Source organism: Zeus faber, assembly GCF_960531495.2.
Source record: "Zeus faber genome assembly, chromosome: 12".
Classification (NCBI taxonomy): domain Eukaryota; kingdom Metazoa; phylum Chordata; class Actinopteri; order Zeiformes; family Zeidae; genus Zeus; species Zeus faber.
Window position 1 is genome coordinate 10,762,951 of NC_137196.1, and position 143,030 is coordinate 10,905,980.

The 143,030-nt window shown below is 44.0% G+C and overlaps 10 protein-coding genes across 14 annotated transcripts in view; 5 read left to right on the plus strand and 5 right to left on the minus strand.

Annotated features, from left to right (window-relative positions):
- Positions 1-13,091: 13,091 nt before the first annotated feature.
- LOC307237945 (potassium/sodium hyperpolarization-activated cyclic nucleotide-gated channel 2-like) lies at positions 13,092-33,895 on the minus strand (the record flags this gene model as incomplete). Its single annotated transcript, XM_080010755.1, has 8 exons — positions 13,092-14,041; positions 15,163-15,327; positions 15,481-15,721; positions 15,976-16,122; positions 22,600-22,818; positions 28,111-28,272; positions 30,397-30,820; positions 32,724-33,895. 8 exons carry the CDS (start codon positions 33,893-33,895, stop codon positions 13,092-13,094), a joined length of 3,480 nt encoding a protein of 1,159 aa, XP_079866881.1.
- A 3,954-nt stretch (positions 33,896-37,849) lies between these two features.
- Positions 37,850-49,244, minus strand: rnf126 (ring finger protein 126). The gene is made up of 9 exons (XM_080010292.1): positions 49,115-49,244; positions 44,365-44,426; positions 44,176-44,236; positions 43,853-44,091; positions 42,308-42,376; positions 42,065-42,134; positions 41,823-41,916; positions 39,676-39,791; positions 37,850-39,539 (listed from the first exon to the last, which is right to left on the minus strand). Exons 1-9 carry the CDS (start codon positions 49,187-49,189, stop codon positions 39,387-39,389), a joined length of 939 nt encoding a protein of 312 aa, XP_079866418.1. The 5' UTR covers positions 49,190-49,244; the 3' UTR covers positions 37,850-39,386.
- An 866-nt stretch (positions 49,245-50,110) lies between these two features.
- Positions 50,111-58,702, plus strand: sugp1 (SURP and G patch domain containing 1). Its single transcript, XM_080010778.1, has 14 exons — positions 50,111-50,248; positions 50,885-51,053; positions 51,257-51,357; positions 51,542-51,790; positions 51,910-52,033; positions 52,122-52,222; positions 52,529-52,652; positions 52,738-53,102; positions 53,464-53,570; positions 55,576-55,753; positions 56,675-56,781; positions 57,483-57,628; positions 57,918-58,047; positions 58,149-58,702. Exons 1-14 carry the CDS (start codon positions 50,230-50,232, stop codon positions 58,173-58,175), a joined length of 1,947 nt encoding a protein of 648 aa, XP_079866904.1. The 5' UTR covers positions 50,111-50,229; the 3' UTR covers positions 58,176-58,702.
- A 926-nt stretch (positions 58,703-59,628) lies between these two features.
- On the plus strand, positions 59,629-74,781 carry stk11 (serine/threonine kinase 11). The gene is made up of 11 exons (XM_080011125.1): positions 59,629-59,983; positions 61,095-62,134; positions 64,950-65,033; positions 65,452-65,541; positions 66,315-66,447; positions 67,335-67,471; positions 67,981-68,108; positions 69,562-69,619; positions 70,476-70,669; positions 72,951-73,162; positions 73,936-74,781. The coding sequence occupies exons 2-10, from the start codon at positions 61,851-61,853 to the stop codon at positions 73,151-73,153; spliced, it is 1,311 nt and encodes a 436-aa protein (XP_079867251.1). The 5' UTR covers positions 59,629-59,983; positions 61,095-61,850; the 3' UTR covers positions 73,154-73,162; positions 73,936-74,781.
- Positions 74,782-78,305: 3,524 nt separating this feature from the next.
- cbarpa (CACN subunit beta associated regulatory protein a) lies at positions 78,306-85,567 on the minus strand (the record flags this gene model as incomplete). The annotated part of the gene is made up of 9 exons (XM_080011272.1): positions 78,306-80,280; positions 80,368-80,572; positions 81,431-81,626; positions 82,087-82,233; positions 82,323-82,503; positions 82,607-82,769; positions 82,877-82,938; positions 83,196-83,341; positions 85,520-85,567. The coding sequence occupies 9 exons, from the start codon at positions 85,565-85,567 to the stop codon at positions 78,306-78,308; spliced, it is 3,123 nt and encodes a 1,040-aa protein (XP_079867398.1).
- Positions 85,568-100,614: 15,047 nt separating this feature from the next.
- LOC307238223 (cold-inducible RNA-binding protein A-like) lies at positions 100,615-105,308 on the plus strand. 3 transcript variants are annotated; one of them, XR_013844431.1, is made up of 8 exons: positions 100,615-100,745; positions 101,391-101,495; positions 101,612-101,718; positions 102,112-102,238; positions 102,390-102,573; positions 102,660-102,721; positions 104,960-105,048; positions 105,136-105,308. XR_013844431.1 is itself a non-coding variant. In XM_080011129.1 (7 exons), the coding sequence occupies exons 2-7, from the start codon at positions 101,396-101,398 to the stop codon at positions 103,165-103,167; spliced, it is 594 nt and encodes a 197-aa protein (XP_079867255.1). In that variant the 5' UTR covers positions 100,615-100,745; positions 101,391-101,395; the 3' UTR covers positions 103,168-104,086. The 3 variants fall into 3 exon arrangements, 2 of the variants coding, with proteins under 2 accessions (XP_079867255.1, XP_079867256.1); XM_080011129.1 differs by lacking the exons at positions 104,960-105,048; positions 105,136-105,308 and adding an exon at positions 103,154-104,086; XM_080011130.1 differs by lacking the exons at positions 104,960-105,048; positions 105,136-105,308 and adding an exon at positions 103,154-104,086 and having other exon boundaries at positions 102,112-102,220.
- A 524-nt stretch (positions 105,309-105,832) lies between these two features.
- ndufa13 (NADH:ubiquinone oxidoreductase subunit A13) lies at positions 105,833-107,566 on the minus strand. The gene is made up of 5 exons (XM_080011131.1): positions 107,267-107,566; positions 106,649-106,727; positions 106,491-106,562; positions 106,333-106,402; positions 105,833-106,060 (listed from the first exon to the last, which is right to left on the minus strand). The coding sequence occupies exons 1-5, from the start codon at positions 107,358-107,360 to the stop codon at positions 105,941-105,943; spliced, it is 435 nt and encodes a 144-aa protein (XP_079867257.1). The 5' UTR covers positions 107,361-107,566; the 3' UTR covers positions 105,833-105,940.
- A 921-nt stretch (positions 107,567-108,487) lies between these two features.
- On the minus strand, positions 108,488-127,287 carry LOC307238218 (transcriptional repressor p66 alpha-like). Of its 2 annotated transcripts, none has more exons than XM_080011122.1 (11): positions 127,204-127,287; positions 118,735-119,301; positions 117,635-117,773; positions 116,800-116,928; positions 116,604-116,681; positions 116,390-116,509; positions 115,838-116,074; positions 111,844-112,096; positions 111,269-111,717; positions 110,502-110,763; positions 108,488-109,523 (listed from the first exon to the last, which is right to left on the minus strand). In XM_080011122.1, the coding sequence occupies exons 2-11, from the start codon at positions 119,295-119,297 to the stop codon at positions 109,387-109,389; spliced, it is 2,367 nt and encodes a 788-aa protein (XP_079867248.1). In that variant the 5' UTR covers positions 119,298-119,301; positions 127,204-127,287; the 3' UTR covers positions 108,488-109,386. The 2 variants fall into 2 exon arrangements, with proteins under 2 accessions (XP_079867248.1, XP_079867249.1); XM_080011123.1 differs by lacking the exon at positions 127,204-127,287 and adding an exon at positions 126,699-126,818.
- Positions 127,288-131,944: 4,657 nt separating this feature from the next.
- On the plus strand, positions 131,945-135,368 carry armc6 (armadillo repeat containing 6). The gene is made up of 7 exons (XM_080011124.1): positions 131,945-132,361; positions 132,822-132,910; positions 133,022-133,586; positions 133,720-133,865; positions 133,955-134,086; positions 134,195-134,332; positions 134,435-135,368. Exons 1-7 carry the CDS (start codon positions 132,241-132,243, stop codon positions 134,645-134,647), a joined length of 1,404 nt encoding a protein of 467 aa, XP_079867250.1. The 5' UTR covers positions 131,945-132,240; the 3' UTR covers positions 134,648-135,368.
- A 675-nt stretch (positions 135,369-136,043) lies between these two features.
- Positions 136,044-143,030, plus strand: part of slc25a42 (solute carrier family 25 member 42) — a 7,502-nt gene continuing 515 nt past the window's right edge. The window contains exons 1-7 of one of the 2 annotated variants that reach the window (XM_080011127.1): positions 136,044-136,171; positions 138,238-138,384; positions 139,126-139,237; positions 139,392-139,417; positions 141,795-141,961; positions 142,270-142,386; positions 142,525-142,676. In XM_080011127.1, the coding sequence (XP_079867253.1) occupies positions 138,319-138,384; positions 139,126-139,237; positions 139,392-139,417; positions 141,795-141,961; positions 142,270-142,386; positions 142,525-142,676 (640 nt within the window). In that variant the 5' untranslated portion in view covers positions 136,044-136,171; positions 138,238-138,318. Of the gene's footprint in view, positions 136,332-138,237; positions 138,385-139,125; positions 139,238-139,391; positions 139,418-141,794; positions 141,962-142,269; positions 142,387-142,524; positions 142,677-143,030 lie in introns of both variants that reach the window. The other variant, XM_080011126.1, reaches the window with a different exon arrangement.

Here is a 143,030-nt window from a genome sequence, read left to right on the forward strand (position 1 = left end):
GTGCCACCAGATACGGGAGGTGGGCATTCGAGTGCCCGGTCGGGTCCGTTGTGGGGTCCGCGTGGTTGCTCCCCGGCCTGCTGCACCCCTGCGGCGATCTGGTCGTGCTTCGCCTATCTCTCCTAGTGCTCATACAAAACTCATACTCAGTACATACACCACACAATAGGCCTAGGGCTTATTGCAAGCTATGTGGGTGGGAATGCGGCAGGTGGCTGCCATCTTGCCTGTCACGCTTCTCGTCCATCCCAAAATTTTAATCCCAATCATACTAGCTTAGAACACAAACACTCGCACACCAATCCTACTCCGAACAACACTCAACCAGACCAGGGTCTGCGGGACAGGAGGGGTGCGAGTGATTCAGGTTCGACTTGCCTGAAGGACTCGCACCTTCACATCCCGCAATTTTAACTGCAATTGCCAACAGCACACATTGAGCACTGGGGTTTTCCGGGGTGGCCGGTCGCTGGCGGGTTCCTGTGGGGGCGTGGTTGGCCGGGGGGCGGCCCTTTTCGCTTTTGGGGCCCTTTCCGCTGCTTGGAGGCGCCACGACATAATACCAACATTATACACCAGAACCAATTGGGATAAGTCCTGTACACTCGCCGGTGGACACCTCACACACACACACACACACACACACACACACACACACACACACACACACACACACACACACACACACACACACACACACACACACAATCACACACACACACACACAAACATACACACACACACACACACACCACCACACCTGCTTCGAGTGCACCCCAGCACCCTCCTGGTTACATTCCTCTCCTTTCTTCCCTCATTTACTGTCAAAACTATGACAGGAACATCCTAGGCCACGTGCCCAATTGTTGTTCCAGTTTACCTGGACCTGGTAAACTGTTGTCATCCAATGTTTATGTTTTCGTGTAAATGTTGTTTGGTTCTATGTTTAATTGTCTCACCTGTGGTGAATCTCCCTCTCTTGGAGTAGTGATCAGTTGTTAATAGACCCACATGGTAAGATCGTTCTCCAAAGAGGGCGGTTGCAGGAGGATTTGTTCTGTATAACCAAAAACTGTGCTCTTGTCATGCTACAGGACAGAGTTATTGCAGCAGTCCTTAATGATTTAAGGATGAATAAAGAGTTGCATTGCAGGTTGAGAAGTTGAACTCCACTTGCAGACTAACTCTGTCCTATCTGCAATAGTATGCAAGTACTCTGTGTTGTATGCAGTTTACAAGTTTACAGTGCATGTGTAAGCAGTTTCCATACTGAGTCACAGCCACAGTGACCCACGCTGGAAGGAGATGACGAGAGGATTTCACAGAAAAACTCAACATAAAAGGCTAAAGGTCAATGCTCGGGGAAGTAACTCTGTCTAGAAGTGTGTGAGAGAGAGAGAGAGAGAGAGAGAGGAACAGATCGAGAAATTGGGCCTCGTTTGCCCTTTTTCGCCCCTTTTTCGATGACTCAGCAAATTTTCCAAACACACTTTGTAAATAATCCCCACTTGTCGTTTTGGCTGCCGTCGGAGGCCTCATCCTCCCCCCTGCCCTGTCTAACCTTTTCTTCGCCTTGCCCCACCTTCTCCTCCTTTTCCATTCACTCCTCTCCCCTCCTCCTCTCCCAATAATCAGCGTTTAGCTCTCATTACCTAATTGCTTTTCGCGCGTAAAAATAACATCCCATCGTTTTAATGACTCAACGTAAGAGAGGATGGACAGTATATTCTGAAACGTGCTATCAGGGCGGTTCTGTTATTATCGCTCGTTTTTTGTAGAGATGGGAGTCGAAGTGGTAGCGTAATCTCATAGGCGAGGACGGAGCGTGACATTATTTATAGTCCGTTGGTTTGGGCTGGGATCTCCGTTTCAATATCCATCACTGACAGCCATCATCTCCTTAGTGCGGAGGGAGGCATCGGGAGCACTGCGCTGAAAGCTGGGAAAGAGAGAGAGAGAGAGAGATGCGCGGACAGAAATAGACCGTGCTGGGATATCAGAGGGGAGGAGAGACCCCTCCGTCTGCTGCCATCCCAGATAACACACGCTCCTCAATGGTGGCGCGGTGCGACGGAGGGAACCGGGGATGGGCGAGTGAGCTAGCGCTCGGTCTTGTTTTTCCTCGTCATGCGACGGTCCTATCGGCGCGGGGCCCGATGGAAAACAAAGAGCGAAAGAAAGATAAAGGAGGGAGGGAAGGAGGAAAGCAAGAAAAGGACATCAGACGCAACAGATTACGATCGCGGACAAAGGTTTGTGGGGTTTGAGGAGAATGGCCGTGACAGTCCATTAGAAATCAACTCAGCTCTTCTATAATTAGCACGACGGGCTCCATGCAGCGCCAAAGTTGTGGCTTGCACCGACCCGTCGGACTGGATCAGGCCTGTTCAGCTGGGACAAATGGCCCGTGGGACAAAATTCGAAGGTTACCGATGGACTGTGGTTGCATTTATACCTGTATCGCTTAAGCACCATCACCCAAATTACCCTGCACAAACACTGCATTTAAGCATAGTATGTAGAAATTCATTGTAATCCCTTTTTTGGTTGAACATCTAAATCAAAATATCTCAGAAATCCGACCCCAAAATAATCTAAAGATTTAGATCGTTACGGAAGCCATTATGTTTTGCCCCATTGACAATATAATCTCAATGAATTCCATGTGCACAAGGTCCCGCTTGGGCTGTATTTATTGACAGATGAATAAAAAAATCAACAAAAAAAACCCAATTGATCTACATGCATTACCATTTAAAATGGGCCTCTTAAAACTGTCATGTGCGGCAAGTGTTTCAACAGGTTTCAGCACGCCGCTTTAAGGTAAGATAGGTAAATAGGTAAGATAACACTTTCAGATAACAATTTGAAATGCAGCCCAACGACAGCAGCCGAGCCATCTGGGACGAAAGGTCGGAATTGAGCAAATATACCGATATTGTTAGGGTAAGCAAATAGCTGCCGTGAGGCTGACAGTGTTGGTGTTTTGTTTTCACTACAAACCAAACTTTTAACTTACCTCAACAACACTGCTTTTTGTGTCCTTATATATATATGTGTATATATATATAAATATATACACACACACACACACACGTGTATACATACGTGTGTGTGTGTGTATATATATATATATATATAAAACTGCTTCAGATGAACACACACAGGGTTTAATTATTTACCTGAAAGTGAACACTGTGCCGGATTTTCTCACCAGGGACATACTTACATTCATCCCATCCTGATTGTCCTCCTCGCCCGCCTCTGTGTCATGGCTTCCTCACGCGCTTTCGAGCTTTCTACCTGATAAAAAGGGAATCACGAGCTGTGATGAAATGCCTCCGTCAGACGCCATTCACCTCACGATCTGATGTCGCACGCCCATTCAGATATCAGAGAACGGATTCACAGTCAGCGTCATTGTTACGCACGTCGTGCGCAGGAACGCAATGCTGGGGATCACTGGATCCACATGGGAATGCTGGGAAACACGATTGCACTGAATTATTAAGTTCTAAACTCCCGAAGGGGAGGAAGGTAGGAGCTGTACGGAAATAACATCAGTCATAGTGTTATTAGATCCTTCAAGTGAGTCCTGTGTCATCAGATAAGCTATATAGATATACCTCTGCAAGTCAACACAGCCCATCTGGTCCTTTAGGACTTAGTGTTTGTTCTCGGGCAAGAGTGTCGTTAGCACCCCGGGCCCTCTTTCTTTCCCTGGCCGCCGTGACGGACACTGTGGGAATCGTCTATTTTCCCGACGATTAGCCCGCCCACGGGGGCTGCTTGGGATGCCTCGGACACACGGTCATCCATCTTCTCCGGGACCACTGAATATTACCCCCCCCCCCCGAGAGGAATACGGAGAGGCCAGCGCAGCGTGTCGGTTTGGACGATGACGGAGCAAAACCAATCTCACGTGCACAACACCCTCGATTAAAGCTATAGTGACAGCCACATCAACAGTTTACTCCGGTACTTATTTAGCTTCCCCTCCCCTTCCCCCACACACAACCCTTCCTTGCAATTAAAACCTAGCATCTTTTTTCTCCCACTAATAGACATTTTACTGCAGTATTGTCGCAAAGCACAGTTTCTCCAGGGACGACATTATTATTAGCTCTGTCACAGCCAGGCACTCGCACATACACGCCCACTGGCAAATACGCGAAACAAAGAAGGCATTTTTTTCAAGTAAGCATTTAAATAGATAGAGAGAATAATCTTTCACCGTTTTCAATGCATGTGCGTGCGAGTGCGGCCCCCGGCCGGCTCTGACGAATATCCCCAGTGTGACTGAGTGCAGACCTTGACAGAACAGAACAGATGAGATGATTCAGAAGCCGGCATATTGTCCCGGCTCTCATTACTTCGGGCGGCGGCCCAGAGCAAATATTATCCATGGTGAGCTGGGTGGCACAGGGATGATGGAGTGAATTTATTGAGTGGGAAGTCCTTGGTCTTGGGTTGCCATCAAAAGACATTCGTGCCCCACCGAAGACCGAAGGGGAGATTAAATATTTTGTTAACAAAACAGGGCGTTCTGCACAACATATCCTTCATTTAGTGTCATCTCTTGCACCCTCTAACCCCCCTACACCCTTCTTCTCCCCTCCCTCTACCACCCCAACACACACACACACACACACACACACACACACACACACACACACACACACACACACACACACACACACACACACACACACACACACCCTCATCTCCTTTTTCGGACACGAGTTCATGGACGTTTCTGGGTTGCCCGTAATGGGAAGTGTTTAGTGGAGCAGATGCATGGAGTGCTGCTCAGGCCAGCTGCTCACAAAGTACTGACATCCCAGCAGCCCCAACAATGAGCCAAATCCCCCCCCCCCCCCCCCCCCCCCGCCCAATCCAACCCACTCACACCCCTTTTCCTCTGCTGTTTTGCGCCTCTCTTTTTTTTTAAATCGAAAGACCTTTCGGTTTTGAATGCTTCGGCCTGGGCTGCGGAAAACATTTTGAGGAAATAAGAAAAAAAATGGGCTAAAAATCCCATTTCATCCATGTCAGTGTGGCATGAAGCAACCATAAACTTACATTGGAGAATTATCATTTACTGTAAGAATGGCCATCATTGGTGCCTTTTGTACATTTTGAGGCATTATATCTTTGTCGCGAAATGCATAAAGTACAGAAAAGATGCCCAGGTTATAGGGCTTTTGAAATCTATTCCTGTAAGATGCCATTGAATCACACTCTAATTGTTTTCATCAAAAATATATAAACCCTATTGTATGTGTTGTATAAATAAGCCATTGAAAATGTCTTATTCCACAAGACGAAGAAAAAGATGTACCACGCCAAAAAAATCCATATGCACCTACAATTATCACTGTTGTGTTGTTTATCATGGTTGGAGGTTAAATAAACAGCATTGTGTTAAAAGTAGGCTATGAATAAATCCTTGGTCGTCCCTTGTCAGTTGTTTAAACGACTCGGCGTTCAGAGACTTTCCCATCGATGTTGGATTTGAAGGAAGTTTGGGCAGGGTCACTGGACGGGAGAGTCTTTGACTGAGGAGTCCATTGATCAAGTCGGAGGAAAATTCATAATCACGATAAAGCCTATTCCCCTAGAGGTTTTATTGGGCACCACGGCCCCAAATCAAGTCCTCAATGAACAACAACCTATTCATCAGATACGTCACTGGTGAGACCCTTCCTTCCTTCCTTCCTTCCTTCCTTCTTTCTTTCCTTTCTTACTGTTGGGTTTGATCCGATAATCGTTTCATGATTGACTTGATGTCACCACCTGAGCCCAAGATGGAGATGTCTGGCCGAGGAGGAAAGCCTGGTTTGAAGTTCAGGGGGAGGAAGGTCTCGGTGATTGAAAAACACACACACACACACACACACACACACACACACACACACACACACACACACACACACACACACACACACACACACACACACACACACACACACACACACACACACACACACACACACACACATACAAGGGTTCCTGTCTTAAATAACTAAATAGTCTTCAAGAACAAATATCCTGTGGGTTTAGATGAAGAGCCGTGCCTCTAACAGCGCGAACAGTGGTGAGGGTACCGAGAGGAGATTGATGGGAAGGGATGAAGATACAAGTTAGAGACTAAATAAGCAAATTCCTCTCTGGAGGTAAACAGCCGCGGGGTAGAAAGGAGAGGCCGAGATGATTAATGGAAGTAGGACACCGGGGGACACGGCAGGGGAAATGTATTGCAGGGGAAATAAGGTAAAGGACGTCCATATGAACAGTGCCAATATGCCATGACTTGAGAATTGTCTTGCTGTAGCTTCTCTTTTCTGCTCCCTTAAGGGTTGGGGTTAGTTTAGGGTTAGGGTGAGTCTCCTTTCACCCACCATTAACACACAACTCCTTCAGTGTTTTACAAAGGAATGTATAGAAACGGAGCTCATCCACCAAGAAGAGAAGACTCTGCTCAATTTAGTGATGTGAAGGTAAAAGGTTCTACTGAGGAAACAATGCGCGGAGGCTCTGCGTCAAACACTCGGCTCGGAATGTAATTTTAAACTGTCTCACTTCCACGCAGAATTCGCTGAGGGTCCTGGGAAGGGAGCGTAGGGGTGGGAGTGAAGGAAATACAGAGAGAGAGGGAGAGACAGGGAGAGAGAGAGAGTGTGAGAGAGAGAAAGGGACGGGTGGGTTCTGCTCCTGGGCTGCGAGAGGAGTGTGTCCTTGGACTGCCCTCATCGCTGACGCAAGCATCCACCCACCCACCCACACATATACGCACACACACACACACACACGCACGCAAATACGCATGCACGCAAATACGCACGCAAACTCCCTGTCACTAGTTCATTTCATCCCTCTTCCTGTCACACAAATACAAAATTAGGGCGAGTAACGTGTGCACATTAGCAGGTACTAAAATATATACACTGGCAAGTGTACCCACACACACACACACACACACACACACACACACAGGCACACACAATCACACAAGCAAAGTGAAGGCTCAGACAAGACTGAGCTCAGACAGCTCATCAGGGATGCAGCAGAGCCCCTGTCTGCAGAGAGAGAGATGGAGGGAGAGAGAGAGAGATCTCATCAGGAATGGAAAGAGAAGTGGAATGGTGTCTGTCTGATTTACTAGGTGTGGGAATGGGCGTACGTGTGTGCATGTACATGTTATCAAAAGTACTCATGTACTGTATCTTTGGGGGTAAGTTCAACCGATAAATCCTATATAGTTATCTATATATACATGTAGATAGCCAGGCATAAAGCACACAAATCACAGGCATACACACTGCATGTACTGACTTCAGCACGTCAAAAATAAAAAAACAGCGAGACACCAATCAATAAAAAGTCAAACACCCAGGCAAGTATGCCAATGCGCTCATCTTTTATTGCACAACAATGAATCATTTTGTTAGGAACGCTTAAACAACATTGCCACTGACTGACAGACCAGCTTATTGAGAGGGACCGGGGCGTGGCACTGTGTTCTAGACTGGCAAAGGTGTCAGAAAGGACCAGGTCCAAATCACTCGCCGTGGGCCGTGCGTCTCAGCCTGAAAGAACCAGATCGATATTGACGGGCCCCGCCCTGGGCGTGTGGGGGCCTCTGGGGTTGATTTTTTGGGGTCTGGATTATAGACGTCAACTTGTTTAGACGCAAAATGTTTAGACCTTCTAAAGTGAACAGAGCCGTCTCAGGGCAAAAACCAAGCAGAGCCTGAAGGAGTGGTTGCGGACAGTCCTCCGGACAGAGAGAGCGAGAGAAAGAGGCAGAGTGCGAGAGAGAGCGATAACACATGGTTTTGTTAAATATCTGTGCTGCTGTCTACATGGTGCTGGTAGAGTGTGTCCAGACAGGGACACGTGTACGGTCTTGTGCAGGCTGTGGAATGCTACTAATTCTATGTATGTGCTAGAGTCGTCGCAGGGCTTCCACTACAGTCCCGACTGTGGAGGAGCTTCTCAGCCTGTGTCCGCCTGTGTGTCTCTCTCTCTCTATCTGCATCACAGCGGTCGCAAAGCACTGGCTGGCTCTCTATTCTCAAGTGGGACCACCATCGTAGAAGGAAAGGCACAGAAACACACGCACACACAAACTCAAACACATGATACACAGAGTCCTGAAGCAAAGGAGGCTTAGGTAAGCGGCTACAGTAAGCTACGACACTAAGGTATATAACCGTAACACTAAGTTAAAATCATCTTACAGTAGTTGGTACACAGCAATGTCTACATCTGAAGGTCCCACTAAGAATAAGGTACAGCACTCTGCTCAGAGAGGAAAAAACACAAACATGCAGTATGCTTGATCCTGACAAGGTAAGGAAGGACCCCGGCGGCTCAAATTCACAGTCTTGGAGAGATCGTTTTAATTGACGCATTAGTGTGAAACCAGCATGGACGGGAGTTCAACGAACTGTCAAATATACACTTTGAGAAATATTTCTCCCACATGTGCACGGCATAGTTTTGTTTTCTTTTAAATGTTTTGCAGCCATGTGTTTTTTTTGTTTGTTCGTTTTTTTGACTGGCTTCTGTGCAGCAAACGGGTCTTCTGAGCTTATGTCTAAACCGCTGATGTCCACCAGAAGCCTACCAGAGCTCACCCTCTCACAGTAGAAAATGTTCCACTTATACCAGAATGTGGTCGAAACACAACAATGTGCCCCCATTGCTCTGTGTATAGCACATGTACAGGAGATGAGCACAGAGTACAGCGCGCATGGTTGTTGGAAGGCTCGAACCAACAGAAATGTGCAATTTTGTGTTTCCCCAAATCAGGGAAAAATTAACATACTGATATTGTCATTTTTAAATTTTGGCAATACTCATCTATAGCTAATGTTTGTACATATATTGCAGGTTGGAAATAAAAACATATATCTGCTTTTTTACAGGCACGTACATACCACAAAAATAGACTATGTGGAAACTAGGTGTACTAGGCACAAGGTATATACAGTCCATGTGCATGGGGCACATTGTAAAAACAAGAACCAAAGAAAAGACACCGATAAAGAAAAGACACTTTTCAGAACGAAAACCAAAAAACACAGAATACCCTGATTGAAGACATCAACACCAAGGCATTCGGCTCCTTCAACATCTGGTACAGAACGGATAAAGTGGTCGACAGACTCGGGTTCCCTCAATAACGGTCAGTCAGCGTCAAGCACGGGAGGAGGGATTTCAGTCCTGCTCCACAGCAAGATCCAGGAGCAGGACCAATAAACAACCCCCCCCCGTCCCCCAACCCCATCAGGCCAACACAATGCCGCGTGCCGACGACGGCACCTGCCGCCCGGAAGGTCATCCAACGAGCGCGAGCAGAGTCACGCGCCGACGTACTTTCCTGGGCGATGCTTCTTCCGACAGAACGGAGACAGTGTTGGGAATTTGCCTGAAGCACCAGCTCTTTCGCACTCCCTCCGTCTTGCTCTCGACTGACTGCTGACTCATTCAAATAATATCAGCTCAGTTCTGATAGCAGCTTAATAGGGCGAACTCTGGTATAAGCACAAAGGAATAGGGAAGAGGACCAATTGATTGCACTGGAACAGTATTGAAGCAACACAACAGCTATTCACTCATTAGGACTCGATTCATTCATAATCGTATTGGCATTTTGGCATGTACCTTTCCCATAGGAAAAAAAAAATTATATAATAGAAAAATTATTGTTTGCTGATGATTTGGGCCACTGAAAAGCGCCCAGTGTTAAACAAAGAACAATGTCTAGTGCATGTTGGTAATTAAGGATAATCCAAAAAATGAATAAAACATGGTAACAATGACTAGACTGACAATGACCCAGGGTTACACGCAACATACTGTAATGAAGCCCTTTGAAAACACAATCACCTTAATTTGTTTCAAGATTAAACCGGCCTTCAAAAAGCGATTTAAATGAAATGGCAGCATTACGTGAGCTCCACCGTTGACAATCGCAGGGGTTACAGACTCGACCGCAATCCTGCGTCCGTGTCTCTCCGAGCCAATCAAAATTCAAGGGGAAACTTCGACGTGATTAAATCAACAGGTTGATTATGGGGGTAGGGATAGAAAAGTCTACAGGAATCGATGGAAAGCTAGCGCGACAATCGATGCATCTTTCTGGAAAGGTAGCGAACCTGAGCGACCATCACATTGATTTTACAGTTTGGGCTCCGGATCAATGGGCGTCCAAAACAGGAGAAAAGAAAAGAAAAAGTTGGACGCAGTGTTTTTTTTTTTTAATGCATCGGGTCGGATGCCACTTTTTCAATTGTAATTTATTCCCTCTTCCGTCAATCCTCGCAATTTAACCAGATAATGGATACAGAACAAGTATTGCGCCCATTCTCTGAGAACGGAGCATTGATTTTCATTACGAGGTTGTGGTGTGACACAAGGTGCTTAAAGTCCCTGTAAAGTGAATTCAGTGATTTGTTTCTAAACACATTACACATGTTAGAAAGTAATTGCTGAAAACATGTGAAAAGACGGTGTAACGATGTAGTACTGAATTGTGGAGTCAGACCCTTAAACAAAGCTGTTTTGGGAATTAACGCCTGGAGCAAAAAGGCGCCTTCTGGGAGGTCGTGAACTTATGCCTCGGATGCCCGGAACAAAAAAGACCCATCCCATTTTGGTTTGACCACACAGTTACGTCAGCATTAGTCGCACGCAAGCAGGCCGCAAAGACCCGACCTGGCCTGCGGAGGGGCCAGCAGGGGGCACCGGAGAGCGGGGAGCCCCACAGCCAGAGAGCGCAGCTTTGGGGGGAGCAACCAGAGACACAGGACCGGGTTCGGCAGTTTCCAATTGGAATTTACTCCTATGTAGATGTTTAACACGATTAACACGATTGGGCGTGGTTTCAGCGGACACGCCCCCCAGCATCTCAGAGCAGAGGGAACTTCCTTTTTTTTTTTCCTCCGCGATTTTGAAACCTAATTTTGTATTCTTTGCGATTTTGTTTTTTTTTAATCGTTCCCATTTGGCCGGGTGGTTGATTACACATTTATCCGTGGTGTGACAAACTCAGAACACTTATTTATTTTTGCTTTACAGGGACTTTAAATGGAAGTCCTCAGTGCTTCTCTTTCAATCAAGACGTTTAAAAACAAACACCAGAGAAACAACAACGCACTCTCGCTTCTCGCCGACTTCAACAGTTAAAATTAAAAATGGAGGGGGGAGGGATTACACAGTAGCGTACAGGTCGACATACAGCTCACGTCCGAACCCAGAGAGGAGTCGTCAAACCCAGGAAAGGTCGCACAGACACTCGGCAACTCATGACCCACCCACCCCTTGCATCGTACCCCTCTTTAGTCTCTGTCCCTTTATTTACATGGCAGTTTATGTCTGATTAGCTGTCTTCCTTCTCACATGGTATACATTCAGCAAGAGAAGGCCTTGAAGTACACCGGGAATATAGCAAATTATATAATTCTAATGAAATCAACCTCAACCCGAAAAAAATCGGAGCGATGCCATCGTTGGGGAACAGGTTCGAAATTTCAAGACATTCATCATATATTTAGCGTGATTTTTCGAGCGGACCCTTCCGCCCGATATGGGGCGAGTACATTATTATTATTTTTTTCCTTGCTCCATATTCCTCAATCTTAATCCCCCGCCTCTCTCCATTCAGGCTAGCTCACAATTTAATCATTTTCAATGGATTTTTGATTTGATTTGCTTTAGTTCAATAGTCTGGATTCGTAAGATTTTCTCCGTCTCTCATTTGATTGAGAAAGTGTTATCTCCTCCCCCCGTACCCTTCTAATATTTTTGGTTAAGGTAACAACATTGTCGCTGGATTACAATTACTAAAGTGAAGCCACAATAGCTGCTGGATTCTTGAAGTTTTCACGATAAAAAAAAGGAAAATAAACAAATCAAAGAAAGTTCACTTTTCCTGTACAGTATATTAATATTCATATATATTTATATATAGGCGGGGTAGAGTATTGCAGAATTATATTGCATGTGTTAATCAATAATCCTGGACAAAAAACAAGCAAGTATACAGTATGGGTTGACCACAAATGGTTCCTTTTCATAAAGCTCGACCAACTTTGCCCTCAGGGTTACAATCAGTCTGCTGACATAACAATAAACCACTTCCCGGGTGTTTTAGCGGAGAGGGAAATGGCGCCTGTGGCATCGCCAGCACATCAAACCAATCTCCCCTGACAAAGCAGAATAGAGAGTGTGCTAGTCCATTCTCTTTTAAAGTATAATGGAACCAAAACAAACTCACCGACAGACTCAGACACACACACACACACACACACACACACACACAAACTTACATCCACATATATGCACATACGCACAAACCAAATTTATGGCTTCTAATGTTGAATCAAGGCAGTTAAATAAATGGCATTTTTCTTCTATATTTCTTTTTTAGTTGATACAGACACAACCAGACTTTGTGTTCGAGCTCAACTTTGGTTTGAATAGATACAATGAAGATAATATCCTTCCATCATTTTTTCATTAACTATTTACACATCGATGTAAGATCGACCAGCGGTCTAAAACACTATTTTCACTATTATTTGAAACAAAATGAAGAGCAATGTGTTCTTTTGCTACGACAGCTTATACAGAAAAATTACACCCAAAACACTTTTTGAAAGCGTAAAATGTCATTGTCATTTGACCTCAAGTCCCTGATTTTCATTTTAAGTCCAGCGCCTGCTAGATTGCATTGCATGGATTCTACACAGTATGCAACAGTTACATTAATTATACTTTTCTCCATATCTTTACAGTAAAGACAGCGATATAAGTGTTTGGAAGCAGAGTGTAAGGGGTGATACTAAGACTAAAGGTGCTGGCACAGTAGCCTAGACCAGTTCAACCTTAGTTATTCTAGTTTAATTGACTCCTTCTCGCCATAGTGTCACAAGTCCTTAAGTTGCGCATTTCTTTCCTTTGACACCAGCACACAGTGCATCCACGGAGAATGACTGGTGGCTGTAGGCTCAAAAATCAGGCTGACTGATCAGCCGGACTGACCTAAAACATTTTGATTCTCTCCTGAACCCCCACCAGGGTCACAAGTTGGAAGACAGCCGGGATCTGGCAGAGTCTAGCTCTGGAAGGCTGACAACGGAATCTTTCTTGGGAACTCCGGGGTCTTGAGGTCCTGATCCAGCAGCCGCTGCCACCGCCCCAATTCCAGAGGGCCCGCTGGGAGGAGGAGTGGAGGCAAAGGCCACCCTTTGTGGAGCTGCTGCTGACCTTCCCAGTCCCGAGGGCCCCGGAAGACTGGGGTGGGAGGGTTGGGGAGGGCCAATGGAGGTGTTGGATGTGCGTATGGACTGGGGCGGGCTGGGGGCTGCGGAGGCGGCCTGCGCTGTTCCCTCCTGAGGGAGCGAAGCCTGGGAGGCAGAGAGGGCACGGGCATCCTGGCTCAACGTGCCTGTATGGAGGGAATGGGTGCTCTTGTGTGAGGCGGGCCTCTGCATGGTCTGTGTGGGGCTGGGTACATGGTGCTGCACAAGGGACAGCTGGGACCCAGATGGCCCCGCACCCCCCATGTACTGGAAGGTTCGTCCTGGAGCTGCAAGCGGGCTCTGGACAGGCGGACTGGAGATGGTAGAGCCAAAGGCCCCTCCGATGGCCTGCGGAGGCTGGGACTGAAGAGGAGACATGGAGACGGGACTGGAAAGGTTCTGCATCACCTGGAACCTTCTCACCATGCGAGGAGACTGCAGAGTACCCGGACCTACCAAGGGGTTTGCCATCTGGGGGCAAAAGCTCATGGCCACAGCCTGCTGGAGGGTGGCGATGGCCGAGCCGGATTGAGGCTGACCCGGAGGGGCGAAGATACCACCGATGGAGGGCGTCATAGACATTGCACGGGGCCGCTGAAAATCCACCAGCTTAACCATTTCGCGGTCGTACTTGACGATCTCCTGAATCATCTCATTCTCCCGGTTGTTGAAGACGCCAGAGTTGAGGTCATGCTGGACTTTGTGCATCAGAATGGAGTTCTTTTTACCTGCGTTAGAAAAAAGAACGGAGGTGGATTCCGAATAAGAGAATAGAACACAAATCTTTGTGGAAATTGGAAAATTGAAAGGGAATATGGCGGTGAAAAAATAGATGGTAGAAGTAGAACGGGATGTCCTCTGTCAGATGCATCCTCGAGCCAGGAACGAGGCCCAATGAAAATTTCGGTGTCACTCTGTTCTGGTATCTATTGTTACAGTTTCCTATGTCCTCCTAAGGGAACAGCACAGCTCATTTTACTGCCTATCAACATTTATACACTCAAAACCTTTACTGAACATAATATGTATTGGTCCTTGTAGGGTACTATTTTTATATAACCATTTCTGGAGCACAAGATGATTGATTACAGGAAGGATGGGAGGATGGATGGATGGATGGATGATTGATTGGTTAATTGGTTGATTTATTGGTTAATTGGTTGATTGGCGGATGGAATTATTGATTGATTGATTGATTGATTGATTGATTGGTTGACTGATTGACTGGTGTATTTACGAGTGCTTACGAGACACCATTCAAATTGTTGTATTGGAGCACGTTTGTAACGGGTACAACGTATGTTGCCTTTTTCCGCAGGCTTAGCAAATACAATTTGCAAGATTAGGATTAAGTGTTTGCTTAAACAAGATTCTTTTTTTTTCGTAATCCACTGATCTACTAATGCAAGATTGTGGTCATTTTACACCAAAACATAAAATGAAATTTACTTTTGATTTCTCCCAAACCACACAACAAACATAATCTCTCTACCTTTGGGGTTTTAACCCCCCGTTTCTGTTGCTAAAGGTAATGTTCCTAACGTAACCGTAACCGTGCACAGAGAGACCTTTGGCTCGTAGATAAATTACGAATAGACTTTTCATTAAATCATTTTTGTTTATACATGAGGAATAGTTTTTGTCTCTTCATCCGCATGTCATCCTACATGTTAATATGCAATCCATTGTGAAAGGTAAATTATGGATCAGTCATAAAGAACCTAGCTTTTACTTCCTAAAACCTAAATTACTTTCAGTGATGATACATCCAGTGTTTAAATTAAGTGACTTTTCTTTACGAAAGAGTGACTTTTGTTTATGAAAGAGTGACTCCTTTTCTTTGTTATACCTATGCGGTCCAGCCGGTCGATGGCGACGGTCTCGAAGGCTCGTCTCATCATGGGGTATTCCTCCAGCACCTCGTTGAAGTTGTCCACAGACAGGGAGTAAAGGCGACAGTACGTCTCCGCCCGCACACTGGCTGTACGCCGGCCCCGCGTCAACAAACAGATTTCTGAAAATAAAATATCAAAGAAATGAATTGGGAAGAGACACTGCCGGTTTTATAGAAATAGTCAATCCAAACAAAGAATCCATCAAATCCCTGAAGAAATTCTAAAACAATTTAAACACCACAGAAATACCCGGAACACCCCCAAAACGGTACCTCCAAAGTACGAGCCGTCGGAGAGTTTCATTCCCAGGGTGCCTTTGGTGATGACGTTGCAGACTCCGTGCTGGATGAAATACATCTTCTTCCCTATGGTTCCCTCCCTTATGATGTAATCGTGCGGCTGGAAGACCTCGAAGCGCAGCTTGGTCAACATGGCGGTCACAAAGTTGGGCTCAGCGTTGGCAAACAGCGGCATGGACGCCACCAGCTTTCGGCAGTTGAAATTGACGATTTCCTAGGCAAAATAAAGTAACACGTCAGGATGTTTCACTGAACCTGAAAGCAATTGTTATCGAGTTCTATGCAGTAACAACACATTTAGTACATTTTGATCCTCTACCTGAATAGTATTTAAACATTTTCCATCAAAATACATGAACACATATTAGAAGAAAGATGTCTTGTCCTATACAGGTTCTGTTATGAGGATTAAAACCCGATTGTAATACTAATACACCAATGCATTTGGGTGTTTTGTGTGTGTGGTACCTCTCTGAGGGGCTCGTTGAGCTCCTCCAGGATGCTCTCCTCATCAAACATCTTGCCCTGGTATCTGTGCTCATAATAGTCATGGATTTTCTGTCGGAAGTCGGCCGGCAGCTTGTGGAATGACATGTACTGCTCCACTTGTTTGTACTGAGGGAGTGGGCGGGGAAGGATTTGAGAGAGTGATCATTTGTTAATAATGCAGGGATATATTCGTGCAAAGTACATTGGCGGATGTTTATTAACGGCAGCGTATATCAACCGCCGTCTGAAAGGGTAGTGACCCCACCCACGCAGCTTTGCTTTGAAATGCAAGCCAGGTTTCTCAGTAGGTGTTAGGCTACAGGTACATGTATACGCATATCAGGTGCAGTATAATGCCAGTATATCTGTATACATACATATTTAGACACATCATAATTTGCTTTGAACTGTAAAGGAGATTTTTGATACACAAATAGTACATAAACAAACAAAAAAAAGGAATTCGGCAAATGACGATCAAGATGTTTTATGTTGATGTATTCATATTTGAAATATAATCAAAAAGGATACATACAACTTAAAAGCTATCATTCTGTAAATGTAACAGCATTTGAACCATGCTGCCTCCAAAGTGTGGAACCAGGCACACACCGTTCAGCTGTGAACTGAAACAAACAGCCTCACTTATTGATCAACGACACCTAGAATGGAATCGATTGCTGTTCAGTATCGTGGACCATGTGTTACAACGCAGCCACTCAAACAGCAGCCTCGTTTGTACAGAAAGGTTTATCACCGAGAAGGCAAGAACAGATGCTTCCAACAGAACATAAGCAAAAAAATATATAGATTCATACTCTTGAGTTACGGTCAGAATGTGTGGAATTCGAGCTGTGTCGAATAGGTGACTTAACGAGCGCCTGTAACAACGTCCGAAAGCCAACTTGGAGAGCGTGTTGTGACAGCTAAGCGCGCTAGGGAGCCCGTCGGGTCCTCCAAAAAAATCGTCCGTTTGAGTCGGCTGTATTTCACATTTGCCCTCCTGTTGATTTTTTCCCATTTCCACCACTTAGGTACCAAGCAATACATCACCAAAACCTCAAAGAAATACAACACTGGATCTCATGCCCAGAAACTGTCATCCACTCACAAGACGGACCTATTTCTCTGAGGGGGCGGGGGAAGGTGGACCTTACATTACTACAGGTACTCCTCACTTAACAATACTTATATATAGTATGTACAGTGTATATATAGTGTATATAGTATATATAGTGTACATAGCATATATAGTTTACAGTGTATATAGTATATATTGTGTATATAGTGTATATAGTGTATATAGTGTATATAGTGTATATAGTATATATAGTGTACATAGTATATATAGAATATAAAGGGTGATGAGATGAGAAGCTTCACACTGAGACGCCGCGCACGCTACACAATACAATACAATACAGTACACAGTACAATACAGACTGGTCAGGCTGGTCGTAAGTCTGAACGGTCGTTGAACAGGTAGGTCGTTTAGTGGGGAGTACCCGTATTGAAATTAGCCCGGAAATACTCTAAAACCTTGCCTGTAGCCATGTGACACCAAGTCAATAACTGAATATCCTGCAAAGCTGGTTCGTTTAAAGCCCCATGACGCATGAGGCAAGAAGACACTAACACAGGAAAAACACTGAAAGATCAAATTATTGAACTGCTCATTTCAGCATGAACACCTGGGTGGACGGAGCTGCGGCGCTCTCATGAATGTATGCATGATGTCTTAGTGGCCCCATAGCCCCTCTTTGACACCTGCAGATGGAACCTAGCCCGTTGAGCGTGCCATCCAGTGTTGTTACAGTTATCTTTGCAGCTGTCCTTATGGCATCAGAACTTTTCACACAATAATAACTGCTAGTTCCGACGAACAACTCTTGTAGAAATTAGCTTCATTGTTCTGTTAAGGGCTCTACTTGGTCTCCACTTCTCATCACTCCCGTGCAAGGTTTGAGTAAACCTAGGCATATGTAGGGAGCTTTGGGATTCCAGAGTGATGAGCTTGAATCCCACATTAGACAGAAGGGTATGAGGAGGAGGGGGTTGGTGGAGGTGAGTTTGACAGCTTATGGAGTTTTTTTGGGAAATTATCGTTCCCAAAAAGCTGAGATCCTCGTTGTAATAAATCAAGCTACATTCGGAACTGTTTTTGACACATAAAGAATTATCCATCCGTGGTTATCAGCTGTGCACCACCTGTGAAACTCAACGCGCTGCAGGGTTGCCAGTTCAGTCCGCTGGGTTTTGTTGACGGTAATGACACGAGGCATTGCAGTTAGTACCTGAGAAACCCCCAACTCCCTTAAAGTGGCACTTCACAGCTAATAAGTGCCGATGGGTACATGCCTATGTGTCAAAGTTTTTATGTTTTTATTTTCACTTGTCGCAGTGACACAAGATGTATTGCTTAAATAACTCAGCTTTTGAGATGCTGGAATGGATAAGGGGTATCTGGGTAAGATAGACAAAAAGTGAATTTCCCCCCAAAACTGGAGTACCCCTTCAATTAGACTGGCCCTTTAGGGCGTGGAAGCAATATGGAGCCACCTGAGTCATCTAGCAGAACTAGCTTTGTGGCAGGCTACGCTTCATTCCTAAAGAAATAGGTTTGAGGAAGCTCTGCACCAGGGAGAGACAGCCACTTATCCCTAAGGTCAGAGGTCAAACTCCTTCAATATGGAACTAGAGTGTTGTGAGCTGTAATAAACAAAGCAACAAAAGGCTATCTGATCGGCAAAGCTGTCTGCATTCAAAATGACCTCCCTGTGGTTGAGCATGTCCGGCCTGACAGCTCTCCACTGTCATTGAGAAATGGAAGTGAGCGTTTTGGCCAGTGCGTCACCGCTCCCCGGGGGCCCCTGTCAAAGATCCAAATCAGAGTCAAAATGACGTTAACTTTCCCTGGCACTTTGTTGACAGTATATGCTGCAGCAAGATGCTCTGTTGACATCTTGTAATCTAAACTCCTGCACCGTGGACCATTGAACCACTGTGATTCTACAGTAACGGCTATATTTGTCAAAGTTATTTTTTATTTTTAGTTACTTATTTTTTTACATATGCCTCTGAAGGCCCAACCTGCAGTCCGGCCATTACTGCTCTCCCCTTGCGATGGAATATTTCCTCTGCTTCCCTTCCCTCTCCTCTCCTCTCTATTCCTTTCATTTCCTCTCCCATCCTTTCCTTTCTCCCCCCTCCCCCCTCCTCTTTCATCTCGTTCCATTTAATTGCCAGCTACAGTACCTACCTTTCTCTTTCTTGCCTACTCCACCATGTCCAGCCGACAACTACTTGTCTCTCTGCGGGATTTTCTAATTTGGCTTTACCCACGTGGATGTATAATTCATTCACTTCCTTCTCAGCTAAATCACTTCATTACATTATTAGACACATTCACCAAAGAGGAGAAGATCAGAAAGCACTGAGTCACGGCTTATCTAGTCTGACTTAAATTGATAACTGTGTACAAAGGGAGGATCCGCACACTGGAAGTCTGCAGCCAGAATGAAAGGATGCCCTTTTAAAGATGAAGAAACCTCTTAAAAGTCTGTTGCTGGCTATGATCATAGGGTTTGGAGAGAGAATTGTGTCTCCGTTACACCTCTGCTGTAAATATTGTCGTCCCCCCCCCTATACTTTAGCAGAGGGGACCTCCGGGGCCAGCATCGGCGCCAAGTCAGCCTCTGTCTGGGTTATGGGAGTGATCGGTGACAGTACACCTGGCTGAGAGAAGACAGTGCATGACAGCAACAGGAAGGGGCCAAGGAGGAGGCAGCAAGCAATCTTGTATCCCGGCAGATTTGACTGTTGTCTGATTGTTGTCTAGCTGACTGAATGTGTTGTGCAGGACTCAGCTGCACGTGTCTACTGCTGACTCCACATAGAAACAAATAGAATAATAACTGTGGTAAATGGATATTGAAGAAGAAAATGATATTTTAAAGCTCAAGTTTAACATTTATTCTGTCCAGAATGCTATCTTTGTCTTTCTAAGCTGTCCTTTGAGATGGCATGGTCCGTGGGTCTTGTTGCCAGAAGATCAGCATATTAACATGCACAACATCACTTTGCAAATTCTGACTGGCTCTTTACCAAATTGAGGAAAATAAGTCGCTGTATTCTTAGTGCGCGTGGAATTTCAAGTAATTCAAATTCTAATCCCACTGTTAAACTGTATGGAAAACCTCCCAGACAGTTGCACTTCCGCCCATATGCATATATGTATGACCCTATGTATATGTGTGTCACAAATAACCTCTTGGATCTTGAATCTTGGAAGTGCAGAACACACACTCGCCCACAATGGAATGGTAATAGACACTTTCTGTCAACACCCTCCAAGTGATAAAAATGACACACAGTTAGTCTCCTCCTCATTCTGAGGCCTGGCTAATCCATCCCGCAGAGGTGTCATCAGCATCAGCTTCACTGGCCCGGCTGGCTGGCACTTTCTGCACTGGATGTTTTTAATAAACACGACTTCAGCTCAAACACTAATCCACATAGAGCAGTGAGGAAAAAAATAAAAGTCTGACAACCTATCCAGAAGAGGGCTCTGGAGACATGCACTGGCATCGCCTCAGCAAAAAAAAAAAAAAAAAAAGGATAATTTCGAGAAATAGGATAAAGAGGCCTCAGACAGCCCTAACCTTTATGTATTCAACCTCTATGTATTCACACTTTTAGAGATGAGTCTCTTAAACTGTGAATACATAGAGGTTGAGCTTAATTGACTGGGAATTAAATGCTTATCTACAGTTGGAGTGTGTTCATAGTCCACAGTGCATATCATAGAAGGATAAAGTAGACCGACAGCCCTAGTTTTACATTGCAAAATTAGTCTGCTTTAGTTGGTTTTTTCGTGAGGCGTTATTTTTCATCCGACTTTTATGACTGCAAAACACATACAATACCTGGATGCTAACATCAGCAGCGTCTACCGATTAGAACAGCGCAAGGGAAGAGACGAGGAATGTTATCTTACTGGCGCAGGGTGGTTCATATAGGTGAGTCCCTAGAATAAACCATTTCCCATGAATAATAATTGGTTTCACGGGAGGTTGCACAGGGCGCATGCTTAAGAAACGAGTGTCAACGGACAAAGAGGTAATTGTATATTTTGAATGAGGTGAAATGCAAGGCATAGTCACTAGTGTAAACCAATGTGTCGGACGTTAATTACACTTAAACCACTAGACATCAAGCCATCATTAAGAAAAAGGCAACAAAAATCCGGCAAGATCATTGTCATTGTTGTGAGCTACACCAGCGCTCTGGGTCCAATATCATTGTACTGCACCAAGACGTGGAGACAGCAGAAGCCCTTTGCGTCTACCATAGGTTTCCCCTCCCCCTTTGTTCCACTCCCTGTACCAGCCGGCACCTTTCAAGGACACAACCACCAGAGAGAGGGATGGAGGCAGAGACTGGGCAGGGAGCAGCAGGGAGATAAAGGCGGGAGCGAGATGGAGCGAGGCAGAGCAGAGAGGCCAATCGCAGAGATGCCGAAGAGATGGTTGGGTGCAGAGAGAGGGGGTAATGAGGAGATAATAAAAGAGGGAGAGGCAAGAAGACAGAGAGGGTGGGACGGAGCTGGTGAGGCCAATCATGCACGCGAAAAAATAGGAGAAAAGCCATTCTGTGAAAGAGAGAGAGAGAGATAGAGAGAGAGAGACAGAGAGGGAGACAGAGAGAGAGAGAAGGAGAGAGAGAGAGAGAGAGAGAGAGAGAGAGAGAGAGAGAGAAAGAGAGTGAGAGAGAGAGAGAGAGGGAGGGAGCCATGGTTGCCTACGTCACCTTGAGGTCGACATTGGCAGGACACACAGGTCTGCTGCCTCATCAATTCTGTTGCTGCCCAAGAGGACGTCATCTCTCTCTCTCTCTCTCCCTTGCTTTCTCTCTCTCTCTCTCTCTCGCTCTTTTAAACACACACACACACGCACACACACACACACACACACGGAAAAACACACTCAAGACTCTAAAGCTCTCTCCCTTTATCCCTCGCTCCCACATCTGTCTCCCCTCGCATACAACCCGCCCCCAGAAACGTGGCTCTACCTGGCCGAACACACCCGGAGCCTGTGATTGGCTGCTGGGAGGGAGCAACACTCCCACTGCTCCCCAGCCGGCAAGACTCTGCTTGGAAACAGAGAGGCTGCGCTGTGTGCACCACGGGCCACTGCAGCGCCGCTCAACAATGCCCTCCTCCCCAAACCTGCTTAGGCACACGTTCATTCAAACTGTTATCAATGGGATCACGATGACAAGGGCTAAAATAAAAGTATTGGCCACGTTAACGATACACAACGAAGACATGGGATGAAGGTCGTGTTACCAGGGGAAATTTTTGGGGGTTGGATGACACGCGTGTGTAGATATTTCAATGAACAATTCATTTAGATCCTCCTTATTTTAAGACATGTTATGCTGTTGATGGTACATTTAAATGGTGTTTTTAAACATGGATGAAATCGATAATTAGTGCTGCTGGCCAAACAGACCTGCCATCCCAGCAGACAGTGAATAACTGAGGGAACAGATGTAATCTATGTAAAAATGCATTGATGAGACAGCGATGCTTGTTCTCACCTTTTCCTGGTACTGTCTTCTTGAGGAGTCCAGAGACTGGATGAGAGCAGTGGCGTGGCCAATGAAAACAGCATAGCAGGTGGCTCCTACGATCATGCTCAGCATGGTGAGCCAAATATCTGATAGACTCTCCGGGGCCTGCCGGCCATAACCAATACACAACATATGGCTCATCGCCTTGAATACCGCAAAGGAGTAGAGCTCCGACCAGGTGTCATTCTGCGGAAAGACAGAAAGCGAAGAGATGGATGTTAGTAAAAAAAAAAAAAAAAAAAGAAAAAAAAGTCATCAGACATATTATGGGAAAAACTGCTCTTTAGGGGAAAAGAGTGTGGAACTAGTACAAAAGCTTTATCGAAATAGTGGCACTGGAGGAGAGCTAGTATAAAGGCCAACACGGGGGACAGTGCTGCATTAGAGAGTTAGAGAGAGGCCGGGGAAAGGAATGCCAGGGGAATCCTGCAAGGCCTAATCAGTAAGGTAGCGAAGGTTCGGAAATGATTTCCTCAGAGAGGAATGTTAATGAGAGGCCATTAAATATGTCCTCTCATAAGCACCGCAAATGGAGGAATAGGACTCCACGCTATATGGAGTGACACTGGCAGCGCTCACTCACGGGGCCGCTCTTGTGGAGTGGGGTGAAGATGATGCTAAGATGTCATCATATATGGCCTGTCACATCAGTCACATTCTAAGATCATTTTGACAGCATTTCTGAAGAACTGACCTGTTTAAATCACTACTTGGAACCCGCGTCTTTCTCCACGTGAGGGAGTTCTATAAGGGTTCTGTTTAAGCTGAATTCATGAAATACTTTGGGGAACCATCCTTTGTTAATTTCATCTGTTTCTTACTGAGTGCCCTCCTGGGGCCATGGCAGGCTCTGCATTAACAGAGCACCGGCACCAGTTGTGGAAACTGCATGTGAAGAATGATGCATTCTGAGTCTGATCTATGATGGTAAATTATGACATGAACCATAGCAGAACAACCTAAAAAGAAACTTTCAGGAACCATATAAGCGAGAATATGAGAACGACACTCCTTTCTTGAAAGCTACTTTCCGGAGGCCAGACAAAGGTTAAAATAGACTAAAATAATAAGTGCTAAACTTCAGTGCTTCGTTTGTGCATTATTTCCAGCACTACCACGAAGATAGAAAGTCATTCTAGGGTGTAGCTCCTTTCCCATGCTGGTACAACATAGTATAGCTTGTTGGTATCAAATATGACATGAAACATGAAAGGGAGGAATATATAGATGGATATCTCAGCCACCAGAAAAGGAAAATAGAAACTCCCAAAATAAACATTGCTAAACCAATTGGGTGGGGCCTTGGCTATATTGTGTATGCGAGCACAGAAAGAGAAACAGTAGAGTGAAAGAGATTGAATAATAGATGAACAATGAGCACTTTGATTCTGAAATAGCACTGGCAAGAGGGTGAGGCAGAGCAAGATTGGGCATGTGTGTGTGTGTGAGAGAGAAAGAGAGAGAGAGAGAGAGAGAGAGAGTGTGTGTGAGAGAGAAAGAGAGAAGAGATAGAGTGTGTGTAGAACAAAGGGTGAATGAGAGAAAGAGAAGGGGTTAGAAAAACTCCACTCAGTTCGGCAACTATCCACCTCTCAGGTTAACGGTGTCTGCCTGGATAGTTGATTCAAACCTAGTTGATCACACCGGGGCACTTGGCTTTTAAATTGGAAATATTCAAATCCCAGTGTCCTGAAGTGGCTCCATTCTATCATAATGTAACCTTGATGTGCACCACTCCTTACATATAAAGTCTGTGTTAGCCCTAGTGCAGATAAGTGGGCAGTGATGAGGGCATGAAACATTTAGTCCAGCACAGAGGCCGGAGGGTATTTTGAATTTTGTTTGGGAAGCTTTTTTTTAAATAGTAAATAGCTTGTATGCAGCCCACAGCCAAAGGTGAAGCTTGCTTCACACCGAATACAACAAAGGACAAGCTGGACAAACCGGAAGTCTGTTCAGTCCTATGGAGAGTCGGATTCCGCACGCGAAAAGCTGTGATGCACTGCGGTGCGGAATTTCCGCGTCCGATCGAGGCTCCGGGATGCGTCCAAATTTTTTCCGCTTAATGCGACAAGTTTCGGTCCGTCAGTACAACACGGAAGCGACGTCAGTAACCATTTATCGGAACCGGGCTTAAAGTAAATGATGTATCTCAACGAATTATGTTATAAACGATGGATGTCATTATATTCAATGCTGTAATTTTTTTTCTCTCGTTTTGCAAACACTATATAAAGGACATTTTAAACCCTCATTCATGGAAAATGCTAAATGTCCAGCTGATCAAATTGCTAAAACTGCTGTTGTACTGGAAAATGCGAGCTCCGACTGTCGGATGCAGATATGCATTCGGTGAAAATTAGGCTTAAGAATAGGGACAATAATAAAAAAAAAAGATCTATCCATGCTACTGGTAGCTGCCAACAATTCAGCCTCACTGATCAACTACTGGTTTTGTTAATAACAGTTAATCTGGTATTAGTGTCCAAACAGCTCTTTCTTTTTGTCCGTATCCATTTCTTTGTCATCTCTACCCCAGGTGCTTAAGGTAAACAGGGTATGTCTCATCTGAGGTTGGGAGGCATCTCCAACCCAGCCCCAAAAAGTGTCTCCATGTGAGTACAATCTGATGGCTGTCTGGGGTGGATTGGGTGTCTTTGGAGGGATTTGGGACTGAGAGAGAGAGAGAGAGAGAGAGAGAGAGAGAGAGAGAGAGAGAGAGAGAGATTCAAGTGCAACCGATCCCGAAAGCTTGTGTTCCTGCATAGCTACGGCTGCTTGGGGCAGCGGGTCCTGGCGTTGTGTACATTCAGGACTAATAAAAAACAAAACGACCACTCCGGTCTCACCGGAATTATGTTATTCAATCCTTTGCTCTCGTATTTTGGAAAACAAACACCCTCTTGGTTCTCGTCCATTCACAGAGCTCTGACAGCCACTTTCACTTTTCATGTCTTTATGCTATTAAAGGCCTACTGAGTATTTCAAATCGAATTTACTCTTTCCAGCAACAGAACTATAATAGTCTGGCTCTACTGTCCAGTAAATAAATCAAATGGTTAAGCCAATAGAGAGAGATTAACTATTATCTTAGTGAGCAGGACCTCTAACCCCTATGGCAGTGAGGGAGAATAGGAAAGAGACATGTGGGTGATGTGTACATGGTGGGAGGTTAGGTATACAAACAATTGTAATTGCAGTGCTGAAACCATACACCGTGTGTCTGTCAGTTAGCCGTGCTGCCGCTATCATTACCCATTTGTTCCCTTGCTCCTCCAACACAAAGCCAGTCCGCTGCCGAACAACGCCGCGCGACGATAATGTACACATAATAAATGAAAGGCATGTAAATCGTGGCACACAGTTAAAAAGCAATTTCGACTCCCGAGGTATAACAAGTTCTGTTGAACCCAATTACAAGTTTGTGGATGTCATTAAGAGTTACGGAGTGTTGTGGAAGTCCGTGATTCACTGCCTGTGGGCTCCACACCAGCAGCCCATGCCGCGGCCTCCGCAGGGGTGCAGGGCGTGATTGATGGCCGGGCTGCGACACGGGGGCTAATGTTACCAGTTGTCAGCGACTCAATAGGAGGGGGTGGTCTCAGGTGGCTGTAAGCTGCCTGTACCGTGCCAGAATACCCCTTTAGTTTCAGAGTGACAGCTCTCTAGAGACCGACTGTCCTTGATTATACAGAGGGAGAGAGGGTGGAGGAGTCCTTGGGCTGCCACAGACTGCCCCGCTGGCTGTCAGCCTCTAGCTCCACCGTCCCGGGACTTAATACTCTGCAGCCTACACAGTGCAGCAATATAATTGCACGCTTGTTAGGATAGGAGTCTATAGTCACAGGGCTTTCCGGGGCGTCTCCAGGATCCTCACTTGTGTAAGGAGTGCATTACGCCAGGAAAATTGACGTGCAACATGCAGGAAGTGATTAAACCGACCCTGTTGTGTGGCCTTCTCCGTAAAGAGATCACCGTGGGAGGCATGTCCACTATGTCCCCAAGGCTCTGACTCCAACTGCCCACCAAGCCTTTCAAAACACCATCATTCTGCTCATCACTTTTATCTAGAATACTAAAATCCAGCTTGGTCATTTTTTTCATCTTGTCAAATCTACCCTGCCTAATGAATGAAGGTATTGAAATGCATAAGCAACCAAGCAACTGAAAAGCCCAATAGCCCGCTTAATATAGAATGACAAAATAAGACAAAGGACACAATGAGCATCTCCTTGCTTTTTTATAGCATAAGACGGAGCATTTTTGTCAGCTCAATGTTTATTTGTTCCAATATGAATTTGTTCCCTATGTCATCAACAGAGTGTTTATAGTTGGCCTCTGGGAAAACCTTTCTCAAAATGGGAAATGTACAAGTTGTTGCTGCAACTCTGAAGAAGTCGGGCGTGGAACCCAATCCGTTTAAAACCCCATTTGGAGCGGTGCCTCGTGGCTTGGCGAGGTTAGTTTCCCCTCAACCAGTAAAAGGCTGGGCTGACAGCTAGACCAATAAACAAACAGCTTTTATCTCTCAGAGAGAGAGATGTGACAACAAAGAGCCCAGCTGCCCTGCCACATTCCCTCCCATCCGTCTGTTTTCCCCTTTTATCTTTTCTGTCATCACCGTATGATGGTGAAAGAGGGCCATAGAGGGATCTGGAGGTGTGCAAATATCTCTCTTTTCTCTCACTCTCTCTCTTTCCTCTTCACAAAATACTCATTTAGATCAAGGTGCTAATCCACACCTGAATGCCGCTTTCAAAGATAGAGATATGATGAAGCTTTCCTGTATTTTTAATATAAGCATTTTACCCCTATTTCTACCTAAAATGGCATGGATGTCAAATTTAAAATATATACCAAAACACTGATATGTATAAACAATATCTATCTATCTGTCTATCTTTCTGTCTATTTGTCTGTCTGTCTGTCTGTCTGTCTGTCTGTCTGTCTGTCTGTCTGTCTGTCTATCTGTCTGTCTATCTGTCTGTCTGTCTGTCTGTCTGTCTATCTAAAGTTATTTGCGAAATAGTGACTGGGATACTTGTGTAGTGTAGACACAATGATTACAATAATTCGACAAGTTTATGAGCAAATTTTCAAGTTTGTTTAGTTTGACTTCTACTACTACACAGAATAATGCACATCTTAATTCCATATCCCAGTGAAACATTTGCTCAGCATTTTTTGTTGGGAAAGCATTTACGAGGGCACAGATTTAATAATAAAATATATGCTTGCTAATCAGCTTACCCCAGTCAGAGACTACTGTGAAAGCATGATCAGGCTCCTTGATAGTAAATCAACCAATAGGAACATGGTGTTTATGAACATCTTTTGCTTTGGTTTTGGGGGGTTGCTTTATATAGTATATATTGTTTTATATACAGTATACTGTAAGTTATAATATATATATATATATATATATATATATATATATATATATATATATATATATATATGTTTATTTTATATACATACCACCATCTTGTTGAGGGACACCCAGCAGTCTGAGGGGAAATCCTGCAACATGGGAACCAGGAACTGTAGGCAGCCATCCCAGTGACACAGAAGCAGCATCATACCGATCAGGTTAAAAATTCGCATCACTGCACTCGCCAGGTCATAGGTCATATGGAAGATCTGGCGGATGAAAAAAAGGGAAAGAAAACACAGGAGAGAAGGAACTGTGCTATCAGAGCCACACAGGACAGAAAATATATGTACATTATAACACAACTAGAATGTTATTTTCGCAATAATGGCAACCCAACAACTCAGTATTGATTCCGATGCAGTGATGGAGAACAAATTTTGAGTTTGCTGTCCAGTACCACCCATTGAGGTGAGTTTGATTAATGAGCAGGGGGGCAGGTTCCCATCACTCCTCCATCAAAAGCAGCAGGAACAGGCAAGATGTTTGTTCCAAAGAGATACAGCGTGTCAATCACTGATCTAGCACGCACACTCACTTCACTCACACACATTAATTACTCACGCAAGCCTGCAGGCCTATGCACACACTTACAAGCTAACAAGATAGACACACGCACACACACACACACACACACACACACAGACACACATGGAATCAATGGATATTTATCTATCACGCAGCACTTACTTTGGCAAGGTATTCCTTGAGACTGCTTAAAAGCTAAGTTGTTTCTCAAATGTATGTAAAAATGTGACATATAGAAATCTCATTCATCTCTAAGTAAATTTGGCCATGCCTTTGTACTTGTGAAGAGCCTAATACTGTAGTCTATAATAAAAATAAATACCTTCAAAACGAGAAATGGATCATTTCTTAATCAAAGCAACTGAGGGGGATCATACTTGTTACAATGAAGATATAGCCTATTGATAAGGAGTCTGATTAGACGTGGCTTACAATGGCTTAGCTCTCCAAACTCTAATTAAGGCTGTGAGGGTTTTTTACTCGTAGTATGGCAAAATGAAATATGGCGGGGTTTTTTTCAAATCTATTCATTGAGTAGTCATGTGCTGAAACTCTGAAGGTGAAGTTACATGATAACTACAGCACAATGGCTTCAGGTCAGCTTTAGTTGTCCCAATCCATGGCTCCAAAGGAATTTAATCAGGAGTAAAGAATTCATTCTCCACTAACATTATGCTGATGAATGGTCACTTCAGAGAAGTAAGGAGAAATGGAAGGTGTGAGGGTCAGACATTTAGGGTGGACATTTTTGGATTGGGTATTGGGACATGTCTCTTTAACTCTCAACCACATCTCGCCACTCATCTTCCATGCATGCCAAGTATCCCTTCCCATCATGCATCACTGTGTGTGTGTGTGTGTGTGTGTGTGTGTGTGTGTGTGTGTGTGTGTGTGTGTGTGTGTGTGTCACATCATGTCTCCAGAAATCCAATTATCCAAAGGTCAAGTGAGCACCCAGGCCCCACTGCGCAGCCCACCACTGCAAAATGCCAACAACAGTCTCCCAATACTGGCATAAGCGAAAAGTCGAGTGGTCTCATCACACCAGTGGATCTCCTGCCTCTCCATGATGTAGGAGGGCAGCTGGGAGACATTGGAGTTGAACATTCATCAAAAGGACCATGGCGAATAAATCAAGCTGTGAGGGCAGGAAACAAATGGACTTGAGTTATTTATATCCAGAGACTATTTGAGGTGGGATCGGCGACTCTACCTAGCAATAGCACCCAAATCCATACTCAAAGATTCTCATCAGAGTCCCAAGGGAACCCCTGCTCACCTAACTTTTTCATTTGTTTTAAACGAACATTTAGCCAAATATATAATTACAGCCAACAGCCCCCTGCTGTTGCATATTATCACTGCCCTCCACCCCACCTGCTCCTCCTCTCGTGCCTTAATTGATTAACTTCGTTCGTCATGATAATAGGCTGCTTATCAGACTGTCCGAACGCCGCCTGCGGGGTTCCCATGTCACACAAAGAGACGTGCCAGATGACAATAATAGTAATTAGGTTGCAAATAATACACAAACTTAAACATCCTGCCATTATTCTGCAGGTCTACAGGGGAGGGGATGAGGAATAATTGGCAACCAGCAGCAGGGAGAGCAAGTCACAAGAGGAGCAGAACTGATTACCGGGAACATGGCAAATTCTTGAAGGGTTATAGCAATCTTGCATCACAATCAAATCAGGATATCCTGATATAGGCACCTGCGTTTGGAGCAGGTTGGAGGAATGAAAGACCTGGGCATGCTACTACAGACCAGTTGTGCATGGATGGCACAGCTGATGTACTCTTACCTCTTCCCACTGATGAATGTACCGTATGAGTCTGGAGAGCCTCAGTAGTCTCAGCAGACTCAGGATCTTAGTGAAGCGTACGATCCTCAGGGCTCGGGCCGTCTTGTAAACCTCAGAGTCAATCCCTTTCTCCACGATCAGGAAGATATAATCCACGGGGATGGAGGAGACAAAGTCTACAATGAACCAAGTCTTTAAGTATTTCTTTTTGATGGTCTTAGGGTCCAGAATGATGTCTGAGTTATCCTCAATGATGATCCCGGTGCGAAAGTTCAGCACCAGGTCCATGAGGAAGAAGGTGTCCGAGACCACGTTGAAGATGATCCACGGAGTTGTGGTCTCCTCCTTGAAGAAGGTGATCCCCACGGGGATGATGATCAGGTTTCCCACCATAAACAGCAGCATTGTGAAATCCCAGTAGAACCTATTAGGGGCGTGTGTGTGTGTGTGTGTGTGTGTGTGTGTGTGTGTGTGTGTGTGTGTGTGTGTGTGTGTGTGTGTGTGTGTGTGTGTGTGTGTGTGTGTTTGTTTGTAAGGGTACAGGAAAGGAAAAGGAAGGAGGAGATAAAGACAAAAATAGATTTGGAAAAGGGAGGTGCAGCGGAAAACTGAGGGACACGAGAGACTTTCTAATTGGAGGCATGGAAGTGTAAACAAACTGCGGGGCCGGCACTGTTTCCCTTCCCCTTCGAAGTAGAGTACAATGAGTTAAGGCCATTATGTTAGACTTATATTTGCTCGTTACACGATGAGGATAATTTTTTGAGATAATTGTATCTAAATAGAAATATATATTTATTCACAGATGTTCTAGTAATACTCTACATACATAATACACCGAATAGAATATACATTCCTGTGGAAAGAAGCAACATAAAAGACATTACATGACATTACATTTTTATTTTTCTAATATGCTTACCAAGTCTAAATTTAGTGCCCAAATGTATCATCAATCAATATCAGCTCAATGTATGTCGATCTTTGGCTGATCCAGCCCATAAGAAGTGATGGTAAAGAAGGATGTAGTATAAGGATGGTTGTCAGAGGAGTCTCTGCAGGACAGGTGCAGCGCTGAGTCATTACATTGCGACTTACGCAACAAGCTCTGACTTCACTTCGCGGCAGCAATAACCCTCAGGAGACAGTGTTTGAAGCAACTTTGCTCATTTTTTATAGTAAGTCAATATCAATAGCCTTTGGAGTTTGTTTAGTCCCCTAAATTACTCGTCTTTGGAAATTGGGTTCACTCAAGTGAGACCCAAAGCTTGCTAAAGTCGACTCGAACTCATGTGTAACAAGTCTGTGAGACATAAACTGGATTTGTTGGGAAAATAACTGAGTAGCTCACTCCGCACATGCAGACGCAAAACTGACTTGGGAGAGTTGGGACTACAGGGGAGCTGTCCATGCGGTGTGGTGCTGAAATCAGGGCGCTACAGAGAGTAGCGTCTATTAATCCCCAAATATATATATATATATATATATATATATATATATATATATATATATATATATATATATATATACACACATACACATACACACACACACACAGACACACACACACACACACACGGCCTAGAGTACACTAACGCACGATAAAAATGTGGAAATTCATGGGAATTAAATACCCATTGTCCGGAGCTATATTTAAAATAGCTCATCAACCTCAATAACATGTCTGATGCAGGTGGCTGAGCCTTGATAAACAAAGCCGATCTATCATTAAAATGCATGATCGGGGGAGTTTCCTGGGCGGCTGTGTCTCCGCTGAGCACGCTGCTTCTCGCACACTTAGTTCAAGGTGACATTCCGTGACTGGGTGCATCGCGCGTACACACACGCGCGCGCGCGCGCGCGCGCATCCATGGCGGTGCAGGGCTTGTCGCAGAGCTCGTTGTACGACAAACAATCACCGCATTTCAAACAGTCGAGTCTTAATTCGTGTTGGAAGGTTATTTGGCGGCCGGTGACCGCAGGATTACAGTCGAAGCCGAAGCGGCCGTTCATGAATTAGCAGGCCGGGCTTTGTTGAGTCTATGCTACAGGCTGGAATGAGCTTTGTTGACAACCAAAATCTTACGGACAAAAAGCCCGACAACAGGTTGTTCTGCGGAACATGACGACATGCTCTGTTTCTCAAAATATAGTTTACTTACTGGTTTAAGAACAAAGCATAGAATGAATAAATCATCTGCTACGGCTGTGACCCTACATGTGTGCTCCATGCCAATTGTCACTGGGCCCTTAGATTATAGGCTGTAATGAACAAGGTTTCCCTTCGTGATTTTCAACATGTAACCAATGGACGGCCCGACTCTTACCTAAAATCGCTGTAGGGGTGAATAATCCAATTTCCAGCTGATTTAACCCTTTCCTGCTCCCTCTCCACTGCCTTTTGACTACCGTACATGCGTAAGGAGAATTTGTTAACTCCAGGCTGCAGCATGCTGCTGAACTGCCGCTGCATGAAGCTGACTTGGCTGTCCAGAGCCTCCGCATCCTCGGCAGCCACAATCTGGGGTCCATCCTCCGGCTTTTGGAAAGTGACCGAGTTTCTGGCTTGCTGGGACTGAGTTGGGCCATGGAGGGAAGAGGAGGCTTTCCGACTCGGCGCGTTTGAGAATGAGACCTTGGAGTCCTTTTTCTCGGGGACGCCGGTGGAGACGGGGGTAACGCCTGCGTTGGAGCTCTCCCCTCCCTGCCCTCCGGTCAGGGACCCGCCTGGTGTGATTGAACCGTCCATGCTGGCGGTGGTCGAGTTACGGGCTCCCCGTTTGACGTTTCCTCCGTCCTCGGCCCTCCCCGACCCTCCCGTCTGCTTCTCATGCTTGGACATGATTGAGCGCAGGCTCCCGGTGCCCGAGTCCCTCCTGCATTCTCCGTTTTTGTTGCATTTCATGCTGGAAACGGGAGCTGCGCCGCTGCAACCATCACCCGCCGCGTTGAAAACCTCTACCGCGCCCGCCGATCCAGACGACCCCGTCCAGGATACTCTGTTGGCCGCGCCGCGCCCCGCATCTCCCGGACAGATGGCCTGGGTCTCCGTGGTTCTGGAGGAAGCCGCTCCGCTGGGCCGCGGGGTGTCGGGGGCGTCCTCTGCTTGCGCAAGGCCGGGCTCGCTGAGGTTGGAGCTTCTCCTGGAAGCCGTGGACGCGGCTCCCCCTCCTGGCGTAAAGTTCTTCATCCTAATGCTGCCTCCTCCTCCACCTCCTCCGCCGCCGCCGCTGCCACTCCCCCCGGCTCGGCGCAACCGCGGATGCTGAAACTTGGGCTCTTCCTCGCCGTCCTCCGCCTCGTCCATCACGGTGTTGCTGGCCACCCCGTCAGCTGAGACGGAGTCCAGGCATTTCTTGCTGTTTCGCCTTGTGCATTTGGACGCGGCACCCTTGGGTGCAGTGCTCATGTGGCCGCATCCACCTCCACCCGCCGGCTTCTTCTTCATAGTGGCCGCAGACGCCGATGAAACCTCATTCCTGTCCATGACATTGGGCATATCAAATGTAGCCTCCAATTATCTTTGGAGAAAACCAATCACAGATAAAGGGGAGACGGGGACGTGGGGAGAGGGGGGTGGGGGTGAGGGGGGGTGGAGGGAGAGAGCGAGAGAGAAAGGGGGAGACAGAGCGAGAGAAGGAAAGAAAGCGGGTGAGGGAGAGGAAGAGAGAGAGGATGAAGGGTTGGACGTGACTTTTTTTTTTTGCCAACTATTGCTTCGCTTTGACCAGAGTCGCTGTGTTACCGACGCTATAGGCTTAAGGACATTTTACGATTCCCCTAAAATTTCGACTTTAGCTATTTCGATTTTTCATCTTATATCCAAAACTGGCTTAGGTGTATATTTTTCAGTTTCCGTAGATCACTGTCTGTTCCATTTAGATAATCGAATGGGAAGGCTCCTTATCATGATACATAGTGAAATGATACTACAAGTTGAATAGCATGTGTTAAAACACCATGATGTCATATTTTAGAGGGTGCTCTCAATGACACCCTCTCTAGGATGTCACCCACAGGTGGTGTGTGGCGTGCTCTAGTGGTCAGCCACAGCAAGTCTGCTACTCAAGTCAATGTGCGCCTATCGAGTTCGAGTTATAGCTTTAATGGCTTTGTGATTACCAAAGCACTGATCAGTATATCAGTGCAATAACAACGTACATATAAATACCACTCGGTTGGCGTGTCAGGTGGAACTGCTACAATGGCGCATGAACAGGGACTCTCCGGCACGAGGATGGGGCACAGAAGGGCCATCCGAAGACCCACTGGAGCAACCAGCCGGTCGACACGAGGCCACAGCACCAGCCCTCTCCCGACTGGCAGCAGCCACACCATGGATGTCCTGCGGAAGACCGGCGGCGAAGCAGCCGCAGCAACCGCCGCGGGGGACCGCTTGGAGCTAGCTGCCCCACCCAGCAGCCACAGTGTTTTGTTATGTGAAGTTATGACAACGCTCTGTCAGAGTCTGTAGTTTTAGGTATGGGAAGCCTGTTTCAAAGTCCGGCATTATTTTTGTTTCCTTTTTTTATTCTCTCTGCTTGGTTGGGGTGGGGGAGTAGGCTTCAGCTAGGGATTCTCCCTGGCCTCAATTTGGTGTTGGGGGTACAGTGGGGCAAAAAAGTATTTAGTCAGCCACCAATTGTGCATGTTCTCCCACTTAAAAAGATGAGAGAGTCCTGTAATTTTCATCATAGGTATACCTCAACTATGAGAGACAGAATGGGGGGAAAGAATCCAGGAAATCACATTGTCTGATTTTTAATGAATTAATTGGTGAATTCCTCTGGCTTTCACAGACCTGTAACTTTTTCTTTTAGAGGCTCCTCTGTCCTCCACTCGTTACCTGTATTAATGGCACCTGTTTGAAGTCGTTATCAGTATAAAAGACACCTGTCCACAACCTCAAACAGTCACACTCCAAACTCCACTATGGCCAAGACCAAAGAGCTGTCAAAGGACACCCGAAACAAAATTGTAGACCTGCACCAGGCTGGGAAGACTGAATCTGCAATAGGTAAGCAGCTTGTTGTGAAGAAATCAATTGTTGGAGCAATTATTAGAAAATGGAAGACATACAAGACCACTGATAATCTCCCTCGATCTGGGGCTCCACGCAAGATCTCACCCCGTGGGGTCAAAATGATCACAAGAACGGTGAGCAAACATCCCAGAACCACACGGGGGGACCTAGCGAATGACCTGCAGAGAGCTGGGACCAAAGTAACAAAGGCTACCATCAGTAACACACTACGCCGCCAGGGACTCAAATCCTGCAGTGCCAGATGTGTCCCCCTGCTTAAGCCAGTACATGTCCAGGCGCGTCTGAAGTTTGCTAGAGAGCATTTGGGTGATCCAGAAGAGGATTGGGAGAATGTCATATGGTCAGATGAAACCAAAATAGAACTTTTTGGTAAAAACTCAACTTGTCGTGTTTGGAGGAGAAAGAAAGTTGAGTTGCATCCAAAGAACACCATACCTACTGTGAAGCATGGGGGTGGAAACATCACGCTTTGGGGCTGTTTTTCTGCAAAGGGCCCAGGACGACTGATCCGTGTAAAGGAAAGAATGAATGGGGCCATGTATCGTAGGATTTGAGTGAAAACCTCCTTCCATCAGCAAGGGCATTGAAGATGAAACGTGGCTGGGTCTTTCAGCATGACAATCATCCCAAACACACCGCCCAGGCAACGAAGGAGTGGCTTCGTAAGAAGCATTTCAAGGTCCTGGAGTGGCCTAGCCAGTCTCCAGATCTCAACCCCATAGAAAATCTTTGGAGGGAGTTGAAAGTCCGTGTTGCCCAGCGACAGCCCCAAAACATCACTCCTCTAGAGGAGATCTGCATGGAGGAATGGGCCAAAATACCAGCAACAGTGTGTGAAAACCTTGTGAAGACTTACAGAAAACATTTGACCTCTGTCATTGCAAACAAAGGGTATATAACAAAGTATTGAGATTAACTTTTGTTATTGACCAAATACTTTTTTTCCACCATAATTTGCAAATAAATTCTTTAAAAATCAGACAATGTGATTTTCTGGATTCTTTTTTCTCATTTTGTCTCTCATAGTCGAAGTGAACCTATGATGAAAATAACAGGCCTCTCTCATCTTTTTAAGTGGGAGAACTTGCACAATTGGTGGCTGACTAAATACTTTTTTGCCCCACTGTATGTGGTGCGGTTCAAGCTGCCACATCTGTCTTGGGTCTAGAAAATTGGGCCCGGGCTCAAGGTGGCTGTTCGCCTGTTGCTCATTAGAGTCATCAACGAGCAACAGGTAAAACCCCCACCCACCCCCCCACACTCAGGAGAGGAGCCCCTGTCATGACATGTTCCACCTTGGCAACTCTCTACAATAAAACGGGTGCGTTTTCAACCCTATTGCCCGTGTTGGAGGCCCCAGAACTGACCACTCAGGTGGTGTGTGGCAGGCAAAACTGTTGCAATCACATTACACATTCTGTATATTTGATATATTTGACTATCCTTATTTAGCATTTTTTTGACTATTATTGTAAATTTAGCAATTTTTGCTTTTAGTTATTTTTGGTTCTATTCTATTTATTCTGCTCTATTTTGTTTATATTTTTCTCAGACTATGAAGCTTTTTGTAATACTTAGTGTCTCGCAGCAATAATTACCACGACAAATTCCTCGTACATGTAAATTAACCTATTGAAATAAAGTCATTCAGAATATGGTGATGGATTGTGTAACAGTTCATAGGATGTGCTATTGTCCCAGAGATGGAACTGTAAATTGGTGTAACATTGTTGAATATGTTGATTGTCCTATAGGTTACTCGACAACAATTAACATGTCATGTATGCCTATCAATTCTAAGATCTTTCAGCCCATTTTTTTTTTGCTGTTGAATAATCCAAACGTACCAAGTGCACCTTTAATATTCAGAATGCTGATGCACAAACTAACTTATTTGATCACAAATGGGCATTCAGATGGTGTTTATATCAGCTCAATTAAGGACAGGGAAATGTAAAGGCATGGACGCAACACATATTAATCCAAGGGCTGGATATCTATGTAAGGAATTGAGCCCATTTATAGAACTACACAAACCCATCAAGAATACAGTAACTAATATGTAGTTTAGTTCTTGGTAACAATGCCACAAAAAAATACAATTTGCTTAAAATACAACCACAGTCAAGTCACGGTCAGACTTAAATTAACCTCCAGTGTAAATCCACTTTCACAAGTAGCCAATGAGTGCAGTCTTAACGTCCCAGTTCCCCATCTTCACACCTTCTGACTTTGATGCCAGGAACTGAGTGTGTCATGTCTTTCCCTTCTCACCTCCCCCCTCCCTCTCTCTCCTTTTCCCTGTTGTCCCCCCTCTCTCTCAAGCTTCAGATTCTGTCATACTGCTCCAGTGTGATGGCCTCGATTCTTTTTGGAAAACATTTAACCTTGGATGTGCAGGTGCAATACGAATGAGCCCTTCAATCGATGTCTCAGTTACACATCACTGGATTTTTAAAAAGCATGACGTGAATAGACTCTATTCCTTCAAGATAATGACATTTGCAATTCCACGTTTCTCCCCCATATGAGGAATTTCAATATTGTACCAACATTCAACTCAGTATTATAGTCCCCAACATGCATCTTTGCGGTATAAGTGGTATAAATGCACTGCAATGTTCATGTACATTAACTGTAAATGGGCCCTGAGACGGTGTTAGCCTTACAGAACAAATTACACGGACCCTATGTTAACGGACAGGAAAGTCAAGAGATAAAATTCAAATGTGAGGTCCTTTTCTCGTTGCCTGAGATTTCTCACTCACCACTTTGGGGTGAGGTCATATTTTCAAATGGTGCCTCTGGGTGACCTCAGGAGGCCAAGCTAATTTTATCAGAAAACAACTGTCATTGTATATACAGTATATAGAGAATAACCTTTGACATATTGATATATAAATATTTGCAGCACAACTATTTTGCTCCAACAGATGGAAAATCAAAAGAAAAAAAAAAGTATAACGTTTTTCTGCATTATTAGAAGACCTCCAAGACTCTTGCTTGCACTTTTTATTGTGGTTTTACAAAATAAGCAAGTTAAAATTGTTCATTTCCCCCCCTCAAATAAAAATAAAATACAAGGCTCTTAAACACACTTGGCCTGTTCCCCAGTTGGTAATTTGACTCCAAGATTGTTAAGTGCCTCCATTCTAAGAGAGCTTTCGGAAACTCTGAAAAACTGCCAATTGTGATGAATTGTAGGAACTTACCCTCGCAAGGTATACCAACAATTTCAGAATGGTATTTCAACAAATTGCGAATCTCATAGATATATATATATATAGAGAGAGAGAAAAAAAAAAAACAAGCCTTAAATGAGATTCAAAGACAATCTGTAAAATTACGTTTTCCTCAGTAGTTTAACGAATGCACTTTATTTGCCTTAAAATGTTGTGCAAAAAAAGTTCCAAATAAATTAAAAAAAATTATATCCATGGATTTGAACCCCGGCGATTCTAATTGGATCCACTGCTTGATCATTTGCCATCTAAAATGCATTATGTATCATGTACAAATTTACAAAACACACCTAATTACAAAAAAGAAAGAAAAAGAACATTTTAAATATAAAATATATGTCCTAGCCTTGTGGAAAAGAGAATCTTAAAAAAAAAAAAAATAAGCATTCAACTCTGGCTCAAACTTTACTCCGGTTTTGGTAACCAAGATCATTATCATCATCATCATCATCATCATCATTCACAGTGTTTTTTTTTTTTGTTGTTTTTTTTTTGTTGTTGTTTTTGCATTCCTCCTTATGCAGGATCATTGTTTAAAAGTTCTCCAAGGGAAAAAAAATTAAAATTAAAAAGAACAAAATAATAATAAAAAAAGCTGGACGTAATGGCAGAAAGTCCATAGTGGGTGTAAGAGTTCAGCTCCTCAAAGACACACAACAAACTGTCTGGTTCCTCGCATTTTCCTCAGATGCGAGGTTGAAGTTCTAGGAGGTGCCGGGAGCATTCTCGTTGCTAGGTGAGCTGGGCGAAGAGGACGATGAGGAGGAGGGGGAGAAGTTCATTCCTGATAAACCCGGCGGGTCTGTGGCTGTGTTCTGTCCGCTCAGACTCTTTCTGCACACGGGACACGTGTCGTGCTGCGGGCAGAGGAGAGAGAACGTGTAAACAAGTGGCCGATCACATCCAGTGGGGGACCAATACACCCTAACGAAGCCATTTCAAAACCCAAGACAGATAAATCTATTGACAAAAAGGAACAAGATCGTTTCCTACCTGTTCCAGCCATGGTACTATACAGTCATTGTGAAACAAGTGATTGCACGGGAGTTGTCTGACAGTCTCCCCCACACTGTAGTCTTCTTTGCACACCGGACATTCTAAACCAGCACCTGGAAAAAAAACAAAAAAACAAGGTATAAAAAAATATCCTGAAAAGGCAGTAGGTAGTCATTCCCACATTGACCTCCTTTATCTAAAAGTTCCGTATGGAGCCTGTTCCCACATAGATTACATAACGTAATGCTTGTTGGGTGTCTTAATATCACACGAGACGAGGCAACAGAATCGGTTTTGTTTTTAGACTAGCGCTTCGCTCACCGCCTCCCCGCCCCAACCGAGCGGTCCCGGTTCCCCCCTGCTGACAGAGCCCCCATCCCCGGACACATTAACCCTAGCCCTAAGTTATTAAATCCATGTGATCATTTTCAGTCTGTACTACACACTCTGCCTCCGGAGAAGGAACATTCTCCACCTGTTCTTCCTCTCCCTGTCCGCTCTCTCCCATCGGTATAGCTGGTGGGCAAGCAAAGCGCTCGTGTCCGATGTCCATGCATCACACCCCTAACTGTGAAAGACACGTCTAGAGTCTGAGTGTCATTTTTAAGATGAAAAAGTACAACATTTAAGTATATAAAGACCAGTCTCCGTAGAGACTGGACGTGTTTCAGTTTCTCATCTTTGCAGCCGAGCTCCATGGTTTCAGACTGCTCATTTTTACAAATGTTTTCTTTTTTTCCTACCTAAAAACAAATAATTGTTTAAATATTTGTATGAAATAAATAATTGTAAAAAAAAAAAAAGTATTTTGCTTTATTTCGATTTGGCTCCACTCCAACTTTAAGGCAATGTTACTGATTCCATTGCCAAACACTTCCACCCACAGCTGTATCGGCATTTTCCCGGAAATGATACTAGGTCAGGAGTGGGGAAATTCACGGAACGACTTTCACAGAACATCGACACCGGATCACTTTCCCACATGACGCCAATACGGAACATTGCCAGTAGATTTACAGCTTTCAGTGCAAGTGGGAAAGGGGCTTTAGATTAGCTCCAATCTTCCTTCTGGAAATCAGATTTTTTTTTTTTTTTTTTTTTTTAAACCCAAGACTAGGGCGAGTCTGAGACTATTTTAAACCATGACTGAGAAAGGCTGAGCCACTTAGTCTAGATTAAAAGTGCGATTTAGTTTTAAGATTAGGCCTAGTCTGTGACGGCGAAACTGCCCCACAATGTCTATATCACCAGCATCACAGATTGCATTGCATCTATGCGTGTTATGAATTCATACATATTTGACTAGGGAGATGGTAGAATACAACACAATCCAACCAAGGCTGGAAAATTACTTCAAATAAAAAACACATTTCATGTGACTTTGCATAAAAAATGGCTGCTGAGAAAAAGACACAATGTTAAAGCGGCTGAACATAGTCATTGTTTCTTGCTGAGTAGGTTCACTGCATTAGGGACAAATGACCTTTTGTACAAGTTGCATTAAGACGGTGCCATTTTATAATGGGCTTGGTCCAGAAAGTGGTTTGGTTTGGGGTCGTTTACCCTTGCGGCTGAGTCATTTAAGGACGCTTTCCTACCCTCTCGCGTGGTTTGTGGTTTTAACAACTCGGATCAGATTCCTTCTTAGCTTGAATATATATATATATATATATATATATATATAAAAAAAACACCACACTTCTGAGCCCATGAACCTTCTCAAGAATGTGCTGCTTGTCATCCGCTTGCCATCTTTATACGTTCTCAGTCAAATGCCACCGTTTCAACTCCCAAAGTGTGGCGTGTGGGTAAAAGTAGTCACGTTGGGACTGGAAATCAAGTTCAAAGTAAACGTACTCATTGACGAACACAACAGCCTCAAGGAGTAGCAATGCCAAGAAAATAAATAACTTAACACCCCACAGGCAAAATAATAGTACTTTAAGCAAGGAAGGGACATGGGAACACAAGTGGTCACTAGAGGCTGGATGTACCTGGGTACGAGATGCCAGGTCTGTCAGGGGTAAAAGGTCGCGTTTCACAGTTTAATCCATAAACAAGGAATTAAGATGGCAATTCCCAACGATTATACACATTACACAACTGACAGGAAACCAACTTTTGTGTGCGAAAAGAGGACTCACCCACGTGTTCTTCCGTAATGGTGATAGTGGGTAGGCTCTTTATCCTTTCTCTGTCTGCCGGAGGAGGGCCCGTGTTTTCAAACTGGTTCAATAGCTGTAATGAGAAAAGGCGAGAACAATTATTATCCATTACCACGGCGCTAAAATCGCTGAGCTTTTATATACAAAATAAATAATGTTCTTTTAGATTGGTTCCAAGGTCTCAAACACTGATGAAGTGTAAAGGACACATCTTTGTGTACCTGCGTAATAATAGCATCTAGTCCGTTAGCGCCCCAGGCGTAGTCCATTGGATTGGAATGCAGCATACCCCTACGAAAACAGTGGTCAGCAAAATTAAGTTCATTAGGGGAAGGAAGGGCAGGTCATTTGATTTATTTAACAGTCATCGAGAGGTCACGACAATAATACATGGAGTATTAACGACAGTTTGGAATCACAACATACGCTAAGTGCATATGCAAAGCTTAGAGGCTTATACGTACCATGGTCCCATCCCGATGTTTGGCATCGCTGTGGGCGCTATGATTCCATTAACTAATTGTTGAATAATTCTGCAGCAGAGAAACAGTCAGTCACCAGCAAAACCAGCAATTGTTTTGCAAATAAACAGAACCATATAAATATAATATACAATACATTTTAAGGAAACCTTAACTGTAGAAAAGAAAGAAGGAAAAAAAAATCATCATTTAAATTCATGCTATTGACACCACACACAATCTATGTTTATGTGGAATACACCCAATTCCATAACTTGACATGTGATTATGTTTAAGTTAGGGATGCAACGGTACAGTGGGCCCACTGGTATCACGGTTTTGGGGCCACGGTAATAGTACGGTTTCGGTATCTTTATATTTAAGAAAGTTAAAAAAAAAAAAAATTTAAGTTAAAAAGTAAAAAATGTTTTTTTTATAGTAGTCTGCCCTAAATAACTAGTGTAATGCTCTGTGTGTATGACTGTGGGGGGAGGGGTCAGACGGGGGTTCAAGTTCATTGGTTGTTATAATTTGCATAAATTAATCTGATTGGAGGGGAGGTGTCCAGGCATCTATCTATTTCTGTTATTTATTTATAGATATAATATTTGAAACAAATGAATAAAACCAGTACTATAGTTAGTTATTTTTGTGTACAACAGGTATAAACAGTATTTTTCACACATAACTAATAATAGTAAAATAAAACCTCACAGTCAGACCAGTGCGTGTGTGCCTTCACTTTGTAAAACCTGATGTGACAGTGTGTGCGCTCCTTTTCAGCCGGGGCACCTTCCGGCGAGGGACGAGCATAGGCTGTCTCTTACATAGAGGGGGAAACATTTGCCCGTGGCAGGAGACGGCAACTTAAACAAACAACACGACATAAAACTGTAAAACTTGACAAAAAAAAAAAAAGAACGGCTCAGAACCTTTCATTCATACAAAAGAGCCTTTGAAAAAAAAAAACGGCTCGTTCGTGAACGGAAGGAATAAAATAGACCTCTTGAACAAAAATAGAGAAATGCTGCAGGGCCCCGCACAGCCCCCGCACGGCTGATGTCGCCGGTGGAGCTGCAACAGTGGATTCAATAGGTAGCAGCACTTACGGCACACCGCGGCACGCCTGTACACTGCGCCAACCACCGTCCACCACCGTCATGTGGACGGTCCGGTCTGTGAAATTGTAATACCGCAGTTCACGTGTACATATTGAACCATAGGGGGCGTACCGAACGATTCGATAACATACCGTGTACCCTTGCATCCCTAGTTAAAATCAATCTCTTACAAATGTAGGTATGATTTGAAGAACAAAACCTGGGGAAATATCAAAGGTTTTCAATGATCTGGTTTTTTCTTCATGGACTTTTCAAGAACTTCAGCACAAAAGTGGCTATTTTAAAAGGTATTCCAGGACTTAACCTTTCCAAGAGGATGAAATTCAAGTGTTTCATCAAGTACCTGGTAAGAATCCTGCAAAAGACACTTTGTTCGATATCATAAAGGACTCAAACATCTTAAAAAATAAATTTTAAAAAGCCTCACCCCTCTAACGTGGGCACTCCTTCATGGCGCGTGCCCTGCCTCCGAGGCACGTGTCGCCCCCGCGGTTGTCGGGCGCCGTACCTCTGCCGCGAGGCCATCTCCCGCTCCCTCCTGTTCTCCGTTTCCCTGTTGTCCTCCGTGGAGAGGCCTCCACGGAGATCGAAGCCCTCATCAAAGATGCCCAGCGCAAACTGGCCGTACCCCGGAGGAAAAGTGAACAGGTGCTGGTGGTCCATGTTCTGATGGGATGGAAGGCGTTAATTGAGGCGTAAAAGCTGAATAGAAATGACAGGTCCTACTCAGCTGCTGACAGGTTAACTGACCTCAAAGGTCGGCCGGTTGTGATCACTGGCGGAGGCTGTGGATGTGGACCCATTTTCACTACTGTAGGGAGGCAAGGTGAGGCAAGTGGAAATCAGAGGTTCTGCATCGACAGATTGATGACAAATTAGACATGTATTGTTGAATTCAATAAACTGTTATATGTGCCACTGCTGTATTTGACATTGTACCTTCTCTCCTCTGGGGGGAGTTCTTCAATAAAGCCAGATTCACACTGGGGACAGGTGTAGTCCTGTCGGTGAAAATATAGAACACAATACATCGACACTCACTGAACACTTCATTAGGAACACTACACTAATACTGGGTCGGGCCTCACTTTGCTCTCAAAACAGCCTCAATTCTTCTTGGCCTCGATTCAACAAGATGTTGGAAACATTCCTTTGAGATTCAGGTCCATGTTGACATGATTGCATCATGCAACTCCTGAGCTGCACATTCATGCTGCGAATCTCCCGTTCTATGATAGAACCTTTGGGATGCAATAGAACTTCTATCAAATCCCAAAGGTGTTCTATTGGATTCAGATCCAGTGACTGGGAAGGCCACTGAAGAACATTGAGCTCATTGTCATGTTCATGAAACCAGTTTGGACGACTTTTGCTTTGTGACATGCTCCATTATCATGCTGGAAGTAGCCATTAAAAGATGGTAAATTGTGGCCATGAAGGGATGCACATGGTCAGCAACAATACCCAAATAGGCTGTGGAATTCAAGTGATGATTGATTGGTATTGGCGGGCCCAAAGTGTGCCAAGAAAAGATTCCCCACACCATTACACAACCGTCACCAGCCTGGGCTGTTGACACAAGGCAGGTTGGGTCCATGGATTCATGCTGTTGGCGCCAAATTCTGACCCTACCATCTGTGTCCCTCAGCAGAAATGGAGATTCATCAGAACAGGCTGAGCTTTTCCAGTCTTCAACTGTCCAGTTTTGGTGAGCCTGTGCCCACTGCAGCCTCAGCTTTCTGTTCTTGGCTGACAGAAGTGGAACCCAACGTGGTCTTCTGCTATTGTAGCCCATCCGCCTCAAGGTTCGACATGTTGTGCATTCTGAGATGTTTTTCTACTCACCACAACTGTACAGAGTGGTTGAGTTACCGTAGCCTTTCTGTCAGCTTGAACCGGTCTGGCCATTCTCCATTGATCTCTCTCATCAACAAGGTGTTTCCGTCCACAGAACTGCCGTTCACAGGATGTTTTCTGTTTTTGCATTATACTGAGTAAACTCCAGGGACTGCTGTGGATCTGCCGATCCCTGGATCAGCAGTTACAGAAATACTCAACCCAGCCCGTCTGGCAACGACAATCATGCCACGGTCGGAAACACTGAGATCACATTTTTCCCCCCATTCTGATGGTTTATGTGAACATTATCTGAAGCTGCTGACCTGTATCTGCATGAGTTTATGCACTGCACTGCTGTCAAACGGTTGGCTGATTAGATTATGTGTTCGATGATTGCATGAATAAGTAGGTTTACAGGTGTTCCTAATAAAGTGCTCAGTGAGTAAATCTACTAGTGATGCCATGGTGAGGAATTTCTTCACCAGTTAATAAACTCATTACAACACCGGCGTTACCGCTAAGACCGGACATTTTACAATGGGGGTTGGGGCGTGGAGGATACGCGTGAGGCGCTATGCACTGGTGCTAATTACGGATGGAGGGACTCCTCTCCTCTTGTGATGCTGCAGACTGTGCTGCGACTCTGCTGCGCGCACGGGCAAATACTTTCAGCCTTGTATCGTCCAACTAAGTATTGATAACATGCTTAGATTTCACAAATTCGATTTTTTTTTTATTTGATGAACGTTGTTGGCACTGATAAACAAAAATTGACTTAATGGGTTTTATTTATATTAAAAAACATAAAATTAAAAAACAAAAAAAACATGGTGGGGGCGATGGGCAGGAAATGTAATCGGTGTATGCCTGAATAACTATTAACACAGGTAACAACGATAACCGAGGCAACCCGAATATAAACCGATCAGCCAACTGTCCTGTGTCCAGTTGTAACACCCAGGTGCCCATTGTATGTGCTTTTGGCAGTGGACAGGGGTCAGCACGGGCACTCTGACCAGTCTGCGGCTACGCAGCCCCATACGCAGCAAGATGCGATGCGCTGTGTGTTCTGACACCTTTCCATCATAGCAGCATTAACTTTTTCAGCAATTTGTGCAACAGTAGCTCTTCTGTGGGATTTGACCAGATGGGCTAGGCTTCGCTCTGCACCGGCATCAATGAGCCCATGGGCGCCCATGACCCTGTCCTCGATTCACCAGTTGTTCTTCCTTGGACACTATTGGTAGGTACTAACCACTGCATGTTGGGAACACCCCACAAGACCTGCCGTTTTGGAGATGCTCTGACCCAGTCCTCTTGCGATCACAATTTGGCCCTTGTCAAAGTCACTCAGATCCTTTCACTTGCCTATTTTTCCTGCTGGTATCTGGCACCAAGACATTAGCAGCAGATCCTTTAGGTCCTGTAAGTTGCGAGGTGGGGCCCCCATGGATCTGGCTTGTTGTTCCAGCACATCCCACAGATGCTCGATCGGATTGAGATCTGGGGAATTTGGAGGCCAAGTCAACACCTTGAACTCTTTGTCATGTTCCTCAAACCATTCCTAAAAAATTTTGCAGTGTGGCAGGGCACATTATCCTGCTGAAAGGGGCCACTGCCATCAGGGAATACCGTTGCCATGAAGGACTGTACTTGGTCTGCACCAATGTTTAGGTAGGTGGTACGTGTCAAAGTAACATCCACATAAATGCCAGGTCCCAAGGTTTCCCAGCAGAACATTTCCCAGATCCTCACACTGCTTCTGCCGGCTTTTTCCCCATAGTCCCTCCAGGTGCACTTTTGCCCCAGGTAAACGACGCACACACACACCCAACCATCCAAATTAGATAAAAGAATACATGATACATCAGACCAGGCCACCTTCTTCCATTGCTCCTTGGTCCAATTCTGATGCCCACTTGCCCATTGTAGCCACTTTAACCGGTGACAACGGGTCTGCATGGGCACTCTGACTGGTCTGTGGCTATGCAGCCCCATACGCAGCAAGCTGCGATGGTGTGTTCTGACACCTTTCTATCATAGTCAGCATTAACTTCTTCAGAAATTCGGGCTACAGTAGCTCTTCTTTGGGATCGGACCAGATAGGCTAGCCTTGCTCCCCACACGCATCAATGAGCCTTGGGCGCCCATGACCCTGTGGCCGGTTCACAGGTTATCTTTTGGAGATGCTCTGACCAAGAAAGAACTGACTGTTCACTTGCTTCCTAATACATCCCACCCCTTGACGGGTACTATTGGAATGAGATGATCAATGTTATTCACTTCACCTGTCAGTGGTTTTAATGTTGTGGCTGATCATTGTGTGTGTTACAGACAGACAGACAGACAGACAGACAGACAGACAGACAGACAGACAGAAGGATTGATAGATAGATAGATAGATAGATAGATAGATAGATAGATAGATAGATAGATAGATAGATAGATAGATAGATAGATAGATAGATAGATAGATAGATAGATAGAGCCCTCCAGAGAACTCCCATGCATGTATAGACAATTCCTCTGCTGCTGCAATAAGACTGTCCAACTCCTCCTCTGGCTGGCTTGACCTAGGTGACCCGAGTCAGATAGGGGACCATTAAAACGCTCAGTATTGCAATAATGTAAAATATTGTATATTTTAATTTGGTTTCCCGCCCTGGTACACACAGTATACGTACCGATTCTATTTGCACACTTGGACAATTCCCCATTTCAGATATTGTTGATTTTCGGTTCATATTTTTTTTTTTAATATATATTTTTTTGGTTAGTAGTTAGGTTCACTGCATATTGCCAATTTTTCAGTCTTATTACTTTATTATTATAGCCTATTGTTTTGATGTGAGCTGCTGATCCAGCTAGTCATCTATCTATCCATCCATCCATCTAGCTATCTATCATGATCTTGTCCATCTATCTATATATCCATTCATCCATGCATCCATCAAGCTATCTATCATGCATCTTGTCCATTTACTGTATCGAACTATCCATCCATCCACCAATCTGTCTATCATGGATCTTGTCCATCTATCTATCTATCCATCCATCCATCCATCATGGATCTTGTCCATCTATCTATCTATCCATCCATCCATCCATCATGGATCTTGTCCATCTATCTATCTATCAATCTACCCATCTATCCATCCATCCATCATGGATCTTGTCCATCTGTCTATCTATCTATCCACCCATCCACCCATCTAGCTATCTATCATGGATCTTGTCCATCTATCTGTCTGTCTGTCTGTCTATCATCCATCCATCCATCATGGATCTCGTCCATCTATCTATCTATCTATCTATCTATCTATCTATCCATCCAGCTATCTATCATGGATCTTGTCCATCTATCTATATGTCTGTCTATCCATCAACACATTGTCACACGCGGTAGATGTGACATTGTGGAGACAGGATTTAACATGTTCCCTCCTTAACAAAGCCTGCGGTCACGCAGGTGGAGGTTTGAAAGGACACTGCTCGTTACTGTACAATTCAAGAAGCTTCCAATGAAAGGCGTCACAGCATGGAGGCTGCTGGTGGAACACCGGAGAAGTGCTCCTGTCAAAGTCTTTGTTCTTGGGTGACGTGAAGCGCACGATACACGGACACTTTTACCAAATAAAACACCGACATCGTAACCTCGCGGATCAAAAATGACATAAATAATAAGCCAGGTATTGTGGACAGGCTTAGCGCGGGGCAGCGAGTGTCGACGGCGCCGTTTCGCTGTTAACAGACCGAGCCGGACGCCTCGACAGGAGCTAAAATAAAGAATCCATCCCTCCCGCGTGAGGAACCGACTGGTCCGGAGTCCAAAAGCCACGGAGGTCCTTACCGGCAATCGCGGGCTGATCTCTGCTGAACATCGGTGACAAAAAAACCGGCCGGGCCGTGGGGGAGCTTCTGCCATATCTGCACCAGGGAGGTCGTTGACGGACGGGAAGCCGCGAGGGACAAACCGTGCGGAGAGGCAACGGAAGCGGAACTGCACCGCGTTGTGTGTGTATTTTAGGAAGGTCGGCCAGCGACGCACAAGTTCCACTTGTCCGCGGTTTTAATGGAGATCGAGCCTATTCAACCGGCGGCCCGGGGGCCAAATGTGGCCCTCCTATAAGCCTAGGCCGACCCTTTGAATCCATTTGAAGGGTAGCAACGAACCTTATTAGTTCTATTCATTTGGTAAATAAAAAGTCCAAAAAAAATCAAAATCAAACATATTATTTTCCAGAAGCATTATGTTTGTAAGAATAGATGCCTTCATTCAAAAAATGTTCATAATAGTGCTCAGTATGTGTTATTTTAAGCGTTTAGAGTTTGAGAAGTGATCAAAAATATTGTTTGAAAAAGTGTTTTTTTTTTTTTTAGTATAACAAGTTTCAAAAACTACAATCAACTGCATAATCCGTACGGGGCCCTTATCTGATTTCCAGGTTGAAAACGGGGCCCCCAGCAGAACATAGTCGACTAGACCTGGCGCAGGTTGCGTCGAGCGACGGGAGGACGGAGCCTGTCTGTGAAGCGTCGTGGCACTGAAGACGGCGAATACAGCGACACCCGGTGGTGCACAGGAGGTATGGCAGCCGCTCCATCTGGTGACTGAAGAGGGAGCTCTGTTATAACAACAACAAAAAGGGAAACAACGATAAAGACGTTAATTCCTTAAAAAAAAAAAAAAGACTTACACGCAGACACGTCGATAAGTAGATAGAAGAACAGACAGGTAAAAAAAAAAATAGACAGATACAACTGTACGTCTATTCTTCAAGCCCGAGTGATGAAACCACATCCGGGTCAGTGTCGTTCGAAGCGTCTGACGTCACATCATCACATAGTCGTAATTCGATACGAGCTCTGACACTGTGTTGCAACTTCGCGACGGTGAAATAAACGTCGATGCGGCGATTCCGAGCGTCCCATCTCTAGGATTTATATCGTTGTCCAGCTACGACCATGGAGTCTAGCGATGCAGGTAATAATTGCGGTGTGGTGCAAATCCGTCTTATGGAACGATTGTTTCCAACAGAGCTAACCGTAGTGGTAGCTAGTCTGAGCGCTAGCTAGCTCGGTTGGACTCCCAAGCTAACATCATAATCGGGATTTTTGTATGTATGTAGAAATGTATCTATAGTATTTTTATTCATGTTCCTACAACAACCCAACTGGTGGACGTGCGGCCAGTTGCTGTTAGTTATAACCTAGGGCATGGCGATATATCGATATAATATCGATAACGCGATATAGTCTGGTATTTTGATCATGGTAATATCGCGCTATAGTTGAATGTCTTCAAGGCTGCATTACAGCTAAAGTAATGCAACCTTCTGAACTTCATAGACTGTAATCAATGCATCTAATCTACCTGCTTGGTAATAATTTCCACATTACTAATGATATTCTTACAAATATCCATTGACTCTAAATATATTATCAAAGCACCAGTCCTCCTCCCCAAAATATTGACAAATTGTTCGTTTGAAGTTAAAATGTAGGTATTTGATTTTGTCAATGTCACACAGTCCTAAACCCACCTATTTAACTAATACACATGCTTGGATTCATAATTATAGCTAGTTTATTTTAGTGGTTTATTATTAACCTTTTTCAGGACGCGGAGGTTGGAGATCCCGACCTGTCAAACCTCAGCAAAGCAAAATGAGTTTGAACATTCTCAGACAAGAGGAGCTCATAGCGCAGAAGAAGAGGGAGATCGAAGCAAAGATGGCAGAACAGGCCAAAAAGAGTGTGCAAACGCCGAGCAAACCATTGCCTCCAAGGTAACAAAATGCCTAGAGTTCTTATGATATGCCACAAATGCTTAAACATGCATAATCTTTCTTTTCAAGCATAGTAAATGTCAGTGTTGTCCTAGGGGCATTATCATTTCTGATGTCTCATCTGAATATGCTCTATGACTTAACATCACATGAGATAATGAATAAACATGCTCTAACTATTTCATCCATTATGGTTCCTGTAGTTTGCCCAGCTCTCAGGGGCCATCCTCAAACAAGTTTGCAAATGATGGAAGCTTCTTCCAACAGTTCATGAAGATGCAGAAGGACAAATCAAGTTCTCCAGGTTTGTACCTTAAGCCTCAAAATTGCCTTCAGCAATAGCCTGTCAACCCCCATTTGTGTTCGGCCAGCCAAATAGGGTTTTAAATTTAGAATACAACACTACAATAATGGCTGATCAGCTTGACCGGTAGGAAGATCCTTAGTGACCCTGAATGCACCTCTTACCTACACTGTCCTTTTTCTAGGTTCCAATAGTGAAGCCAAAGGTCCGTCTACTCCAACTCAATCGCCGGGAGCAAATTCATCCCATAAGAAAAGCATTCTCATTGGCAAGCGTCCCGGTCTTGGAATCAGTAGCATGCTCAACCAGTTCAAAAATTACTCCCAGTCCAAGAAGAACCCTGTCCTTAGCCAGAGGCCGAGTGTATTTTGTTCTCCAGATGGCGACGAGGACGACGAAGAGGTTGATGACTCCAGCTTCTTAGAAGTGAAAGGTAATTCAAGGCCTGTGTTTGATGGGGCTATCCATTACGACTTCAGCGACCTGCACACCCAGTGACTGGCATTTTGTCATTATGGGCATAAGGTAATGATACTCATAGCCTGCTTAAAGTTTCTCCCCCAGAGGACCCAGACACCAGACTTATTCTGGACAAGATGGCCTCATTTGTGGCAGAAGGGGGGACTGAGCTAGAGAAAAAGGCTATGGAGGACTATAAGGACAATCCTGTTTTTACGTAAGTCTGAAATGTTTTTTTTTTTTTGTTGGTTTACTTTCATCTTGCAACATGGATGAGCTCACATGTTCTGACTATTTTCTTTCAGGTTTTTATATGATAAGAACAGCAGAGATTATCTGTACTACAGAAAGCGAGTTGCAGAATTCAGAAAGAATTTGCCAAAACCTGATTTTTCAGCGGATAATGGTAAGAACATCACCCTCCCGTTTTTCTTGATATGTGCATTGTATCTCAGGATAATATTGAATTTACACATGCGCACATCTCCACATATCGGTAGATTTGAATGTGGTAGAACCTCCCTGCACATGTATCACCTCTGAAGTAAAGCTGTAGATCTATGCAGTTCCCCATTCACCACCCATGTCCCCCTGCGCCTCCTTCCTCTTCTTATCCCCTACTGGCTGTAGACTGGTGGTGTGTGAGGGCCAGTTGAGTACAGTACAGTAGTAGAGTGTGAGTTGAGCCCCAGTACTGATAGGCTGCTTAAAGTCTCCCCCCCAGTGGACGAGGAGACCCAGCAGGTGGCTGAGAAATTGGCTAAGTTCGTGGCTGAGGGTGGCCCTGACGTGGAGGCTATTGCTGCGGAGCACAACCGACACAACCCCGCATTCAGGTCAGTCACTGTCCACTAGTTTTGAGTGTTGTTTTCATTCTTTGTTTGTTTTTACATCTATCATGCCCCCATTTCCCCCTCTCAGTTTTTTGTATGACCACCAAAGCCCAGCCCACCGCTTCTACAAAGAGAAAGTGGAGGAGTATCACCAGGCCAAGGCCTCCCAAAGTCCTCCCTCCGCCGCACAGGAGCCAGGGATGGGAGGCCAGCGGCCCGCCGCCCCCCCTTTACCCGGAGTCCCTCCACCTCCACCCCCCTGTTACCCCAAGGTGGTCGCTCAGACGGACTCGGTGCCACCACTCCACAGCGACGAGGCCACGCCCACTCCCGTCAAACGAAAGAGGAAGAGTCGATGGGGGTCTGAGGACGACAAAGTGGAGCTGCCCATTGCCCCCATCATAGTCCCTCAGGAAGTGGACAGTCCCGATCCCACCATACCCTCACTATCGCGTACGAATACTTCTTTAACCCATATATGCTACATCCCTCTATGCTTGTAAGACTTATCATGAGTCTAGTACTGCCCATACTGGATCTCATTTTAGCTTGTAAAATATCGCACTGTAAATTTCCTTTATGTACCCATTTTTATATCCCCTATTCATATTTACATATGTTTTTATGAGAACACATAATAGCGCTCTATTTATCATTCCTTGTGGATATGATATGACTTCTTTTATTGACTTAAATTTAGTTTGCCTATTTTGTTCTGTTTATATATTTAGTTAGTTCACTTAGTTCACTATATGCAGATTTAATTGGGAATTATAGTCCAATTATAATCCATCGATTGTGCTGTGCGTTCCAGTCCAGGAGCTGAAGGGCCTGGGCTATAAGAAGGGGAAGCCTCTAGGTCTGGTGGGAGTCACAGAACTATCCGAGGACCAAAAGCGACAGATCAAAGAACAACAAGAGGTACTCAAACATTCCCAGAGCCTGGTGGTTACATGGAGGGAGTCTGGAGGAGATCTTCGGAAGGGATAGTTCTGATGTTGTAGTATCCGAAGTTCAGTGATCCCTACCAAGTTCACATTTCATATTAAGAAGCACCAATGAATTGTACACATGACAGAACAATGCTCCTAAAAAGACAAAAGGCGTGGGAACAAAAGATGTTAGAACCACCGGAGACATGTCCCAGAATACCGTCAGCAGAATACTCAATAAGAATTCTGCGATGAAAGAAGTACAAACTTGACAGCGAGAGAAGGTGGGTGTGGCTTTGCTTTACATCAACATGAAAAAATAAAAATAAATTGAAATCAAACTCATTTATTGACAGTACCCATATTTCCTCAAATAGTGTCTGGGGTTTTTATTTACCGCAACTGCCATCTGGGTGCCGTGCTCCTCAAAATAAATACGTAAAATAAACTTGTGTTTTCGTTCAGAGACACGGGAACAGCCGGGACGCACAGTGGACCAGGGATCACTCCCCATTATGCAATCCACTGTTCTGATCCAAGGCAGAACGTCCCTTGGTATAAAATGTTTGTATCATACAAATATAAACAAACTAAAACAATAGATTAAAATAAAAACACAGTAAAAGCAGCACAGGAACTGCATGGTACACTCTGTAGCGATGGAGGAGGGGGAAAAAAACACACAGATTCGTCTTGTTTATTGTTTTTTATTTGATCACTGGTTTATATTTGAGGAGATTCGGTATCTATAAAACATGCTCTGAATGTTGCGGCTCCGGGAAAAAACAAGCTTGCTGACCCGGGAAAAGGAGGAGTTTGAATGACCAGGAAAGGGAGGTTAAGGTCCGCTCCCTGCTACGACACAATGGAATTTGGACCAATCGCGACAAGGGGAGTTCTCAGAACGAGAGAAAGACGAAAGACTTTCTGTTCTGATCTTGTTCTGAATTGTTCTGTCTTTTTGGTCAAAAACCTATACTTCTTTTTGACTGTACCTCCACCTTAAAATCAGTATGTGTAAGAAAAGTTTGAACCTGAAAGAAAAAATTGTAGCGTTCCCTCAGTGATATGCCAAAGATGTTGCAACTGGTCTGTTTTGCGGACCCATGTCCTTCTCTTTATCCTTCTTAATGTTCCCAATTAGAACTGAATGAGAGCTCCCTTTCCATGACGATGATAGTACTACTGTCCACTCAGGGCTCGACAGTACCGGTTGCGCTCGGCAACCAGATTGAGTCAATTGGCAACCATTTTGTGGCCTCTGATAGGGACAGCAAAACGTGCACCCCAAAATAAATGTATTTGTTGCATTAGTGATATTTGAATATTGCTGTTACGAAACTAAAATGCTGCACGTGCATTTATTCCCACGCATCGGTGGGTACAGGCACCAGTGGATGGCAGTAGAGCAAGGTTATTACGGTCAGGGATGCAAACAACTTGCATTTCTGCAAATGTCGCATTTTTTCACATAAATTAGTCTGACTTGTGTGAATCGTCCAAATCGATCCGAAGAGTTTGTTGCGCTGACACATTTAAGCATACTTAACACATAAAACTAGGTGTGAAAAAACATTTTAGTTAAAACTAGACAGAAATAAATTTGAACTAATTGAAACTATATTGTGTTCTTAGAAATCAAACTCAAATAAGAAATATATATACAGGAAATGTCTTTAGTTTTAGTCAATTTGGTCAAGTTTGTCAACATTTATCTGTTACAATAACTAGTTGTTATCTTTGTAGACAGATAGCAATAATAATGAGCATGGCTTAGACCTCATCTGGTGGAGAGCTACTTTTAAATGGAAAAATGCAGTAACTTAATTACTTAAAATATAAGGTGACTCAAAATGGCAACCATATTTTCAGTTACGGCAACCAAAAGCTGAGGCCTAGTTGCCAGCCTGGCAACTGCTTTTAAAAGTTAGTGTTGAGCCCTGCCACGGCACCTGTCTGAGTGTGTTGTTGTGTGTCTGTTTTTCGCACTACAGATGCAGGAGATGTACGATATGATCATGAAACACAAGCGTGCCATGGCGGAGATGCAGGTCATGTGGGAGAAGGCCGTGAGAGATCACCAGCATGAGTACGACAGCGATGAGGAGGTGGACCACGATGCGGGCACCTGGGAGCATCGCCTCCGTCATATGGAGATGGAGAAAACACGTGGTAAGTGGGTTTGGGCCAATATTCGATAACATTGCCATATTTGCCACCACATACAATATTTTCACTATATCTAATATGCAAATCGTTCAGCCCTAAAAAGTATGATCTCCCGGGAAAATGAAGGATCGATTTGCGGCACAAAGGAACTGGCTCATCCATCGCTCCACTGCGCATGTCTGCTTTGGAGTTTTACGGACCCGGAAGATGACTTTTTCTCTGGAATATCGCACTTAAATGGCTTAATTAAAAACAGTGGATTGATATGAAAGTTGTTCTTTCTATTTATTAACTAAATGTATTCCTCGCTTGTTGCGAGGTGGAGGGATTGGATGTGGTGGCACGGATGGTCCAGTGATTTAAGTTGCAGCTCCAGGTTATTACTTGTATTACTAAAATGATATTATAAAAAGTTTTATTATTATTGTTATACAGAGCTGCCAAGTCTCACACTATGACCGCTAGACTCTCGCATATCAACCAGTTCACACACTCGCACACCACACCTCGTATTTCTCATGCTGAGAATCTCAAAATTAGTAATATTCCTTATTTATTTGTTTTCTACATATATATTTCCTCACTCGCGCTTCCTTGGTGGCCGTCACTGTGGACTTTAGATTGTAGATTTTAGATATGCAGATATATTTATTGTACTTAAATTAAACCAAAAAAGCACTTTGCTTAACGGGAACACTTCTCCTTCACTCTCTTACCCCCCCCCCCATTAACAACAACGATAATATGCTGTTTTGCAATAATTGGACGGGACTGCATCGCGATATAACATTTTGGATATCGCTCAAGATGAGTGGTAAGGTGATGTCATGTGTTCGTTTTATTCAGGCATCCATGTCTCAACCCAGAGCCACCGAAGTAGCGCTGGGTACTTGACCAGATGCCTGTTTCTTCTTTTTCTTCCAGAATGGGCCGAGTCCCTTACTGAAATGGGGAAAGGGAAACACTTCATTGGGGACTTCTTGCCCCCTGAGGAATTGGAAAAGTTTATGGAGACCTTCAAAGCGCTCAAGGTAAGTTTCACCCAACCTCAATAAATGTTAACATTGACAATATTTATGACATCACACCGGTTGAAAGATTTGTTTACCATTGCCCTACAAGTAGTTGATTAGCACTTAGATACATAGCTGAATAGATGTACACTATTCATCCCCGAAGAGTTAATTGTTATGTCCCAGCAGCTTCCATCATTAAACAATAGGCAGTAATAATTACAAACAATAGAAAAAAAAATGGAAAGTGTCAATATGTAGGGGAAAAAGTGAAATATACAACTGTACACAATAAAATATGGCAGGATAATGGAAAATAAACCAGAATTTTTTTAACATTTTAGACAATATAAACCTGAAAAATTAACTCTGACACAATAAAATAAAAATATTGCAGTAATTAAATGTACTTTTCAGTAAAAGTACATTTTAAATGAAGCAGTATAAGCCTGAACATTGTAAGCACTTTACACCTGAGGAATTGAAATAGAAAAACAGAATACTTAACAATAAGCCTAAAAAATAAATGTACCCAGGAAGTTTTCTCCATCTAAACATATGACATCTAAACATACAACAATAATAGTGGGAATTTCTGAGCGTTATACCACTGACCATGCATATCCCTGAAGTTTTCTTCATTGTAATTTGTTCAGTTAGATGAATAATAATATGCACAAAATTCTGATTAATTATCATTCATCGTCTGTAACTTGCAGGAGGGCCGAGACCCAGACTACTCGGAGTACAAGGAGTTCAAGCTGACAGTAGAGAACCTTGGGTTCCGCATGCTGATGAAGATGGGCTGGAAGGAAGGTGACGGGCTGGGTTCAGACGGCAAGGGCATCAAGGCTCCTGTCAATAGGTGAGCAAAGCAATCACACGGCAGATGCACAGCTCTTCTAGTACCTTGAATTTTTATGTCTTGTATGCAGTTAATATTCCCCTTGTATGGATACATCGAGGCCACCTTTTCTCTGCTCTACCAGAGCACTGGTCCATTTCTGTATGTTGTAATGCCAGAATGAACCCTGCAAACATCATTGATAGTCCCATCTGTAAAGACGGTAGTACAGTAGTAGTGTTCAAAATAACCAAATACTTCAAAATAAACACGCAATAAATTTTGAGCTCCCATGTGTCTCCCAATCCAGGGGAGTTACTGCCCAGAATGGAGGCGGATTCGGAGTTGACCGCCCCGCTGAGCTGAAAGGAAACGACGATGAATACGATGCTTTTAGAAAGAGGATGATGCTCGCCTACCGGTTCAGACCCAATCCTCTGGTAACTATAGCCAAGGCATTTTGTATATTCTGCATTCATAAACCAGATAATTGCTGTGTCACTGAATTTACTGAATTAACCCCCCCCCCCCTTCCACACAGAATAACCCACGTAGACCATACTACTGATGTGAGAAAAGAATGCAGGAGTACAACAGCAGCTGCTGTGGCACAATTTTGCTTGGATGGAATAATGGACGTTGACCGTGTGCGTGCGTGTGTAGGGGGCGGATGAAGGATGGGATGAACCCATCTCTGTCCCAAGTTCTCTTAACTTCAGTTAAGATTTTATCCAGCGACAGAATAGTTTTGCAATTCTAAAAAGCTAACTGGCCAGCATAGCGTTGTTTATCTGTTTTGTTTTTGTTTTATTCTGACGGCGACACAAGAAACTATGAAAACTGTTAGTCGCTTCGTCAAGCCCATTTATATTTTCAGCGTGACCTTTCCTTCTGTTTTTAAATACTTTATTCTGAACTGAAAAACACGTCTGTGTTCTTGTAAATTGTCTTCTTTGTGCATACATCTCCTTTTCAGTGATTGTCATCACCACAATTTCAACTTGAAACTCGTATTTTTTTCTGCCTCTTCATTATATGCTCCAATACAAACAATAAAGTGATCAGTTATACAACAAACAACTTATCAACGATCAATCTGAGTAACGTGTGTATTTTCAAGCTATTAATGACATATTTTGTCTAAGAAATATTTATAATACAGTCTGTGTGTCTTGAGTGCTGGTGGCTTTGATGAAGCGGTAGTAGAGCTTTTCAGGTGTTGGTTTTAAATAGAAAGTGTGAATGATCACACTTTTCTGTATCATTTTATATATTATATATATATATATAGCAATTAGAGGAGCTTACCAACCTCTTAGTTGCCAGTAGTAAGTTAGGTAACATCTCAGTGAAATCAGACCTTGGTTTTGCCATTCCCCAGGGTTTACACGGTTAAATATAACTCGGAACGCAGCGTCCCTGGGCGTCGGGCTGCGGCGTCAATCAATGACAACTTCAGCCTCAATCAAGAGCTGTTGACTTCATAAACGAATGACTTTTTTTCTCCATTTATCCACTTGATAGTGGAAAAACATCTTTTCAATGGGGTTGCAGAACGTCACATGGAGCTTCCATACATTGGTGACTTAAGATGAATTGTGATCCTCCGGGTTAACATGTTAATGTGAATATTAAGGCCCACCACCACTGATAAGACCTTTGTCCGTATTCACCAAGTCTCTCTCGCAGTAGGAAACCTGTCTCAAGTTCCCAAAACGTCTCATAGAGACACAAACTGGTCCCTACTTTTAGGTAGTAAAAGCATTTTAGCAACTTTCTGAACCAAGGAAACGGCTTCTATCTGCAGGAGGATTCAGGAGAGGTGTCCTTACAGTTAAGATTTCCCAGTAGATGGCGCTCACCCCGCTTCGTTATTATGATTATTATCATTTTGATAATGCGTTGAAAAAACCGATCTCCCTAAAAGACTACAGTGTTTACATTTTACTGCTGGAACTGTCGTAAAACCTTGACGTCACCGACTCTGGAAAGCGAGGTACTCTCCGTTGAAAGTGAGTGTAGGAGGCTTCCTAACAAACTTTCATGTCCCACCTTCAAGTGCGATTTTATTTATTTATTTATTTTACTCCTAGTTAAACTTTAATCCGGATTCCCGGGCGAGGAGTAACGAAGAGACGCTTGTTACACATGGACCCTGGTTTGACGCATTAAGGTTGAGATTCCCCCGTTGCTCAGTGTGTCAGAGCCAGTCTGGGGGAGGGAAACAAGATGGCGATCACTGGAGCAGCCAGAGTAACATGAAGAGAGCAACACTCCGACTCGGAGTTAATTCTACCGCAGAACAACACACAACACGGCGAAGGCGTAAATAAACCAGAGGCACCGGGGGGAGCGGCAACGTTTCTACGGATCGAGGTGAGGCGGGTCCCCGCAGCTGAGGTTAGCGTGTCAGCTAGCTAGCTAACTCACGTATACGTTCAGCCGCTCACAGCTACCGTTACGGCGCACACGTTAGCCTGCGTTAGCCGGGTTTATACTTTCATAGATTCCGGTGAGCGGTGGGTTTGTCTCGGGACTCTTGATGTTCAAATTGAACTTGATGTTTTGTATTCGTAATGTGCGCCAAACCAAAGTCCCAAGTTCTGATCGGTTTGGTGGCTGCTAGTTCATTCAATCAATACTCGCAGCGTTTAGCTAACAGTTAGAGGAATCTTAAATCATCACACGACACGGCACACTACACTACAACACATGCATACACACACACACACACACACACACACACACACACGCACATACACGCACGCACACGCTTTGGATGGTGGCCGGTGAAATGTGGCCTCTGCATTTGACCCATCCTGGCTTGTCCTTCCTCCGGGGGGGGGGGGGCAGCCAGGAGCAGTGGGCAGCATTCAACGACGCGCCCGGGGACCTGGTTCCATATGTCCATCGCTGGTCAGATGATGATGGGTGCATGTTTTTGGTGGGGGTCCTTACTCGAACCCAGGACCTTCTAGGAATGCACTGTGCCACACACACTGTAAACACACCCTAAGTGTATAATTCCACCCCCAAGCACTGCCTCGACACCAGAATCTGTTCACCGGTCGAGGTACATTTTCATAAACAAGGAATTTGTTTTGGTTATAGTTGATGCGTTGTAGTGCAGACAGACGAGTAGAATAAAATAAATAATGCGCGACATTCATTATTTATTAGAATATTTACTATATATACAAAATTTGCTCTATGTACCAGGTAAAAAAAAAAGACAAAAAATTACATGCTAAGTGGCAGTAAGGATGCATGTACTGACTGTATATGAACTGTTGGATATTTCTGTACATGATGAATAATATGTATTCAGCTTGACTCGTAATGGATGGATTTGTCTAACTTATTAGACTGTTGTTACAAAGTACACTTGTCAAATGAAGAGAGAGTGTACCAGCTAGCCTGCTTTGATGGCCACATATGACTCATGATTTCAAAATATATTTATTTTTCACATGATTCTTCTCCTCAGGCTGATCAAATCTATAGGATCCCGGTGGTACGGAGGATACATGGGGGTGTTTGGCTCAGACAGCTTCTAGGAGCCGAGCTGATACCAAAGATTGGACTGTTGCTGCATGTGTTAGTTTGTAAACCTGCATGGCTCAAGGACATCTCCCGACACTTGTTTTGCCCCAAACAGACAATGTTATGCAGCACAGGCAGAGTTTTTGTGCTGTATGGCTCTGAAGCATGACCCTTTGCCCCTACCTGACATTTTACGGTATTAGAATCAAATGGAGGTGACTTGGAAATAACAAATGAAAATCAACACATGAGAATCCACCATTTTTTTGGCCTACTTAATTGCACTTATCACATACATTTTATAAAGTGAATCACTAACCCTAAACTAGGCCAAACAAGTTATTCGCCGACAATAAAACTACTAGAGTAAAACCTGATGTTTACAAGCTGGGCTTGACCCCCACCTCCTCTCTAATCTCTCAGGCCTGGTTATTGCCCACTCCATGCGCAGTATTTTGTAATTATCTCAAATGCCAGCCCATGGGATAAAACACCCAACTCAAAGATGAAAGGTTACCGGTGGATTACTCTATTCAGCAGCAATCCTAGCTATTTGTGAAGTATACGCCAACTAGTTTCTGGATGCAGGTATAAAAACAATCAGACCTCACTTCCCGTGAGGACGTTTCCGTTCAGGAGGTGTTTCCATAACATACCTTGGACACAGCTGGCATAAACTGAAGCGGTTTGGCCGTTAATCATGAGCGCCGGGGAGCTGCAGCATCTGGACTACCTAACCGAGAATGAACTGATGGGGATGGACACTTTCATCCACCGCATCGACTCCACGGAGGTCATCTACCAACCGCGGAGGAAGCGGGCCAAGCTGATTGGGAAATACTTGATGGGGGATCTGCTGGGGGAGGGGTCATATGGGAAGGTAAAGGAGATGCTGGACTCTGAGACGCTCTGTCGTCGGGCTGTAAAGATACTGAAGAAGAAGAAGCTACGGAGGATTCCCAACGGAGAGGCCAATGTGAAAAAGTAGGTGGTTTGTGTTGTCCTGTCTTAGGCCATAATACCTTTCCCTAACTCTGGCTAGCATTTTAGATTGGTGTCTACTGCTTTAACTGATTATTATTTGTTCTATATCTAATTATATTTTTTAAGCCTTGCACTCTGTCAATAGAGCAAAGTTATGGCCTGGCAATTTATCCTGTTTTTAGTTTGTTTGAAACAGCATATCATGTTTTTTACAACATGATACTGTGAAGACTATTATAATAATAATAATAATAATAATAATAATAATAATGATAACTTTTTATTTGGATATCACCTTTCATACACATGTAACTCAAATTGCTTTAAGTTAAAAGGTCATCAGATAGTAACAATAAAAACAAGCAAAGCAAAATGCAGTTGCATTAGAATGTAGTAGAATAATACAATAACTAAAATAATTAAATAAATAAACACTGTAAGAATAAGCATTTCATAAAAAAGTTAAATACAAATTTTCAGATTTTGGGTCATCAAATTGAGACCATGAAGGATCACGATCGTTCCTCAGCGAATTTTTTTCTTATCTCGTTGGAGAAACATAAGCGATTCATCGACCTTACCAGTTGTAAATATTTGTTTCAAATTACTGTTTAATATTTTTTCTACTAGGAATATCCTCTCCTCCCTCTTCCTCCCCCTTTGATAATAATTGCTAGCCCACCAATATTTTTTTTATGAAACCCTGAAAGACTGATCTGCATTCGGCCAGGGAAAATAAACAATCATTATCCAACCTAAATAATATATACAAAGTTTTGAGAAATATTTGATTTGTCATTCTACCTTGATATGACCACTCACTTTTTACCAGTAACTTCTGCTTGCCTTGTTTCTCAACAACACACTCTTATATAAGCCGATAAGAACGTTTTTGATGCCCAATAACTCAGAAGGACCAATTGAAATGTTATTCACTGCCACACAAATCCATTGCAATTGCAGAAAATTCTAAAATTAGTTATTTGATATATTGCATGCGATGATTCGTCCTGCTGATATTTACAGAGGACACACACAGTATATACTGTACAGTGAAATGCAATACAAAACTCACATATTGCTTTAGATAATACTTTAGAACTCTCTGGATTAAATGCCCAGAGCTGGGGGTTATGAAAAACATTTTTGTGCATTGATCCAAGAAATTGCACAAAGCCACTTTAATAGCAAATCAGAAGTGAAATGTAGTCTGTTATTGAGTCCTCTAGTTTATCTATTTCTGACCGTCTTCCCATACATCTCATCCCCACAACAATTAGCTGAGGTGATCTATTTAATCTCCCCTGCATCTCTTAATTTCTGACAAGCAGCCATGGTTTTAATCACACAATAGATGGTTAAATATTCTTCAGCCTTTCGCCGCGGGCCTGTGCTAAATATGGAGGAAGCTTTGAATCTGTCAACGAGTTCAGACCTAGACAATGGATCTGATGTGGCTGCAGCCGAAGAACTTGGAAAGACTTTCTCAGTAATAATTCAAGTATTTTTGCTGTTTTTTACTTTATCCTTCAGCTGGCACAGTTTGGAGATCTTTTGTATGCGAGTTTGTGCTTGTGGAAGCGGGACCCCTGGGCACTGAAAGAGGGCCATAGTAGTCTGTCTCCATTCAGCCACTGTCCAGCATTCCTGTCTGCCCAACATCTCCTGCTTTTAGATGGTTACCACGGAAATGCTCATACAGCCATTGATTAAGCATTACCAATCCAGTTATTCAGGAATCAACCGTCGAATGCCAAGCAGTTTTTTTGGGGGGGAAGTGAATCACAGGAGCTCACTCACTTTCTGGAACTGCCATTTCCATCCTGCTGAGCCGGGAAATCGTTTCACCTGGAGCACTTTGGGCCCGAAGGCCAACGGGTTCATTTGAGCCGGGAGACTGCAGAAAGACTGCAACAGACACGGTAGTGTGTCCCTGGCATTTGTTTAGAAATGGGCAGTGATACAGTAGGGTTTGTTTAATTCCAGAGCAGTGTTTTTATTTGCTGTTGAGTTTATTAGGATGATAAGATGGCTTCAACTAAGCCTATTTTTGTTAAAATGTTTTAATCTTCATAGTGTGTTAATGTAGGGGTGAGAGACGGAGAGATTCCAATGTCTTTTTTATCAGTGCAGTGATGCAGCTGTACCTGCTAGCATGTGTAAAGGATGTGCACTTTTGAAGAGTAATAATGTGACTGAGAAAGAACACCGCCTCTGGCCAAAATAGGAGAGGAAAGCTCCTGTGTGTCTTTTAGAGCTCATGTAAGATGGACAGGGAGGTGATGGTTCAATACTCGGTGGGCGGGCAGCCGCTTGGCTGGACTTGACCCCCTTCATTCAACATGGCCTGGAAAAAGCAAGAGAAACTTTCCACGATGCCTTCCATAATGACCGTTCCCTCGTGTTCTTAGTCTATTGTTGGTTGCACTGTAAGTTAAGTGATGCCTTTGTGCGTAGCGTGGTCTTCCTCATTTGTCTGGGCTGTTCTTTGCTCTCCCCTCCCCAGATACAGCGATAGATAGTGAGCCTCTTGGGAGCTTCACCGCGGTGGTGATTTAACTCTCGTGGCTTGGGCAGTAAAACGGCTGGCCAATATATCTATATAATAGCCGTGGTGAGACGTGGCGCTAACTCAGATCCAGTCGTCAGGAGGCGGCGGTCAATAAGCTTCTAATGCTCCAGTATGAGCCAATGTTTAAGCTTTTATCAGTGGTCGAAAGCAGTTTAAAATGGTACGATTGCATAGCATGATATCTTCATCATTGCCATTTTCGGTTTATAAATGTAACTTTATTTTTGTTTTGTTTTCTTTCAGGGAAATTCAGCTGCTAAGAAGACTCCAGCACAAAAACGTGATTCAGCTGGTGGATGTGCTGTACAATGAAGAGAAGCAGAAAATATATCCTTAGGAGAGTGTGTGTGTGTGTGTGTGTGTGTGTGTGTGTGTGTGTGTGTGTGTGTGTGTGTGTGTGTGTGTGTGTGTGTGTGTGTGTGTGTGTGTGTGTGTGTGTGTGTGTGTGTGTGTGTGTGTGTGTCCCCCAAGTCATCACTGCATGTGGTTCCTGATCCAAGCGTGACTAAGCGGCCGCTGCAGCATCCCCCGGGCATTACCTCCTTCCCAGTCTTTAGTCTCCATTCCAGTACAGCCTGAATGTCTTTCCTCTTTAGTACTCGTTGGTGTTGAGTGGGACATGGAAAGAAATACACGGCCCAAAATCAACTTCACAATTCAAACCTTTTTCCTGGTTGTCTTCGTCATTGTTTTGCTAAGACATTGTTTGTTTCGTGCGGACTTTCCCCTTGACTCGCTGATTCACGTATATGGTGATGGAGTATTGTGTTTGTGGGATGCAAGAAATGCTGGACAGCGTCCCAGAGAAAAGATTTCCAGTATTTCAAGCTCACGGGTAAAGTGTCCCTCTCTTTGTCCCTTTTTTTCACTAATTTCAGATTTTTTTCTTCTTCTCTGCCTTCTGCTCTCTTGTCTGTCTGTCTCTCTGGCACTCGCTTGCACCTCTTCGCTCACTCTCTTTATCTTCTTCTCACCCCCTCCCCTCACTCTTTCTGTCAGTCTGCTATTATTAGTCTAAACCTTCTTGTAACCGCTGCTCCAGGCCTAAGTTTAGATTCTGAAATGGAGGGCCTCCACTGTGTCTTCTCAGTGCTTTGAATCCTCATTTGCAGCTGTAGGAACCGATAGTTTTATTTTATATTTTGTAACGGTTTTAATTTGGTATTAATCATATTTATCTCTTTAAAAGGGGGTAATAATGGTACAATTATATTTACAGAACCAGCCTAGACGTGCACAAAAGCAAATAACTACAGTATTGCCCTGTACACTGTCATTGAGAGCTGTCTTTGCACTCGTGCAGAATTCAACTCGAGCCACAGAGTTCCACATGGAGTGGTGGAATTTGTGATCAGTTTACAGTGCCGAAGTCCATTAGCTACTGTTGACAATAAATGTTGAACAGCATATTCTGTTGCATTTATTTGTCCTACTTAATGGAAAGGTGTCAAAATGTGATCCCAGAACTGGGAACTGTTAGGTACCGTTATCCCCCTGACGCGCACACACATCTACTTCAAAGTTTTCTTATTCTTACATGAATCCACTCTCTTTTAATTTATATCTTTGGTCTTTTTTTTAAATTAATTTTATTTTATTTTTTTATAGGTACTTTTGCCAACTCTTAGATGGCCTTGAATATTTGCACAGCCAGGGAATAGTTCATAAAGACATAAAACCAGGGAACCTATTATTGACCACAGACGGGGCTCTCAAGATCTCCGACCTGGGTGTAGCAGAGGTGAGGCAAAACTCTTCCTTCACTCCTAAGAGCATCACTGCATTGCTTTTCATGATTCTTGTATGTTTTTTGTCACCAGCAATGAAAAGGCAGCCCTGTTTTGATTGTTGCATATAGCATTTAAGTATTTAACATTATTATGCTTGCACAGAAATACTTGCACCTTAATATACACCTTATAAAGTCTAACCAGTTGGGAAATTTTACATGTTGACAGACCATTATGTAGAAATATGAATTTAAAAGTCTATTTTGATGAGCTACTTTCCTCTTTTTGACACACCCCAACATCTGCTTGACACCTAAATAAATCACAATGTCTGTTTTTGAGTTGCTTGTCAATTCTCCCTTTGTGTAAAAACGCTTGATGTCATTGTTTGAAAATGGGTTTTTGACCTTAATCATCTGCCTCAAAGGCTTAAGTTTTCCACACACCAACTCATCATGATTTTTAAATGAAAGCACAAATTGTCTTCAGCTCAACTATAAAAAACAAAAAACTGAACGGCCTGAAACAACACTTTGTTTTGATCTTCAAACTGCTTGTGACGCAGAGGACTGCTTAGTCGTTTGCTGTTATTTATCAAGTCTGCATATTCTGCAGTTAAAATTGAAAATGGCTTCCGTATCCAATTAAAAAACACAGAACAAAATTCTTCACAGAATGGATTTAAGATTCCACATCCTTTTGCTACAGACCCAGTTCGAGATTTGGTTTCCCCTTTAGATTCTCATGAGGGTTATAGTTTGAAACATAGCTGCCATACTCTGGCAAACATAGCAGCCATAACTGGAAACCACAGGCTTTGAGTCATACACCCATTACCTCTGGCTACACACATTTTCCAGTATAATTCCCGTTTTTTTTACCTCTCTCCTCTACCCAGGCCCTGCATCCATTTGCAGAGGATGATACATGTCGCACCAGCCAGGGCTCCCCTGCCTTCCAGCCTCCAGAGATTGCCAATGGCCTGGACACATTTTCAGGGTTCAAAGTAGACATCTGGTCTGCTGGAGTAACACTGTAAGTGGGTAGATCCCCAGGACTTTGGCTGAATATGTGGCGGAAGGTGTAAAATATTGATTAAACAACTGAAGGTGCAGTCAGGAGGATTGTTTCTACAGCACGGGGGTCATGGTCAAGGCTCAAGGAGACTTTTAGCACCTCACCTTACCTTTACATCTTTCCTCTATGTGATATGGGTTGAAATTGATATTATAATATTTTAGATTATAAAATCCTGAAGAGAAGAAGAATTATAATTTTTTTTTGCACATTTTCGGGTTAGTTTTGTTAAAGAGAAATGTATCATCCCCTTTCCAAAAAAAATCTGCTAATTGAGGTTTATCATGATGCTTCCCAGAGTTCAGGGAAAACGCAGATCTCAAGAGTGCATTTAGTTTGGTACAATACCACAGTTGATATTTACACGCTGTTGTGTGGACTGTATCAGACCTTTTCTATACTCCACCAAAGCTGAGGGTGCTGATTAAAGTTTTTAAACGTCCGTCCATCGCCCCCCCACCTCACAGATACAACATTACAACCAGTCTGTATCCGTTCGAGGGGGACAACATTTATAAGCTATTTGAGAACATCGGAAAAGGAGACTACACTATTCCCGAGGACTGCGGCCCCCTCCTGTCCGACCTGCTGCGAGGTGAGTTTGCTCTGCTGGTTTTTTTTCCACTCTACATCCACTCAAGCTGCTCGTTCGTCTCAGCCGTCTTGGTTTGAGAAGCGTTTTTTCAGTTTTTATTGCTGGCTTATTTACCAACAAGACTCAAGGACATGAATGCTTCAAAACAATACTTAGTCTTTGTAGAAAGGAACAGCTGAGCAGCAGATTATTCATAATGCTAATAATACAAATTCTATGATGAAAATGGTTTTTTTTCTGTACATAAATACTTGCCAAGAAACCAGCTTTATACGACTGAAGTGACTGGTGCTTCCCCCGGGGGAAAAAAAAAAAAAATATATATATATATATATATATATATATATATATATATATATATATATATATATATATATAATTTCCCCCCCCCCTCCTCTGTGCTGTAATCAATAGAAACTCCCATTCCTCTGCGGTGTTTTTCCGCTCCGTCGCCAATAGGTGGCACTGCAACCCCGGGCGTCCCTCTTACTTGACACCCTTGGAGGCCAGCTACCCACTGTAGAAATCCCTCCATCTGCTGACGTAGTCTCCATTGATGTGGAGCCAGTAGCAGAATACTAAATGGTGAACAGTGCTGCTCTAAGGTGGAATGGTGCAGTGCCTCCACGGTGCAGCCTGCAGTGCGATGAAGCCGACTCAGTCCTTTTACAACCCAGACAAAAATGCTGGGATTAAGATTTTGGATTTAATTTCTGAAACGATAATGAACGTATTTAACAGTAGATAGGGAGAATTATGCTGCTTTGCATTTGAGATCCCCAAACTTTTCAAGGACACCGTACCACGGCTGATTTATTTCTCCCCCCTTTTTCTCCATGACTCAAGTCTCTGTTTGTAAGAAGTGGCATTTCGACACACATTTTAATCCCCGGAACGAAAACAAGGCACATTCGGCAGTGTCGCGGCTCCACCTACGCCCCGCCACCCGATTTCCGTGCGCGCGCGTGTGTGTGACGTCTTTGTTTGATGACGCAGCACCTGAGAGATTGGCGGGCCATAATTGCGCGGTCTAAAATAAGCTTGGCGCTCACAAAAGGTGTCCTTCAGCACACACTGAGCAGCTATCAGCGCTCTGCACGGCCCCCCTCCCCTCCATCTACTGGGAAAACAGTCACCACGGCATGTCATCACACCAGCCTTCCAGCTCAGAACCATATATTTATACGAAAGCATTTCATGTGTCAGTGTGAGAGTTTTATTACTTACCGTCAAGCCGACACAAATTCAAGCTTTCCTGGAAGCCTTTATAAGTAATAACTTATTTAGAGCATTCATCATCGCCGTCTCTTTCTTCGACTCCCAAAACCTGAACCTTCCCAACACACAAGCTATTTTCAGTTTTGAAAATACATTACAATGAAAACTGTAATGTTTATTTTCAGACTGGTTGTCGTTTGATGGGTCTCTCTTATCACTGTGTTATGTTTTGCAGGGATGCTAGAGTATGACCCTGTCAAGCGGTTTTCCATACAGCACATAAGGCAGCACAAGTGAGTAAAGCAATGGAACTGTGTGTGTTGAGAGACTTGAGGCCGACTGGAATTTTTTAATTTTGTTTGCTAGATTGTTTTACAAAAATGGTAAATAATCAGAAGCTGTTCATACATACATTCATACTTGTTGCTCCCATATTTTATAAAGATTACTAGTGAACTATCCCATGTGGCTTTGTGGTGGTTAGTTATTTGTTGCACTGAAATCCAAGATTGGATGTGATAATGTGTCTGTTTTTATTTATTTGACTATTTCTGTTTTGTATTCTTCAGCTTTTGTTTACATTTGGCAATTTTTGTTTTATTTTACATTTGAATCTATTTCATTTTATAAAAAAAAAATATTCAGACTGTTAAGCTTTTTGTTATGCTCGTCTATAGAAATGCACCAATCCTCACCATGACAGATTCCTTGTGTATATGTAAATGTGGCAGGTTGAATAAACTGATTCTTATTCTGATAATGTAGTCCCCTTAAATAAATAGAATTATTTTTTACGCAAATGCAGAAAAATTAATAGAGAATATACTATGTAGAATATATTAAATACTAGAAGAGACTTAAACTAAATCTTAAATCAAATAAATCTTGGGCACTTGTACCATGTTTTTTACAAAACATGGCGCGGTGTTATGTGTTAAGTTTAAGATTTTGCACCATTGGTCTATATTTGCTTGAAATCGCGGATTAAAAATGTTTTTTTTGTGTGTGTGTGTGCGTGTGCGTGTGCGTGCGCACACATAAAATATATTCTGTATGTAAGACCAGACATCACAAGTCCATCTATTTTATCCAAATCATTTATAAAACGTGCTTTTAAACGCCTCCGTCAATGACATCTGTTCTGCGCAGCTGGGTACGTAAGAAACACCCCCCCTCCGAGCCCCTGGTGCCCATCCCGGCCAGCGCAGAGAGCCGGGACCCATGGCGCAGCATGACCGTTGTGCCCTACCTGGAGGACCTGCACGGCTACGCCGAGGAGGACGAGGACGAGCTGTACGACGCGGAGGACGAGATCATCTACACTCAGGATTTCACAGTGCCAGGTCGGAGCCCACCCCACACTCCAAAACGCTTACCAACCATAACCAACGTGCTCAGAGCGTTGAAGCAGGCGGGTGTAGAGCTGCAGGTGAAAGGGAGGTTGAGGCGAGACATGGACGGAGAGCTCGGCGACAGTCGAGAGGAAGGTAGACAATGATGGAGTTCGTAGGAAGCAAAGCGGTCGACCGATCGGTAGCAGTTTCCTCTAGAAATGTGCTATTAGTGGATGAGGGTCACCGTCCAATGAAAGGGGAAACATTTGCCTCATTCGCTCCACCACCCCCACACACCTAGGCTCCCTATAAGCACTTCACTGTGGTAAATATGCCGTTAAAAAAAATATACACTGTATGTCATGTCTCATCCTCACGATGAGTTGAAACTGCATTTAAAACAGTGAATAAGAAACGCTCCCCGCTGGCGGTCGCGCACGGCTTATAACACAGACAGCGTGTGACATCTCGGCTGTCAGCGGCTCCCGGAAGGATTTGCTATGATGCAAAGTCACATTTCGTGGACAAAATAATGGAGGGCTCTGGCTGCGGGAGGGTGGCCATTTCTGTGAACGTCCTAAATTAACAAATCGTCAGGGTTAATGTTGCCAGCGTGCCACACAGTGATGGACTGGGATCAAGAAACAGCCCTGGCACTTGCAACAGAGGCCCTATTTTCAAACCCAACACCAACCCCACCTAAATGATAACATCAAAAGCTTGGGACAGCCGTTTTCCAGATAAAACTGCGAGCGTCGAGCGCCAGCTATCCTGGAGGTTTGATTACTCTTTTGCCGTATGACCAGGTCACACGACTGATTTGCACGTCAGCAGTGCCGTAGGTTTCATTTGAACATCGGGGGGACGGACACATCTTAGTGAGGGGTCTGAGGGTCCCCACCCAGGAAAGTGTCAAACACTTCATGAGCTGAATGCCGGTGAATTTTTATGCACCAATTTGTGCTTTTTCTGCATCAGTTTATGGTGGAAATGTCTTTTTATTTATGGAAAGGAAAGCTTCTTTCGAAATAACACTACAATGTGTCCCTGCCTGCGTCATGCACGACAGCTTGCACACACAGCACCACTGACAGGTTGTGATTGCTGCCGTCACAGCGATCATGTCATTTTGGAACCCACTTAGACTAATGAGCATCAGGAGCAGGTACTACTTCTACTACTACTACTGTAAATGATCAATACCTAGAATGTAAAAATTGGCACGGCGGCGTAACAGTTCATCCAGTACTCACTGCTATTGAAGGGCTCGGCGAGCGTTGCGCTCCGTGAAGTCATCCACAATGCTTCCTATGTCCAGCTTCTTCGCCTGGTCATCTTCAACTGATAACACGGCCAATCCAAGCAGTCTGTCCTGTCCCATGGTGGTCCTCAGATAGTTTTTAATTAGTTTTAGTTTGGAGAACAAGCGCTCTGCAGTCGCAACAGCGGTGGTATATATACGATTGAGTGCCCTGATTGAAAGTATGGTAATGCTTTAAAGGTGACATCCTATCAATGCTCAAAGTAATTGTTAATACTGGTACATGTTATGGGCCTGGCCGGCCAACATGCCAAGAGACCACCAGGGACCAGAGTAGCGCCCCTTCTGGCATTCGCCCAGTTGCCAGATTGCCAGTCCGTCACTGATGCCACATATCTTGACCCCCATTTTAGAAGAAGAATTATGAGATCATCATATGAATCTCAAGTGAATCATATGAGATTTGTCTGTTGCTTGGCAACAGGAGACAATAATAACTGCAGTAGCTCTGTGAAAGTATGCCCTACATAGAACCTCACTGCGTTTTCAATGGAGCTGTAACGTCTGAACGGCACCGAGTGAAAACATGTAAAAATAGCCCAAAACCCAATGGTTAATGTTGTGGGGGTATGAATGGCTACACCAGCGCTCAATCCCATGTAAATTCACTGTTGAAGCTCATGTTTTTCCAAATCATTTTACGGGAGGTTGCACTCCTGACTCCTTCCACAAACACACACGATACCAACACCTGACCCGACAAACTCGGCGGCTTCCCTCTGATAATTTCAACACTTTATCCCCGGCCTCTGACTGCTCTATGATTTGTGACAAACCAGCTTACAAGGGAACCCCTGTTTCAAGGTTGTTTTTCTTATTTTTCTTTACAAATGATTTGTTCTTCTTGTGTTCATTTCCATGTTCACACTTATTCATTGGCACAACACGATGCAGTGACACAGCCTGATACTTGTGCCAGCGTTGGGTGACCTATATTTTCCCTGCGTGAGTATGTCTGTCTGTCTCCAGGACAAGTAGCGGTGGAGGACCTGGCCGCGATGGAGCACAGCCCTGCCATGGGCAAAGCGCTTTGCGTGAACGGCACGGACGGCGGCTCCCTGAACAGCAAGCCCAAAGCCGAGCGTCGCACATCCTCCTCCTCCAACCCCTCGCGCAAAGGAGTCTCCACAGCCAGCAAGATCCGAAAACTCTCCACCTGCAAGCAGCAATGATCCCACCTGGTGTGTGTGTGTGTATAGAATTGTTGTCTGTTTATGTTTACCCTCAGAAGGACCAAGGTTTAGCGGGTAAGAACCAGGGGTCGGAGGCGGAAAGAGCCAGGTTCAGAAACTAAAAGTCCCGAGAGGCTTTTTGTTTTTTTTGTTTTGTTTTTGTTTTTTTCAACCGTGCACTGATCCATGAGTTGGATCTCTGGGTCCGCGCTAATTGGCATTTACTTTCTGAACCCAGATTTTCCACCTTCCGCCTGGGGATGGAGGGAAGGGGAAAACGGCGGTGGGGGGGGGGGGGTGACATGTTGATACTTGTGGCTCTGGCGACTCTAAATCACCACGCCGCCTTCCTCCATCGAGTCCTGCAGCTCTGATGTGTCGACTGGTTGGACACAGTGTTAGTGCCACCCTCTACCGGACCAAACATCCAGACCGGTTCTGGGCCCCAATGAGTCAAATCCATGTTACAAGCTCCCCCGGGCACCCAGACAGGATGTATTTAAACGTTTCCCCCAGCCTCAGCCTCTCGGTAGAGGCGCGGCCGCTGCTTCACGAGTCCGCACCGCAGAGGAGACGCTCTCTGTATTAATTTGTCGGAGCGATGACTCACCCAGGATGAGATAAAGTGGGCCACGGTGTGCTGTGGCTCTGCCGCTCTCCTCTTCTCTCCCCCACCCCCCCCCCCCCAGTTTTATCGGCGCCAGTATTCTTAAACGGCTTCTGCTTAGGGGTTTTTCTTTGCCTCCCTTCTAATCCTGTCTTTCTTCCCTTGTCTGATTCAGGTTAAACTTTGCCCTCCCCCCCGCCCCCTCATCCTGTGTTGGCTGTGACGAGTGAAACCTGCTGATGTGTTGCCCCCCCGCCCGCCCTCTTCTGGACCACTGCCGTGGAACCTCTTCAAGGATGCCATATGACTGACGAACGGAGGGAGGGAGGGAGGGGGGGAGAAGGGGAGTGTCAAATGTTCTGTTCTTTCTTTTCTTTTTTTTTTTTTGCTCTTAAAAACTGAGCCACTGGGTGTGAAAAGGTTGGCTGTATCTGGGGTTGGTTTGTTTTCTTCTTCCCCTCCCGAGCGGAAGGTCATCCCTCCTTCCCTACCTCCCTCACTCCCATCTTCCTCTCCACATGGTGTTTGTTTTCTTTTGTTTTTCTTCAGGAGGGGCGGCGTTGCACCGGACAATACAAGCGTTAATCCCATACACACACACACACACGCGCGCGCACGCGCGCACACCCCTCCCCTCGACAGGCGATCTCCTTGTTACTTAGACTACCTTTGATTTGACAGTACTGCAGTTTTTAAGACACACCTTGTGATGTGTTTCAAAAAAAGATAAAAGGCAAAAAAAAAAAAAAAAGGGCAAATGACCCCGATGAGAAAAAATAAGAAATAATTCTATGTTAAAATCTATGATGAGAATAAGGACGATAGTACTCCTACCATCACGGAAAAACTGCATGCTGCAAGGAGCAGAGAGAAAAGGGATTTATGGACAGACTAACCTTGACATCCGCCGCCGACTCGTTGGGGTTCATAGTTTTTGATTTCAGTTTTAGTTTTTTGTTTTGTTTTATTTTCCAATAAATATTTTTTAATTATTATTTATATAAAACCTGTTCTGACCAGACTGGCTTTTGTGACTATGGCTGATCTTTTACAGTGTGTTCTGTTCCTTTCTTTTGGAGTGGGCGTCTTGCCAAACTCGTCTCCTCTGCTGCACCCTGTTTTGTGGGGAAACAATGTCCATCGGAAGACCGAGGTAAGTGTCCGTAAGGCAGAGGGACTTGTCGTTAACCGGAGAGTATCTCGAGACAGTGTTTCCTCAGTGTCGGCATCGCTGCGACTGGGGGGGAGAAACGCCCCTTCATCCTGAGCCACCCTTTATTTCTGCCAATCACCTCCCCAGAAGCTCCCACCCCACCCCTCACTCCTTACACAACCAGTCGTCACTGGGATCAGGGAGCAGGTGAGTCACAGACCGTAGGGAGGGAGGGAGGGAGGGAGGGGAGGGGTGAAAGAGTGCAGCACTGCCCACGTCAGCAAGGTCTCGTAGAAAGTTTTTTTTTTTTTTTTCTTTTTTTTTTTTTTTTATTGAACAAGGCCGAGGAACAATGCAGACACGAAGCAGGGGAGGGGGGATGTCAGGTGCCCGCATTAATAAGGATCGAAAAGTGATCGGTTATCGCAAAAATAAGAAATTCGTCAAATCTTGCAGTTGCCGAGGCAGATTAGCCATCTCGAACCATTTTGATGCATGACGACGTCCTTAAAACTTATTAGATTTGATTTATTTGTATTTTTATCAAAAAAAACCTCAATTTAAAGTTAATATGCAACTCTGTTTATCCCACAGGATCTATCCTTGATGACGTGTAACAAAACGTAAGGGTTGTCTGCACTATATAATATAGCATGACGTACTATAAATGTGAATTTGGACATTTAGATCCGTAGGATGTGCACATACTGTAGCTTAATCTTTACATAATCTGACGTCTCGTAGAAGAATGGTGGTTATAGCTAAACCTACTGAACTGTTATGGTTCTAAATTTCATCATACAACATGCAAGAAATCACACTATTTTCTCTAGTGTGTGTGTGTGTGTGTGTGTGTCTGTGTGTGTGAGACGGTGCTGGGAAATTATGATTTTACTGTACATTCACCGCCTGGGTTGGGAAACTATCTACCTTTGCCGAAACGCTGAAATAAAGTTTTTCCTGAGGTTTTAATGACCAGAGGAGTTAATCAGGAGCTACCTTTCCTGCCTATATTAAATATATCACTTCACAGCCTCAGGTTGTCCAATACGTGGATTGCCAAACGGGTCCACTGCTAGATTATTATATATACTATATTTTATTTTACATATACGCGATCAGCCACAACATTAAAACCACTGACCGGTGAAGTGAATAACATTGCTCATCTCGTTCCAATGGCACCTGTCAAGGGGTGGGATATATTAGGAAGCAAGTGAGCAGTCAGTTCTTGAAGTTGATGTGTTGAAAGCAGGAAAAACGGCCAAGCGCAAGGATCTGAGCCACTTTGACAAGGGCCAAATTGTGATGGCTAGACGACTGGGTCAGTGCATCTCCAACACAGCAGGTCTCTCAGGGTGTCCACAAAAAGTGGTCCAAGGAAGGACAACCGGTGAACCGCCCAAGGCTCATTGATGCGTGTGGGGAGTGAAGTCTAGCCTGTCTTGTCTGATCCCACAGAAGAGCTACTGTAGCAAAATTTGTGAAAATGTTAATGCTGCTTTGATAGAAAGGTGTCAGAACACACAGTGCATCGCAGCTTGCAGGGCATTGGGCTGCAAAGACTGGTGTCCATGCTGACCCCTGTCACTGAAAGCACCTACAACGGGCATCCGAGCATCAAAACTGGACCGTGGAACAATGGAAGAAGGTGGCCTGGTCTGATGAATCACATTTTCTTTTACATCATGTGAATGGCGGGGTGCGTGTGCATCGGTAAGAGATGGCACCAGGATGCACTATGTGAAGAAGACAAGCCGACAGAGGCCGTGTGATGATCTGGAAAATGTTCTGTTGGGAACCCTTAGGTCCTGGCATTCATGTGGATGTTACTTTGACAATTACCATCTACCTAAACATTGGTGCAGACCAAGTACACCCCTTCATGGCAACGGTATTCCCTGATGGCAGTGGCCTCTTTCAGCAGGATAATGCACCCTGCCACACAGCAAAAAATATTCAAGGATAGTTCGAGGAACATGACAAAGAGTTCAAGGTGTTGATTTGGCCTCCAAATTCCCCAGATCTCAATCCGATCGATTGAGATCTATGGGATGTGCTTGAACAACAAGCCAGATCCATGGAGGCACCACCTCACAATGTACAGGATTTAAAGGATCTGCTGCTAATGTCTTGGTGCCAGATACTACAGGACACCTTCAGAGGACTTGTGGAGTCCATGCCTCGACAGTCAGCTGTTTTTTAGTGGCATGAGGGGGACCTATACAATATTAGGCAGGTTATTTAAATGTTGTGGCTGATCAGTGTGTATTTCTTCACTATACAGATTCAAAACCCAATCAAAAAGGTTTGGGAACCCCTGGTCTTAGACAACATGTATAACATTTGAGTGTGTTATTGCACTGATGCAGGGCGTCAGTAACAGCCAATCCATTTGATGTTCAGCCTTTAAACTTCCCTTTCATGGTGATATTTCCCTTCCAGTGAATCTCTGAGAAGTGTGATCCTCTCTAACCTCGGACTTATCCGTCACTAGTCCCCTACAGTATCCATCTGCTCGAGAGAGTCACTTTGTTACCGAACCATCAGGCCCCAGGGAGGCTGATGGTTGAGGGAGAAGATACGCTCCACCAGAGCGTATGTTCTCCCTCATCTTTTCAGCCAGTGTTCAGCTTTTGCTTTTACTGTATTGTTGACCTCAGGTCCAATTATATAACGGTCTACCCTTGACTGGACACGGCATCAATAAGAAATGGTTACAGGAGTAACAATGTCATGGGTATTTGCTCCACGTGGATCGTGTTACTGTGTAGACTGACATCAGGAGATGCACTACAGTGGCGTGGCACACACAATCCCATCAATCCTCACTCAAATTAATTTGGACGAGAGTTGGTGGCGGAAACGCGCCTTACATTAACTTTTACGCATGGAAGTGCTTTCGTTTTGAGTTTGTTTCGGGTTTTTAATCTAAAACCGATTTTTCACATTGTTTACACATAGCATGCTGAAAACTCATACTCATGTTTAAAAATACTTTTTCTCTCTAAAAAAAACTGACAAATGATATGAGTTTATATATACATTTTTCTTTTTGATATATAGATGATTCTGAATCTGGCAGAATAAAGTTAATTTAAAAAAATGGAGAATCACATGTCACGGAACATGACTTCACAGTGGGAACAAGTCTGTATGAAAACACTGGAAGAGACCAAAAGACTGGCCAACAGCAAGGTGTCCCTACAGAATCGTTGTATATCATAGTGCTTCAACATCAGGACCGTTCTAGACAAAGAGAGATTTTCTTTTTTCACATGTAAGGAATGCCGAGAAATATACCTGGTAGCTAACACGGGATCTTTAAAGTGCTTCAGAGAAATGGACTCGCGATGAACTGATACCAGATAGGAGAGGAACAAAGACTTGGGCTATACGGGACTTTTGTCCGGGGAGGCGGTGTGCAACACTGCGACCACACACTCTGTTCCTCCGTGATGCTGCTCCACACTCCTCAGTCCAGAATAGAGCCTCTCGTCCAGGGAGGCGGCCAGCTTATCCGCCACGCTACTCTGGCCCTGGAGGATGGCAACCGCCGGGGTGTTGGCATGGGTGCTCAGTGCGAGGGGAGGGTGGATTTTGGAGTGGGAGAAATCTGATTGTATAGCTTGGCTGCTGTTGTTGTTTTGGTTGCCAACTTGCGGATCCATACCAAGCCAAGGGCACTGCAGCGGGTCAGGTGTGCTTTCACGGGCCACAGGTTTGCTCGCTGTGACACTACTTGTACTCGCGGTACAGGAAGTATCCACCTTTGACTCATCCTTGTCTTTGGAGACACTCCCGTCAGCTGGACCTTTATCCCCTATGGCCTCTTTGTTTCCCTCCTCGCAAGCTGCCACCTCGTTGGCTTCCTCGTCGGCAGCGCTGGCTATCCGGGAGAGTGTGCTGTGGTACCTTGTGTCCAGGGGATAACCAGCACTGTCCCCCCTCCGCAGTGGCGTAAATCTCTGCCTCTCCAAGGAGGGGGAGTATCTTCCCCCGGTGCCCGAGCCGGGGTCACTGTATTGCTTATGTCTCTGCCACTGCTTCCGGAGGTGGACCCTGGAGCGATGCCTGGACCGAGGTGGAGAGTCTTGCTGGTCGAAGCGCGGGTCGTGGCGGAGGAACTCGTTGAATAGAGCATCCGTCTTCTCATCTATGCTGTAGTCACGTCTGCGGAGACGGGGGCGATGAGCGGCTGAGGGCTGCGGGACAGGATGAAGCGGTTTTAGTAGCGGAGATGTTGGCTGGGACTGCAGCTGAGGGGGTTCCAGCGGACTCTGCGGATATGTGGCCTTCCTCAGTTGCGGTGCTTCCTTCAGGGTGAGAGACGGGCTGGCGGTTGGGGATTGCGTCAGTGACTGCTCTACTGCCAAACTGCTCGCCATTTCATCCTCCAGTTCCTCCTGAAACAGTCTGGCCTCGAAGCTCTCACAGACGGATCCCTTTCTCCCAGAGCTGGTGAAGTACAACCTCCGCTCGGACGCCGTCTTCCCTCGGTGCCCCCCAGGGTTCCCAAACAGCCGTAACTCTTCAGGGACTCTGGACGGGGCCTCTATTGAGGCGTAACCGCTATCCATCTGAAGGAGCTTGCGGCTCCCTGCCTCACCCTCTCCTCCTGCCCCACTTGCCATGTCCCCGTCCCCGTCACCCGAAGCCCTTCTGACTCCCACAGCTAACCCCCCCTCTCCGTCCCCCTCTCCATCGGGTTCGTCATCCAGGTCCTGCGACAGGCAGCTGTGCAGACCAGAGCGAGCCCCTGCGGCCCCCAGGGATGATACGCTGTCGGCGTCGCTGCGGACGGACTCCCGATCGGTGCTGCTCTGGTCGGAGGAGGCATACTGCTCCAGAGATGCTCGCAGGCTCCAGATGTCTCTGTACAGAGAGGGAGCCACCTCAGAGCTCTCCTGGGGGGGCACAAAAGAGAGGGACGACCCCGAGTCAGCCCTCAGCCTGGCCACGGCTCCCAAACCCTCCTCGGCTACTTCATCTCCCCTTGTCTCGTCGACTTTTTTCACTCCCGATGTCGCGTGGTCCGACTTTACCCCAGCGGTTTTGTTTCCCAGTGATACAGTTTTGATATTTCCACTGCCGCCTACTTCAACTCGCTCCTCGAACAAGTCGTCTTCTTCTACGTCCTCATCGGCAGGAGCAAGCTGCAGCCGCGCAACTCCCGCGCTTGTGACCGCACCCAGCTTTGAATCTATCTGTGTTTCTCTTTCTGTCTCTACCTCTAATGCCACTTCTGTTTCCTCACATGTGGCCTGCTCTCGCCTCTGGGCAAACAGAGTGTCTGTTGGCGAGTGGGCTCTGTCCCTCCCGGTGCCATTGACACCGCCTGCCTCGGCCATGGCTTCCATCTCTAGCCTTTGAAGATGAAAGAAAGAGTCACGCGATTACTGACAAGAAAACCCATGTTGTAGTGCTTCACCGTGGGGCTGGGCGGGGGTTTACCTGTTGAAGAACTCTGAAGGTGAGAGCGGCGTTGTGGCCTGCGGTAGAGATTCAGCGGAGAGAGACTGCAGGCCGCTGCTCTGGACCAGAGACTGCGTAAGGGGAGAAGTGATGTCATCTCTGAGCGGAGAGCAGTTTTCCTCGGTGTGATCGGTTGTGTCGCTGGCGGCGCGCTGTCTTTGGAACGGCTTCCTCTTGGGGGATCCTTCACATTCACGGATACAATTACTTGCGTACACGCTGCTATTTGTTTGAAAAGGAACGGTACTACCCAATGGGTACTACCCATTAAGACATTGTTAGGCATACCTTTTGAGCAAGCTTCAATTCAGTCAAATGGGGCAAAGAATGTAGCCTTCTTAAGAAAAAAGATGATAAACGTCCTTTGAATAACACATGAAGCTTACGGTAGTTCCCTGTATTTCTATTTTGTACCCCCACTCTGCATTACCTTTGAGTTTCTTATTTTATTTTATTCTATATTATTAGGCCACCTTACTGCATTACGTTTTATGTCAAGTATAATTTTTTAGGTGCCTATTGTACAATATGTTCAATGTAGAACATATTGTGCGTAATCACCGGGTGCGTTGCATTGACATTTCACTGCATATATGTATGAACGTATGTATATGTATGTGACGAATAAACCTCTTGAATCTTGACTCTCGTCTAAAGCATCTTCGGTCAATTCACTATCCCTCGGATTGCGATTTAAATGTAATGCGGAGCAACTTTTAGAAATAGCCACATAACAACCCACCTATCCATAAACTCGCTGCGGTGCTCTCGTTCCACACCGGAGGCAATCAGAGAGTTTGAGCACCCGACCAACCGTTTGCTGAGCTTCAGTAGGCATTTTTTGTGGGGGAATTTCTGACTGTGCAGCGATTTCGCCATTTTGTGAAGGGCGTTTACCATCTTTTTTCGAGGACTCAATCACCCAGTTGCAAAGATAGCTCTTTAAGATGGGCAGCAGTGCAGCAATCTGGGAAAATTAGCTCGAGTTCTATGTTTTGATTCGATATTTGTTCAACAAAAACTGCTTGTCCCTTGAACTGACCTTTGGCATCCAGACTGGCAGCCCGGTGGCTGCTGTCAAACTTCCACTTCTTGAAGTACGGTCCAGCCCCCTCCAGGCTGGCGTGTCGCCGCAGCTTAGAGAAGAAGTGCAGAACGGAGGCCTGGGTCGGGGCCAGCACCAGGGCGACCTCGCTCCCTCTCCTCACCCCCCCGCCCTGATCGCCGACGGCCTCCGACTGTCAGGGGGGGGGGCATTGACAGATGGTGAGAAGGGACGGGATGCGGTGAGATAATAACCGGAGGATTGAGGCAGGCGTGAGCGCTGGACTTTTAAATGATTCATGACGGGTGGAGGCAGAGCCTTCGGGGGGTGGGGAGGGGGCAGAAGTCTTTCATATGCCTGTCACTCAGTGGGAGCGGTGAGTAATCTCACAGAACATGGGTTGGTCAGCTTAATGTAAACCCATTGTCAAACATCAATTAATATTAATTGTAAAAGAATACTCAAAACCTTCCTCGGGGACATTCAAATGACAGCTCCTAGTGATTATGGTATCAGAATGAATGAATGGGGTGATTAACACAAAACTAAAAGAAAATAGGATGTCCTGCATGTCAATTAACACCATATCCAGCCAAATTCTGTTGGCTAATCATGTCATTTCCTTCTTAGCCTCATGAAAGTGCGACACTCACTGTCTGGGAGCGTGTGCGCTGTGTTTTTAGCCCCGACGTGGCCCGTCTGTCGCTCTGATGCAGGACGACGGAGTGGTGGGGGTCTCCGGGCAGCCCCCCGCTGAGGCTCTGGCCCGTCCAGTCCGGGGATTTGCCTCTCTCAGGGGGCTGGAGATACAACGGTGGAGAGCAGAGGAGAATTAGTGCTTTTTGGAGTTAGGACGAGATTGTCTGCTTTCTGGGAATGATCAGTTCACCTGGTAGATGGCAAGGGGCATTCTGGGGACTGGCAGCTCACTGATGTTGATGGTGCTGCTCTCTGTGGAATCGCACTCCATGATGGTAAGGATCTTTAGGGCAGAGGGGGCCGGCGCCAGATGGAGATGGGTCAGTCGTGCCTTTTTGAGATGGTGGAAGTCTCCCTCGGTAAGAGTGTACCTATTGTAATAGGAATATGAAAAAAGCGATTGGATGATGATTGAGTGATTGAGCCTAATTACTGTTAATGCCAACCGTGCGCAGGCGAGGTCCACCTCCATACCTGCGGCCTTTGTCCTGAGTCCTCCTCTCCTGTTCGTAGAGAGCAGATTCATTAAAGGACACGCGGCGGCCCGTGGAGCCAGTGGAAACAAACCGCTCCGTCTCCCCATCGTGACAGCTTGATGCTGACAGACCATCTGACTCATCCAGGCGGATTGTGATCTCTGAATGACAAATAAGACCAGGGGAGAGGGAGGGAGGGAGATGCTGCTAATACAATAGACCACAGTACGCAAGAATGTTCTGTATGTGCGAGTGTGCAGCTCCTAACCCTGGGTCGGCTGAGAGTCCTCCACATAGGTGGTGTTGGTCTTCTCCGGGTCGTCGCTCGCCCTGGACGTGGTAAATGAGAGAGGGAACGAGGTGGCGGGAGAGAAGAGGTTTTTCATTACCTCTGTCGGGTGCTTTTTCACCGGAATACTAAACGTCTATTTACATCTGAGCTTACGTCTCCATATTCATCATCGTCACGGCTCTAATCCAGTTCTGTCCTAATCACTTCACCACCACTGGGTTCCGTAATCTCTTGCTGTTTGGTGTGTGTGTGTGTGTGTGTGTGTGTGTGTGTGTGCGCGCGTGTGCGTGCCTACCTGGAGTAGCGCCGGCCGCCCACCCCGCAGCGGTTGCAGAAGAGAACCAGCAGGGAGAGCAGGACCAGTGTCCCTCCGGCAAAGACTCCCAGCAAGACCAGCAGGAGCACATAGTTCTCCACGCCGCCGGAGGAGACAGGCAGGTCCTGTGGGGAGCAGGCGGGGTCAGAGAAATGGAGTCCCCGAGCAGCCTCCAACTGCCCTCTCGTGCTCCTGATCAAATTAGCTGCCGCGCATTTTCATTCTCACCCTAAATTGACCCATATTTGGCAGTTTATGGTGGTACAGTGTTGTTATCACTTTGTACTGTTGAGGTTACAATACTGTGTCCCCCGGCGGGAACAAAATTAATTTTTCCTCCCCTCGAAATCACAGGCGATGAGAAATCTCTTTCTCGCCTCACACTGTCAACTCAGTGCTGAGTATTTCATGAGGAGGCCAATTAAGAGGGAAAGACGCTGTAAGCCTCCGTCTCCTCACAGTGATACCCGTGCAGGCACACTCATTGGCGGCCCGCTTGCATAAAAACCCCCTCACACACAGACACACTCCTCCCATTCTTCCTCTCGTGTCTGCTCTCCCTCTGATTAATATTCTCGGTCTTGGCTAAGTGAGCACGGGGATGCTAATTGAAACGTCAATGAGACTCTTAATTCAATTTCACTGCTCTTCTCGATGTGGGGCAAACGAGGCCTCCGCGAGCTAAAAATTGAAATGGGGGGAGGAGGAGGAGGTATGAAGAAGGAGAGCAGTGACGACACCAGGATGCAGATGTACATGAGCAACCCCCCCCTGCGCGCGCGCGCGCACACACACACACACACACACACACACACCAACCAGACCGGCCTTTCTTCCGGTGCCAGAATCGGATGAGACCCAATTATTTTTAAGTGAACACTCACTAATCAAATAGGGTATTTGCCAAAGCATAGTAAGGGGATGTGTTTAATTACACAGTTCGCTGACAATGCGTGTCTTGTGAGAGACCGCGCAGCATGCGCGGCTCGTGGGAAATTCTACTGCGGGGGGAGGCTTCCAGAAGCTACAGTTGACGTGCCGACCTAAACAGACGCGGCGGAAAGGTCAGTACAATGAGCTCCCTCCTCTACCGCGAACTGGACACACGCATGCCAACGCCTCGGAGATGAAGATGGAATGGATATGCAGGGAGATGGTATATGGGTCAATTGAGAAGGTGGTTTTCATTGATGATTCCTTTCCTATAGATGATTAGGGGTTTGGCTACTCTTCTTACCACTGACCATCATGGAAGGTCTATACATATTTTATATACAGTCCAGCACAATAGAATTGGGCAAATGGGCTACGTTAAGGGAATTCCAGAACTCCATCAATCAAAGTCTGTCACAATGTCCACTTTAATCCAAAACACAATGCCAAGTGTGCAACACCAGCGAGAAAATAAAATGCTGATAGCCATGTTTTGGTTTTTTTTTTCTGTTTTTTTTTGTAAACCACAGTGAAAGGCTGTCATTGTGCCAAGTGAAGCTCTCGTAGCCGGGACCATGGACCTCGGGACCTTGGAGACAGTAAACACACTTGTGAGGGCTCGGATTTGCTTCGTTCAGCCCCATATGTGTCTGCCTTAGGTGTTTGAGTAACTGACTCAATGCATCCATTCATTAGATGCTGATGTGGCCCACATTGGGTGGGACCTTTAGGCTAGATCCAACTCGGTGAGCAAAACGGGGACTGGACTCTGCAAAGGTGTGTGTGCGCGTGTGTGCGTGCGTGCATGTTTCATTTTGTTGCACGGTTCACCAAGACTGAGTAAATGAAGCTGTTCACCACCAATGTTTACAAGGGTAGGCAAAGCAAATAGCAACACATGCACACTGGTACATACACATCTACACACACACACACACACACAGCGAATGCAGTCTGTCCAGCCCCAGAACATCTGCAGCTTAATGAAATCTGATCCGAATGCTCGGCAGAACATTAAGAACAAGACAATCTATCAGAGCGAGCAAAGGCACTTTCCAGCAGCATTTATGGCGTATTACTGACACACTGTGCAGGCAACTCCGTCCTGTTGTAGCTCCACCCAGACAACACTCATTGTTCCCTAATTTCTTCCGCCGGCTCCCACTGGCTTACTAGAGGCTTAAAGAAGGATAAATATACACCCTCCTGTACCTATACTCGCTCAGTCTACCTGTCTGACTTCACATGATAAGAAGCTGCGTTGCATAACAGCACAACATTGCTCCTATTAAAGGATGTTGGCCAAGTATGAATGAACCAGAGTCCCGAGAGAGAGAGAGAGAGAGAGAGAGAGAGAGAGGGGCACTCACGGTGGAGTTCTCGGTCAGACTTGTCAGGTCGGGCAAGTCATCGCTCATGGTCCAGGTCAGTGTGGGGGAACCCTTTCTAGAGAGATGGAAGGAAGGAAGGAAGACAGAGGGGGAGGGAGAGGGGGTCAGGCAAGACCGTCTGATTCCAGAGTCAATTCCAGTTTAATGCGAGAGGCTTAAAATAGAGAGGGTGGAGAGGTGAGTGGACCGGACCCTCCAGGTTAATTGCAGTGATCCTTTTAACGTTATGGCCTTCAACATAAATTAGAAGCTTTTTGCGTCTAAAGCTTTTACCTATCTGTTAAAGAAAGGCGTTATTATAGTCCAAACTGAAAGGGCTTTGTTATTTTTTCGTCGGCGGAACCTTTCATGCTGGTGGGGTGCGTCGAGGTGCAGTAATCAGTTCTCCATAGTGGACTGTCAGCACATTGTACATGATTGTATAATCTGACCATGTGATCGACAAAAAATGAGCCTTTGTGCGTGTTCCGTCTATCTGCTTTTGTGCGCCATTGTGCATGTGGGGATGGGAGATAGCCAGATAAATAGTAGAGGTATTATGAAACTGAAAGAACTGCAGAAAAGGTGATAGAATACCTTTTTTTTCTCCCCAAGCTCACCGTTTGTGAGCTTGTTCATAGTTGCATTCCCACACCGTGTGGGGTCATATTTTATGTAATGCCTCATACATACATAGAGACGGCGCAATGTAGCAACGAGCTGCCTTGCTCGGGAGCAATGGTACAAATGCACAAGCCATCATCAGTCATGGTTTTCCAATACACACACACACACACACACACATACACACGCATGCACACAGACACTACCCATACCTGGTCCAAACTTGTTTTCGACTCAAGGTTGTAGGAAATATACAGTATGCATGAGTGTCAGCGGGTCATTTTGTCTTCATGGGTGCACATGTTCATGCTTGCTTATCAGAATTTCTATGAGGTGTGTGTGTGTGTGTGTGTGTGTGTGTATTTATTTATTTGTTTTTATTTGTGTATTTTTAATTATTTATGTATTATTTTTTTGTTTTTTATAGAGAAAAAAAGTCAATTGTAAAAATTGTTGTCAGAAATTCAAGTAAGATTTACATATTTACAATTTTGAATGTATGCAATATATACATTTAAAATTGTATATCTTGCCTTGCTTTATTTTTATCTCCAATATTTGATTGTTCAACCAAACATCTAAATCAGTCTGAATTTAATAACTATACAAGAAGAGCAAAAAGGTTAATAATAGTTATTATAACTAAAAAAAAAATGCTAATCTGCAGCCTCCAGGTGAACAAATGATGAAATGAAACCCTCTGATGATAATTCCCACCTGAATTAGGTCAACACAATTCTTCCACGAGGATGGCGAACTGAGTTAAATCTGGATCTGCTTCTATTTCAGGCTCCCCCAATTGCTTCAGGTTGGGCTATTTCCACAGATGTAGGAGACGTGCTGGACGCTCCAGCCATCAGCACTTTTTTGATCAATTCAGGGTCTCTAACAACAGATCGAAGGGGAACAAAAATATGCATCGCAAATCCCAAGCCAAACAGTTCTCACCAGATTTGTTGGTGGTACTTAAAAACCCCTCCGAGCTGCTTTCTCCCGGTGCTGGGTGGATGCTGACTACAGCGACTCGCTGCAGCTGGCGATGCCCACCATCAGCATCCCTTCCCCGGTGAACTGATCAGGACCGTCCCGTATTCCAGCGTCCTCCATCAGCCTACCGGGGGGAGGATCGCGACCGATCAGTACCCTTAATAACACAGTCAAGTCTTGTCTAAGTGTACCTAAAAAGAAATCCATCAATAATCATGCTTTTTTTTTTTTTTTTTTTTTATGGAGGACCTGATGTTATAGATCGTACACCATCGGTTAATGACACGCATTGCAGGCGGCGGGCTCACCTCGTCCGCGGACTCCGTGCGAAGCGCTCCATGGGCTCGCCCCGTCTGCATAGTTTAATTCGGGCTCCAAATAATCACCGTAGTTATGAATGAAACCGCACGCGATTGGACACGCCCACCGCCCGCTCCTCTCAGGACCACGTGAGCGGCATCGGCGGCGGCGGCGGCGGCGGACGGTCCCCATGCGGCGTGACGTCATCGTCGTCAGCCTCAGCACCAGCATCATGGGAGCGGTTCTGACGTGACGCTTCGGTACATAGTGATTCCGCACAGAACATTTGGAGAACGGAAAAGAGTGACGAGTCCATTTGGTGTCCATTTGGAGAGAGAGCCCGCGGGGGCTTATGTAACTTTGTGTTCGACCACAAGGTGGCAGCATTGCGTCGTTTTCTTCGTATGGATCCATTCCACAGACCAGGGGGGTTCCAGGGGGTCCCGAGCAAAATGATTAATTGTTCATCTTCATTAATATTTAATTGCCAAGACGTTAGAGGATGTAGAATAATGACTGTTTTGATCCTAGTTTCACCGCAATAGCTGTAAATATTGTATAGACCTGTAGTTTGCACTTAATCATATTTAACAATAAAAAGGGGATTCAATCTTATCAATTGGGGGTCCTTGGCCTCATGAGTCTCAAATTGAGGGTCCTTGATGTGAAAAACTGAAGGGCCATCTTCACTTTAAGATGTGTCACCCATTTATTTCAATCTAGGGCTGTGTACATCTGACACAAATAACCCAGTGAGACAATCAGACTTTTGTGTGTGATAATAGTGTCAACTTATTCTTTGAAATGCCTACTTGCATCTTAGTCAGAAAATAATTAGAAAAGTTTCAACAAGATGAGTGTGAGCAAAAAATGGCCCTAATAGGTCCAATGGTTGCCCGCTCATCTGATTGAATGATAGAATCAACCCACAACAACCCAATCAGTAAAAAAGGAAACCTTAAATTATGACAAACTCAACAGCCCTATTCCTCACTCGACATAGTTTGACATTTTCAACCGTGGTTATGTTGCAAAATAAGTGCATTTTATTTAGTCAACACAATTCACCTGTATTTTTGTTGGATTACTTTTTTTGATTCGACTTTAATGCAGACATTTCTTTTTAAATCCCACTGAAATCTCAATGGGCATGCGAGACCAGAGATTAATGGAAAGGTTCAGAGGAAGTGTGTGTGGTGTGTGTGTGTGTGTGTGTGTGGGCGGTGGGAGGGTTGCCCCAGACTCTTGACGTCAGCTCCCGTGTCTGTGCTCAGCCCGAGCAGAAGGACATCCCATGGAGGTAGCTTCAGGAGAGAGGCTCAGGGAATTTTAAGTGGATACCTCACCGTTGACAATTCCTTCACTATAGACACTAGATGTAATTCAGCATGTTCATGATGGGTAACCTCGAATGTACGACATCGATACTGCAGCAAGAGTGAGCACCGCTCTCCTGCGTGGATTCCCTCTAGGAAGCTCCTGTAAATAAGCAATAGCTCTCACATTCGGTGATTCATATCATTTCCAGGATCTAGATCCTTTAGTTCCTGGGCCTCATGTTCAAGTAGCACATGTGTCAGTAACCATAGAAGGACCACACACACACACAAACACACACACACACGATAGCAATAAGAGGGTGAGGGCTGTGGAGGCATGAAGGGCTGGGTGGGTGAGGAAGGGAGTGACGCACTGTGCATGTGTTATTTTTAGCCCCTGTTTGGAGACAGGATCTGGCTGTCTACGTCATTTCCGCTCAGAGCTAGTCGTCCTCGCCTCGTGACAGGTGTAGCCCGCATTGCAACGCTGTGGTGGAATAATAAACATTGTTAGATGAGAGAAAAACTCCCAGAGGAAAAGACTGTGGGAATAGACGGAAGACTGTACTAGACAATAAAATACTGGGATAGATAAGACATGGGATAGAATGGAATTAATTCCATGATAAGTGTGGTTTATTCTGTGCAACCTTCCTTCCTTTTTAATTATTCATTGATTTATGTTATTTTGTCTATATTTCAATCCATTTGTCTTGACATGATTGTGTAAACAGATAATAATAATCATAATAATAATAATAATAATTATTAGGATTATTATGATTGTTATTATTATCATTATTATTATTATTATCATTATTATTATTATTGTTATTGTTATTGTTGTCATTGTTATATAATAATAATAATAATTATTATTATTTTTTAAATAGCTGCAGGCAGAAATACACAGGGTCCAGTTAAGTCATGTTAGGTAAGTACTACAGTTTTCAGAGGTTTAATAAAACATATTGTTTTATATCAACACCAATTCCAAATTTCCCAGTTATTCAATCTCAAATGTTAGACCAGTTTAACATGTTTAAATCAAACATGTTTTGTTTTCTTGTTTTCTTTTGCAAAATAGAGTCTAGTGGTCATTTTGGAGGAATCATGAACACCAGTTCACCTGTTGATGAACACTTTCATCAACACATGTCAGATAATTGTTTTCTTGAAAAGATGGCCAAAACATTTGGACAAAACAAAATATCACAGTATTTATAAGGATCACAGGTAATATTTTTGTAGTACAAAAAAATGGCAAAAGCAACCCATCAAATAATACAACTTATAAAGATCGCCTGATATGTAATCGTTTTAGGACAAAAAAAAGGCGATATTCAGAAAGGTAAATAAATCAATTATTCATCTTAATTATCCTAATTATTGTGTTCTTTTTATTTATTTTTTTACAACTTTTCAACCTTCCTTATATTCATCACCGTCCTCCAAAGGTTCTTAGGACTTTCTGCGGTGCGAAAACGCCTTCTGTGGCTGATTATAGTTTTCAGGGTTTTGTGAAACACGGGACGATTTACAGTTTTCCGAGAGGAATTTTCAAATGTCTAAAAGTCCAAGCTGAATTCAGAGAAACGTTGTGATTTGGGTGTGGTCTGATATTTATCTAAATATAATTAACTTAACACTCTTACTCCAAAGTGGTTGATATATCTATTTATATACCAACAATAGTTTGCTCAGTATCACTATGCAGCTTTTAGATAGATCTGAAACACACAAGATATAAAGAGTATTAAGATTTGTTGCTGCCAGAAACGTTGTCATAACACACACACTAGAATATATTGACAAACTGTTTTGTCAATACAAAAGTTGTTCATCAAGGTCTACGCTATATAATGAAGTCAAAATAATTGATAAAATCTGAATGTCTAAATAGGTAAATACAAGGTTTTATCACAACTGTATTTCAGTCGAACCAAGGTGTGAGAGGAGCCATTTGCTAATCAGCTGAAGATTCATGACCCCCTAATGGGGGCGCTTAGAGGTGTGGATCTACAGCAGGCTGGGCCATCTCTGTCTGACTCTCAGCCAGGAATGAGGCTATAGGTTTGTGGGAGTGGGGAGAGTGAGCAATGCGAGAAATGCTTTTTTTGTTTTCAAAGATTTATTGAAAACGTTACACAAACTACACTACTCACAAAAAGTTTGTGATATTTGGCTTTCGGTCGAAATTTATGGAAAATGTAAAAAGTTCACACTACAGTGATATTATATCATGAAAGTAGGGCGTTTAAGTAGAAGCATGCAATGGTGATTTCCTCATCTCAAACAATTGATTGAAACAAAAGCCAACAACAGTGGTGGGTATAACACAACAAAATATGTCAATGTCTCAATAACTTGTCATATGCCCTTAAGCATCAATTACAGCTTGACAAGGACGTCTCATGCTGTTCACAAGTCGACTTATTGTCTGCTGAGGCCTGGCCCCCCACTCTTCTTGAAGGGCGGCCCTCAAGTCATTGAGGTTCTGGGGTACAGAGTTACGAGCCTCTACACGGCGACTCAGCTGATCCCAAAGGTTTTCTAGGATTCGGGTCTGGAGAAAGTGCAGGCCACTCCATTTGAGGTGCCCCAGTCTCCAGCAGCCGTTCCCCAATGATGCGACCTCGATGAGCTGGCGTATTGTCGTCCATGAAGATGAAATTAGGCCTGTGTTGTTCATGCAGGGGCACAATGACTGGATTAATGATGTTATTCAGGTAGTACACATTCACAGTGTAAAGTGTAGGGCAGTTCTGTATTGACTAGACAAACCTGCCCACACTGTAACACCACCACCACCAAAGGCTTGTCTGGTGACAACAGTGGCTGATGCATAGCGCTCTCCTTGACGTCTCCAACATCATTGGCGGCCATCATTTCTGCTCAACGTGAATCGACTTTCATCAGAGAACAGCACTGAGGCCACTGGTCCCTTGTCCAGCGTAAACGCTCCCTGGCCCATGCAAGACGATGATGGCTGTGCCTGGTGGTGTGGTCAGGTAGCCTTGCAGGTCGTCTAGCACGCAGACCACGCTGATGTAAACGGTTTGAATGGTCTGACGTGACACTTGGGTGCCTCTCACCTCCCTTAAATGTGCCTGGAGTTGAGTGGCATTCATCATCCGGTTCCGCAGGGCACTGTTCACAATGAAGCGGTCATCAGTGTGGGATGTGGCCACGTTTATGCCTTTCTGTGACTCTCCCAGTCTCTCTGTATCTCTGTTGCAACCTGCTGATGACACTCTGTGACACTCTAAGCTCAGTGGCCACTTCCCTCTGAGAACATCCTGTTTGAAGCCTCGCAATGGCGAGGTACTGTTGATCAATTGTTAGGTGTCTTGGTCTCATGATGTCAAAATGTGAACAGCATGATGAAGAGAACTGTTTAAATACCAATTCTAATTGAACCAGGAAATGTATTGGTCAATTCATGGATCAAACACCTGCTGTGAATTTTGCCGTTCAGCTCCTTGTGAGAGAACAGCAAGTTGTGCAAAAAGTGCTGAAACATTGAACAGTTGGACATGTGCATTCAAAAGTTTAGAGAAGGTCAAATTAAGTTCACCTGTAAAGTTTATAGTGCATTTTAGGTTCATCCTGAAATTTCACCCGGGAGCCGAATATCCCTAACTTTTTGTGAGTAGTGTATATAAAAACATACGAAAAATGGTTTTCGGTGATAGGTGAGAAGAGCAGCTCTAGAACCAACAATTACGTTCAAGTTAAATGAAAACAATACTCAAAGTGAAGTCCGGTATAATAAACATTAATTGTGCAAATAAAAGCAATACCCTAGAAGTCAAGTGTGCAAATAAATAAACAATTAGCAGCAATGCAATAGTGTAAACTATAGCACAAGTGATTGTGCTCCAATGTGTGTGGAATATTCTTCATTATCATCCATGTTCTGTTCTTTGACAGTGCTTTGTGCCACCGCTGAAAACAGTTTCTGTTCAGCTGTAGCCCCATGGTAATGTCACAAGCGTTGTACTTCCAGGGAACGAGCTCTTTTTTTTTGCCCGACCCCTTGCAGAGAACGCATGTCTTGTGACCGGCAGAAGCCGCTTGCCCGACGTCACAGGAAGATGATAAACAGGAGCCCGTGTTGGAGCTACATCGGGAGCGGTCTACATTTTCCACATCGGATCCCTGGATGTACTGCGACTCCGTGGTTGCGGTCTTGGCCTTTTAGGTGGAGGAGTAGGAGCATGTGGTCTCGGCCTGCTAGCTGGTGTAGGTGCGTGATGATTTTCTGTGGCAGCTTGTAGAGGTGCGCTCATACTGTAAAAACTAATAAATAAAAAAGTGTAAGGAAATGTGCTATTTACATCATCGGACATATCTCTGCAGACTACATATGTTACACCTAGAAGGGGAAATGTCTAGGAAGAATGCGTGGTTGTTGTGTGGCACCTTTGAGCGGAGTCGTGTTTTTGTCACTGTAACCATAAGTAAAACACAAAGGTTGTAAGACGCAGACTAGGGCAGAGTGGAAAGGAGAGCAGAGCTGCATGAAGTCATCTCAGAATCAGAATGACAAGAGGTTTATTGCCATTGTGGGCTTATGGCCACTAGGAATTTTCTTTGGGTAAAATGGTGTCAAGACAGTCTAATATGGGAAATACATTCGTCATACATAATAATAATAATAATAATAATAATAATAATAATAATAATAATAATAATTGTTACATTTTATTTGCGGGCGCCTTTCTGGACACTCAAGACCATCTAACAGCAAAACAGAATAAAACAACAACCATGACTGATCTGTGCTGAGATATCAGCATACACAGCAGGCCGTTGCTGGCAGAGCAAAGATGTAAACAAGACACAGTGCTAGCCAGTAACGTTAGTGCAGCTAAGCTAGTGAGATCTAGCTAACTTTATATTAGCGCTCACGTATCAGATTTGTCTTCTTTCAGCTATCTGGTAAATAAAATAATGCTGAGGTTTAAAGGAGCCACTGCTCGTAAGAACTGCACGACTGTTCTGCAACCAGTAATACTAATACACACAATATGTAGTCCAAAATAAGGCATAGTCCTTGAAACTGTTATCCCTAACTTCTTCAAGGACGAGTGGTCGCTCACTATTTTACCTCGGCCATCAGATTAACACAACAACTGTATAGATAATATATATTAGTTTTGTCAGTGGAACATATTTCCTTCTTCATGATCTTCTTGCTTACTTTAACCATTTCTTCTCATGAATACAACTCATGTGTTATGTTCCAGATCCTGATATTCCTGCTACTTTAACACTTTAAAACTCTTCATTTTATATATGCAATGTTCACACAAATAGTTTATCTCAGCAAAGCTCTGCATATGTTCTGCTTTCTTTCGTCACGTAGGGATGAATCCATTATCACCCAGCCGCGCTTTGTCGCCATCTTGATGATGAAGACATAACTGCAGCTGTGTTTATCATGTTGGGCGAGGCCAGACACTGACACAGTGTTCATGAGTGTCCATCCATGTACAGGTTTGGTTTTTTTTCGTCATGGAGGGAATAAAGTAGAAGAAATTCCAGTGAAACACCAAGTACAAAACAAATCACTTTATTTGCAAATACCCTAAGCATGAACCAAAACAGAAGAAACTACAGGAGCTGTTCTCTGAACACACATAGCGTGTAAACAGACCCTGAGAGGACTTTCTTTTTATCGCTCTTAATTCCATTGTATGCTTTGTGTGGCATCCTCTGTTAATAAAGATACGTCGTTTTTGGCAGTGGACAGAAGGAAGACCTGTAGTACATTTTCACCTCTTCAATTTAACAACAAGATGAGTGGACAGTGTATTACTAGTAACTTATGACGGTGGAATCCGCAGCCAATCGGGAAGAGACTTGGAATTCAACTCAACGCAACGTCCAATCAGGGGCCGTTCTCGCCACTAGACCCACCCTCTTTCCTCTGTAAGTAAGGATCATAATCTATCAATCTACAGTTTAAAGAATATACAATAATAACTGTGTTGATCCTTTGTTACCTTCGTAACTATAGTATAGACACGCATGTAAGTTTGGATTCATTTGGGGGTAGGTGCCTGCATAGTGTCCATCCACCTCCGGGTGGCCTACCAGCGGGACATGCATCCAAGGATTTGGAGAAATAGCATTGCACAGGTTGAATTGGACCCCCACCCTCCACCCCCTGCTCAGCTAAGCACCCAAAGGATTGAAACTCCATTTAATTTGAACCAAAAAAGAAACACCCTCCCACTCAGCCACATAAATCCCTGTGATCCACCGTCACGGCTCATCGCAATATCAATAGTTGTGTTAGATTCAAAAGCCTCATTAAAATGTATACTACACTAATCATTTCTACAAAAGCCTTCCTGAGCCACGGTGTACCACCGACCGGCAAAACAGACATTGTCTTTTAAGCTTTCTAGAAAGAGGACCGTTAGTCGTAGAAAGATCATTCCAATTTTGTTGGGAAGCAGCGGCTGACAGCTACACAGAGATATATCTACATCTAATTTGTTGTTTTTTATTATAACTACTTTTTTCCTTTTTTTTTTTTTAAGTAAAGTCAAGTTTATTTATATACCCCCTTAATCACATCACCAGAATAATTTGAGAATATCCCACAGAAGGAGGGGCCCCCACAACAGGACGGCCAGGCTGCAATGGATGCCTGCAAGTCCCCCACAGGAGATCACATGACTACGGTCGGTCAAAAGAAAGACAATAAAAGACAATAAAAGTGAGCCTCACATATTATATCTCTGATAACTTTACATTTCAGATATCGTAATCAGCGCTTTCCACATACCCTCATATTCAACCCTGCCTTGAGTTGATTACATAAAGTCTGGAACTTGGCTGATCAGAGGTGTGTGTGGCGCCTTGATCTGTTTAGCACGCTCCTTCATCTGCATATAGTCGCATTCAAATCAGACCCGGTTGTCTCCCCGACACCCAACACTCTGTCTTTACTATTTACATATGTAGAGGGCGGCCTGCTCGGTGTGAAACTGAGCACGGTCATGGACAACATGTGGTGCTGCCCTACCGAAGTCCAGGAAAACCATTGTTAAGTAAACAATTGCCTTTTGTGAGAAAAGTCCTCATCCGGGGGGTGTAAAATCTCTGACCCCGCTTACACCTGGCATCAACATGTATCTCTGGTGATTCGATCACAAGATCCGCTCGCCAATGTGTCCCGGGCCGCATTGAAGCACCGCGGCCCAAATGACGTCCTCTGCGTAACTGGAACCACTGGTCTGGTTGTGAAAGTCTCCCCGTAACAGAAGTTTAGGATGTATTATTTATAAGTAAAGTATTTACATGAAAATATCCAGTTTTTATCAAAATTAGGACAGTGGGGATAGACAGGTTTTTTTTGTTTTGTTATGCAGCCATTGAGACAGTCCCTTAGTTGTGTTTAAAATGTTTCACTTCAAGCAAGTAGGAAACTAACGGGAACAAATACATCTAAAATAAAAACAACTCGCGCAGCGGATGGGAGATCGCTCCCTCTCCGCCACGCAGTGATCGGGACGGTCTCTTCACTCAGTTGTGTTTAAAAATGTTGTTTCGTACAAGTAGGAAACAACAGAAAAATGAATACATCTGTGTACACTGCTGTCTTGAGGAGAAAAAAACCAACTATGTTCACGTTTTAAATTTTCCACACAAGTAAGAAATTCAGGAAACAAAATCAATCTCTTCAGCCAGAACCATGTGCCGCCACAGTACACACGGCACCAAGATTTCCGTCTGTATTGTTTTGCCCGCACGCCAAGCATTTCGGTATTTGCAAACGTAAATGATGTACGTGTTTATTTGCATATGGAGCGGGGGAGTGAGATGCGATCACAAGTGGTTACTCGAGACGCATGTGGAGATGCATTCTAACGCCAGGTGCGAGCAGACGTACTCAGAGCTGCCCACTTGTGATCGGATCACCCAAGACGCATGTGAATACCGGGTGTGAACAGGACCTCTGTCTTCAGTATCAACTCAATAGTATCACCTGTCGTCCTTCCCTGGCCATATCCACGCACTTAATAATTATAATTTCACTGACAATTTATTTTGTTTTGACTACAAAGGATCCATATATTCTTTGCTTTGCCATTTGTGTTACCCTCTTGATGGTATTTCTGAATAACTTAAAAAAGACTAAGTGCCGCCCAGCATTGTTTTGTTCCCCAATAGATATTTTAACTGTGTGCTCATACTTTTTTTGTTTCGTATCGCCAAAATTTTCACCATAGTGACATCTCATGACTTCAAATGTCTGATAGAATTTTCATTCATATCATTAAACTCTGTTAAACCAAAACTTTGTCAAACTTCCACTTAATTTGTTGTTTTTTTTCATACATTTTCTTCATCTTCTATTAGACACGGTGCCTTGCAACTGGTCTATTTATTTATTTATTTGTTTGTTTGTTTATTTATTTTTTATATCTGTCCCAGGATAAGCCCTTACATCTGGCTTGATGGTAAACCCTCCAGCAGAGAGCACACAAAAGGTGTGAGGCTTGCACAGTGTTTCTGTTATTAACACTGATTTATTTCCAGCCCCGTAATCAGCACCAGCACCCGTGTGGATCCCGCTTCCTGCCGTGAAGGGAAGGCGATAAGCTGCAGATCCAACCGGAGCCTTTTAGGTTCCATCGACGGGACGAAGCCTCGGTCGCTGCGAGGGAAAAACCCTGCAGGCTATTTTAATTTACTATCACTGACTGTTTGATCTTCACCAGATCTATATAACCTGCCATTAAAGAGAGGCTGCAGTCTCCCCCGATTCCGCTGGTAGCCACAAAGCCTGTTCCTCCGTAGACGTTTACCTCTAAACTATAACTGTAAGTAGGCGTAACCCATTGTCACAGCTTTTTATTTTCGGGGCTATTTTCGGGTGTAAGTCTGCCGAGGGGAACGGTCAAGTGTGTGACTGCTGTGAGACCAGTTGCAGAAGGTCAGAGGTCAGAGTGTTGATCTGTGATTTTTCATGAACACTGTAATTTTGATTTCAGATGCGGAAGTCGAGTTGAGCCCCTTTGAAATCAAGAAATTATGTCACCCATCCTGTGAATAAAAATAAACAATGTTTTAATGCATGCTTTGTTTCTTTCAACAGGGAGACGATACAGATTAATACACCAAAATGGCCCCGAAAACATTTCATTCTCTAAGAAAATTACAAGTTTTATGATGAATATGCTTGGCCGATTACAGGATGTGCACAGTTGTTTGTAAGATTCCAGTCAAATACTGTTAATTCCACAAAACTAGATTTTAAATTAAGTATTGGGGACAGTCCCGGCATGCCGTCGTCCGAGTTTGACCCTGATGAGTCTATTATTGTGAAATAGTTTAGTAAAAAACTATATTTTTTTGAACAACCGGGTCCTCACCAAGATGGCAGCACATGCAGATAGGACTGACGTAAGGATGTCATGGACCCAACGAACCCACAGACAATGTGAATAAGATGTGCGTCCGGGGAAGTTCCAACATAGCGGCGTTCGAGGTTCATCCAGATCGGTTCAGTATCGTGGATAGAGTGTGTGATCAACCATCACCACCTCACCAAGATGGCGCTACGCACAACGCGCATGTGCAAACCGACGGCACTGCAGCCTAGTGACGCAGATATAGTCGCGACGTGACTTTAACTAAAGTGATATAAGATACAAACTCTTAACCATACAAAGTTGCAAAGTGACAGGTATCATTTTATTGCTACTAAACTAAAAAAAAAAATTAAGTTAAGGAACATGTATTATTGTGTATGTGTTTTCCTGTGTATCTGCTTCCCCATCTTTCCCTATCCCTATCTTCCCTAGCGATCTACAAACTAAAGTTACATTTTATTTGGTTTACTTTTCCCTAGATCTGAAATAAAGAAAAGTATACAAAAGTTTTAACCGTTTTGTGCCCTTGACTCTGAGTGGGTGGCGTGGAAGTACAAATGGGCTATATATTTATAAACTGACGAAAGGTTATTGATTGTATGGTGTAAGTTGATTGGTCTGAGTACTTTTATGAAGTCAATTAATGAAATATATATGAAAAGAAAGTGTTATAATATTAAGTCATTTTTTCAGCTTACTAAATCATAATTATGAGTTACCAAGTCCTAATTGTGATGAGTTTTTATTAACCATACAGTTACAAAATGACAGGTAATATTTCATTACTATTAAACTTTATGTTTGAAAAAATAATTTGTTAAAGTATTACCAGAAGACAATTCAATTAAAGAAAGCGCAGTGTATTAAACATCATAAATATATACACTTCAGAGCACAACTGACACACACCAGAGTAAGTTCTACAAAATAAAAACCCAATATTATCACTGGCAGAATTTATAGACATTCCAGAGATATCAATGTATACAATCTTCCTGAATTATAATTCCTGTCTGATAGAATTTTAATTCTTATCTAATTACTAATTATTTATTGTGTACCAATAATTCCTTTATTATATATCCCCGACAATTGAAATCAGTTTAACCACTTACCTTAGTTTATTTATTTGTAGGTTTATAAAATGTATTTATTATTGTGAAGGCAGTTCTCTGTTAATTTACAAAGTGCCATCAAATTAATTTTGTTCCCCAAAATGGATTAATAATCGTAATAAATAATCGTGCTTACAATATTCAGTAAAATAATCGTGATTATCGTTTTTGCCATAATCGTGCAGCCCTACTTCAGAATTACAACCGCCGCTAGTTGCGATGTAGGAAACCCACCCATAGCCGCAAACACCGCCCCGTCATAGAATTAAGTCGCTTTGGATAAAAGCGTCTGCTAAATGCAATGCAATGCAATTACAATGTAACCAGGCCGGAATGAATGAAGTTCTGCAGTCACAAAACACACCGGAACAGAGAGCCAAAGCACACTTGTCCATTGAACTTTAACAAAGGCCGACTACCCGTGACCCCGCGTATTGCTGCCTGCAGCTACATTTATACATTGCATTGGCAAAGGTGCTTAGATGTGTAACTTTTTGGTTTGAAGAAATTTCTAACCCAGAGGACGAGCAAGATATGCACCCAAAAGGGATTTATTCTAAAAGCGATCTCTTTTTCTCCAGGCCTTTTCTGCAAAGTATTTCCACTTAAACCTTTTCGGTTAAACTTTTTAGCGAAGCTGATGTGAGCAATTTAAAGTGTGTCATAGCAAATAAAATGACACCAAACAGCCTATAAGGAAACAAAATATCGGAGTACTATCAAATATAATACACGAAAGCAGAAAATGTGCAGAGCGTTGGTGAAACAAACTATTTTTGTGAACATTAAACGTAAAAAAATGAAGAGTTTTAAAGTGTTAAGGTAGCAGGACCCGGAACCTAACACATGAGTTGTATTCAACAGAATAAATGGTTAAAGTGAGCAAGAAGAGCAGATTATGAAGAAGGAAATACGTTGCAGTTACACAACTAATATTCAGACCTTGCATATAATGGGACATTTTATACGGTTGTTGTGATAATCCGATGGCCGGGGTAAAATACTGAGTTTCAAGGACTGTACCTCATTTTGGACTTCATTTTTATTATTATATGTAAATATCATTCGTATTACTGGTTACGAGCAGTGGTTCGCCGAAACCCCAGCATTCATTTATGTACGAGACGCCCCATCGAAGGAGACACAATAACGACTGTTTCGATCCTTCGTTATCTGTGTCACCATAGCACCGACACGCACGCAAGTCTGGACTCAACCGTTATCGAGCGGTAGGATTCTCGATTCTCTCAGCGCTCGTGAAATTGAGGGCATCTGGCCGGTTGCGGATCAGCCGGCGGCCGTGTTTCCGCGAGGTGGGGCTAGTGCGGCGCGGGGCGGGCTAGCGGCCCCGCACACACACGCACACACACCAACGAAGAAGAAAGGAGGGCTCTGCGGAGACAAAAAGAGACCGCGCGACGTCCTCCATCCCACTCCAGCGAACCGGCGCCCCCAGTGCACACCGTCTGTCCGTCTCAAACTAACGGTATTTATTTGGACCCTTTTCGGGGGGGGTTATTTCCCCCTTCTTTTTTTTTTTTTGTTGTTTAGCTTCGTCTCTACTTAAATGTTATAAGTGTAAATCGTTTAATGGAGGATTATGGTGCCCGTGCGGATCTGCGTCCGTGTAGTTAGTCATCCTGTTTAGCCGAGGCGTTAATCTAACGGTCGCCACCGCGGGGCTACAGACCCATGTGCTTGCGTTGAAGAAGGCGACAAAAAAAAAAAAAAAAAAAAAAAAAAAAAAAAGAATTTAAGCGTCGACCGCGTGCGGCCTTTTCAGATAAAACTATTTCGGTTCTGTTGGTGCATAATGTAACGAGTTTTTTTTTTTTTTTTTAAGCTATGTGCGATTTTTGAACAACGGGCGCATCGTGAAGCGTAGCTGGCTAACAAAAGCGAGCGTCGAGAACGTGGAGTAAAATGGCGCTGCACGATGGCCGCCGAGGTCCGTTAAAGATGCTAGGCCTCGGGGCCTAGGCCTGACGTCACGCCGCGCGGCTTGATACGCGCCCCACGGGGCTCGGCTGCGTGGGCCTTGTAATGGCTCTTTCGCTGATATTGGCCGATACGCGCTGCTGTTATTTCATGAAATGAGAACGGATCTCTTTTTGTCCTCCCGCGCCACCAGAAAAGATGTCCGACGAAGGCAAACTTTTCATCGGAGGGCTGAGCTTCGACACCACCGAGGATTCCCTAGCGGCGGCCTTCTCCAAGTATGGACACATCGCTAAAGGTACGGATCGCGCCTGATTCTGATGCCGTTCTGGCGGTTATTGTTGTTAATCCACTCCGAATAATCGTTATTTCCTTTCGATTGTGCTTATTTTTTATTTTTATTTTATTTTTTAGTCGATGTTATCCGAGACAAAGACACAGGGAAATCTCGTGGCTTCGGCTTTGTGAAGTATGAAAATGTGGACGACGCGAAAGACGCATTGGAAGGAATGAACGGCAAGGTAAATAAAACTTACTGCATTTATCTAATGACAATAAATATCATTTTAATGAATAAATACTATAGTGATTAAATAATGCATTTTCAATATATGAATAAATAATTCAAATAATGAATACAGTGCATTACTGAATAAATAATGTTTTAATAAATAATTTAATGTTTTTTTTTTACAATTTGAATATTTTAAGTTTGCAATTCTGGCCAGTATGCCATCCCAAGAATAAAATGGCAAATTTCACAATGACACGGAACTAGTTGTAGGCCATAATATGCGGGGCTATTGTGAAGTTGTTCAGTGTAGTGATGTAAGGTGGGATTACACAATGTGTGCAATAGCAGGTAACGACACATATGGATTGTCACTAAAGTGTGGGTATATATTTATTTGCAGACCCTAGATGGCCGCCATATCCGTGTGGACGAAGCAGGACGGGGCGGTGGACGTACCGGGATCTCCAGAGGAGGATCACGTGGTGGATCATACGGCAGCGGAAGCTTTGGTGGGGGCAGGGGGCGAGGTGGGAGAAGTTACTCGCAGGGTAAGGGCTGACTGTTGGCGCAATGGTTTGTTTCATAGCACTCCATTTGCCTCTGGTCAGGCCCTCCTGTTTTGTGTGCTCAGTCTCAGTAGCGTGTCAACTGTTAAAAGCAACCTTGTGTCCATTTTAGGGAGTTATGGCGGCGACAGGAGTTATGGTGGCGACAGGAGTTATGGCGGAGGCGAGAGGAGCTATGGCGGCGGAGACAGGGGCTATGGAGGTGGCGGAGACCGGGGCTATGGAGGCGGCGGATACAGAAGTGGATACTCCTCTGGTGGCGGTGGTGGCGGCGGCGGTGGCTACAGAGATAGCAGGTAAGGAGTCTGAGCTGTGGTGGGACTGCACTCGGGCTTCAAACGACCTTGGAGTGTCTTATTCTAAAACAATCTTCTCCTTCCAGGGGACAGAGTAGCTACGGGGACCGTGCTGGGGGATCATACAGAGATGGATATGACAGCTATGGTAAGTGAACTAGTATGACTGTTAGTGTGTTGGGGCTGTCACTTTGTTTTCAAATTTCCTCTAAATTTGATGGCTGCATAGTTGACAGTGATCAGTAGCTAAACCCATTGCATAATTGGCTAATGATTGGCAGTGGTTTTGAGTCTCAATCCGAAACTGGTGCGGTTTGGGATTTGGAGCCAAATTTAAAAATAAACGAATAATTTTGAGGAAGAGTGGCAGCCCTGGCATGTTGGTAGCTTTTTGTTTTTCCTCATTCTGCAGTTTTGCCTCTATCTGGGACTGCACAGTTTAATAGTCCATATGCGTTCTATGTCAACCAATTGAAGAATCACGTCCTAGAGCCCATTGGAAAGCACTGTTAGGGGGAATGTCAAACTCAAATGTTGATGAAGTTGTGTCTTTACCTGTGTGCCCACTTCTTATCCTCAGCTGCACACGAGTAAAAATCTTCCTGATTCAAGATCATCACATGGCCGGCTGTATTTAAAAGATGCGCTCCTCAAGAAAAATGTCCACGTGTTATTGGTGACCTTATTTTTGTAGTCTTGTTCTGTTGTAGCAGCTTAAGCATCTTTAACTGTAGCCACGAGTTTTGGCCATTCATTGACAGACCATGTTTAAACAAAGTTAGTTTTAAGATGTTTTCCTTGCTTGAGGTCGCATCTAACCACTTAAGTTCTTACCAGATATCTTGCTATAAAATGTGTAAATTGATGATCCAAATGGATCTCTCCACATGGCTTTCTCAATACTTTTAGCCTTGTTATAGCCCCAAACTGTTAGCCATCTTATTTCTATTTTTGATTCCCTGACTAGCATTGAGGCACCCTATAGGGCTTCCTTATCTTTTTGATTTAGTTCCCTCAGTATGACTGTGACCTACCTCCTGCCAAGTTTTAGACTGAGTAAGAAAGGCAACATGCTTAAACAGGCTCTTTATTTTCTCCCCCTTTTTACATACATTCCTTTTTAATGCTAATAGAGAGCAATGCCCCAGCCATTTCATTTTGTTCAAGTTTGCTGAGCGGTCCTGTACTTTAGATTGTGCAAAAAAAGAAAAAAAAAAAAAAAATCCTTTGACTGCACCAGAAACCTTAATCGACGACTCGTTCATTTTGAATCTACTGCGTGTTACAGTCTGCCCTAGGAATTTTTTTTTTTTTTTTTGCTCTGCTCAACATCTGCATTTTAAGTGTGCTATAAAATGGACTCTAACTTGTATAGGTGAATATCAATGTAACTCGTCTCCCAGATTATAATATTACAGCCGGGATCAGTTTTGTACTTTGTTATTTGTATCAATTAAATTTTTTTTCTGTCAATTTGGCTTCATGGAGCCTATTAAACAATTTATGGAAAATATTCTGATTCTTGTGCCTTCAGAAAAAAACAATGGGAGCTTTACAGGTCAGAGCTGAGAAACTAATGTTTACTGGGTTTTCAAATGCTGCTTCATGAGTATTCAAACGCTGCTTGGTCAGACAATGGGTGGGGGTTATCTGAGACAAGATTATTAAAATCACAATGTTCTGTCCATCAACATTCCATAAGTGGTTATGGCAGCTGCTGGGCTGTCAAGCCCACTCTAGAGGTTTTAAATGCGTAGAATCTATGCATCAAAACTGCATATTGATGGGAAAATTCTAGCTGGTGTTTGGTTATGTTAATGCTTCATTACGTTCAAGAGGTCAGCTACTTCCAAAACCTACGAGTCCTTGGAGCGTGAAGTGTTGCACCTATCAACAAGTGCTCGTCAGAGATGAAAGCTGCTCTCTTGCCTAGTTGAAATGTGGAGAAATCGTAGGCCAGTTCACATGAGGTAAAAACTTTTGCTTTGCTCACATCCTTTGAACTCGGTTTGAAATGTATGAATTTTATTTCCATTGCCTTCGAGTAAGCAGACAGCAGTCGATTGCTTCAAATGCCGCCATACAACATGCAATAGCTTTTCCTTAATTAAATTGACACCGCTTGAGGAATCGCCCAAAAAAAACAGTAACTTGGCCCATGGTGCTCCAGCTTCACTGAACACTGTCCCCTTGGTCATGGGTAGAAATGTCTGCTGCTTCAGTTAATCTTACCTGCTCCAGAAACGTCCAACTGTTCAATTGACCTAATATGCGATAAGCCTTTTAAGTTAAGAAAATGAATGTTAAAGAATGTTTTATGTTGCATGCATTTAAGTATATCTGCAATGAGAAAATTGAGATTTAATTCGAGATTTTTCTTGTTCAGGATGAAAACACCACCGGAGAACTCTGGATATTCTAACGGGCGAAGTCAGTGGCCTGAGACTTCATGGACTGCTGGATTTATGGTTGCAGGTATTAATCTTTTTAAAAAGACATGAGTTTTAATTGGCGGCCGCACTCCTATATCTCAATCAACTTATCTGAAATAATGTGTTCTAGGTCCATTAGATGGCGGTGAGGTGACCAAGCATCTACTTCAGGATCTGGAGATGTTTGGGGCGGCCTGAGTTGCTCCAGCTGTACTGTCGACTAATGTGGTTTTCCTGTTCTGTTCCTGATTTGAAAAGCCATGATTTCCCCACAGGGATTAATAAAGTGATTTGTTAAACATTGCTGATTGGAGTAAATCTCAATTACTTTTAATATGCAGTATAGGAAGTTAGTTTGCTGTCAATTTGAATGTAATTGACAATCTGAGTCAAGTAGGAAATCAAGATGTTTTTGCAGGGAAAGTTATCAATACCTAATTTATTCAAACTGATTACTTAGATACAGTCATTCCCTCACCATTTCTTCGGTCTTCCTGCAGTAGTTGAATACTACTACTGACTACAAAAGACTTAATATTCACATCCAAATAAATTCTTGGATGAAGCCTTGTTTACAACTTAGTGAAGCTAAAAAAAATGGAACTGGTTCCCTGTGACAGCGTAAACATTTCACTGCACATTATACTGTGCATGTGACAACATTGAATCTTGAGTAGCTATGTCATTCTACGCTATAAATATTAAAATGTTCTAACATGGGGTGGAATGCATAAGTTTTACATACATTTCTGACAAACATTCCTTGTGTATTCATTTAGCACATTAACAACAATTCACTGCAAAATAAAATGCGGGTGGGGGCAAGACAAGGTACAGAAAAGATACTTTAATTAAACATTTACAAGTTTAGTGGAGTACAGGCTCAGGTCCACATGACGTTAGCTGTTGAGGGCAGTCAGCGGTGTCTTTCTACACTACACATACCACTGGAAGCCAAAACGCTTGTGCAACATCTCCTCACGGGGTCTGAGGTTGAAAAGCTCCTCTGCCAGAGGTACATTCCAGCGGTCTGTGTGAAAGACACTCTCACCAACCTACAGGAGAGAGAATGAGTGGGAATAAGAACATCACAAGGAAAATAATATTTAAGAATGGGAAGCTGAGGGAGAGGTGTCATGGTTCACATGAATAACATTCTGTATGCAGAAAAAAAATCAGCACACCCGTTTAGAATAACAAGATGTAAAATGGCTTGTTCTATTAAATGAGTGTTTGAAAGTGGTTATAAGAAGTTTGGTTTTAAAGGATATGGAAAGTGGGAGCCACGTTTGTTGCTGTGATGCAAACGGGTGACGCTCGTGTTTACCTTCCAGCCTGGGACGTCCTTCATGACGACCGCCTCCTCCTCGAGATTTTCCCTCATCATCCGCAGTGTCCTGGAGAGGCAGATGTGTCAATAATGTCATTCGTTTACGTGACCAAGCCCCGCGTGACGTCGCTCCCCAAAATTGGCTTTGCTCTTACTTGCGGTCCTGCTCAGCCTGCATGAGCGGCATAAGAGCTATCCTGGCCTCCAGCTCTTCAATTTGCAACCGCCTAAAACACACACACACACACACGCACACATAAAAAACAATGTTTTTGTGGCTGAAATAATTTTAAGTCTAGAACTGTAGTCTTACCTCCTCTCTCTGTTCCATTTAAACAGCCTCCAGTAGCCGAACATCATAATCCCGATTCCAATGCCGAACATACTGTAGCCTGTGGGGGAAGGAGGATGGGGTACAAGGGCACCACGACCACAAGCCTGTTATTTATTTTAATCATGTTTGTAATTCAATGACGCGCAAAGACAAAGAAATTGTTTGTATCGGGATCGATTTACACAATTATTGTTGACAGTGTGAATTGTCGATTCAGAGGTCCATTGGAATTGATTTGGCCAAATTTTCTGTGCATTTGCTGATGTCTGTCATCAGCATTCTTTATCTATGGTTCACTACAAAGGACAGTTCTGGAGAGCTAGTGTAGCAACCACCGCTGACCGGTGAGCCGTTCCCATTAAGATATTACCTCGCCCTTACGCATTACATCAATACAGATTCTCCTGTTCAAATCTATTCAAACACAATGGTTCATAACGAGCTGTACGTTCAACGTCACGTCTGCTAGCCAGGTGGCTAGCAAGGGCTGGCCGTTTAGCCTCTGCTTTACATGTACACGGCAGACTAACACATCCTCTTCCCGTCGAAAAGGGTCCCCACTTGTACACTTTCGATTAACCGAGTTCATATTTTTACCCGAGAGTCCTCGTTTTGGGAGATTTCTCTTGTAATCAATGGGTCCATAGCCTCCCGGAGGAGGCATGTCCTGCTTCACCTTGGACGCCGCCATCTTGTAACTCCACGGCAGAAGCAGTCGGTCTCGCTGATTTTGTCCCGCAGGGGCTTCCGTAGAAGACGAAGACGCGCGGCGTGTCGTCGTCAAAGTTCGATGGACGCTTGTTTGCTTTGGCTCTGTGTTGCGGTTTATCGTGACCGCAGCAGTTCGTTCGTTCCGCCCTGGTTCGAAGTTCCGGGCGGAGTTTTTATCATTCCGAAGTGGGGCTGCATGAATATGGCTAAAATGATTATCGCAATCCTTTCAGGCAATACCCGTGATCACGATTATCGACCAAGATCATGAGTCCATTTGAGGGAACGGAGTTTTTTTGATGGCACTTTGTAAATGAACAGAAAACTGCCTTCACAATAATGATATACTTGATAAACCTATCTCTGGAATGTCTATAAATTCTGCCAGTGATGTTGTCGGCGCGCCCATGGATGCTGCCCCCTGCTCCTGACTGTGGCCCCGGAGGAAGGACAAGCCAGGATGGGTTAAATGCAGAGCAACCATTTCACCGGCCGCCATCCAAAGCGTGTGTGCGAGCACGTGTTGTAGGGCGGTGTGTTGTGTGACAAATAAAGACTCTTTCTTTCCTTCTTTCTTCTATTTTTTAGAACTTACTCTGGTGTGTGCCAGTTGTGCTCAGAAGTGTATATGTTTATGACGTTAAATGTGCTGCGCTTGGTTTCATCAAATTATCTTCTGGGAATACTTTAACTTATTTTTTTTTTTCAAAAACAAAGTTTAAAAGTAATGAAATAATACCTGACATTTATGTATCTTCGTATGATCAACAGTTTGTATCTTATATTTCATGGCCATTTGGGGCTGGACCCCTAATAATGATAGTAATAGTATAGTATAGTCTAATAATAATATGAATAATAATAATAAATTATTAGGACACAATTAGGACGTGGTTTCTCATTATTATGATTTAGTAAGCTGAAATAATGACTTAATATTATAACTTCACATACTGTGCCCCTAAATCTCAGTAGTGTATGAATGCATAAAATAATCCATAAAACACTTTTTCATATATATTACATTAATTTACTTCATAAAAGTACTTCCACACCACCCACTCAGAGTCAAGGGCACAAAACGGTTAAAACTTTTGTATACTTTTCTTTATTTCAGAACTAGGGAAAAAGTAAACCAAATAAAATGTAACATTAGTTTGTAGATTGCCGTAAAGATAGGGAAGCAGACAAGTTATGCAATGCAGTGAGGGGTACAAGCTACAGTGCCGTGTTATGTAGTTTGGGTATAAAGTAAAATGGAAAAAGTAACTGATTTGAGACCAGGCGTAATATGTTGCAAGGGCTATTGTTAAATATCTGATGCAGGACTCAGACTTAGCTCCTTCAGGTCAGAATTTTACGCAATTTTCCTCAACACAAAAATATTACAATGTTGACATTTTTGCAAAATAAGCAAAATACAGATGGTAATTACAGATGAAGAAGGAAATAAGACCATGCTCCTTAGGCTACGGTGCGTAACAAAGTGAGAGGAAAGATAAAAGGTTCAGCATGCAATGTAAAAAAAAAACAAAAAAAAAACTATAATAAAATGTTTGTTTGTGGAAACCACAAGAATTGACAGTGATATTAAACATCAGTCAAAATAACCAAATAACTTACAGTAAATACAATTCCAAACCTCCAACTTCGGTTATGTGCTGAAAACTTTACAAATAGGAACAAAAAATAATAATCAACCCTTTTTTTTTTTTTTAACTAAACTTGATCATTGAACATGACCTCAAAAATGAAAAGAAAAAAAAAAACCCCAAAAAAAAAAAAAAAAAAAAAGAAAAGAAAAACAGACTCATAAACAAAAGAACTAAAACATGATTCATTAACAGGTAAAAGAATGAACCCATCTTTGCTTTATGGGATTGTAATTCCTAAACTGTCATATGGGAGGTGCCGCTGACCGCCTTAATGGAGCAGAGGGAAGAAAAAAATAAAATAAAAGATACAAACTTCAACGACAATGAGACAACAGCGTGAGATTGTTTCTATTATTTCCACGTGTTCGCCGCCTGAGATATTGAACGAGACGGAATCATGTCTAGAAGGTACTCCCTCTGGCGGGCGTCCACCGTGGAGGCCGTCTTGTGGCCCGACAGGCTCGGGTTGACGTAGGCCATGGTCACTCCTGTGGGCGAGGCCGAGAGGGCGGCGGGTTAGGATGTGGACGAAAGGCTGCGATCTGCTTATGTTTTGCTGCAAAAATATGGCGGTCGAAGCGACAATAAACAGCTTAAACCAGTGGTATTCAAACGGAGCCCCCCCCCCCCCTAGTGGGCCACGGAGGAATCGCGTGGGATGCGAGAAAAGATTGAAGTAAAAAAGTTAAAATGTTTATTTAAAGATTTGAAATTTAAGGGTAATAGTGTATTAATCAAAAATATTATAATAAAAAGATTTGGTCATTTTTTATTATTTTTTTCATTATTATTATTATTTTATTATTTTCTGCCCCTGTTAGCCTGTGTGAATAGGCAATGAAAGCCACAAATGAATGACTGCAAAAAAAAAAAAAACCCCAAATAAAATAACGTTCAAAAATAATTTGACTGCTTGACCTGAAATTACTGTAAACAACGTTAGTTTGCAAAATGACACGTTTCTTATTTGTACTTTTTGAGAGGGGATTTCAAGACTTTGAAATCCTATGGAGGGGGGCTCGGCAAAAAAAGTTTTATTACCGCTGGCTTGAACCAAGCACATATATCAACACATGCACACACCCAAAACTATGGCTACACCACTAAACACAAAATAAAATATTCAACTAATGGTCCAGCCTTTATCGCACTAATAGGATCATCTGACATACTGAGCCAAAAGCCAAACCACCAAACAAGAGGAGCTACAGCAGGAAAATAAAGATTCTTTGCGATGGGAGGGTTAGGGAGTGAATTATTCTATATTTTTTGCCATGTCCGAAAACTTTTAGAACATTTGAATTTCCTTATCCAACACAAGGGATCAAACCACATTGAACGGCTTGAATTCAGAGAGATTTGTAGGGGTCAAGGGCTGTTTTTGGACGAGACAAGAAGTGGGAAAAAAAGGTCAGAGAGCAGTTGCCGGGGGCCGGTGTTGGGGCCGGTGTTAAGAGTCAGTCTACCTGCGTTGCTGTTGCTCTGCTTCTTCCATGCAGTGGCTGACGCACTACCTCCGCTGACACCGCCTCTGCCGCCGACTCCTCTGCTGCTCACCTTAAAGCTCTGGGCAGAGGGGCGGGAGACATGGGTGTGCTTACCTGGCCGGTTGACCAAGGCCGCGGCCGCCACCGCGCTCTGCAGCTGCGAAGAGGAGGAGAAGGAGTGGGGCACCCCCCTCAACCCCGTCGACGACACGCTGCCACGGGAAAGCTGCCCTTGATGGCTCTGGTGACGGGGGAGTTTGAGAGAGGAGGACGAGGAAAGGGATCCGAAAACCAGGAGAAGATTGGAGATAGGGAGGTCGAAAAGGACAGAAAATAACCATGATTTTCAAATATGCACTTCATTTTTGGCAGAAGAAAATTGTAGACAATAGAAAGACCATATTATATACTGTATACACGTGTACCAAAGGTAAATCCAAATCCAAATCCAGAAAAAGGTCTAAACTTTAATTGGTAAAGGTTTTTTAGTTTGGTGGATTCTGCATACTTGGACCCACAATTAAGCAATGAAGCAACCAACCCTTAGATTTTGACCCATATCAAATATGGCCGCCATAATATCCCTCAGTTGAGGTTCATACAGCCATAAAGGGAGACAATGTTAAAATAGTGAGCCGTCTTGTCATAGGCAGCTTCCCTGTGTTTAAACAGAACATTTTCTGTAATAATGCTCGATATTCTTAGGATATGGTGGTTGTGCACAGAACAGGAGTAGTCGTGTCTACCTGCTTGATGCTGGTAGAGTGATGGTGAACAATGTTATGTCCTCTGCTGTGTTGATGGTGGTGCTGCTGCAAGGACACTCTGGCCTGAACTTGAGCCTGGGCCTGTTTCAGCTGCTGAGCAACCAGCTGCTCTGCCTTCATCGACGGAGACGAGGACGAGGAGGAGGAAGACGAGGAGGTGCTGTGGGAGACAGGCGAGGCTGCTTGCTGCAGGATGCGCTGCTCTATTTCCTGCTCCTGTTGCAGCGCCTTGACGAATGCCGCTTTGAGCCTGTTGGTGTGCTCGGCTTTCAAGGCCTTTTTCTGATTGGATGACATGCAGTCCTCACAGAGGATGGTCATGCCCTTCGCCTTGTCCTGCCTCCAGCGGCAGGTGAAGTCGGTGCTGCACTGAATGCAGGTGAAGGGCTCTCGGGTACTAGGCGTGGAAATTGCAATGCCTGTCTTGCCTACAGAGGACAGTTAAGGAAAACCAGTTTGCATTACATTTAGGAACATGGCCATGGGTCTCAAATATTCATGTCATAACAGGGTGTTTGTGATAATGTTCAGCCAAAGCTGGAGCTGTCGGGTACCTCTGTGGATAGTATTGAGCAGGTTTTGAACCACTTCCTCCAACCCGACCAGGTAGATGAATTCGTTATTGGCTGCCGACGGTAAGAAGTTGAACTCTGGGGCCGGGGGCTTTGGTGGCGGGATCTCCAGGAGGGTCTTTTCCAGCTGCTTGCGCAGCGCCAGCTTGGCCGCAGCCTGGCGGCTCGCCGGGGTGTCGTTCACGTTGACCACAGACACCGACTGGGAGGAGACCTTGAGGTTGTTCGACGAGACCTTTGACGGTACGGAGAGGTGGAGAGAGAGTAGAGGAAGACTTGTGAACAGACAACAAAGAAGAGCAAAGCCTCAGTGTAGTTAGAGAATCAGTATTTTACCGTCGTTAAGGCATCATTATAGCATCACCCCTCATCTGACTGACACTGAAATATAAGATTTCGTTCAAGGAATTTGACTTGATGATAGATCGATGCAATGACGTGCCACAACACGCCAGAACATTAAACTACCAAGCACAGAGGAGCAAAGCTGTAGTACAGTCCGGGTACAAGCCGCCTTCCACTTCCACTGAAAATCCCGCCTCTATGGCTGACTGAGTCATAAGCACCATATGCACCGAAAATAGTTGGCAATGGTTATTTGGGCCATTTCCCGTGCACCAGACAGGCTTCTTTATGTGCTACTATCACACATCAATTTCTAAAAATGTGACTGATCTGGGGTTTCCTTGACCGCTACCACTTCATAATTCTCTTTCTCTTACGTTTTTAATAACTGAATGCACTCCAGCACTTCATGATATACACTTAAGTTTAGTGACACAATTTGACAATCACCGTAGCTTGCCTTTAGGTAAAATTTCCGTGAAGCCAAACCTCAACAGAAACATTAAAATGGCGAAGTAGGAGAATCCTACTTTCAATGTTAAAGTAAATCAAGTTTGACCTGGTAGACACTTATTTATCGTATTTTATATTACATTTTATACATTACTTTTTTTATATTACTATTAAGATAAGAAAAACCTTTATTAGTCCCACAATAGTGAAATTTACAATTACTTATTACTTAATGACTTACTTATTACTTATATATTTATGTTATCAACATAACATAAAAAAAAAGAGTGAGTATAACATCAAGATATACCAAATAAATGTCTTTCAAACCTAATTCAACAGCCAACGAATTGTGCACCTGAGAACTAAGGATCAGTGGGTCATATCAGTATGCATGTGTGTACTGTATGCAGGCAGTGAGTATGTAATGGCTTAACTCCTATTAAAGTGCGGAATAGAGCTAGAACAAGGCCCAATACGCCCCAAAATTCTTCTCTCCGGATCTTATCATAAATATTATTTCCCGCTGTACAAATTCAAAGAATGTCACATAGTCACAACACGCCGCATATAATAAGAAGTTCCTCCGGTTTTATTGTCTCGTTTCCTAATTTCCTTCACTCGAGGGAAAAAAGAAAATCGAAGAGCGCTGATTTAATACTTAAATACTTATCAGTACAAAAGCCAAATACACAGGTATTCATTGTAGCTCTCTAAATATGAGCAGGTGGCTCAACTGTAATATTTTTTTTAATTATAAGAAAGCTTTGTGTATTGTGGTTATGTGCTACTGCTGCACTGAATACCCCCAAAAAACCGCCCTGCCGTGAGGGGGGTCAAGACATTTATATACTGTATCCATCTTACCTGTAATTGTAGATATTACAATATATATGCCTGGACACCCCTAAAGTGGACCATACCATTAAGCTTAGCATAATTAGTGACCGTACGATTGCGCAGGCTCAGTGCATGCAATGCTCGGTGGTGGGCGTTCGAGGTGAGGTGAGGAGAGGAAAGGGGAGGAGAGGTAGAGAAGCAGATCAGAGTTAGAGAGAGAGGGGGAGAGGGAGAGAGGAGGAGGATGAGGGAGTGCTGCAGTGTTGTGGTCTACGTAGTGGTCGACCAATATGGGTTTTTCAATGGCCGATGCCGACGCCGATATTTAGAGAGCGGGGTGGCCAATGGCCGATATATAATGCCATGTTGTTGTTGGATTTTTTTTTTGTTTTTTTTTTTGCATCTGATAGAATACAAAAATTTGATAAAAATAACAAATGAGACACAAATTACTGAACTTAAATTAACTTTTATTTCACACTAATGTTATTGTCTGCATTGTCTCTGCAGTGCACTTATTTAAAAAAATAAATAAATTATCAACTAAATACATGTCCACTGGTAATCAAAAACTTCACTTTTTTAAATGAAAACTAAATAATAATTAACAGCATTATTTTAAGTCTGGTGGGGAAATAGAGTCCCCCCGTGACAGAAGTGCAGGATTTATTATTTACAAGTAAAGTTTTAACACAAAAATATATTGTTTTTACTAAATTGAGTGCCATAGCAACGGGGAGAGGGTGTGACGCGACACGGGACACACAAGATTTTTGTTTGTAACGGGATGGAAAGGGACAGTCCCTTAACTCAGCTGTGTTTAAAAAGTTTGTTTCGTACAAGTTAGGAAACACACCAAAATGAATAGATTTAAAACAAAAACACAGGAAAACCGCCAGGGGAACGCACGTACGGTGCAGCGCCGTCTGGAGGAGAAAAGAAAACTCCACTCGTGTTCTCTGAGTTAGGTTTACGTTTTGCCACAAATGCGAAGTGTTTCCGAACAGCACTCCTGCTGTTTTCTTTCAAACCGGGCGCGGAGGCTCTGCACGTGGCATCTTTAATGAGCTAACACCATAACAAACCAGAGCGAATGAGACGAGTGAAGACAGAGTGGGTGAGCGGAGGTGGGGCTTTGTGGGCACCGCAGCGGTGTGTGTGACTCGCAGCCAGAGAGAAGAGAGAGCGAGGAAGCGCAGCCGCTACCGGTTTATCCATAGTTGTGGAAAATTAGTATTGAAACCATTTCAAAGTATTGGAAAATCTAGATTTTTGTCTGCAGACATTTTTTGTTTATCGGCCTCGTGAGTGCAGGCATCGGCCGATGCCGATTATCTCAAAATGCACAAATATCTGCCCAATTGATTGGCCGACCGATCAATTGGTCTAAGTCTACGTAACTTGCAGGTATACGCTGTATACCCCGTGAGAAAGCTCCAAGATTTCCTTATACCCACATAGAAATGTGCAACGATACATAACAATACAGTTGACAGAACTTTCACTTCAGTTATTTTGTTTTGAAAATAAGGCTTCAGTTGTGCCGGATCCTGCCGGAACATGATCCGGGACTTCCCAGATTTGATCCAGCACCTCGGCGCAAGCTGCGAGATCTGGCTCGAGCTGCAAGCTCTGCCTTAAATAGTCCCCCCCCACCCCCACGTGAATAATGGGAGTACCGGCACATATTTTCTCTGGACGCCCTGGAGAAAAAGTTTGTCATTTTATAATTCGCACTCTGCTTGCCCTCCCTCCCTCTCTATCCTTCTCACCCTGCAGTCTTTACAAGCAACCACCATTTTTTTTTTTTTTTTTTCCCCCCTACTTTTTGTGTTACTGTTTAGTGTTTTTCTACGACAGCCCCCTCTTCAAAACATTGATTTCACATCCCCCTCAACCACTATTTTATGCAAAATTCTCAACAGGGATCACACACTATATTGAGTTCCCCTCTCGTTCTTTTTCATTTCACCTGTATTCCTTCTCCTCTAGTTCTCTCCATTACCTTGATCTCTGGGTTTTAACATGTTAACTTGGTAGCAATTTAATGCTCACCTCAGCCAGCTCCTTGCATAGCTGTGTGTGGTTAACCTTAATAATATACATTTTATTTAAGTGGATTATAATACTTCTGAATTTGGGTTATGGTCGACCATCATTTTGATTAATTTAATTTAAGTGGCATTCATTTCATTTAATTTAATCAAATTAAATTGAACCTATAATGAGATTGGTTGTCACAGAAGTATTGTCCATCCAGGGATAATGCTTATCGACATTTATATAAAACAGCGGTCGTGTGTTTACTGCACATTTTCGACTTGAAATCACCACCCACCTGTGACATGTTTACGAGCAAGTCAGCATTGCCGACATTGCCGACCTTGATGAGGCCGGACTGGACCATGCCCCTCTGGCCCTGAGACCCAAGCGCCGAGGCCTTGAGGCCCAGGAGCAGAGGAGGGGGACCCGACCCGGAGCCGCCGGACACGGCCAGTTGCTGCTGCTGCTGCTGCTGCTGCTGCTGCTGCTGCTGGCGGAGAGCCTGGATCTGCTGTGGAGAAACAGAGATGGGCTAACCAGGAAAAACACACACACACACACACACACACACACACACACATACACACACACACACACACACACACACACACACACACACACACACACACACACACACACACCGGAGAGGGCGAGACGGGGGGGGGGGGGGGGGGGGGGCACCAACAACAGCCATGACAAGGGGAAAACAAAAAGACGGAGACAAAGAGAAATATTTGACTTTAGGGCTTACGAAGAGTTTCCATCAACCTCAGGTGACCGCACTGAATGTCTACAGATTGATATAATCCACTTTGTAAACGTGTATCAACGCGTCGCGGTGCCTCACCTGGGTCCCCCTGACCAGCGGCGGCATTATGATCTGGGATCCATGCTTGGATGACATCTGGTGCCCGCCTCGCAAGAGCGGAGGAGGGATGACTGTACCCAAACTCCTGGCCGTGCCAGTCTAGTCAAACAAAACAAAAAACAAAAACAGGTATGTATATACAAGACACATACAACTGATTTTTGGGTTCCGTGTTAGACATCGGACAACAAACCTGCTGGGAGCTTTTGTTCCCCGTGATGGTTCCGCGAATCAGAGGTGGAGGAGCGGCGGAGCCAGACAGGCCCGAGGGCTGATTAAGAGAAGAGAAGAGCGAACCATTATGGATGAATGACACTTATTAATGTGTATGTATGTGTGTATGTTATGTAAACCTGCCATGATGTAAGTAACGGTAAGTGTGTGTTTACCTTGTGGAGGGTGTCCTTCTGGATCTGGCTCTGGCGGAGTTTCTTCAGCAGCACCAGCTTGGCCTCCTCCAGCCGCAGCTCCTCCTTCAGTTGCTTGATGATGCGCTCCCGCTCCTCGGGGCTGCACTTCTACACGCACACACGCACACGCACACGCACACGCACACGCACACGCACACACACACCATTTTATTTGTATTATTTTTATCTTATTATCCCAATACAGTTAAATCTTGTCTAAGAGGTTGCATTGTGGCTCAAAAATCTCATGCTGTTTCTAAACCCGGAAAAAATAAAAATACATCTTGAGGGGGTGGGTCAGCCACTCAATTTGAGGCCAGATGGGGTTCCATAATACTTTATTGCAGTAATAAGTAAGAAAGTATGATAAAAGGTAAAGTAATAAAAAGTTACAGTCTACCTCATCATTAATACATACCACTGCATCTCTCTTTACATTACATTACACCGCCTCTTTATTTTTATATTTATATTGGCTGTCCACCTTTATCTTCTCATTGAGAGCAGGGTTAAACCAATCATTTCACTTTAAGTAAATGTTTTGTATTTTTTTATGTATTTTATTTATTTATTTTATAATGTTTTTCTTTATTACTATTATTATTCATTTGTTTTCTCTTCTCTTAATGGCTTAATTCTTTGTGTGTGGCGGTCGGAAGAGAACCCTTTGTAAAATCTATTAAATAAAAAAAAGGTTGTGTTATGGTGCTCGGCTATAATAAATGTTCATGATGATCGTTTCGCAAATATTTCGAGTGTGTAACAGCCCACATTCCTCTTCGTCTTGCCCCGACACACAGCCCAGTGGTCTTACCATCAGCAGGTCGGTGTCCAGCTCCTTGAAGTGGCTCAGGCCGTTCATGGGCGGACTGGGAGAGTCATTGTCGGACAGGATGATCACGTCGTCGTCGTCGTCGTCCGGGGACGGCGGACGCTTCTCCTTCTTGATGGTGCTGGGCGAGAGGGGGAATATCAGCATCACATTTTGTATTGTCGGGAATTTTATGTTTTCTACCCCTTCCACCCCCACCCATGAACAGGAAGGAACAGCAGGAACCAATACACCTCCAGTTAAATCTTAAATAGCAATAAACTGGCTAAATTTAACTACTAAATATTTATGTTCATTTCTACTGACTCATCCTCAAAGATTTATTGGAACTACGGCCCTGAGTAAAGTAAAGGAATCTGGGACTGGGACTTCCACATACTGGCTTTATGGGAAGGATTAGGATGGGTCCCAGCTCCTGGTTGACTTTATTACGATAATGACAACAACAACAAAAAAAAAACATTGACAGTGGAACATAAAAGAGAAAAAAAGAAACGAATTTCCAAACATGAGAAACATAGAAAGTTAAATGAAGTTACACGTTTGATTATTTAAGTTATTGAAATCCCCATTTAAAGACTCTTGCATGTCTTCTCTGCATTGAGAGTGTGTGTGTGTGTGTGTGTGGGTGTGCGCGCTCGCCCGTCTCTCCTCGGGGCTTAGCGCCACCATCACTTCCGGTGGATTAATCACTACTCTTCCAATGAAGTCACATGACTTAAAGCCACCGTCACGTGACACCCTCACCCCACCCCACCCTCCACTCCCTCCCCTCCCCTCCTACTGTTCCTTCCAATGTGGAAACCATGGCAACGACCGGCTGGAACCGGTTTGTGACACACAAGGCCTTCATTTTGTGCAAAATGAGTTTTTAGGGTTCAGGTGGTGGTGAGAGAGGGGAGGAGGGAGCGGGAGGGGAACGTTTTGGGACACCTCAGTGAGCACCCTACGCAGCACAACACTTTAAAGGCGTTTGAAGAAACTTTCGTTTTTTTCCCAACTTTAACGTCTGTCTTCATAGATACACTGCACCCGATGACGTTTTAACAACACAGGAGATGAGGCCAGATGGCGGTACTCACCTTCTGGAGGTGCTCATGTCCATCGGCTGCTCTGCGGTTTGAACCTCCACTTTGATGGTGGCCTTCACCTCCCCCGCAGCCAGCGTTGCTCCAGTCACGTTAGGTTCGGGCGGCCGGACGCAGATCCTGACGTCGGCGGCGACGGGCCCCTCGGCCTTCACCCTGCCACCCCGGTCGACGCCGTCTGTCCGGTTGTCTGCACTGGGCTCGGTCGACTTCGGCCTCTGGATTCTCTCCTGGTCGACCTTTGGCGGCTGAGGCGTCGGGGGTGACGTCGCCGGAGGCAGCGATGCTGGAGGCAACGACACCGGAGGCAACGACACCGGAGGCAACGACACCGGGTTCTGTCCCAGCTCCCAGGCGCTCTCGGCCTCGGGTCCGGCCCCGGGTCTGGAGTCCGGTTGAGGTTGCGGGCTCTGGCTCAGGCACGTGGGCTCGGGATCATCCAGTTTGGGCTTCTTGGTGTCATTCTCCTCGGCGCCGGATTCGGCGCTAGAGGTTGGAGGGTCCCTCTCCAGCGCCCTCTTCTGGCTGCGCGTCTGGCGAACGGCCTCCTCAGACATCCCCCTTAGGAAAGAAAAATATATATATTTTTTTAACCAAGTTGCTTGAAAAGGCTCATTTATCAGACACTTTATCATCGAAGGCAACTTAAAGTAGGTACATTTCATCAGTAGTCACCAAACCAACTGTATGTCACAGTCCCAGCTAAACCTTCTACAGGACGGGAATACGTTGCAATTACGGAAGCAATCTAATCTAATCCAAATTCTGGGAACTTTTACGAACTGGTAGTCAATCACATCATCAACTGGGTATTTCCAGTTGACCAAAGGGCGTATCAATCTGCGATGAACTCTGCATCTCAGGTGCCACTGCATTGTGGCTGTACGACTGCTACGTTTTAAGACAGCGTTTCACACCCTACAACATGCATCATCGCCCTCACAAACAGAAATTGTCCAAAAATGTTACTGGTTCACTCGCTTGAATGGCTGTCGTACAATATAACACCCCATTGTGTTTGATTAAAAAAAAAAAAAAAAAAAAAAAAAAGTTTTAACAATCCAGTCGATAGTTCAAAACGCCTGGTTAATTATTTGAAATGACCTATTTGAATGATAAGAATCATTCAGAACTCTTATAGGTAGTTAATGGTTTACTATTTATCCATTAACATCCTTAGTGGGGACACAAGGTTAAAAGAACATGGTCAAGCGGGCACTGTGTGTGTGTATGTGTGGGGGGGGGGGTCATGTATCAAGATTCAGCGCTAGCTTTGATTGTGTGAGAACTTTCCCGCCCTTAAGTGTCTGTTCCAGTGTGAGGTTTGGTTTCTTCTGTAGCAGCTGAACAACACAGTAATACAGTGAGGCATGGGGAGCTTAACACATGAGAAGACCGTTCAACTTCGCCGACCATCCATGAATCGAATACCGACCCTGCGATTTTAGTATTGGGCTTTAGAGTCTAAATAGTATTGGCACAGAACCGACAGGTGTTAAAAAGGAAAAGAAAAAAAAATCATTCACCAGAAAAGTGCCTTGGATACTAAACCGACTTTCACGCCACTAAGCCGTATGGTTGCAAAGATACTGCGTGACACCCATCTCGTAAAACCACTCCGATACCTAAAACAGATAATGCAGCATGACAGACTTGCATCAAGTTCCTGTTTCATATTTTATTCTTAGAACGCAGTGACTTGACAGACTTGACATGTCGAGGAAAACCAAAAAAGAAAAAAAGATACCAGTGCACCCCAAACAATCCACAAAGAGACATGGAGCTCCAACAGGACCCAGAAATAACTCACATTTACGCTATTTTATAAAGCCAAGTGTCGGGTTATAGCCGATGAATGCAAACTCATTCTTCAGCTTTGTGTTCATCTTCTATACATAGCAGTGCCAACCAAATGAAAAGCATAAGATAAAAAATTTAAAATAATTAAGTTTTCCAAAATGGAACTTGTAATGTACAGTACAATCCTATGGAAGCTGATCCATTCCAAAGGAGCCTGATAAGACGAGACCTTTTATTCTAATGTGTTAGGAGCCTTTGCTGATGAAAGTCCGATCACATGCGCTATGTGTTGGAGAGGCTGAACAAAAACAGCGACGTGCCTAACGCCATGCACACACTACACGCCTTTCAAAGTGGTCAGATCGATGTACTGTTCACACTACACAACTTCCTGTCTTTTGATGGGAAATCTTGAAGTCGTGGTAGTTTCACACTACATGACTGATCGGTGACAGACATTACACATTACAAGATCTTTCACCAGGACGAATCCCCCAAGAGACTGTCGGGTCTCCAAACTTTGTTTTTGTCACGAAAACACGCTAGAAGTCACCCCGTGTCTGCTCTCATTGGCTGTCGCTCGTTGCGTCTCCTCCTGACTCGATCCTGACGCGACTCGCCTGCGAGCCGCCAGCGAGCAGTCGAATCGCGTTGTGAGCAGTTCATACCACGCACTCGTCACTCATGGGAACGCGCGACAAATTTCCTCCAATCTGGGGCTTTGCTCGGCGTTCTCCAAAAACTTGTCGGCGAGCGGAAAATCAGGCCAGATTCTGAACTCTCCATTAACAGACCCGCCTGACCTTGGATCCATCTCCGGGCGACGGTGCTGACAAAGTCTCAAGACACAATAATCGTGGAATTACAATGCCAATGGTTTTTCAGTATTATAGGTCTAAGTTGGAAAATACTTTGCATGACCCCCATATACATATATATATATATACACTGTATATACACATACATACACACATATATACACACACACACACACACACATATATATACACACACACACACACACACACACACACACACACACACACACACACACACATGATTTAATGCACTATAACATATCTTGTGCAGCACTGCACTAAATGACACTTGACTCACTCCCAGCAGATACTGACACACAGTGGCCCTCTCTGTCAGGCTGCTTTTTGACTGTCAGGGAACTGAGGGTTTCCAACACATGCACGCACGCACGCGCACACACACACACACACACACACACACACACACACACACACACACACACACACACACACACACACACACACACACACACACACACACACACACACACGAAACCATCGTTGACAGACCGACACACACATGCTGTCCGACGTTAAAATCTCCCTCAAACGGACGCATTATCGAAGGCAAACAAGAGATACCAACCCAAAGAGGCTCAGTGTGACAATGACGCAGACTATCAAAGGATTTATGAAATCTGGAACCCAGAGCGACATTGTGTCCGTTTATCTTTTATCCTAAATGTAGAAGCAACAGATGGAGAACAGGGTCTTCCCTGAGACCCCCCGCCCTCCCTCCCTCCCTCTCTCTCTCCCTCCGCCATTAAGAAAGAGAGCATCCACCGGTTTGCCGAGGCCCTGCCGTCTACCCTGCGACGCAATACAGGAAGCTGTGGGGTTTGAAGGGGAAAGAAAGAGAACGAAAAAAAAAAAAGAAAAAAAAAAAAAGAAAGGCTGCTTTTAACCCTTTCACCCCTGGCTATGATTCAGTGACGTACTACGTGCACGCCACAACCCCCCCCTCCCCAAACCAGCGAAGCCGCCCGTGCACTGCATCCACACGCAATAACCCAACACATAACCCATCCGGCGGCAGAAAAATGTGATGTTTTTTAGATTCATTTTTCTTTTTAATACTTATATACATCACTGAGACACACATGCCATGACCCTTCCCAGGATTCAGTGGGACGCACAAAGCACTTTTCCTGGGAACCGGTTTGAACCGGTTGGCCAGTGTGTGTGTGTATCTTGCCATGCGTCTGTCTGTGTGTGCGTGTGTGTGTGTGTGTGTGTGTGTGTGTGTGTGTGTGTGTGTGTGTGTGTGTGTGAGTGTGAGAAGCTGAAGCAGGTTTAACCCTTTAGGCCCCGGATCATACAGTGGACTTCTTCATCGACTAATAATACAGTCCATGGAGATTCAGATGGCAAGTGTGTGTGTGTGTGTGTGTGTGTGTGTGTGTGTGTGTGTGTGTGTGTGTGTGTGTGTGTGTGTGTGTGTGTGTGTGTGTGCGCGTGCATGCGCGCCTACGTTGGTGGGGGGTTCGTTGGGAAACCTGAGAAACACTACGCTCTGTGTGGGTTGCTGGTGGTGGTGGGGTCTTGTAATCTTATCAATCCATGGAATAAAATGTGTTTTTTTGCACATGTATCTGTGACCAGTAAGCCCCCCTGTCGCCCCCCAAAAACCACCACTTGCCATCCTCTTACCCACTCCCACTCGCTCCACCCAACCTCACATGCAGACATCGACCCTATCTTTGTAGTGGGAGAGACCGTGATCTGAATGGCTGACAGGTTTCAGGTTTCATGACAGTTCACATACATTTACTTCACCCCCCACCCCCCACAGACACACTCTCACATACACAACAAACACACTTTTTTTTAACAATACTTCAATGTCTTGAAGTTATAAGTAATGTAAGCGCTGTGTATTGGCAAGTATCTGTCAATTCGACATGTAAATATGTATATTGTGACATTTACGCAGTGTACAGGACATTTATACAGGTAAGCTTGAGATAGAAGACACAACAAACAACAACTTGACTCCATTCATCTTCCATTAACTCAATATCTATGTAGTCATTTTGAGAATTGACACCATATTGGGAAAAGAATACTGTATCCAGATTCTCAAGCACACACATACACACACACACACACACACACACACACACACACACACACACACACACACACACACACACACACACACACACACACACACACACACACACACACACACTTGTTTTCCTGAATTGGTCTAATAAGAAGGTTTCACACTAGTCAGTAAAGACAAGATAATAATAGTGGCACAAAAACCCTGGAGTTAGACAATCCTGCACCCTCTATAAACTACTACAGTTAGCCTGGTGTGAATGGGTTAAGTCTTCATCCAATAAACTGCCATTTTGACAGCAGTCTCATTTTGTACATTGTGCGTTCACATTAAAGAGTAGATTAAAACCACCGGCCGGGCACTCGTGTAGCCTCAGATGCACTTATAAAGGCTTCATTACAGCACAATGGCTAAAATGTTAGGACCTGCATAATCCAGTATCATATCATGATCTCAGAGCGGCTATAGGTGTGCTGCTCTTATACAAGTATGCTTTGCGTCCATCAGTCACAAATGGCTTGAGGGAACCTGGGAGTAATAGCAACAACAGTGCCGTTGGTGCTTCGGCGCGTACATGTCGTACATGTACGAATACTACCCTTGAAGCTCACCTTGTGCATATAGTCGAAATGGGGGGATGGGGTTATTACCGCAATGGACCGTTTTGTGTCAAACATCTTGCTATTGTTTATCTAATATAATAGCACCTTCCCTGTAACATGTAATGTAAATAACTCATAAGTCACTAAAAGCAGCCTCTAGCAGGACTCAGTGTTGGCACACCTTGTCAGACTCCCACCAGTAGAAGTTAGGACTGGAAGAACCGAACCAAGGATATTAAGCCTCGAGGATGCCGCCGCTGCAGCCCCATCCTCCTCCTCCTCTCTGCACCTAAAAAGACGCTCCTCTATCCAGCCTAATCATTTCAGGATCACGCAAACCATTATCGACACAGGTCATCTGAATGATTATCCGCTACTGTCCCGGTTATATCCCCTGCAGTACCTGTGTTAGGCCTTCCTTTTTATTTGCTGACCCACAGTCCTTTACCCAGTGAAGGCATATTTCTATACCGCCAAGGCTTGTACCAGTGAATCTGTATCACCACAGTGTGGTTATTTAACTTCTATCGATTACGCAGGCACTTCAATGAGGGCGTCCTCACAAGTACTGAAGGTCTACGTTGCATGCAGAGTCTTGGGAAAGTCCTTCCTGTATGATGATTGAACTCAGATAAATAAGTATGATGGATGAAACGTAACAGTTTTCTGTCCAATTGTCCAAATGACTGGCTTGCGCAAGTCACTCCAACTCTAAATGTGCTGATGATAAATGCGTGGGTTAAACAAACCACTGCCCTATGACCCCTGGAGTCATGTGCATGCGCTTACAATGTAGCTAATAGATGAGCCCTTCCAGAACAGTGGCTTATTACACAACTACTCTAGATTGGTCTTTCTATGCAAGTGTCATAGTATTCCTATAAAAAAAAACAAAAAACGAAACAATGTACAATTCACATTAGACCAGTTTATGCCACTTCAGTGCTGTCTGTCATAACAAATAAGACAGTCCTCCCTCTTGATGAGAACCGAGGGTGTTCAACACTGACCACAAAAGCATTTATGAGGCTCTCTTAACTAAAGACAACCTGCATTGTCCTCATAGTCGCGGCTGATCAACAATGTAACCCAGTGACCTCTTGTTATCATGTAAATAATGCCTCCCAAGGCCATTGTTTAAATGGTCAGATATGTGTTTATTCCGGAATCTAGAAACTGCCATCACAGTTTAACTCATTTTACACCAAGCTTTCTTTGCAGAATGCCTCACTCATGTGACACTTGATATATTATTGCCGAGGACTGGCTGAGGATTTTTGACTTTATTACCCAATCCTTCAACGGGAGAATGGTAACTATTGTTTCCAACAGTATTATAAAGATAGAAATGATGTTCTCTGGGATCCCAATCTGAGAAGATTCTTGCTGGATTGTCGGATCTGATTTTGTCCAAACTTCCGTAGCTGTTATGAGGATAACAGTGAGACTATGCCGTCGTTAATGTCCATTCCCTAGTGGCGCTAATGTCTTGTAAATAAAACAATGGTAATGTTTTAACTATTGCTAATTTTAACTGGAGACCCCCCCTCTGGAAGGACCCCTGGGGGTTCTCAACCCTCAACCCAACTCTTCATCAGCTCATCTCTTAAATCTTCGGAACATTGAACGGTTACAGCCACAAGCAAAGGCAGTTTTAATAGAACAAAATAAAAATGATGAATCCAAAATGAAAAAAAATATATATATTTTACCCAGAGTGGTAACTTTATATATGCCCCACCTCGTTACAATACCAGCTGTAGTTGTGAGGGCCACCATACAGCATGTTGCTTCAAATGAAGACTTTCATGAACCTTAATCAGTCATGATATCGAGATAGATCTCATGTGAAATTACTTCAAACGAAAGAATAAAGAACAGCAAAAATAAATGTGAAAATATATAAGAATGAATCGGATAAATACATTTTTTCCCCCATAAAAAATATAAAAAACACATAAAAGAATGAAGAATACGTAGATACAACACATTCAATTAAAAACAGATAAACAATCCAAATTGAATTCATTGATCATACACAATGAATGAATACACAAATGAAGGTAACTCGGAGCTCTTACCGCAGCTTGATAGGGAAATGTGTGTGCGCACTCCTGGGCGCTAGAAAGAGAGAGGGAGTGTGAGTGAGTGAGTGTGTCTGTGTGTGTGTGTGTCTGTGTCTGTGTGTGTGTGTGCGCGCGTGTGTGTGTGTGTGCGTGCGTGCGTGTGTGCGTGTGTGTGTGTGTGTTCAGCTTTAAGAGGAGGAAGACTCCGGTTGTCACAGAGAAGTAGGAAGATCAGCTCCCAGATAGCACAAGCAACACTGGTGCCACGGGGGCTAAAAAAAAAACAGGCGGCAGCGTCCACCATTACACGCTAAACAGTGTTAAAGCTCCCCCTTTAAAAAGTAAAACCACAGGGGGGCTATTGTTGAAACACGGGAGGTGAGTCCACATCAAGATATCACAAACAAAAACAGCCCAGGGGAGCACTTCATCACGATCATCTGACCTTGGAGGTTGGCACTGTCAAAAGTAAAAAAACAAAAAAACAAAAAACAAAAAAAAAAAAACACACACACACAAACAACCACACACACACACACACACACACACACACAAGTCTCCAGGGTTTAGTCTTTGTGTGTGTTGACCCGCACGATCAGAACCGAACCTCCTCCTCCTCCTCCTCCTCCTCCTCCCCGATCGCGGAGCGCGCCTCGGGATGGCTCGGGTCGGGGTGAACTTTGATCACCCTGGATCTCCCGGGGAGGAGAGGTGGCAGCGGGCCGCTAGATGTTCCCCAGACACGGCCGCCGTGCTACCTGGCTCTCCCCTCCCGAGGAGAGGGAGCTTCGGAGTCCCAACTCCAGACGGCTCCGCGACCGGCCCGAGCGGCGAGCCCCACGATGGCGATCTACCGTAACGATCCGATCATGATCGCGGTGGAAGCGCTTCCAAACCGGGGCATCGAGTCATCACACTTAAATAAGATTATTTAGTCGGAAAGCCCCCCGCTCCCTCCCCCCCCCCCGGGTGTTCCTCCAGCCCATCAGCTCCTTCACCGTCAGAGGTGGAGGAGGAGAACCTGGCTGATCGAGACGAGTCCGAATAAAAAGCCTCTCTCCCCCTCGATCCACTCTCTACAGAAACTTCGGCGGCACCCAAAGTCAACTTACTCGGTCGGATCGTCACCCGTTCTCCTCCGATGGTCGATCCGGGGGACGCTTTATCTCCAATTAACCCCGATAAATCGTTTCTTTCAAAAAAAAAAAAAAAAAAAAAAAGAAAATCCAGGGGATATCCTCTTTTTTTCGGCCCTCCCCGCCGCCGCCTGTGTTGCCAAATAATGCGCCTCGGCACACATGGAGCCGCTGCGTCCTCGCAGTGGGCATGCGCACCTCGACACGCACAGGGCGACCGGATCACGTCACGTAACCGCTGACCACCGAGGGGCCACGGGGGCCCGGGTGCCGGGGCTCCTAGAGGAGTCCTTCAGTCTATATACCTCCAATAAAAAAAGCAACCCCCGCCCCCTCCCGCCATAACCTAAAGAGCCGTGACGTGGACTCAAGGATTCCGTTCTTGCAGATCGTGGCACGCAGACGCAGGTTTCACCACATCAAAAGTTGAAAACGTGACTCTGAATATCGATACGTTCAACCAGCGCATCGGCACCCCGAGCCGAGCACGCACGGGCACGCACAACACAGCAAGTTTAAAATAATCATCATGTGGGCTTGAATATCCCAAATGTATTTATAATCACACCCACAGCCAACACTAGCAAACACACTGCCCCTCAAACCCCTGCCATAGCCTTGTAATGTACCCTGTGCATAGAAAAAAAAGTTGTATATTCTGTATTTATTTATTCATTTAAATGTTTCTTTTGGTTCTTTTTTTTTTTTGCCAATTGTCTGTACAAGAATGCACCAACCCTCACAGTGAAATGTACTGGGCGGAATAAAACAGGTCCTGATTGGGTGGATCTTTGTCTGGCCATAGTGGCAGATGGTGTCGGTGATGGAGAGTGGAACTCTGTTTATTTTTTTATTTATTTTTGAGGGAGAGAGAGAGAGGGAGAGAGAGAGAGACAGGGACAGGGACAGACAGTGAGAGAGCAAGAGAGAGAGAGAGAGAGAGAGAGAGTGAGAGAGAGAGAGAGAGAGACAGGGACAGGGACAGACAGTGAGAGAGCAAGAGAGAGAGAGCCTCGTACTGTCTTCCTCTGAAAAGACACCGAGGTCCCCGGTGCCTCGTCATCAGGTTTTGATTGTTCACTCCCGTCTCCACAGGCTCCACACACACGTACAAGGAATTTGACAAGGAAACTCCGGTTTTCAATGACTCATCGTTCTTACAGAACAACAGTAAATAATGTAACACGGAAAAGTAAAGAATGTAAAAGAAGTTATGTAAAATTAAAAAAAAAAAACGAAATAAAAAATATAATGATCATAATAATAATAATAATAATAATAATAATAATAATAATAATAATAATAATAATAAAACCATGTCCACAAAACATATAAGTACAAATGTAAAAAAAGCATAAAAATAATATTGAGTTGCTTTAGTGTTTTGTGGAGTGCAGGAAGAGTAATCTTATTAAGAATGGGAGGGGGGGCAAACAATTTACCGAATTGGAAGAAATCTGTCCTAATATTTTCTTTATTTACCTTATTTCTTAAGACAAATAAACCATTATTTGGGGATATTAAATCCTACTTCTCCACGTTATAGCACGCACGGGTTATTGGCGTGTATGTCTAATTCTGAGAATAGTGCCTCCTAATTCATTAGTCATGTTTTGGTTTTTTTTGTTTGTTTTCTTTGTCATTCCGTTTATTAAAAAAAGGATTTCATTTCAACACTTCATTGGCTCTGTTCAAACCTGGCGCTTGTTCCAACGCACAGCAATGGCCGCCCGCAGCACCATGACAGCTCCAACTTAATCCTCATTAAGTAGTGGAATGATGCAGGAAGTCCTCGCTGCGGAGACGCGATTAGACGGACTCACTATTTGGCAGGAAACGACTCACTTCAACCCCGTCCAAGACGCCATACCAAAACTTGCAACTTCTCACGGCTCCCACTTTTTTTTTTTTTTTTTTCTTTGCTAATTACTTAATTGTATTGTTTGCATTTTTCTTGTTCTCCAGATCGGCACCTAATAATAATAATGCGAAATTATTTGGAAGTGCAAAGTTTTTTTTAATTATTTTTTATTTTGTGCATAGGTTTTGGTTTATTTCTTAAAGGAAACTGTTTCAATGAAAGTACATTTTCACATTAGGTAATCATCCACAAAAATCAACATACATTGATTAATACATATTTCACCTTTTGCTTCAGGTTCCTTGAACACTGCTATATTTTAAATGATCAACTATGTATTTCGAGTGTAGCCTTGAATGAATAAACAGGCTTTAATGCAGGTGTCTGTGCTCAAAGTGTACTAAGATGAATGGCTTTACCAATCCAAAGAACGGTTGTAACGGATGGTTTCCTGTGGCTTTCTATGACAAAAAATATATATATTGGCCGATTAGGGTAAAAGAGATTACCACTAACCTGTCTAGAGATTCTGCATTTGACATGTAGATTTTTATGCTTAGACATATTGTTTAGCACAATGACAGAGTACAGGTGTTTCAACATTTAGTTAGGGGAGAGAGAGAGAGAAAAAACATCTTTACTTGCAGGAAAGATGGGATCAGGCTTGATCCTCTCACTAAGGCTATAGAGGAAAAAGAAAGAAGAAAATGAGGCATGAGTTAGAACAGAATACACACAATATATGCTGTGTGTGTGTGTGTATGTATATATATATATATATATATATATATATATATATATATATATATATATATATATATTTAAATATCCTGTAATAATATTTGCCTCACAAACCTTTAATGGGCCGATCCCTTTCGTGAATGTACACATTTGATCACCTATGAAGACAAAGCTTTTGAGTCACCTTGAGGTGCACATGGACAGTGGTCTTATTCATTTCAATCTTGTTCTATGTCAAGGATGTTTGACACATAACTCACTTGGTGTTTCGGCTCATTTCTGGAAAAAGGAAGGCCTTCTCACTTGCGAGAGAGTCTGGTTTGTCAACAACTGTTGGCCAAACTGACTGTATCTGCATAGAACAAGCAGAAGCATAAGGAGACTTCTTAATAAACATATATAGGTCGAAATAGGGTATGTCTGTTCTGCTCGTACAGTTAGGATTAGAGAGGACTATACCTCAGTGTTGTGAGCTCATTTTAATCTTTAGATAAGACATTTTTCTAATCATGGAGGAGATCCAGGGTGAAAACATACTTTAGATATATACATTATGGAGTCACACATTGGTTACCTTCCTCCATGGCTGGACATCCATCTCTTGTAACGTCATAATTTGCCATTTTTAGCATCAAATAACAATCAAGTGTGTTAGAAAGTTGATAATAATTCATACAACGACAAAAATGAATATGCTTAATAGGAGCATATCAAATCAGATTTATAATGACCATGGCAGCCTTTCTTCTCTAAAAGGTGGGGATACACACATACCAGTTTTAATAGCAGATACTCCAAATCTTAATATCATACCTCGAATGGGTTGCACAATTTACAATGGGCAAAAAATATTTTCGATTGAAATCACTTCTAAATGATCAATAATGGATGATAGGTGCTTGACTTTTGACATTTGGGTTGTCCTTCAGTATGGATTTCAATGTATTCTAACTGGTAGAGCCAACCATTCACTATATTTAATGTCATTACACTATAGAGGAGGTTTGGGACCAGGTAAAAAAAAAAAAAATGCCTTGTGAAGTCAAATATTTGAGTTTGGAAATTAATCCTAAATCAGGATTCTGAGATTAAATTCAAATGAGAATCAAGTTAAAATTCTGAGAATGATGTCAAAATTCTGAGTTCAAGAACAGAATCCCGTGAATACATTTGGAATCCAGAGATTAAAGTCAGAATTTGAGTCAAGAATTGTAGAAAAACATTTGACATCTGACTTAATTCTCTCTTAATATCATAATTCCAATAGGTGTTTTGACATGGCCCTAATCCGCTCCGGTACCCTTGTTGAGCCATTCAAGGTTGTAAGATTGTTTGCCATACAGACACAGATACCTGCTGCAAAAAGGGACGACGTTAGAAAACCACAGCTACTTTGCACGCTACTAAAAAACTATAAATAATATAAATGTTTGGAAATTCTGCCATTCTCCGCAAACTGATGGCATCTCCCCCCAAATACACAGTGTTTGCTTAGGGGAGAGTTGTGACATCACAAAGACATCACATGACGATGCCCCCGGTTGTCCTGGTCCCCCGAGTTATCGCTCTCTTTACAAACTTTAATAACGCAAACATCCATAGTCCAATACTTATCGGGACCTTTTCTACAGGTACTATAATCTGACATGTTTGTGTGTTTTGTGTGTATTTCACTAGTATCATTTTAGATCACAACTTTGTAGCCGGCAGCCGCCTGTCCACTATTTTGTAAATGAAATCCTGTATTTGTGTTCCTTTTTAAGAACGTTGTTCTTGTATCATCATTATTTTACTGTTATCAGATACATGTTGATATATATATATATATATATATATATATATATATATATATATATATATATATATATATATATATATATATATATATATATATATACACACACATATATATGTATATATTATGTCTCATCATGATATCAAAATTACAAATGAATGGCTCTCTATAATCGTGTTATGTAGCATTTTTTCTAACCGGAACTACTTACTGCGGAACCTTGTACCAACCCTCAGTTGTGTGGAGCCGAGCACTTTTTAAAGCAGGACCAGCGTAAGTCACTTTCTATTCAGGAAGACCTTTCAGCGTAGTTAGTACAACACTGCTTGGAAACAATGGTTAGATACCGGGTAGATACGACAGACTCGATGCTAAATTTGCGTAAAGTCCATTATTGTCCATTCAGAACTGGGCGGTGGTAACAATCAAACTAAATTATACAAGAACATCTGAAATATTCAACCAAATGCCATTTCACTTAAGCTAATATTAGCGACATCAGGGGGCAAAAAACGTCAATAGTTTTATAGGCAGGTGGGCGTTCTCAGAAACCAGAGCAAACTGCTGAATAGGAATTCTAATATTCTAAAGAATCAGGTTAAGTCATCGTGGCGTCATGGCGAGACGACGCATCACACAGGAAACCTTCGACGCGGTCGTCAAGGAAAATGTCGAGGAATTTGAGATGGATCCGGAGGAGGCTTTGAGAGAAGCTGTAGAACAGTTCGAGTCGCAAGGTAAAACACAGTCCCGATGCAGCGTTTCCAAACGTGCGTCTGGTCAGGCTGGGTTTCACCAATTGAGTCGCGCGTAAAGTGTATGTGATATTTCATGGTGTGGTGATGCCAGGTCCTCACTCAGTATAATCCACTAATTGACTTTAAAATGTCAATTAAAACACGTAAATAATCCTCGATTGTGAGATATGCACTTGGCAAAAAACCCTTTGAATAAGTCATTAATTCAGAGTCAACAAAATTTCTATTACTATACAAGGATTTCCCGATTTCATCATAATAGGATGATAGTTAATATAAGATTAGAATTATTCCCAACCCTCAATACTCATATATCCCACTCTTATCGTTTAATCATCTCCTGTGACTTTTAAAATTGTTGTAAATTATGCGCAGTCCCATATTTTTTATCGTCCAATAGAGAAAAGACCATTAACTATAATATCCGTGTGGAATACAGGTGTGGATCTTGGTTGTATAGTGAAAGCTGTACCCATTTTATTTGGTGACAAACAAGAGGACCAAACACAAACTCACAAAGTCTTACAGGTGGGTCTTAAATATTAGACATTTGTTTGTTTGTTGTATGCTAAAATATCCAGTTTTACGAATTCTAACTTACGTGTATCCAATAATGGTTCATTTGATTTGCCCCTGCAGGCCTTGGACGCCCTTCAAATTGGTCAAGACTCAGAGAGCAGTTTACTTCCAGACCTGAAATGCTTCACAGAGCAGTGTTCTGCTGGCTTTGCCCAGCGGTACTTAGCCGCTCAGAAAGAAGCCTATCCCACCATCCTCTCCTGCTGTCAAAAGAGTCTGGAGGAGCAGGAGAGCCTGTTGGCCTCCCTCTCCGCCCTGGCTGCACTGACAGACGGACAGCCAGACTTGTTGGACACAAAGGGCCAAAATCTTCTTCTGCTTATCCTGAATAAGTACCAGGCGGATCACGCTGTGTTGACTGCGTGCATTCGCGTGGTACGTCACTGTTGTTTGAAGCACGAGCAGAACCGGCAGGATTTGGTGAAAGCTGGAGTTCTCCCACGGCTGACTGGTGCAATCAAACAGCACGGTGAGAGTGCAGAGTTGGTCAAGGACGCGTCCGCGGCTCTCAGAGTCCTGACCTTCGATGATGATGTTAGAGTTCCCTTTGGACAAGCTCACGACCATGCTAAAATGATAGTTCTGGAGCACAATGGACTCAAGGTCATTATTGACGCTGCCAAAGGTGAGTTTGACAGAGAACTAGTAAAACTGAGGGTTTATCAAATCAGCTTCAACAACTGTGTTTGAGACAGTTGTACCATACATTTTGTGTTTCATCAGTGCATTTGTTCTCCTTTGTCCGTGTTTGCTTACAGCTCACCCGGAAAACCGCTCCGTCCTCAGTGAATTGTGTGCGGCTTTATCTCGTCTGGCTGTAAGGAATGAATTCTGTCAAGATATCTGTGATTTGGGAGGATTGAAATTCATGATGACCTTGCTTGCAGATAGTTTTGAGTCACAGGTAGATGACAAAAATGGCGGCAGTTGAAAGACCCAGTTCTGTGTTTTTCAGGTCACTTTTTGTAACAGCTTTAATTATTTTCCTTATAGGAGCTGGTTCGTCAGGTATTAAGCGCAATACGAGCAATTGCAGGAAATGATGATGTTAAAGATGCTGTTGTAAATGCTGGGGGAGTCCAGCTCATTGTCATTGCCATGAATAGACATGTGAGCAACTCGAACGTGAGTAAGCCTTCATGTCTAAATATGTATATGATGGTGTTGGGTGGGGGTGGATGGGTATAGAAATCAATCTTGAAATATTCATTGTATAACTTGATTTCTCTGTAGGTGTGTGAGCAGGGCTGTGCCTGTCTTGCCGTCCTTGCTCTGCGTAAGCCCAACAACTGCAGTGTCATTATGGAAAATGGAGGCACTCTGGCAGCCGTACAAGCTATGAAGACACATCCTGATGATGTTAATGTGCAGGTATAATTAGAGCATTATTAAATGTTTATTTGCTGGGAAAAGCAATTAGGCATTGCCAGTCTTCCAACTCTATAGAAATGTCTCTTTTTATTTCCCAAACAGAAGCAAGCCTGTATGCTTTTGAGAAACCTGGTCTCTCGCATGCGCAACTTCAATCAAATCATCCTGGACATGGGTGCAGAAACCCTGATAGCCCAGGCATTGCAAACCCACCAAGACTGTGCAGATGTGGCCCAAGCAGCCCTCAGAGACCTGGGCTGTCAAGTGGAGCTCAGAGAGCTGTGGACTGGGAAAAAGGGCAGCCTCGCAAACTAAAGATGGCCTCCAATGATTGAAAAGTAGTATTCTGAAGAGAATACACGGTGCCCTTCAAATTATTCTTTAGTCTTACCTATCATTGGTCCTTAACAGCTACATTGTAAACGTTGCCATACACATAGCCTTGCTCTCGGATAAATGTCCTGCAACTACTACCAGTGCATTTGGATTTGCCATTAAAGCAAGGCAAGGCAAGTCTATTTGTACAGCATATTCCATGCACAAGGGCAATTCAAAGTGCTTTACATTCGGCATAAAAGACACAAAAACAAAGAAGAATAGAAGCATAGAAATAAAAACCGAAAAACACAGACATACTAATGTCGGAGAGATAACAGGTAAAAGTGCAATTTAAAAGGCCTACCTGGGTGCACCCATTTGACTTGACCCCGCATTGATAGTTTAAATCGCACAATGTTATGCAAGTGAAAAAGGTAATGGGCACAATTGACACGAGAGGTTTTATTTATTCCATACTTTTAAAATACATTTACATATTTTGGAAATGTTCTTACTTTTGTTTCCCCAATTTATTAATAGAGTTGTTTTCTATGTAGGTCATGTTTAAGAACAAATCCTAATTGTAAACAATGAGTATAATGAATTTGACAAATGGACAGACTGAATAATGTCTGTTTTGCCCCATCTCTTCTGTTAACAAATGCCAATAAATGTATAGATGAATGTCTTTTTATCTTCTTTTCTTATGATGTTTAGCTGGAACTTGATAGTGCATGTGCCCTTGTTCGATAATATGAACAATTAAATGAAAACAATGTGGTAAATAGTCTGTTTTAATGTCCCTTTTAATGTTGCTTTGCAGGTGTTGGAATACGATGTTATATTGCGAATAGAAAATATACTTTATTCATCCCCAGAGGAAAATTGCCCACATCAAAACAATAAGTAATAATGATAAAAGATGGCAAGAAGCCTGACAATTAATTAGAAAACTGAAAAATTGGCAATTTACCTGAAAGAAAATAGCAATAGACCAATCTATCAAAAATGAGTGCATACAAAATTTGCATACATATATAAAAATAAGAATCTGTAGCGATACCGTGTGTGCCAGAGTGGAAAACAAAACGGTTACAACCGCTCGAACCCTGCACCAGACATCATACGTGTTAAGGTTGCCCCGCCTGACGTCACCCAGGTCAAGCCACCCCGGGGGCGGGTGACGAAAAGATTCGACACGAGGTTGAAACATTTTGATATGTCACGTTTCAATATTAGGTCACAATCCCTTTGAGTCCCGGAGACGTCGGGGGGGGCGCTCTGGAGCTCTACCCCTCCCCCTGGAGCTGCCACGCCCATCCTCCGCCACGCCCCTCACCGCGGCCTATCCGGCGCGCGCCGAGCCGGGCGGACTCCATTTCCCACAATGCACCGACGCCCGACGCCCTTGCCAAGTTAGCTGCTGTCGCCCTGTGACAGCGGCGTTGACGACGTTGCGCCGAGGCGAGCGCTTTAGGAGACGAATTAAGTACCAGAAGGGACCGCTTTGTCTTGACCAAGGTAGGTGATGGAGGCTTGACCCGCGCCGCTTCGTCTCGATGCCGGGCAGTGCAAACTGGCCGAGGCTTGCTGGACGCGGTCCCGCTTGTGTTGTTACACAAGTTGATCGATCAAGCTACACGCTGACACCTCGCAGGGCTTCAAGTCTCTTTTTTTCAAGGTATATTCATAATAATCCCTGTGAAATATAAACCTGTATATCGACCGCGAGTGCGTGGATCGTGCCAGGGCGTATGCATGTGTATATGTATGTGTGTACATCGTGTATACTGTGCGTGAGTTTGTGCAGCCGTCTCAACCCTCTTCCTGGCTGTGCAGCGTGCAACGTGCACCAGTGTAAACAGACCGTTTGCCTTGATCAGTTGGAGGATTTTGTGTTTTTGCTCTTTCACCGCATTTTCCGAATTCACTCTCAAATGAAATGAATCCCGAACGAAAGACGAGTTTTAAGGCCACACAGGTGAATTTGCCATGCAGCTCGTGCACTGCCGGTTCCATTTAGTGTTTCTTTTTTTTTCCCCTCATTCATTGACATAATTGGGGAAACGTGCGTAATTCCACACGAATGCAATAACAACAACAACAACAACAACAACAACAACGTCATGAAGTCTGTTCAAAGGGAAAGCAAGTGTCAGGACGCATCCTTGAGGAAGCCTAATAATAGGGCCTGGCTGGAGGGGAACAAGGGCTTGTAAAATGATCTGCGTGGACTGGAGAGGGAGCGAGAACACCGTGAGGGTGACACAAGTGCGGTGGAGGGGTTTCTGCTTCTTCGCAGCTCCCCTCCTTCAGGCCCCACTGTGGAAATTGCCCACTGCTGGCGGAAGAGAAACCCCTGATAACCACCACCAGCCGCTCCTCTGTCCCCCCCCCCCCCCCCCCCCCCCCTCGTCCCGTCACTCTCCCGTCACGTCCACCGATCCCCCCCCCCCGGCTCCGGGTGGGAGATGGGACGTCATGATTAGGCCCGTGAGGACGAGGCATGCAGACGTCGAAGTTGTTCTCAAACTCGCCCCACCTCAGAAGAACACGCGGTTAAAGGTTGCGAAGTACCGTGGTGTACCGGGGCACGGATTGTGTTGTGGTTGGTTTTTCCATAGACTGACGCTGTGTTTGCTTAGACTCGTACCTTTCACCCCGAAGGCCTGAGCTGCCATTGTTTTTAACGGTGCACTGCTTTGCTTTGGATGTTTTTTTTTATTTTAATTTTTTTTTTTTTTTATATATATAGCCTCACGTGGGTGTCACAAGGCAAGGGTACTGCACTTCACCATTAAAGGTGTGTTTTGTGCACACCCACTGTTGGCTGCGGGGAATTCAGACGGGACACTGAACAGCAGCAAGGAAAGGAAACATTATAGGGAAGGGACATACATTTAAAGGAACCAAGTGGCGCCAATAATGCAAAAATACTTCCACAGCCTAAAAAACATCTCCGACTTCCATTATCAAAGTATTAAAGGGGGGGGGGGGGGGTCTGGTCCATCTGTGTAAAGTGGGAAATTCCCCCGTTGTCACAGTGAGCGCTGTAAACACAACCCCCCCGTTTTCCTTCGTGTTCCAACGGATTTTCAAAACTGAATAGTCCCATACGGTTATCACTGTTGTAGTCATAGTTATTTATATTCAAGTCCTTTCTCATCGTAGTTGAATTACGGTCTCTTAGTTTTAGATCGACAAATTATTTTACTGCAGAAAAATACCATAATTTTGATTGTAATTTCCAATGTATAGACAATAGACTGATCAAATTCCAAAAGCAAGCTATTGAAATCTTACTCTTTATACTTGTGACATGCTTCACCACTTGTTTGTTTGTCGTGGACTGGAAAAATGCAAACATGCATTTAATTTGGTGTTTGTCGCATATTGCGCTATTAAGGGCAGATGAGTCTTTCCAGAACTCGTTTGACAGCTTCTGAATTACTCTGAATAATACTAATTAACTAAGCCAGCCAAATAAAACACATGCAGTCATTCAGACTGCGTTTCACCTCAAAGGTTCTGATCCAAACACTCAATCTCCCTTGTCTCTCCTTTTGCCGGCCCACTGAACATTCCAGCCCACCGCAACTGGCGTCAGTGCCCCCCGCTGGCCGGAGTACATGACCACTGTCGGCGACGGCTGCGTGTAGCTCTCGGGGATGGGAAATGCGGTCCAGGAACAAGTCCTCGCGCAGAGAGAGGTGCTGCCCCCGGCTCAGGCGGAGGTACGTTATTTCGAAAAAGGATGGACACGTCTCTCTCGCGCTCTCTCTCCTGTCCTCTCTGGTTTCACCGCAGGTCCCTGTTGCTGTCCGCTGGTCGGGCAGATGTCAATATTCATCCTAACATCACTCTAGTTTAATCATCGACATCTACTTACTTCATGTTAACGCCTCAGTGGAGAAATTCCACTCTACACGGGACGGTGTGTAGCGTCGGGACGGCTGTTTGTGTGTTTAGCTCCTGATAACAGGTAGATCAGTATTTACATATTCATATTGATTAATGGCACCTTATTCTAGGCTGGGCTGTATGGACCATCACATCAAGATATTAAATGAACTGAAGTGCAAGTTGTATTGAGTAACTATATCATGTTACCCCCCGTTGAGGTGGTCTTTCAATTTAAAGTCTTTACACTTATTACTGTCCCTGGGCTCCATGATATTGCACAATTGGTTTATATTCTTCGGGGTGAGCTGGAACGCGAGCACACTCAACTTTGAGTCAGTCCGTGTAAATGGACCTGTATCGACTTCACAAATGCTAATTGTGTATTTTTTAAAAACGACTTAAGATGCTGCTCCTATGCCCTTCCTATGAAAAGGTGTCAGTCCAGTTTGTCCTGTTTGTAATATAATCCTAGTACCACATTTATACTCACTGTGCTACAGGAGTTATATAACTGCTTTGTGGTTGATGTATTCTAGAAAGTGATCCCTTCCTCTGTCTCTCTGTGTGTCCAGGACCTTGAACCCACTCGCTCTGTGTTGAACTCGCTGCTGTCTGGTGCCCTCGCAGGCGCCGTGGCCAAGACATCCGTTGCGCCGCTGGACCGAACCAAGATCATTTTCCAAGGCAAGCCACACCATCTGCCCTTTTCATTTCAAATACGCACTTGCAAGAATCATGTACTTAAAGTGGGAGCACATTTATTTGTTGTTCTTCATAATTGATCATAATGTCATTTGTGTTTCTTTAATGTTTCATTTTTCTTTGTCTTATGTTGCAGTGTCTTCGGCAAGATTTTCTGCCAAGGTAGGTTTGCTTATCATCCAACGCAGCTACGCAAGCCAAATATTTAGACAACCGGCCCACAGGGCAATTTAAAGTGGCCGGTTACATCTTTATAATATACAGGCACTTCTCACTTAACAACTGAGTTCAGTTCCGAGGACCAGGTCGTTTAGCGAACTGGTCGATAGGCGAGGACCCATGTTATTTCACACTAAGGGGGTGTGGCCATTGTACATACACGCTAGTGTAGTGAATACTGACAGACTGTTGGAACGAGACTGAGAACGGTGATGAGATGAGATGTATACAGTGTATATTATATATAATATATAGATTGTATAGTATATACAAAGTGTATAGAGTGTGTGTGTGTGTGTGTGTGTGTGTGTGTGTGTGTGTGTATATATGTATATATATGTGTATATATAGTGTAGTGTATAGTATATACACTACTCACAAAAAGTTAGGGATATTCGGCTTTCGGGTGAAATTTCAGGATGAACCTAAAATGCACTATACTCTTTACAGGTGAACTTAATTTGACCTTCTCTAAACTTTTTAATGCACATGTCCAACTGTTCAATGCTTCAGTACTTTTTTTTTTCAACTTGCTGTTCCCTCACAAGGAGCTGAACGGCAAAATTCACAACAGGTGTTTGATCTGTGAATCAACCAATACATTTCCTGGTTCAATTAGAATTGGTATTTAAACAGTCCTCTTCATCATGCTGTTCACATTTTGACATCATGAGACCAAGACGACCCCTAACAACTGATCAACAGTACCTCACCATTGCGAGGCTTCAAACAGGATGTTCTCAGAGGGAAGTGGCCACTGAGCTTAGAGTGTCACAGAGTGTCATCAGCAGGTTCCTACAGAGAGACTGGAAGAGCCACAGAAAGGCATAGAAGTGGACGTCCTTTGGCCACATCCCACACTGATGACCGCTTCATTGTGAATAGTGCCCTGCGGAACCGCATGATGAATGCCACTCAACTCCAGACAGATTTAAGGGAGGTGAGAGGCACCCAAGTGTCACGTCAGACCATTCGAAACCGTTTACATCAGCGTGGTCTGCGTGCTAGACGACCTGCAAGGCTACCTGACCACACCACCAGGCACAGGCATCATCGTCTTGCATGGGCCAGGGAGCATTTACGCTGGACGAGGGACCAGTGGCCTCAGTGCTGTTCTCTGATGAAAGGCAATTCACGTTGAGCAAAAATGATGTTGGAGACGTCAAGGAGAGCGCTGTGCATCAGCCACTGTTGTCACCAGATGAGCCTTTGGAGGTGGTGGTGTTACAGTGTGGGCAGGTGTGTCTAGTCAATACAGAACTGCCCTACACTTTGTGAATGGTACAGTGACAAGCCCATACTACCTGAATAACATCATTAATCCAGTCATTGTGCCCCTGCATGAACAACACAGGCCTAATTTCATCTTCATGGACGACAATGCTCCAGCTCATTGGGGAACGGCTGCTGGAGACTGGGGCACCTCAAATGGAGTGGCCTGCACTTTCTCCAGACCTGAATCCCATAGAAAACCTTTGGGATCAGCTGAGTCGCCGTGTAGAGGCTCGTAACTCTACACCCCAGAACCTCAATGACCTGAGGGCTGCCCTTCAAGAAGAGTGGGGGGCCAGGCCTCAGCAGACAATAAGTCGACTTGTGAACAGCATGAGACGTGGTTGTCAAGCTGTATTTGATGCTCAAGGGCACATGACAAGTTATTGAGACGTTGACATTTTTTGTTGTGGTAAACCCACCACTGTTGTTGGCTTTTGTTTCAATCAATTGTTTGAGATGAGGAAATCACCATTGCATGCTTCTACTTAAATGCCCTACTTTCATCACTGTCACGTGAACTTTTTACATTTTCCATAAATTTCACCCTGAAGCCAAATATCCCTGTGTGTGTTTGTGTGTGTGTGTGTGTGTGTGTGTGTGTGTGTGTGTGTGTGTGTGTGTGTGTGTGTGTGTGTGTGTGTGTGTGTGTGTGTGTGTGTGTGTGTGTGTGTGTGTGTGTGTGTGTGTGTGTGTGTGTGTGTGTGTGTGGTTATAGTGTATAAAAAATATATAGTGTGTATATATAGTAGTTATAATGTGTACAGGTTATAAAGGGTGATGCACGATGAGATGCTTGATGCTGAGACATCGTGGTATTATTCGCAGCGCACAATACCGACTGGTCAGAGACCTGTCGTAAGTCTGAACGGTACCTGTATTGTTAAATCTGGCCTGCAAATTCATTTAAAAATTAATCCATATATTTTTGCTTAATGTGAATATAAAACAAAATGAACAGAATGAATGATAATAACAACCTACAGTTTTTTTTTTTTGTTTTTTTTTTGATTTCTCAAAAAAAATAAATTCTACTAATTATGCTCAGGAGGCCTACAGGTTGATCTACCGCACATATCTGCAAGATGGCTTCTTCAGTTTGTGGAGGGGGAACTCGGCCACCATGGTCCGCGTCATTCCTTACGCCGCCATCCAGTTCTGTGCACACGAGCAGTACAAGATACTGCTGGGAGGCTACTACGGCTTCCAAGGAAGGTTGGTGGCCACTTGTTTTAATTGACTATTTACCAGTATTGATAGATTGCAATTCAGTTCATGTCTCCTAACCCTAACCCTAACCTTCTGGGATTCCCAATAGGTAACATAGGTGAGTCTCCTATATTTGAAGAAAAATTATAAATAAAAAAATAAGGGAATAAACAGTGTGCCAGCGAGTCCTATTTTTAGTGTCAATAACTGCAACAAAACAAAAAACCCTAACCCATGTCAGGTGGTGTCCGAATGAAGTGAATTTTCTGGGTAACATCTCAATGTGTTAACCATGTGTCAACCATGTGTCACAGAGCGCTGCCTCCGTTTCCGCGGTTACTGGCCGGCTCCATGGCGGGGACCACAGCGGCCATGCTGACCTACCCTTTGGACATGGTCCGAGCTCGGATGGCGGTCACGCCCAAGGAAATGTAAGGCGATCTTTTGGTTTGTAGAAGTCACAACAAGGTTTTCCGTCGGACCCCGAACAGGATCATGCAATGAATGGTGCAGAACTCCGGGCGTATTCGACCCACTTCCGACAAATTATTTTCCCTCTCCCTCCGCAGGTACAGCAACATCATGCACGTGTTTGTGCGGATCTCTCGGGAGGAGGGCTTGAAGACGCTGTACAGGGGCTTCACTCCCACCATCCTGGGCGTGGTGCCTTACGCCGGCCTCAGCTTTTTCACCTATGAGACCCTCAAGAAGCTCCACGCAGGTACTCACAAACACTCCCAGACTCCGGCGGTCCAAAATTGATACGTCTTAGAGTTGATGCCGAAGTCACCGTGACTTAATGATCAACCTCGCTATTAACTAGTCTGCACTAGGGGTGGGGGATCGATACAGCATAGTATCGCAATATTTTGCGTGGCATTGTTGTATCGCTAAAAGGATGCCAAGTATCAATATTTTATGATATACATGGATGCAAACAATGCGCTTTTCAGTGGATGTGCAGCGACCCATTTTAGCTTTTTTTTAAATTTTATTAATTTATTTTATTTTTTTATCCGTCTGAGAAAAACGACGTCATCGGCGATCGTATAAACTAGTGGAGTTGTTCTCTAGT

Bases quoted from the DNA above. Each gene is read 5' to 3' on its own strand.
- rnf126 (XM_080010292.1), bottom strand. From the start codon at position 49,189: ATGGCAGAAGCTCCCCCACGGCCCGGCCGGTTTTTTTGTCACCGATGT. The intron at 42,377-43,852 runs GTGAGGCTTTTT...TCTCTGCTGCAG, and splicing joins GGAGTGCCCACGTTAGAGGG to AATTATTCAACAATTAGTTA. The intron at 42,135-42,307 runs GTACGTATAAGC...CTGTTTTCGTAG, and splicing joins AACATCGGGATGGGACCATG to GGGTATGCTGCATTCCAATC.
- sugp1 (XM_080010778.1), top strand. The intron at 51,054-51,256 runs GTAACAAAATGC...TGGTTCCTGTAG, and splicing joins AGCAAACCATTGCCTCCAAG to TTTGCCCAGCTCTCAGGGGC. The intron at 57,629-57,917 runs GTGAGCAAAGCA...CTCCCAATCCAG, and splicing joins ATCAAGGCTCCTGTCAATAG to GGGAGTTACTGCCCAGAATG.
- stk11 (XM_080011125.1), top strand. From the start codon at position 61,851: ATGAGCGCCGGGGAGCTGCAGCATCTGGACTACCTAACCGAGAATGAA. The intron at 62,135-64,949 runs GTAGGTGGTTTG...GTTTTCTTTCAG, and splicing joins GGAGAGGCCAATGTGAAAAA to GGAAATTCAGCTGCTAAGAA. The intron at 68,109-69,561 runs GTGAGTTTGCTC...TATGTTTTGCAG, and splicing joins CCTGTCCGACCTGCTGCGAG to GGATGCTAGAGTATGACCCT.
- LOC307238223 (XM_080011129.1), top strand. From the start codon at position 101,396: ATGTCCGACGAAGGCAAACTTTTCATCGGAGGGCTGAGCTTCGACACC. The intron at 101,719-102,111 runs GTAAATAAAACT...ATTTATTTGCAG, and splicing joins TGGAAGGAATGAACGGCAAG to ACCCTAGATGGCCGCCATAT. The intron at 102,574-102,659 runs GTAAGGAGTCTG...TTCTCCTTCCAG, and splicing joins GGTGGCTACAGAGATAGCAG to GGGACAGAGTAGCTACGGGG.
- ndufa13 (XM_080011131.1), bottom strand. From the start codon at position 107,360: ATGGCGGCGTCCAAGGTGAAGCAGGACATGCCTCCTCCGGGAGGCTAT. The intron at 106,728-107,266 runs GTAAAAATATGA...CTTCCCCCACAG, and splicing joins CCCAAAACGAGGACTCTCGG to GCTACAGTATGTTCGGCATT. The intron at 106,061-106,332 runs GTAAACACGAGC...TCTCTCCTGTAG, and splicing joins AGGACGTCCCAGGCTGGAAG to GTTGGTGAGAGTGTCTTTCA.
- LOC307238218 (XM_080011122.1), bottom strand. From the start codon at position 119,297: ATGTCTGAGGAGGCCGTTCGCCAGACGCGCAGCCAGAAGAGGGCGCTG. The intron at 116,510-116,603 runs GTTTGTTGTCCG...TTGTTTGACTAG, and splicing joins GGAACAAAAGCTCCCAGCAG to ACTGGCACGGCCAGGAGTTT. The intron at 116,075-116,389 runs GTGAGGCACCGC...TTTCCTGGTTAG, and splicing joins CGCTGGTCAGGGGGACCCAG to CCCATCTCTGTTTCTCCACA.
- armc6 (XM_080011124.1), top strand. From the start codon at position 132,241: ATGGCGAGACGACGCATCACACAGGAAACCTTCGACGCGGTCGTCAAG. The intron at 132,362-132,821 runs GTAAAACACAGT...TGTGGAATACAG, and splicing joins AGAACAGTTCGAGTCGCAAG to GTGTGGATCTTGGTTGTATA. The intron at 133,587-133,719 runs GTGAGTTTGACA...GTTTGCTTACAG, and splicing joins CATTATTGACGCTGCCAAAG to CTCACCCGGAAAACCGCTCC.